This window comes from Hyalella azteca, unplaced genomic scaffold (genome assembly GCF_000764305.2).
Source record: "Hyalella azteca isolate HAZT.00-mixed unplaced genomic scaffold, Hazt_2.0.2 contig11414, whole genome shotgun sequence".
NCBI classification, from domain to species: Eukaryota; Metazoa; Arthropoda; class Malacostraca; order Amphipoda; family Hyalellidae; genus Hyalella; species Hyalella azteca.
The window spans coordinates 135816-260557 of NW_025941413.1; the positions used below are offsets into that span (position 1 = coordinate 135816).

At 37.0% G+C, this 124742-nt stretch overlaps 1 protein-coding gene across 1 annotated transcript; it reads left to right on the plus strand.

Moving 5' to 3' along the window:
* Positions 1 to 54280: 54280 nt before the first annotated feature.
* Positions 54281 to 121582, plus strand: LOC108676893 (potassium voltage-gated channel unc-103; the record flags this gene model as incomplete). Its single annotated transcript, XM_047882821.1, is given in 8 exon segments — positions 54281 to 55901; positions 105159 to 105393; positions 107808 to 107986; positions 114278 to 114307; positions 118731 to 118754; positions 119911 to 119921; positions 120784 to 120864; positions 121554 to 121582. Coding segments are annotated over 8 exon segments (919 nt in total), but the record flags the coding sequence as incomplete, so codon positions are not given.
* Positions 121583 to 124742: the final 3160 nt, after the last annotated feature.

Genomic DNA, 124742 nt, shown 5'->3' on the forward strand with positions numbered 1-124742 from the left:
AATCAAACTTTGCCCGTCTTAATTCTGTTTTTTGTTCGCATTAACCACACATTTGCTGATTTTCGTGGCTACCATAACCGCCTTGGGCCATACTTTCAAAACTCGCTAAGTGAACGTAAGTACTTACGCTCTATTTTCTTGTCTATGATTGATGGATTTTGCTTGAAAGACCGTCAATGATTGGCTGATGAACTTACGATCTCTTAACTTTTTTTAAAGTATAGGCCCTGGACCTCATTTGGCTGCCAAGTTCGCTGCATAATGTCAATCGTTCCACCTCGTTAGTCGCTAATTTCGTTACAATGGATCTAAAGGTTATTAATTCATCAATTAAAATGTTGTAGGTCTCTTATGTTAAACTAATAAATAGTTGTGCCAGAACCGATGCGTGTTTCTATTGAGCGATTGATAAATACCTCCTAGGATTTTCAGATGACTTTAAAGTGTTTACGGTGTTGCAGTTGAATAATTTCGCAACAAGACACGTTGTGGGTTTTGATAATAGTTTTGAATTTTTTGTCTTTATGTTTCTTGTGAATTATTTATATTCTACTTCTGACTTACCGAGCTCATTATATTATAGCTTTTTTATTCTTTTGGACGTTTTTTAATAATTGATGATTGTGCTAATCACTTTATTAAATTTCAATAGTTTGTACGTCTTGTGCGAGATCAATAGATAGCTTTCGGTCATCGATAAATTTGTGTTTGCGCTGCCGTATGAGATTTTATCGCGACCCTAAACAGAAAAATCGAGTTTCAAAGACTGATGGAAGCAAATTAGTTTGATATTAGTTTTAAATTAATTTTGTCTTTGCTTAGTACAATGCCCTTCATCATTATAGCTTCCGAATTTGATTTGATTATAATTATGAATTTTTATGAACACAATATGCCGTATGTCAGATAAATCCCGCAGAAGAGAGTCCTTGAAAGTGCACAAAGCTTTGTACCTTGATAAAAAATAAGTAAATGGTATTCTCATAAAACTATTCTCTCGAGAACCTATACCTATTTGTTCAAACGCTACGTTGATGTGTCTAAGATTTTCATTAGTATGGTTTACCTGAATTACCAACAATTCTTGCCTCATTTATAAACGGTCGATCGGTGTTAATTTGAAGCTATTGGAAAACTTCAAAATCCATTCCAACTTATCACTCTTAATTGTATTGAAAATAAAGCTATTCTAAATCTGCTTCATATGCCGTTTATTTATTATATCCTATGTCACATATATACATCAAAAATGAATTCATATGCATTCTACATTTCATTGAATATAGAAATTGAATCAAATGCATACACGTACTGAGGGTCTCAAGGGAATTTAAGTTAATTCTGACGACTTTGTTGGCGAAAGTTTTCATATGTTCTAACGCTGAAATAGCCATGCCAAAAATTGGGGGCATATTGGAGATCGTCTAAATTAAACAATTCCTAAAGCATTGTAGTTTTTGGGCCCATTCCAGATCTACCTTTCCTAAAAGTATTATTACAATTTCAAATCTTGCTAGTGTGTAATATTTTCGAATTATATTTAATTATTTTCTTTTGTATTTCAGGTGAGTAACGATGCTTGAGGAGCACTGAGCTGGTCCCCCTTGCCCGTCAAAAAAGTCAGTGAGTCTTGTTTCTACTGAGAAAACTTTAGAAAGTTTTACCTCAGTTGAAACGTCAACATGTCTTGCATACCACCAAGTTTAGCCTTCTTATCATTATTTATTTCTCGGTCTTGACTGCCGTTCTATTGATCTTTGTTTCTTCGGTCTCTGGAAAGTATCGTCAATGAGGGAGTGCTTATGCAGCAGGCATGCCTTTTTAATATTTTTTTCACTGCCGTCATAGTGTAATAATGACAATAATAATGATGATGATATTGATACATAGTGATTACACTACGTAATTAATAATTAAATTATTAATACTTGATGGCTGCGTTAGCTTTAGATTTTATTTGTTTCAGATGAAGACAGTCAGAAATTTTTAACCGTAATAAAGTGAACTGGTTCTTGGGAAGGCATGAAAATGAGTCCGTCTCTTCATTACGCTAAAAGCTATGATGATCGAAGCGTTGCTGCGTCGACGGTAGTGCACCTTTTCTATATGCTCGCCTCCCCTCCTACTGGTTAAGACTCTTCAATAAACTCTCGTGCAATTTTTATAACGTTGTGGTCCATATTTCTCAGCAAAGCTAAGATGTCGTTTTGTGCGCTATCAATTTAATACGACAGCTGGAATTATACCTTCGTGTTATATGTGTGACTTAATGCTGCTTTTAGAAGATAATTCAATTTAAATTCTGGACTTTCAAACTTTGCAGCATGATTAATTATGAGATGAGATGAGTCTTACGTCTTGTTGACGTATAATTCACTGCGTATAATTCAAATAAAAATTACGTTATTAATTTCTGTATAATTCACTGCGTGAATTATACAGAAATGCATAAGCAAGCTAACTATTTCCGCTGAATAGTTTTGCGGCTTAACTGGTTCATGTTTCTTCAGGGATGTAAAAGCTACAGAATACAGATAGGTGCCGTTTAGAAATTAATGAGAAAAAAATCCGCACGTTGCCATCAAGTACTTTTTTCACACTCAAATTTTGGATGATAGAATGCCATTTGGCGCCGAACTCGAATTATCAGAAAGTCGTATTGCTCATCAGTTCTCCTCACTACGTACGTGGAGAAGTGTGGACATTATCGAGATATCTTCTATTATTCGAATATTATTGTTCTCCTGATCTTTGGTCGTTGATTGAACATTGTTGTTCATCTAGCCTCCTACATTACCTCATAGTTCTCAAGTATATATCGAGTTGAATGAAATTTAAAAAAAATTAAAACAATCAATAAATGGCTGTGCACGTTCTATCTTGCTTTCAATCGCAAAAAAATCCCACAAACATTTCAACATTTATTCTTAGTTGGTATGAAGTGCATGAAATCACACACACTGTCAACCAAACATTTTACGCTCCAAAGTGTGAAGATTTCTGGCCTGAGAAAGCCATGATTGCCATAGACATATTTATAATTTTAAAATTTATGATCGCCATATTTATAATTTAAAATAATGCTCCTCTCTGCGACATGTATTCGAGTTTCGTTAACTTTATTTCCTTTAATATAGTCTTGGGCGCGTCCGTATGAAGCACCATTTTGCGTGTTTTATACCACAGTGATAACGTTTTTATGCACCGTAAAAATTTTCCGCACTCCCAGCAAGCGAAGTTGCCTGGTGATTGTTGAGGCGGGCGGCCTTTAGGTGTCGCTCGTACTGTGCCTGCCGCGTCGCGCTTATGTCGTCGTACGTAGCCAGTGTCTGCGTTATAATTTTTGCTGCACATGCTTGAAATAACTGCCGAAGGCAGGCTATGAAATTTATTTTCTTTTACTAAGTATATTTTACCTTTTTTGGAATCAGCTACGTAGAATCAGATCTTATGAGGGTCGATTCTTGATAATGTAATTAAAGGCCAAACCGCGTTGACAGTATAAAAGGAGGCATGTAAACGTTTAAATTCATTTTGTAATCTTGGTCGAGAATATTTTCAAATAAAATGTTTTTTGAGATATTATTAACTGTAATTTTTTATTTGAAGAAGAGCTCTGGCACAAACCCCCATCTATTCTATATCATTATATTATTTTCATTGTCTTGTTTCATTTTTTTTATATAAATTGAAAAAATCAGAGAAAATTAATTGTAAAAAAATTAAAATTTTCTTCCTAAAAAGGCTGCACTTAACAGCTACGAGTATGTTATCACATAGTCAAAGACTGTGGTCAACTTAGAGTCAACTACAGCTCTGTTAATTTCATAAATTAAATTTCTAAAATAAATTACCTCTCACCATTCAAAGAGGTAAGACATTTAATATCACTTTTTGCCTCTAGAATAGGCAACTTTAGGTTACTAAATTTCGTCTGGATATGTTTGATGCACCGTGCAATTTCGAGCATCAAGACTGGGTCGATAGTCAATAAAAGCCGTGCTCAGTTGAATTTCAAACAAGGCAAAATCGGGCGGACCGAATGCCAAGTTTCGAGATGAGCTTTTCCGATCTGACTATAAAGCCTATTTGAACACCGCGTGTGTGGAGCTACCAGAAAACTCTGCTACCTAACTTTTGTTGTCATTGATTGCGTGGCCTTCACCCACAATGCAAGCCTTCAGCACAAATGAACCCACCGATAACTACAGCTGCTGGTGCGATCATCATTCATCCATGTTTATGCGCCTCTGCAAGCCACGGGGTATTGAGCATTGAACGCCTCCTAAGTAGATTTACGGGCTGCAACTTGTACCTCGAACGTAATCTGTCCGTGTCATGATTAACGGTTCTTTGACATTGACGAAAGAAGCTCTGAAAAACTGTTGCTGGCTCATAACATAATTTCAATGGTCTGGAAATTGACGCTCAATCACAAACTACCTTGTCTTGAAAACTGGGCAAGGTGGCCCAATGGCTACTGTTCGAAATACCGGAATTGAAGCAGTAAGATGGGGTTTCGATCCCAGCTACCTGTGACATTTCTGGTTTATGTCGGCGGAGGAGCCGAATTGTATGATTGGAGCAGTAAAGTTACGGGTTCGAAACCTTGGCTAGCTGTAAGAATATCTGCTATGTCAAGAATGGGCCACAGACCAAATTTGGCCTATTCAAGGCTAACACTCCTATTACTATTCGAGGTTTGATGAAAAAATACCTTTGTTGGATGTTCCGTTCATAACATAATTTCTTATTCATTTTAAATGTATAACTCGTAATTTTTAATCGGCAATTTTTGACAAACAAGTCTTCACAACTTTTATTTACGTTGACCGTCCGCTTGTTTGACATGGACTGATCGACTCTAGAGTTCCACAAATAAATCTCTTTTATAGGAGCGACGTTACTGCTTCTGCATCGTAGTGTTTGCTTTGTCATCGAGCTTCTGTCGCTATGCTGGGCAGGCCTCGTCTTTGTATATACACATCAAACAATGACTTGTCGAGTCGCCTGTTGCGGTCTTTCCTTCATGCAGCTGCCGCTATGTCAATACTCGGCTTCATGCTTCCGCGTAATGCTTTGATATGCAAGGGCGCTGCCATGGTCTACTCGCAGGACCCGGAAATTGAGCGTATCTGAAGTAGAACTAAAGAGCGTTGCTGGGGGCCATGCTTTCAAAAATCGCTAAGTGAACGTAAGTACTTACGCTCTATTTTCTTTTCCGTGATTGGTGGATTTTTCTTAAAAGGCCGTCAATGATTGGTTCATGAACATAAGATCTCTTAATTTTTTTTGAAAGTATAGGCCCTGGGCGTTATTTCTAAACCTGTTTTATGTCATAGAAATAAGCATTGCTTATGCTTAGGGCTAGAATCATATCCTAACAATACTTAAATTCTGTGATGGAAACGAATCACATTACAATAGTGCTTGAATTTTGTGATGAAAAAGAATATTTTGTTGGTTTTGAACCCTTCGAAGTTGAGCTGGACGTGGGTTCTTCAGGTCGGCATGGTTCATTACCTTCAAAAATGTTGAATGCGGTTGCAGGCGCACGAAGTACAGGAATTGAGCTGTCGTTTTGATCAATAAAACTAATGAATGGGATCAATAAAAACTGATTTATTTATGTTTCAGTAGTGGTCACTCGATAAATGGTATCAGAGGTTTTTGGTGCATTAAAAAATACTCGTCTCTCTTTTTCGCATCTTGGATAGTTAGTTCATTATTAATTAAACATGAAACTAAACTTTATTGATGAACTGCAAGAAAGCACCATGTTTGTATGTTGATTCATTTCATTTCAAAAGTGATTAGACCAAGTTATTTATCAAACGTCAGTTCATTACACATAATAATTAGTGGTTTAAAGCCTTTCATAGAAGCGGCAAGAGAGCCTATTGTATAATTCAGATAACATCTGTGTAATTTAATCCATTATCAAGCGAAGCTAAATCTTTGAGGTCATGACATTAGAACTACCTGCTTGCAATGTACCTCATCTTATCCTCAGTTTATGGCATTAAAGACATCCTTGCGAGGGTTGCTTCCTACTCGAAGACTCTGCAGCTTTATTGTCGATGATGAAATGCGCTTGGAGCTTCCTTGAGTCCTTTGTTCTGCATGTAAACTACGCATTGTTTTCTGCACTGCCTAGTTCAATTTACTTGTCCGAGCAACATTCGCTATCACTCCTGCCGGAGATATGTGCACGCTTGCGGCTCTAGGAAATGTTTCATTCAACTGTATGGAATGTCGTGAGCGTGTGGTCGTATGAAATTATATTTACATGCAACTAGGGAATGTCGTGTGCATGCGGCTGTATGAATTTATATTTACATGCAACTGTATGGAATGCCGTGTGCATGCGCCTGTATGAAGTTATATTTACATGCAACTGTATGGAATGTCGTGTGCATGCGGCTGTATGAAGTTATATTTACATGCAACTGTATGGAATGTCGTGTGCATGCGGCTGTATGAATTTATATTTACATGCAACTGTATGGAATGTCGTGTGCATGAGGCCTTATAAATTTATATTTACATGCAACTGTATGGAATGTCGTGTGCTTCATGTCGTGTTCATACTGTATGCTTAAACGGGGCTGTATGAAATTGTTTCAGTAGGTATTAGCGCCAGCAATTGACCAATCTTAGCAAATGACCGATTAAAATTATTTAAGTACTCAATTTATCAATGTTTAGCGTGATATCAGGTGAGCATCGATCTAGTATAAAGTAAATTTTCGTGATTACTTGAGAATATTTTCATTCATGTAATTCTATTGAATTAAGTAAGCAGGAACAGGGCATTTTTTGAAAAATTTTTGGTCATTGATTAATGCCTAGAAAGTGGTTTTGGAAATTAGCTTCGATTGACTCTGAAAAGTACCTGTCATAAATGATGCAATAGCATTGTTCAGTTTTCTCTTTAAAACCGTAACGTTTACCACACCAGCAATACCTGTTCCGAAATAACCTGCATTCAGCTCTGAGCTTCTGAGCAATTTCGGCATGCGTTTTGTTGAACATTACTCTACTACATGACTGAATTTAAGAACAAAGCCTTCATTGGCCAACGTAAGGTACAAGAAAAAAAAGGCGTGCGTTATCTTTGCTCAAATCAAGCCCTTGAAAACTTTACGCTGAACTGTATTGCCTCATAAATATCTCAGCCCTTAAACCTTTAAGATAAATTTAATGTGACAAATATCCTTACGCGTAATGAACCAATGTAATGCACTTTGTTTCCTTAAAGCTTACTTGGCTTATGATGGGACTTGAAGTTGTTGGAGACTTGTATCTCTGTCACAGTATATCAATCTACATCGGTACTACCATGCATGGAGATAGGTTCAGTTTATTTAGGAGAGCACGCTAAGTTTTCACACGCTGTAAGGAAATAAGTGTTTGTAATGAAAAGTGGTAACATCATGTTGTAATAGTTAGTGGTATATAAAGTGGTAATGAAAAGTGGTAATAGTTAGTGGTAATATAAAATTATTTTGTTATGACTTTCCTTGGCCCTGTCAAGCCTGCATCTGATCATGGAATGAATAAGGCACGGAAAATGACATAAATCCTTGTGTAGAAAAATTTAATTCATAATGGGAAAATTCCTATTATCAAAATATGATTCCTGAAGATGGATTTAAATTGGTACTGTTCCCAAACAAAGATTCCAAACTTGCTGCGACTTAACAACCAGGGAAAGTTTGGTTTCTTTTTGTGTGTGAAGTTGCAGTAAATTCAACGTGGCTGGATTTCGTCTAGCTCCTGTTGTTGACTAGCTGGAGTGGAATTGAGTGGGCACTGATTTATTCGATATCGGATACCAGGCACTTCTTGTTGCGTCGAGCTGTCTGGTCATGTTCTGGGACTCCCGGACACTTCTTGCTGTGTCGCGCTGTCTGGTCGTCTTCTGGGACGTCGAGTCTAGTAACGTTTTCACATTTCAACTCCTTTTCTATTTTTAATTCAGTAAATCGGTAAGCTGTACTCAGACATTCCTTAATACTGTACCGTCCTGTTGCCATTTTAAACATTGCGAAGCATCACACGCATACTAATTGCATTTTTGGTCCTGCTGCACACTATGTCGCAGACGCTGCATTATTGTATTGCGTCACGGTGAACCGCATACGCAGCATTGCAGCATTTATTGTATTGTCCTTCGCTGTACAACAGACAAAGTATTGCATCAGTTTGATTAAAATGTTCATTTAAATCAGTGGTAAATTTGTCTTCTTTCACCATTATTTCATCAACTCATGATTAGGAACAATCATTGCTTTATTTTGATTTTAGATAGTGTATAGCATTGGCAAACCACCATGTTTAACACGTGTTATAGTGCGTTGGCTCTCCTGAATTACTTCAGTTCTAATGTTGTTTCAAAATGTTTTCCTTATTGTTAAGTCTGCACATTTCTGGCCGATAAAGCGGGTGGCACCGCGAAGTAATTAGAAAATTTCATTCCATTCTATGGTGAATAATGATAGGTTATATAACGATCGCGCTGTAATGTCCGTTCATTTAATTAAGTAAATTAAGAACAGCCGTGTCGGGGGCGTTTCGACCCCTCCTATCGCAGTTGCACCCTGGCGTCATCAAAACATTTTTTATGGTATTTATGCCTTGGTTTATATTCCTAGTAGGTATATACTTCTATCAGTTTTAAGAAATATCTTTCTTAGAAAATCCGTTGCCAGACGTGGATTGCTAGAGTACGTTCCTAGTATATACTTTTATCTGTTGTAAGAAATATCTTTCTAGAAAATCCGTTACCTTATGTGAATGGCTTCAGTACGTTTTTATTTGAATGATTCCAGCATTGACCCTAGCAGGCAGTGAATTTTATTTTTAATTATAGCTGCTAAAATAAGGCCTCAAGATAGTTATGGTCTTTTTAAGATACTCGTTTCATCCTTTTGAATTGAATTTCCCACACGCTACGCAAATATTAATCCTATTACGAATTTTATACCACTTTGTACGGCAATGGAGGAAAGTCAATGGGACCCCCAGCGTTTACATTTTTTGCTTGAATCTTCGTCTCACTAGAAGAATCGGTGTTGGCATACACTAATATGTTTAATTCATGTTATTTACTATAACTTTATAATAAATATCAACATCAAATAATAATAATAAATTAATATATCTTAAATTAGTGCATTCATTCTTCATCGAGAACCATTTCGGCTTTCGGGTAAAATACACTAGCTGATTTCGTTAGTATGTAATATTTAATATATTACATTATTAAAAATTTTTCTCATTGGATCACATGCAGAAACTTTTCCAACGTATCCCAAAGCAAATAATACCTTATCGGAACTCGTAATGTAATTTCTAGCGCAGGTTGTTAACTATCCGTCGATAAGAGGCAACTTCACCCCAAGTTTCCATACTTTTTATTCGTTGCCAAACTTCATCTTGTAATTAGCCCGCACGTTATCGCAGCGTGAAAGCCTTTATTATCGCCGAGCGAATAATGAATCATCCTATGCATGAAATCGTAAGAAATGTTGATCGCTGTATTGATTCATTGCTGCCTCACGCTCGCCACCAACGTGTGTAAGAAAGCTTTTGCTCAATTCTCAAACTGCTGTTTCTTCTCTTCATTTACTGACCTTATCCTATAAAACCTCAAGTTACGTTTCAATTTCATTTATTTTTTGTTAGTGCTATTTCTTTGCTGTTAGAAGGATCTTAACTTCTAATTGCTCGAATACATGGCCTAGCTTTTTTTTTTTTTGCTGAAGTCTAGGTCGTAGTGGGCTAAGTTTTTAGTCTCCGCTAGAACGGTCTGCTAGGCGCCATTATTTTCTTTCGCCGGTCTCGTTTTCCGAGCATTTATTTGCCAATGGCCCAGCCAACGAGCCTCGGCTGCTGCTTTCTGGAAGCGACTGAGCGCTGTAGAAGCTGCTGAGCGCTGTAGAAGTGACTGAGCGCTGTAGAAGAGACTGAGCGCTGTAGCAGCGACTGAGCGCTGTAGAAGCGACTGAGCGCTCTAGTGCGACTGAGCGCTGTAGAAGCGACTGAGCGCTGTAGAAGCGACTGAGCGTTTTAGAAGCGACTGAGCGCTGTAGCAGCGACTGAGCGCTGTAGCAGCGACTGAGCGCTGTAGAAGAGACTGAGCGCTGTACAAGCGACTGAGCGCTGTAGAAGCGACTGAGCGCTGTAGAAGTGACTGAGCGCTGTACAAGCGACTGAGCGTTGTAGAAGCGACTGAGCGCTGTAGAAAACGCTCACGCTTCCGAGGCGTCTTTTCTGTACAGCACTTAAGTCTGAAAAACAATGATTGGTGATGGCTTTTGCCCAACGGAGCCTCGTGACGGAGCTCATCCAACATTGATTCATCACTGGTAAACACCAGGGGCCGTATTATCAAAACTTCGTAAGTACGCAAAATCGACTTACGAGAGGCGTAAGTACTGACTTGATGACGTTGCTCTAGAGGTGGTATTATCAAAACATTTGCGCGGTAAGATACGTAACGTAACTGTACGCCTGCTCGGAGTTGTCGTAAGTGGAGTTCCGCACAAGTTTAGAGTGTCTGCTGAAGCGATAGGAAACTATTGATTTACTAGCAAGTTGCAACACCTTGACTTGTGATAGAATTTTGTCATTAATCCAACAGCGCGGATTATACACGCATAGAATGATGGCTCTACTTGTGATGGCTCCACTACTTGATCGTGCAACATTTCCACGATCAAAATATGTGATCGTGCTAAACAGTGCTATTGGAAAAAAAATCAATTCATTTTTTCAAAAATTGTCAAAAATTTTTCCATTCATTTTCAACAATTTAATTAATTCATTCCTTCTAGTCGGTACTTTATATCTTTGCCAACCATAATTTTTAGCTCCGTACACAGATTTCTTCTTCAACTCACGCTGTTAATTAAAAAGAGTTCACAACTATTTTAGAACGGCTTTTTCTGGGCCAACAAGGAGCAATACCGACTCAATACAGACAGACAGCATTCGATAGTCGATACCATCGAAGGCATCGATTCCCGCCATCGAAGTTCACAGAATGTAAACAAATCCCAAGCCTCTGATTGGTCAGTTGGCCAGATGGTTTTGATAGTACGCTTTTAGCTAAGTCTCACGTACGAATGTTTTGATAATGACAAAATTAGGGTATACTTACGTAACACGTAACTTTTTTGTCGGAAGTACGAAAAGTTACGAAGTTTTGATAATACGGCCCCTGAACTGCATGAAGCCAGAGAGAGTGAAACAGAGGACTTAGAAATTCATTGCTGACTTTCATCTGCAGTTTTTACGAGTATATTCATTCATCGCCAAGTAAAAGTTATTTCAATTACAAAAGTTGATTTACTTATTTTGATCTCATTTCTTGGTCGTAATACATTCAACATATTTAGCGAAAATCTAACGCATATCAAATGGCATCCTTTGTATAAAAAATGGCATCTCATGTGATGAAAATTTTATATGTCATCTCAAGTATAAATCACTTGAGACCTTGAAAAGAAATTGAATTTAAATGTAGATCAATTATTAGTTGAGCTATTAACCACAGAGTTTTATTATTATTATATACCTGATAATTTTTGCACAAGGATTTCCTATTAGCACAATCGTGTAGCTGCAGACGTATTGTTATATATTGAATACACGTGGATCGTCACATAAATCGACGAGCGGGAAGAATTGCTGTGCATAATACCATACCATGAACCACTCCTACTAAGTGCTCTATTATTTACAGCCTATCCTATCCTACAAAATGATCAAATATTTTCTTCCTCCCTTGCCTTCCTTCTAAGTTTTTTTAAAGATGTACGTAACTTGTTACTTGATGACGTTGCTAACTTGAGAAGAAAACAAGAATGTTTGATGTTTTCATGAGTGGGATATTTATCGAGCGCGACTAATTGTTTTGTTGTTTTTTGTAAGAATTCTACTGCGACTTGAAAGTTTTTTATTAGGATGTGTGTATTTATTTACTTAAAAAAATTTTAAGGCCGCGTTTTTTTATTCACATTATCATTTTTCTTATAATAAAACTAACGGCTTCACTGTTTTTAGTCAAGTTCAGCTCAAACATTCGTCCTATAGATGTGAACGTTCCGAACGTCATAATAAACTATACCAATACGCTTAGAGAAAAACTGACACTGGACACCGGAAAAAAAATACATTAGGCTTGTGGTTTGTTTTACGCTAAAATAGTGAAAACGATATATGTATAACGCCTGTGCATTAAATAATTCAAATGATTTCTTCAAGTGCAATCTTATTTGAACATCGTAGCTTCACCACAAATTCTGAAGATAATCCAATTTTAACATTGTTTCCTGTCTACATTCACGTGTTTATCTCATTTTCTTTCCGTATTAACTACTGTTTTAGCGCATTTTCTCATTTATGGAAAAAGGCGCTATTGTGCTCGTCATGTCCGTCCGTCTGTCCGTGACCACGTTTTCGTCGACGAGAAAATGCTCTCTCTGTCACTCGCTGCAGTGAGTACCGAGTTATATATTTTTTGTAACGAATTGGGTTGCGAGTGAAACGTTTATTTTTGGCTATTATTTTTTAACGAATTTGGTTGCGAGTGAACAATTTATTTTTGGCTATTATTTTTTTAACGAATTGGGTTGCGAGTGAACAGTTTATTTTTGGCTATTATTTTTTTAACGAATTGGGTTGCGAGTGAACAGTTTATTTTTGGCTATTATTTTTTTAACGAATTGGGTTGCGAGTGAACATTGACGGCCTTTCAAGCAAAATCCACCAATCATAGACAAGAAAATAGAGCGTAAGTACTTACGTTCACTTAGCGAGTTTTTAAAGTATGGCCCATGCAGTGAGGGGCGAAGTATCACAATTTACAACGTTACTTGCAGCGCCTAGCAGACTTCGTACTGGCAATTTCTTCTTGATCTCCAGAAAAACGGAGTAATCTAGCGCACACTGGATTATTATTAATGGATTCTTTGGTCTCTTCTATGGATGACAGCAATATAATTGTTGCATAGGTTCCACCATTTCCGTAGATCGAATCAAGACGTTTAAATTTCGGCTTTGAAATTTTCTGATGCGTCAAATTTCTTAGCTAGCTGTTCTTCGCAGCACCGAGATTCTTTCATCTATGTGGCGTTGCTTGAAATGGTAGTTGAGCCGGGTTGTTGCAATTATAAATATCAATATATAAATTTCAGTTGCTATTCTGCCACTATTTTGCTATTTTCTGTCACTACTTTAATTCAGTTGCTGCAGTGGTGGCAGAAAAATTAGAGCAGGGACAGTTTTTTTCTTCGTGCTAGTGAGCTGTTAAATGTGATGGGAGCTTTAACGCATGAATAGCTGTACACAACGACGATCCGTCGGTCGAATCCGCACTATTGGCGACAGCTTTAGTTACTGCTTCTGAATTTAATGATGTTATCTTGCATTAATGTCTTGAATTTTTGTCGTAGAAAAATGTTGTGGATTATAATTTTTCTCCGTTTCTGCATCACGTGCTAGAAGGGAAAAACATTGAAAAACATTGTCATACCCAACAGGGGATGGATTTAGTTCCATGCAAATAAAATGTCACAGGCCAATTACTGATCAGTACTTTGCTGTTGAGGTCACCATCATCGACTCGTTGTTGAAAGTAGTTACTGTAAACTTGGCTATCCCGATCTACTAAACTCGTGTTATTTCAGGTGTCGGTTTACTTTTCAGCGACTCGCACTCATGTGAAAGAACCTTAGTTTGTGTGTTCAATTTAGTCCTGCATGTGGTCAGTGCCAAGTTTTTCCGCTCTGGTTCAAGTTCCGTAACCAATGCATGTTTGCATTGGCCCTTCTGATAGTGTTAAGTCATTAAAATGTTATCACTCTGTTTTATATTATAATAAGATACTGTAGTTATATTATCCCGAGTGCCAATTTTGATTATGCATATTAGGCAAATGATTTATTATGACTAGATATGATATTCTACATCGCAGTTAACTAAAATTGAATTGTAATAAGATTTATTTTCAATTTCATTTTATTACAGCCTCCATAGGCTAGCTTCGTTTGTTTGGTCGAACACAGGAAATGCATTTTTAAAAAAATCTCACTTTTCGTCCTCCTCGAGAAATTTATTGATGAAATTACAAATTTTTTCCATTCGTCGAGTTTTTTCTACCTCAATTTACTACTAATTGAGTTTTGACTCAACTACCACTGCAAATTCCGGTGTAGCAATTGTTTAATCGAGGGACTGATATTCTTACTTCTTATTACGCTGATCTCTGGAAAATTCAATTAGAAAGATAGAATTTTTGTGATTTAATTCAATTTTAAATTTGAATTCTTGGCTTGATGCGGCGAAAGATGTGGGTAATCGCTACCGGTGCCTTACAGTAGCTGCTCTGATGGCACCGTGAGCGGTGTGGCGCTTTGAGCTCGTCTGGTGTGACGCGAATGTTGTTTGTGAGGTAGAATTCAAACCGAGATATTCATGTCTAAAATTAACCAGCCTCGTTACAGGAGCTCGATTAACTTCCTTGTGTGTGATTTATTTTTCATGATTTTGTGCTAACAAATTGTAGTTTAAACATATATAGTCGAGTAGCTCGCGATTGACGTATTATAATTCGTTAGGCGTGAGAAAGCTCAATTAGAGAACGCATTGAAATTTATAACGAGCTAAGTGATGGATAAAGTTGGAGAAGAATCTGTATGTTAAGACCATGACAGCGATTGTTAATATTATTTGAATAATGGAAAATCGTAGTTTTATCTGTGCTGTTAAATTTGTCAACTTATTTCTTAACTTCTCCCAAAGTTTGCAAGTAACTTGCTTCTTAGATTTTTTCACCTCGGATAAAATGACGAGCTTGATTGATGGCCGATCATCGCGATTCATTCCCTAAATAGCTCTTCATGTTTGCATTTTTTAATCATTCTGTTTATTATATCGAAAATTAGTTATAAATGGTTATTAAAATTTGCTCGAAATTTCATCATTTCCAACATTATGATGAGATTTATGATTTGAACACGATTTGATAAATTGTTGAACACACAAGAATCGTTTCTTGATTGTGAACTCTTGTCTTGATCCGTAAAAATGTTTAATACGCGTTTAGGATTAATTCATTTCAATATTAATTCACAATTCGTGCCCAGCCTCAATCGTTTCTCATTCGTGACACTTGATATTGCAAGTTTGTTGAAATAAACCTGCATGTGAACTTAGGCGATCATGGGTGCCGTGAAACAAATGCTCGTCGACGTGCGCAGTACCGTCACGAACGTGAGTACATCTTATGTGTACAATATACAACCTGCACCCAAAAAGTGTTTCCCTGCAATGTACAACCCAAAACTACTTTCCCACAATTTACAACCTAAACTGCTTTCCTGCACTCAAAAACTGCTCACCTAACTTTCCTTGGTCGGGCTCTTGGTCCTTGAGCAATTTGGGGCGGATGGGGTCCAAGCCTTCCTACTCCTGTTGCTTTATTAATAAATATCGAATTAAAAAATGGGTTTTCTTCGCGTTACATGTGTCATCTCTCAATACTCTAACAGTGGGTCTCCGCCGGACTTTTGTGACTATATCTTTCCCAGGTTTGTTATTCTATTGAGCAAGGTTGAACAAATATTTCTCTGATAATCAACAATTTTTACCAAACCGCTCTTAAAATCAGTGATCTTATACTTATTTATAGGGGGAAATCACGTACGTGTGTATATATTTTAGTGCGAAAAAGGAAGTTTCTTCAAGAATATCTACTTGAGCATCTTTGCCGTGATTTATCACAAAATTTTCTCTGTTTGCCGAAGAGGTTGATCTGTGGTCAGTGTTTGTAACATCTGGGAAATATTTGCTTAACGTGTAAACGTATCACGTATATTTGAACATGTAAACACGTAAAACATGTGTTTTGTTGTGTTTTGTCTTTGCACATTCTAATGACGTTTAAATCCCTCATTTTTAACCTTAAAATTTTATTCAATAGAGTGTAATGCCATTCTCTGTGACGCTTGCCTCTAAGATACTTATGGCCACCTGCCTAAGTGTATAAAATGTTATAAATTTTATATATTTGAATGTATAAGTATTTAATTAAATAATAATAAGGTATATTTATTTTTAAATAGTAATAAACTGAACGAATTTCCAATAAGACGCGGAAATATAGTGAATGCGATGCTTATTGTTAGGGAATTTGGCGATCTCACATACAGATATTGTACGGCTGCAGTGGTGCTACCTGTGTTCTATTGATAGAATGTGGTTATCAATCAAGCTTCGTATTTAATGACTTAATTTGCATATTGATTTTGACTCGTGTCTTCATTTTATTTAATTAATTTACATATTGTTTTTACCATATGTTTTCATTTCATTTAATTAATTTAAATATTGTTGTTGACTTGTGTTTTCATTTCATTTAATTAATTTACTTATTGTTTTCAACTTGTGTTTTAACTTCATTTAATTAATTTACATAATGTTTTTGACTTGTGTTTTAATTTCATTTAATTAATTTATATATTGTTTTTAACCTGTGTTTTCATTTAATTTAATTAAGTTACATATTGTTTTTGACTTGTGTCTTCAATTCATTTAATTAATTTACGTATTATTTTTTGACTTGTGTCTTCATTTCATTTAAAACTTTACTAAGTTTGTAGAGAAAAGTTCTATATTTTCATTCCCCTGTCGGATTAGCGGTATGATGCAGTATGCCTCGTCTGTATATAAACCTTCATTATTTGTTCAAATTAAAATTACAGCCATCAGAACTCTTATCATGTCATCTCTCATTATACAGTAAATTTCTTTTAGTAAGCTCTAGACGTATGGCTAAGTACATTAATTATCAAAATAATCAATCATCTTTTCACTTCAGACTTGAATTTAATTTTCATCGTCTTTGCTGCCAGAGACGTAGATTGCTTTTATAAAATGATGAGAACCTTAATTTTTAAGTGTGCCATCTCCGCGATCTATTGTTTATATGACAATAATTAAATAAACTGTTGAAGGGGGTATTGTTATGTGCAGTAAACTGTTGAAGGGGTCATTTCGTGCTCGGAGCTCAGGCTTCGAAGTGCGCGATGCGGTGGTCTTTGCCCAACAAATAAGCGGTGTGAACACGTCTCATAAATTCTCTGTCTTGAATAAATGCTTGCGGTATATTACTTACAGTGTTTTTCGTTTCAATAGACGCAACTTTATCCTTATGAAAGTCCCGCTTCACTTAGTAGTCACATGGTTCTTGTTCTATACGTTTGTTTTGTTATTTGTTCTTCAGGAAAAATGACTTGACCGATTGAAAATTTTTCTGTTTCATTTTTCTCCATTTAATTGACCATTTACATATTTTTAGTGTTCGTTGATAAACTTTTTATATTACTTAAACTTTTTATACTAAAATAAAGCAAAATAATGTAATGATATTAACTTCTACCAGCGCATCAACTTATATTCGTGCTTGACGAGTCAAATGGGTACAAATATTTTAAAAGCGAATATTTCGCTCATTCGGAGACCTTATAAAAGCATTGAAAGGTAAGTAAATGCGTGGCTGCAGGGTATATGACGACAGTTGCTCATGTGGGGCGCCCGCGCGATGCACCTGTTATTTTGAAACGCTTCGTCTCAGATCAGGTCAACGTGAAGTATTCTAAAGAACTTTCACGTTTTTATATGACTGATTAGTCAGAATAACTACTTGCTATTGCGCGTTTCTATGTACCTGTTAGGAGTTTTTTGCTACTAAAAATGTGCTGTATATACTGCAACGACTCGCCTTTGAATTGCACAAGCGATATGTCGTTGGTTCATTATTTACTGAAGCGGTGCATTGCGAATCTCGCAATATTTTACTCTGCAAGTTTTCGTTGAACATTAATCCGTTATGAAACATAATATAAGTTGCATGCCACCGCTCATTTTCGTCGCCTCCATAATTCATTCTTTAATTTCCGAATTGTCATGACGTTGCAAACATCCTTGATTATTTCATATCCTAGTCAGCATAAAATTAATTATTTAAAGATAATAAGCCGTTGGTTATTATTGGTTTGGTTAAGCCGTTGGTTTGTAAAAGTAAAATTAAGATAATTATGAAGTTGAGTACGGAGTAATTCAAGTAAAGCATTTTTGCTGCCAGATATCAATTTAAAAAGATAAATTATCGCCGACGGGCACAAAAATTTTTTCTTAAAGCTGAATCCGATCTATTTAGTTTTAAAGTTCATTTCTTCGTATGAGAAAATTCAGACAATTCACCGCTACCAGACATTTGATTTCCTAAACGAAATAACTCAATGTTTGATTTCGTAAACGAAATCATGATGGTTTGGATGCACTCCTTTGAACTAAACGAAATCAAATCGCTGTAATGATGATGTTAAACTCACCACAGTAATTTTTATCCGTGGGCAACGATTCAGACGTTTCTCACTTTCTATTCCGTTGTTATTCATCATACATGCAGCGAATCGTTTAAAGTAAATTCTTCAAAGAATTTTTATTCTCAAATGCCCATGTTGATACAACATTAACTGTTGAATTAAAGAAGCAATTAATACCTAGTAATGCGTGGCACTTTACATGTTAATCTTTAAATTAAGTTGGAGATTAAATATAAAGAGTGTAATAAAATGTATCGAAGCTTAGACATAGAGTGTAAAAAAATGTATCGCAGATCTAATGAAAACTTGCTTTTTATTGGACTTTAAACTTTAGCATTTTCATCGCTTAACAAGCAAATGCTGCTGTTAAATCTCACGCTGTTGATTATATCAGATGCAACGTTCCATGAGCGCAAATCATCTGTAATTTATAATCTAATGAATCAACCTTTTTGCCGAAATGCATATAAGCCGAATTATCAAAAGTACCAACCACAATTTGGCAGCATCATCACAGAACTTCAGGGCTAGGAATAATAACACTCGTTCTTGCATGGCTCATACTTGGCACCATCATTCCTCATTGTATAACAAATTAATGGTGAATGAATCATGTTTCATTATATCGAAGGTTATAATCGTCGTTGATTATTTTTTGGGTTTGAAGGAATGAGCCACTTGTTCTCTGCAAAAAAAAAATGCTAGCAAATAATTTTCTACTCAATCATACTCCAATGTAATAAAATTTATTTTTTATTTAATTCTTATAGTTATTCTCAGAAATTCTTAATGATTTAATTAATTCTTCTCTTAATTCTTGGGTTTCTCAAAAATTTTCTTCCCTCATTGCAATTCAATTTCATTTGTGCTGCATTTGTAATTTGAAATGAAGGCTACAATGCCCATGCTTACAGTAAGTATAATTGTTAAATTACTTTCTGATTACATTCTACATTTTTTTGCATGGTTAATTTACTTATTTAAAGTTTTGAACGCAATTTTAAGACTCGAGTATTATTTTATGTTCGGGCTTTTTCTCAATGCAAAGCTTAATTAGTTAGTTCCGAGGAGTGCGTTACTGAGCTCGAGTTGAGTTGCATGACTTTAAATTCTGATGATCTCATCATCGTAATTAATGTTTAATGAGTAATAATGTCACTAGATTGCTTTAATCGCAGATTCACTGGAAATTTAAAAGCGAAGAAATCACCACAAAAATTCAGCCTATCTCTATTGAAAACGTTTCGGAGACCAGCTCCATCGTCAGTTCGATAAATCTAGAACACAAATAAAGTCAGAAAATTTAATGATGGCGCACCACGATGCTGGTCAGTAGTATACGTAGCTCATATGGGGTTATCACTTCTTTGATGGTTATTCGGCTTCCGGTCTCGCAGATGATTAAATTAACAAAAATGTGCAGCGCGGCCTACCTGATGCGGAAATTTCCTGTAAAATTATTTTATTTTCCGTAATATTTAAACCGGTTCTTATAAAATGATTAATTTGAACATCTTCCCATATATTTATATATAACAAATTCGGTAAGCTTCGATTGCGTAATGACTAACATGTCTTTTTGCTTTCGTATTTACTATCCTTTGTTGTTACGCTGATTTTCACAAATATGTAAGAGTAGAATCGAGAACTTGGGATCTTAGGAAATGATTAAATTTCAAACTTCGTTCAACTTTGATATTGATTACATTTATTAAATATACTGTTTCCATAGCATCTCCCTGCAGCACAGCAACATGTACGGTACTTCTTTGTTGCAATCAGCACTTCCTTATACATATAAGATCACTAAATGAAAAGATGTTTCACAGATTAGAACTTTGTGTTTGCCCTCTAACAGTGAAATTGTGAATAGTTAACACCCGAACCTTCCCTCATCTTGAAGACGTAAGTTGTCTCCTTGATTTGCTTTTTGACAACAAAACTAGAGAAATTTACTCGAATGTTTTCGTCTTCCTTAATATTTTCGTTGCGCTGAAATTCAATTATTTATTGAATTTAGGAATTCAATTATTTATTGAATTCCATTATAATTATAATTATTTCATTTTGATTATTTATTATTATTATTGAATTATTACCTCAACAATTATTGAAGCGTTGTGAAGGTAAGTAGCCAGACGCTGCCCTTAATTGTATACGTGACCGTTGAGCCGCGGCCTTAGAGTTTAAGAATCAAAGTCTGGGTATTGTTTGGCGTGTCTTTGGTCAAGCCCATCTTGTCTGTTGATCAACAGCAAAAATGTTTATCCCGACCAGATTACGGAGCAGCCTACCTTTATAATGCTCGTCGGTTTATGCGCATCAGCTAGACTTCTTACGTGGAAACTCTTTCGCATTTCCTCTTAAATTTTTAGCTGCAACTGACGTTACATTCAGATTTTTGTTCGTGCTTTTAAGGTTAATGTCATATATTTAAACCATATCAGAATGCCCATAGGTTGTTCATTACAATTGTGATCGTAAAGCAAATTTCAAAAAAAAATTAATTATTGATCTTCAATCGATTGTCTTCTAGACGATATTTTCTGGAATTTTCAATTTCATTACTAGCTTGTACAAGAAATAGTTGACTGATGTACAGTAACTCAATATTTGATATTCATTGTTAATTTTCCCTTAATATGAATAGATTTTGTCTTGGATGTGAATGATTCATATGTTTAAATACACTCGTGAATGTGGTGAAGTATTAATTTTATAAATTAATATTTAGGTTACCTCGCAAATATAAATTTCTGTGGTAACCAATTACAAATACACAAATATTTTACTTCACCAGATGATTGCCTCTGTCAGATTACCTAATTCATCTGTGTACCAACTTGAAAGCAAGCCTTGGTCATATTTCAGATGAAAATTAGGCCAATGAAACCAAACGCTTATGCTTTTATGACATTTATGAAAGTATGATAATGTTCTGATGCATCTGCTGTAATATATCACTCAGCTGCGTAATCTTCTAATTAGATCACATGTGTGATGTCAGTCAAGACGCAGTCACGCTCAAAACTTCATTTAGATTGTAAGTCATGAAGTTTCTTTGAACACTCAGTTGAAATAATTAGCTCTTTTGAAAAACGACATGTTATCCTTGATGCAATCAAGTTGTCAAGGCCTGAAGATGTGAATATTTCCTTGTCCTAATTATTGCATTCGTTATCATCAAGCATGTCTACTCCTTCCATGTAGCTAAAAGCCCTTACTATTAAATGATAATTCAAGCATCACATTTAATCATTTTTTTACGTGTGTGATGTGCCAGGTGGTATGAGTGATGTTTTACTATCCATGTGCATTGCTTCAGAAACGAATTTTTAACCGAGTGCCATTCAGAAAGAAAAATGTTTACATAATATACCGAACACGATGCGAATGATAAAACTGAACTATTTTCGCGTTTGTCTGATCCACAAAAAAATCGTTGCTCGTTAATCAAATATATTAAACGTTTAGTTTAATATATTATTTAAATATATTAATTATTTACACGCAAATTATCTGCCAATAAACTGCAGTACAATGCCAAGCTCGTTCACTAGGAAGATCATTAAACTTGAATAACCGTAATTCAAAGAAATTACCACATGAATTATCCTTTTATTTATGATCAAGGGACGAATTTCAATTTACGATGATGGACTGAGATGTTAGAAATGTACATGGGGGAACTATGCATCACCAGCGTGGAAGTTCCGACTTCTATTCAATGTAATGCGCTAATTTTCGTCGTTCTTCCGCAGTCATCAAAAGCAATTTGATTTTTGCCATATTTGTTTCTATGTGTCAATATTTTTCATGGGTGATGCTTTTATTTCCCATAGACTCTATTAATTTTATTTAAAACTTGGATTCTAGTATGTTTCCAGCAACAGCATGGAGGTTATTTTCTCGTCCCAAGTTTCAAGACTAGATTTATTCTTTTATATCTTTTTATCTTTTTTACACTTGAAAGTTATTTTCCTTTTAAAATTTGTTACGTTTGCTAATAATTATATAAGCATTTATCTTAAGGACTTGTCTAAAATTCATATACTTAAGTTTTTTTGATATGATGAATACAATGGACCATCACTCCTCAGTGCACAGATGCAGTGCGTATGCCTACGCCGCGCTAGCCCCGGTAATCTCATTCCCAGTTTTAGGCTCCCTGATTGATTGCCTGCGATCCAGGCAATTATTCACGCCCCGGTTGTGTTTTTTGGTCGAAGGCTCGTGGGCGAGAGCCGCAAGCTCGTCTGCCTGTTCGTCTGATTCTTCTCTGTCATTAAAAATCACAGTTTTCGTAGTAAATGATATTATTATTGTAAAAGAAATGCAATTCGGTTACTCTATATAATATGTATGGCAAAATAGAGCCACGTAGCACTGGCAGTATCCAGTAATAAAAACATATTCAAATAATACGAATAAACTAGCGGTATTTCAAATAAAGCGCATGAATCTTTGAATAAAGCAAATGCTGGAAGGACCATTGGCTCTAGGCAAACACTGCATGTATGCTTTGTAGAATACAATAGGGCACAAAGTTTTAAACATAGAGAGTTGTCAGTTGTGCATTGAAACAGCAAGACACCTAAATCGAACATACCCGCTTTAAATCAAGCTAACTCGTTTTAAATCAAGCAAACTCGCTTCAATTAAATCGGACAAACTTGCTTCACTTAAACTGTGCATACTTACTTTAAATCCAGCAGACTTGTTTCAAATCAAGCAAACCCGCTTCGAATCCATCAGATTCGCTTCAAATCGAGCTAAATCGCTTTAAATCAAACAGACTCGCTTTAAATTGAGCAAACTCGCTTTAAATTGAGCAGACTTGCTTTAAATTGAACAGACTTGCTTTAAATTGGGCAAAATGAATAGAAACTAATAGCTGTAAATCTTCAAATATGTTTGATCAACTTCTGAATAATTCCAACAGAGAATTTTCAATGGAAAACGATCTTTAATGAATTCTACTGTTACATCATTGCCATTATTAAATTCCAATGTTGTATAAACCCATCGGCAGATTTAATTGTTGCAGTATTGATGCTTACTTCAGCTTGCAGCTATTGTTGCAATAGTGCAAGTGGATTCTTTAGCTGTCAGAACACGCACCTGCAAATTTACCCTATCGATCGAGTTATTACCGTTATCGTTATAGTTATACATGTATATCGTTATAGTTATATCGATATTATTATCGATAATCGAGTTATCGATCGAGTCATTACCCTATACGCGCCGGATGAAGGAGACCTGGAGGAGTTGTAAAGTAGATTCTCTTAAAATATTTTGAAATAAAAATAGTTTTTAGAAAAATTAAATATTCTCGATGCTCTGCAGACCCACCTCCCTTTCATCGATTTCAATCCTTAATTTTGGCCACTCGATTTTATTATGCCACTTGTTTACGTCCTACATTGGTCATATGATAAAAAAAATCGTAGGAAACGCAATGGAATTGTTGGAATTGTATTCTTAATATATATTAAAGCTAGCAAAATGTTATGTGATCTCTTATGAACTGGGCATGTGAGCTTGACTAAAATTCATCTTAATATGCTATCTCTATTTCGTATCTTAAAAATAATACAATATATATGATGTACAAGTGCATGAAATAGAGTGCTATTTAATATCACAATTTTTTATTTGAAAAATAGGTGCATGGTTTTGAAACGTTCATATAAAAAGATATATATTATTTCTAAGATCAACGTTAAATGTGCATCTATCCCTTGTCCTCGCCAAAATTAATATGAATTAATGATAACATTTTTCATAGTTATTATGAATGAAAGAATGTTATGAATAGTCATTTTCACTTTTATTGCTCATTAATCCGAAAAAATTTATAACACGATTATTTCGCAACGAAGACGGAGGAAGAAATGTAATATTTAGAAATGTAATATTTTTTGTAATGACTGGAAGAAAATGTAATATTTAACTAGATCTTATTATTGAAACCCAAAACTAACACGGTGAATAGTTAATCAGTTGGTTAATTGTGGCCGGCGTTATCTTGTTTCTTAGCTGTTAGAATTCTCACCTGCAAATTTACCCTATCGATCGAGTTATTACCGTATACACGCCGGATGCTCAAAAGCAGCTGGTCGGAATTCTGGTGACTTAGCTTATTTTCCACTGCAATCTAAGCATCCTCTTATAATTTTGCTTACTTAGCTTATTTTCCACCGCAAGCTAAGCATCGTCTTATAATTCTGGTAACTTAGCTTATTTTCCGCTGCAAGCTAAGCATCGTCTTATAATTCTGGTAACTTAGCTTATTTTAAATTCTGGTGACTTAGCTTATTTTCCACCGCAAGCTAAGCATCGTCTTAAAATTCTGGTGACTTAGCTTATTTTCCGCTGCAAGCAAAGAAAGCATCGTCATATAATTTTGCTTACTTAGCTTATTTTCCGCTGCAGCTGCAAGCTAAGCATCGTCTTATAATTTTGGTGACAACTTATTGTTTTGCTGCAAGCTAAGCATCCTCTTATAATTTTGCTTATTAACTTATTTTCCGCTGCAAGCTAAGCATTGTCTTATAATTCTGGTGACTTAGCTTATTTTCTAACGCTAGCTAAGCTTCGTCGTATCCTTGCCTTCAAATTTTTGGTTACGCAGTGTGATTATTTCACTAGACTGATCTTTATACTGCGCTCCCATCATGAATCTGACTTTGAAATAACTTTCTTTAACTGTTGTTCCCACGAAATAAATTCGCAATCAACGTTGTCGATGTTGAAATAACGTTGATCCCACTAAAATTTTGTTATTCGTCTTACAATGTTGAGGGCCATTCCAGTACGGTATAATGTTCAAACGGCCGTCTTCAAACAAGACCTGGTTGTTGATGCTTACTTTGAATTGAATTTCTGAGAAATTTTCATTTTAATCTAGATGAAATAATGTTTGATTTTAAATTTATTAATGGGATTTAAAGTATAAGCGGCATCCCATGTGTTGGCTTCCCTCTACGTCGCGTAAAATAAATAAATATTTATTGGATGTTAGTCAATGCAGTCTTCGAGAGCGGACCTCGGACCAAGTTAGGAAGGGGAAATATGGGAACGATAGAGCACTAATTATTAAGATTTATAATAAAATTTTGACGATAAAGCTTAAACGAATAAAATTTATAATAAAGTTCTACATACGGGACGAAAAAGCTTTACCGAATAAAATTCATAATAAAGTACTGACGACGGGACGATGAAGCTCTTACGATTAAGATTTATAATCAAGTTTTGACGATGTGACGATAATGCTTTAACGAATAAAATTTATAATAAAGTTTTCAAGATTAAACGATAAAGCTCTAACCATTAAGATTTATAGTGAAGTTCTGACGATGGGACGATAATGTTTTAACGAACAAAATTTATAATAAAGTTCTGACGATACGGTGAAGCCTTATCGATTAGGATTCATCAATAATAAAGCTTCATAGTTAAGCTCTGATAATGGGACGATAAAGTGCTAACGATTAATCTTTATAATTTAACACTAACGATGGGACGATTAANACTGTGCTTATGTCTAACTTCCTTATCTAATCAAAGCAGTCTGAAGTTGTCTGCATTTAACATACTTAAAAGTTTATCGTGTTTTGCATTTTCTGAAGAAGCACTAGTCTGGCCGAAGCCAAAATTAGCATTTGAGGCACATTTTCTCATCAAATATTAGTGCAGACTTGTCTGCAAGATTTAATATGAATTAGAATTTTTTTTTCAGAGCTGCCAATCACTTTTGTTGACCGCAAAAGCCAAAAAGTTCAATTCAATTTTGAAATTTCAGCAAAACCAACTCCAAATGTCCATCAATATCTAAACTTCCAACCAATAAAAAAACATTCCAGTAATTAAACATTATATCTATTAGAACCTTAATGGCTCAGTCCAATAGTTACCTCGATCATTTATGGTGTCATTTTGTGTTATTTAAAATCTGCTATAGGCATGCTATCCACTCAGAATCTCATGAATGGAGACTATTAAGAATTGACCGTAATTGTACTGATTGTTGATTTAAAAAATACGCGATCTAAATAAACTTTATGAAGCTTCATCGCTTAGACTTTGACCTCCAAGAGAAATCGTGTCATATGTAAAAGCTCTGTTCAAACGAAGTCACATACGCTTAATTACAAAATATATCAGACTTTATCTATCAGGAATCATATTAATTTAGCGCTTTGTGTAAATACCAGCAAATAATAAATCCCCATCTTATGCAAACCCAAATAAGTTTCAGCTAACCATTTTGAATACCTATTTTATTCATAAAACGATTATAACACTCGATTTCTTCAGGGAATCGTAGTCATATCCATGAAGATCACAACGTTTCTTTGGCTCTCGAGTATTGTAAATCAAGAGTCTATCTTATTCTGATACTTCCATGACTATATCAAGTGCTGTTATCTTCGGGAAGTTGCTTTGCAGTTTTAAAAGTAACTTGTACTAAAAATTATATGACGTCACGTTAATTTTAAAGATTCACAAGTTTACAGAGGTCAAGGCGCTTACCTGAGTTGCAGCAGCAGAGTGTGAGGTTAGATGGCGCTGTTTCCAGCAGAAGCGCGTGTGCCGCCGTGGAGGTCGCTTCGTACTGCTCGATTCTCTATTAGCATTTGCACTCTGAACTTTGATTCCTTGCTTTCAGTGACAGCTGAAAAGTTATGCCCTAGTGAATTTTTTTAGTAAGAGTATTTTCTAGTTTTATTCTTCGGAGGGTAGTTTGAATTTTAGTGGATACGTTTTGTGGCGAAATCAGTGTCTGATTGGCTTGAGGCTCTCTGTGTCGACCCTGGACTAGGAACCCAACTCTGTAGTCGAAGGCTCTTATACAATGAATTCACAAATTATTATGTGTTGTGCGTGTTTCAGAGTGTTAGCCCTCGTTTTTCGTTGTGTGGGCAGTCAAACAAGTGCGTCATTTGCTTTCTAATCTATTTATGTTTACTAAAATGGTTTTCCAACCTTGTAAGAACAGGAAGGCGGTTTTTGGAATTTGTTCAAGTGTTAGTTTAGCAGAAATTCTATTGTCCCGGAACGCGCTCATTTTCCCTTGAACTCCTCGTGCCTTTCGGCTGATTTGAATTTAAATTTGCTAAATTTTGCTGTACGGGTCTCACGACACGGGAAAGGTATCAATATCTTTTATATTTTTAACTTTAACTCCTTACATAAACATTGCTAAGCCAGGCGACAAAATATTCTGTAGTTGCTATTATGAGTTTATTTTCGAACGATTTAGGCAAAATATCGTTGACTGAATAATTTCCCATTTGGGCCTAGTTGTGCAAACTAGAATTCTGGGTTCTGTTGTAACTTTATCTTTATCCGCTTATTTTTTCAATACGATTCTGTGATCAGGTCGTTCGCCAATAATTTTTAAAAGTATTTCAAAATGATTTCAATATTGTGCTGGTTCCGGAGTTGCCGGATTGTCCCTTGCCATTACAAACTTTCATTGTAGTTCAACAATGTTTTCTGCTGCCAGGTGCAGTAAAAGCACTTGAAGTTTCACCACAGAAAAAAGGCTAGGAGTTCAACGCAGTTTTGACTTCCTTTAAAAGCTCCCTAGCTACATTGAACTTTTTTTCGGCAAGCTTTAGACCAACGAGGTCTCATAGTATTGTTTTCATTTCCTCGAACTGTTATTACCTAAACTTTTGAAACTCGTGAACTTATTTTCAGCGTTTATCTTTTCATCATTAACTGCTTCTGTTAAAATCGGCACGAGCAACTACATACAAGTCTATTTTCGGATGTTTAACAAGTCTACTTTCAGATGTTTAACAAGTCTATTTTCGGATCTTTATATCTCGAGTATATTTTTATTTTAGGTAGAGTACATGCAAATATCTTCAGCTAGTTTGCCCTGGCTAAAGGCATTCCCGTTCCCTGAGAACATTCCAGACACAGACGAGGTTCTACTGCGGCGTTGCCTGGCAGCTCGCTGGAGCCAGTATCCCGCATTCGCTGCCGTAATTTTAGCCGCCTGTGCCAAATGAAAGTTCGTGCGAGATTCCAGCACAACTCCATAGTCCCGACAGTCTGTAATTACAAATTTCGAGCAACATCGGTGAAATTTTTGTGAAACTTTACTGCGATAGGATTAATAATTACTTCGTTTTTATTTTGTACACCAATTATCGTGACCTGCATGCAGTCATTTTCTCCCAACATTTATCGTCCAATTCCTCATTTACACTAAGAATATATTTTTAGCGTGGTATGTAACCATGCTTCAATACTGGCTGTTGGTTGGCAGTTTGATTAACTTTCGTCAGTGACTTGAAATTGATTTTGTGAAAACATTAGCCTAATTTGGTTATATTTTAAGGTGTCATGACTGTCGTCATTGCAGATTTTGTCGCATATATCAATTTTTTACTCACTTCTATCTTGTATCAGACTTTTTAATGGCAAAATACAGCCTGCAGCAGGTATGATTTTGAATCATACAAGCATGATAGTTGAATTTCAGCACATACCCAGATGAATCTGCTGCTCGGACAACCAGAACTAGACTTTGATAAATAAATGACAGTGTTAGTAACATTTAATTCGCCAGATATAACCGCGAGAGAATTTTTTATCTCACAGCCTAAAAATCCGATCTAGAACTCCGAGTTTTTTGTGAGATTGTTTAGTGAAGTTCGTGTCGACGCCTTCACTTAGCGGATAATGAGCGGCGATTATCGCGCGGCAATCGCTTGTTGTCGAGCTTACTCTGTCGATATCACTTAGTATCTCTGTCATTTATTCGTATTCATTTAAAATCCGTTCCCCCTAAGACAAAGCATCGCTTATGTGATGTAATGATATTTTATTTCCTGTATTCCTATCAAGCAGCCTGATTCATCCCATGCAGTATTATGAAAACTTTTCATTAAATCTGAGTATTCGGTCATCATGCGTGTGAAATAAAATTAACCAACCAAAAATAGAAGTTTGGTTCTGATTGGCATTTATTTAGTTCTAATTTCAAGCATTCGCTTTCTCTAGCTGAACTTACTTTTTATAGAATCTTCACCTGTTAATAATATTGGTTTTTAATGTTCGCAAATTATTATTGAGACCCACTCGCGGTGAAGATAAAGTTATACGACTGCGTCTACTGTACATTCGAGTTAATTCGAATGTTTATATGAGATTGCCTTACGTTTTATGTTTTAAAATATTATTAAATTCTTCCGAATGTGCTTAAATTTCATTCATTTTGCAGTGATGTTTAGAAATTCCTTGTTTGTCACGTACCATTGTTCAAGTTCAATCAGACTGATTAATGAAACATTCGGGGTTCTTTCCGTAGATCTTTTACAAAAGCTCACGGTTATTGAGCAAACTGCTCACGCGCCCAATTTCTGCCTTAATTTTGATGTCCTCCAGCTCACTGGCCTTTGTCTGCTGATCAGGCTTGCTTTGACGTCGAGAATTTCTTAAGGCCTCCAGATTGATGGTTGCGACAGGCTTAATAGTTATCCGTAGACTGACTCCAAGTTCACGTAGAAAGGCAGCGCAATTATTGATGCTTTTGTAATTTATGTAATTTATAAATGTTTTGACGAGCGTTTAAAATTAGTTTGTTTTTCCATGTTAATAATTCGGGTTATATTCTCTTAGCATCATAAGTAAAATTTACGGACTACAAAGTTCAAGCTGAAGTGTGTAAAAATTCCCTTTAATTTTATTGCGTTGCGGAAGATCTTTATTTTAAATCTTAATAGATATTCATGTTGAAAAAATCATTATGTACGAGAAGAATTCTAAAATAAATTTCTCGTCAAATTGTCGTAGCTTTTTCGATATTGCGATAGTATTACTCCACGGCAATCAAATGAAGAGTTGCTGGCCTTTAGGTTGCAGAATTTAGGGAAGTTCGATCACAAAGTCCGTTTTTGGCTGGAAGAGTCGTTGGAAGAACGCCTCTCTTCGCTTGACTGGCCACATCTGTCTGAGGCTGCGCGATCCAGGCTTCGTTGTATCCATAAATCTTGCACCTAATGCCCACTCTCTGTGATTACCCATCGCTGCTACCTTATTCTAATATTTGCTCATGCCACTAGACTAAAATATGTGACTTCACTAGAGCATGTGACTGCTCATGTGAGGCCACTGTCGTCACTATCTCCATCTAATTATGCGCCCCTCCCTAGCACATGACGCTGAGATGCTTGATTAAAACTATCGCTAATATTGAATATCGCTTGAAACTATCGCTAGTATTATCATATTTTGTTCATTGTATATGAACGAGCAAACAACAACAACACTTGCGTTCATGGAAAATCTGACTAATTACATAATTATAATAACAGAGGTGCAAAAAGATCTGCAAACTTGCGATGTTGATAGCCGCTTTATCAGTGAGCATAAATATAAATTATTAACTTAACTATTAACTATATAATATAAATTATTAACTTCCAGTGTACTGGCATTGGTTGTGTCCACACCACAGTTTGTTGTCTACCACAGTTTCCATCAGCGACTGGAGCTGATCGTATTAGTGGCACTATATACTGGAGGTTGGGAGCAATGATATTTTAATCTCTGATATTAAACGACGATTGTGGTCACAATCATAACGTGGATCTCAATGTTCTCTATTCTCATATTTTGAATATTCTCTCCGGAATAGATGCCCTTGATGAGCTACTGATGATTTCTATGAGCCTCTGAATATCTGATTCCTTCAACCAATTTCAGTTAATTTAGTCGCTATTAACGTTGCTTTAGGTGTATAGAATTGCACAATGCATGGCTACCATGCTTCCCTCAGGGACCGATGGCATCACACTGCGCCGTATTGCCGACGCTGCTGTCATTGCTTGTGATGACAGCAATAACTAGTATATGCCGGTGCTTCAGTATGCTAGGCTGTCATGGCAACGATTCCGATCAGTTTATTGTTATCGAATGAGGACAAAGTGCGTCGCCCTTCGTGCTACAAGACTGAAGAATTTAAATTTAGAAATGGTTGATGAATTGAAAATTATTTGTGGATATTTTCTTTTTAGCTCACGCACATGCCTGTTCGATGGTTGAATTGAAATTGTGCACGTTTCCGAAAAAAGACAGTTACTCGTGATATTGATCACTATATTTGATGCAATTATGTCATAATAAATAATTATATGTTAGCAATCGAATGTCATTTGCATTGCCAGCAAATACACAGCTTTGGTACCTACCGCTCATTCTTCCCGCGCTCAAATTTAAATGAATTACACCATGAGAATTAATGTCTCAAAAAAATTTTTACTTCGTCCTTGGTTATGTTTCCAATGTTTTTGAAATCAATGTTTTTGATTTTCTGAGTGTTGTTCTCTTATTCAGGCCTAAGGCCTACACTGTTTACTGTTTTTTTTTTGGGAAGCTGAAACATATCTAAAAAGATTTTTAATGTACAGTATATGCCACCATCAAAGCGAACGTGGACTTGTCTAATCGTGTTAAAAGCTGTTGAGAAAACCTGTAGTTCATTCAACGTCAGTTAGTGTACGTTAAACGTCAATTGGAAAACTACGAAATGATCCTGGTTAGCATTACTTTATCAGTTCTAGTTTGAAATATCTTTATAGATATGTATATGAGTGACGCAGATTGTTTACGTTGAATTGTAAGACATTTCGTCTACCTTATTTATATATATATAGCTGGAATTAAATCAGTTTCCACTGACGAACCAAATCCTATTGACCACGGCCACGAATTCTCCACCTAATTACACACCCCGCCAGCACTCCGGAGATGCAAGGAACTCCTGCTTTATTTTCGCCTGAAGAATTATACAGAGAAGTCCTCACAGTTTGAGAGGATCAAAGCTCTCGAACTTTTTTAATACCAACATCTTTTCTTGGGTCTCCCCTCACAAAAAATGCGAGGAATACTGAATATGAGTATTCGTATACGAATATGAACTATAAGAACTGTTTTCTTGCAATCGAATGATATAAAGTATCGATTATATTGGCATTTATTATTCATTTATTACCGGTAAAAAGTATAAAGACTATAAATGAAACTTGAGAAAGATTTGTGGTTTCATATTTTAATGGTTATTTTATTAAAACTAGGAATTTCGATTGGCCTGAGACTACCTTGATTTTCTAAGATGCTCGATAGCTAAAACAGCGTCTGTTTTGATTGAATTGTAATCATGATCGTAAATGCATTGATTACTCTTAATTTGGTCTATCTACCTAGAAATAACCGTAATTGCCTCATTGATGAACTTTACGATAACCTAACGTGCATGAACGAAACGTAATTGCTCTATCGATGAACTGAATAACACCCATTTTTAAGGCACCAGTCTGAGACCCAGCAGTCGCTGCATAGACGCTTGCGCTCCATCGATTTCATGTTCTCTTCGTCCATCGACTGCTGCGTTGCCGACGTTCTCTCATATCGACTTTAAACGATCACGCGGCTACGTCCCGTTGGTATGCACGTGTCCGCAAGCAGAGTTCTGAGTCCGGACTCTAATGTATCTTAAGTGCAGTTACGTATTACGATGACATCCAGGTATTAATTCACTATGTTTTTAACTCACCACCTTTGATCAAGGGAATAGTGATACCTAAAATGCAGTTTGTCATTGCGGCGTAGAATTTGATTTCTGGGAACTGGTTTATCGTTCTCCGGCATTCAAATTCTAATTACGCCAAAATTCTGAGAGTGAATTGATCGCAAACTTTATGCAGATCTTCGCCCACTATGTTTACTCTGCTGTTGACTACAAGCACCCTGACAATGATGTTATTGTAATTCGGCGCTAGTTTCGGCTTTTATTATTCCTTTCATCAATTTAATTTTTAACTAATTTGTGTTTATTATGTTAGTTTCAATTCCTTACCATTCATCCACGAACGGGATGCACTACAGATGACGTTATCGCTAATTCAATTGAAGGTTGACCAATTTTTTTGCCATATTCATCCTGAAATGCCTTTTCAGTAGAAGTGTTGCGTTTTCGAATATTATTTGCTTCACTGAAATTTCAACGCTTTTCTGTGATAGAAATCAGGAACTTTTTTGTTTGACCAATATTCATTGACAATAAACATTGTGACCACTGCTTTCAGGTTAAGTTTGTCCTATTGGTACCGTGAACAATATCCAATATGTCGTAGTGGCTGCCCGCAGTTGTCTGTTCACGGGATATAAAGGAGTTTGCTCTAAAGTCTCTCATTGCACATGACATCGACTGGGTTATCTTCTGAAGTGAAGTGACACACAACATTCTTTCTTTGAGCTTGAAACAGGCAAGGCTAAAATAACTTTCTGGGCACTGGTCTACTTTCCAATTGAAACGTATAACATCCCTCACGAAACACGTAACAATGATCTCTCCTATACGCAGCATAGTCGTCACTATGCCAACGCTCTCTAAAACATGCTTGCAATTTCAATTATCGGTAAGGATCCATTTACTATCCTTACAGATATTGATAAAATTAATATTTTCTACAGTAACATAACATACTTTCTTCGAAGCATTTCACCATGTTAAAGCGGAATGAACACTAATTTTTTTCTAGTGCAAAGAAGCGCAAACGAAAGTACATGGGCCATACTACAAAAAATGTAGGAGCCCATCGCAGCAAATAATTAACGAATTTTTAAGCCAAACCCGGCACTCAGAGACGAGAAATCGCTCTCTTCGTGTAGTACTTTGGCCGCTACGTGCATTTACACCACTCTATTTCCTTATGACGCTAAGTTTACTTGAGCAAGCTTAAGTAGTAACCCAAGTATACAGATAGTAAGGTCCAAGAATACAGATAGTAAGGTCCAAGAATACAGATAGTAAGGTCCAAGAATACAGATAGTAAGGTCCAAGAATACAGATAGTAAGGCCCAAGAATACAGATACGAACGAAATGAAGGTAAATTGTCACGTGAAGAGGTGGCAGAGGATGAGGACTGGGCAGGGCTGTGCCCCATGCCTTTAAGCTGAAGGGCTCTTGCACAGCAGCGCTACCTGCACTCAACCCGACCATCGCCCCCCCAAAATGCGTAGGGAGTGTCTTGCGCTTAAACTGGATGTGCTACAAGGACATTTTTCACTTCGTTTACAATACTATGGGATAGAAGCTCTTAAATTAAAAAGTGTACGATTGTGATATTTTTTCATAAGTTTTGTTATACCATGGCATCGATAATCTCTTCATCATCCATCCTCATATTCAGCACTCGGCTGAGCATATGGAAAGCTCGCACGACAAAAATAGGCTTCATATGAATAACTTATTCTTTCTTTCGTTCTGGAAGACTTGAAAGCCGAAAAATATAAATTGTTTGAGTGAGATCTAATTTAATTTTAACCTTTGAAGTGAATTGCATCTAGCACTCACACTTCTACTGCGCTACTCCTGATGTTTTTTTACAATTTTTTCGTGGGATAGGTAACTACGTATTTTCTATTGCGCTATGTAAGATAATGTAATCTAATGGTAATCTATCCAAGGGTAATGACATTTGACAAGCTAGTTAGGTTGATTAAGGGCCCAAGTCTCATAACGTTACCTTGATCATGAGGCATCGAAAATATGAAAAAAGAATTCACGATTCCTGCTAGATTTATATAGCTGACGAGGCGGCAGCCAACTTTAGGCTTTTATTGAGGATAACGAGAAGAAAGTTTTAAAACTAAAAGTATCCTTCAAGAAGCTACCATAAATAAACGTTTCAAAGACACCCCACTCTGTCCAACCGTGTATAGACGTGTTGAATGTTAATCGTGCAGTTAAAGGCGAAAAATACACCGAGACGATAATTACAGAGGTAATAATAGACACCAAGGAGTACATTATATTCAAGGATTTAAATGAAAATGTATGTCATTAAAACGCGACGGCCACTGCAACAAGTTTGAAGGACTAGCTTAGAACTAAGTAAGTTGTAAATCATAGAACAAAACTAATATAGAAATCTTTTGAAATAATGATGGATGCATCATTCTATTGGACCATGTAAACAGAAATATTATATTGACGATTTCATGGATAAATGGAATTCACTAGTGTGTCCTCGTGAAAAATGACTATCGATTTACGTCATTAAATTGTCCCAACGTTCGGAATTTTGCGTACAATGATGGTTTTTCAAGCCGCCGTGGGTTGTGACTGAATCGAATGTCATGTTTTTGCCGCATGCGATGTCTGTTCTTTTAAAACTATTATTTCCTACTTACGATTGAACTTGAAATATTTTCCGTCTTTTTATAGTTCCCCTTCTCTAAAATTCCGTTGTAATGGAGGTGTTCTTACAATTAATGGGAATCGAAATGACGCTCCTTTCATCTTCCTAGTTTTTGTTAGGTTTGATTGATTTTTTAAGCCTTAAATGCCTTTGCTATCGTCATCGAAGTAGTTTTTCTTCGGAATTTGCATTTCTCTGATGTTCTGAATTGCGAATGCACATTCCAGAACATTCACTAATTTTTAGCCAAAAATTCATCGTCCTCCTCAATTTGTTTCGTAACACTGGTCCTGAAATTTGTTATCTTACATTTAAGTCGTGAATCGGCGTACAGCCCACACTGCTACTTATCTCGTTCCTTGCCCTTTCTAACAGGCATCATCAAATTCCGTGATACATTTTAGTGAAACAACTTCATAGTAATCGTCTTGCACTAAAAATATTGTTTGCGAATGAAGGTTTGACTCGTCCGCATGTAGCCACTCGATTCGACAAACTTTCAGTTCCTCAAAGCTGAATGAGAAACGGATGCATCGAAGATACAAGGACTAATTCATATTAAGTTACAGTGTAGAAAATTATGCACTGATTTTTACTATGATGTTGATATTCTTCATTTAGAACAATTAGGACAATGTCGTGAGTTATGTCGTACTCGTTGGCTATCTAAATGCAAGGGTAATTAATAATCGATATCATTATTGTGCTTTCGAGATTTTTCATGTAGAAATTTTGAGAAAATGTCGTTAGTTATGGTGCACCTGTTGGTTATCTACATGCGCTGGTAATAACAAAACTTGTTAAAGAGGACGCTATAAAGGCTATAAAGTAAGCCCCGTAGTGTGGCAGCGGCTAGACGTAACAATGCTACGTGCTCTGCGACTCATCGCTAAAGGCCATCAGCACTCTCGTAGCCATGGCGACGACGATCACCGCATCCCAAAATCTCCTACCACTGAGAAAATGGAGACGGTAAGTTTTATTTCTTGTTCTCTGTATTATGAGGTTTATGTTGTTGAGCATGCGGTATGAATATTCATGCTTCATATTCATGAGTCCGCTGTTGGAATATTTTACTATTTTTTTAGTAAATCAAGGATTTATTCGATGTGCCGAAAAAATGAACAATCTCTTGAACTCTGATTTGAATTTCTCCATTTCAAAGTTTCATTTTAATAGTTTTTATCAATGTAAAAACAGAGGACGTGCGCGTCGAATTTGCCTAATCAACAACCTATTAATAATGTATTCAACTATTTCATAGATATCGGCTTTGCGTCTCATTATTAATCCAAAGTTCAAGTCGTGGGTCTAGATCAATTTGTCTAATTTGAAAAATTTAAGAGACATACGTTGATTGACAGATTCCCGGCTCTTCAAAGGCCTTGCATGACATTAATTGGTAACCACACGTGCATACAAAATAAAATTTTATTTCACTGTAAATGTGCACGATCCTAAAATGACACATATCAGACCTCACTGACTCCGTTCTTTCTCTGTGTTGTAAACACTCTACCGCCTGACATGAGTAACCGGAGCAATATTGTCACGCGCCTATTTCCCAAAAAGGATACGTTCTAGAGAGCGTAAAATGACTTGCACTGATGGCTGCCGCCACGTACGACAACTTTAAAATGTCCTCTGTTGCGCACAAACGTCCTCAGGTTGTAACACTCAATAGTTTACGACTAGTGACTTTGAAAGTTATGTCCCCGAAGGCGGTAGAGGGTTAAGTAGTATCTCAATTCGTCTCGCGCCGCACAAGTACGATCCTCGACCTTTTCTATAAAAATCCCATAAAAGAGGATCCCCTATAATTATCGTCCTGTAAACTTGCGATCCCTCGCGTGTCCTGTAAAATAACACAATCAACTGAATTTCAATTAGTAACTTCCCATTTATTTGTATGTCCGCGTATATACGGCGCGCTTGTAAGCAGTGCGGTCACTGACTTTCGTTTGTTCCTCTCGCCTGAATGATGATGGCCGACAGCTGCATGTACGTAATTTGCATTCCTTGACCGTCCCCAATTCCAGCCTGCTCGGGCATCCAGTCAATAATTTATAGCCTGCTATCCCCTGATGACTTCTTTTCTCGTTCCTTGTTTAGATCAATAAATGTTCCGCTGAATTCCCGCTAACATTTCAAGTAAACATGAAAGCTCGTAGTCTGTATTTCTGCAGAAAATTTGCTCTGGTTTTAGTTCTTGCTCCCAATATATTCTACAAACCATCCCATTCAAAAGACCAGGCCTGGGCTCAGCCGATTTAAAGGAGATGAGTTTAAAACGAAGTGACGTGACGTCGCTGTATCTTCTCCGTAGCGGCGGCGGAACAAGCAGTTGTGATCGCTGCATGACATTCATGAACAGCGAACTGCCTCAGTTTCTTACGAAAAACGAACTCAGCAGCATCTTATTTACATGCATAACGAGCTTGAACATCTACAGCATCGCCTAAGCATCTATGCATCGCCTAATGAATTCTATTTGAAAAACCTCTAGAACTACGCTTGTGCACTCAAACACTGAACGGATAGTCGTCCGATCAGGTTTTCATGTGTATCTAGCATTGCAGTACGAATTAATACACGGATAATACAGGAAGTAGCATGTTATTGAGCACTCCCCTATTATATTCTCTGGCAGTTTACAGTTTACCAAGGAAGACAAAACCTACAGCATATGACGCCATTCTACAATTTAAAAGCATACTTATAGTCATAGATTTAGGAATAGAGACTTTTATTACAGGAACACTCAATCGCGAACAAGTCAAAGTTAAGCTAAGATTTTTAACTGCTGTATTGGGCTGGATCCAGGTTGTTAGGTTCTTTATAGACTAAAATTTCACTGCATGCCGCACCCCAAGATATACAAGCATAACTTTTATAGACTAAAAGTTACACAATCGGCAAGTGCGCTCTGTCGGATTACCGACGATATTAATCCTTCGAGTAGTTTCGTCATTGTCTACCATACATTTGTAACTCATCCGAGCTAGCATTCTCTTGAGCTACATTTTCTTCATAAACTCGTAAATTTTTTGCTAGATTTGGGAAGAATTTCTTTAAATATATACAGTACACTTTTGTCTGAATAATACTTATTGAATTAATACGCCTGACCGGCTTTATCGTTATCAGGCTGAGGTCATGAGCCTTTATGTGTGTGTTATCGGCGTATTGCAGCTGCCAAATATATTTGCCGTTAGAAATAAAGCAATATTTCATATGTTTTTATATGTTTATATATGTTTATATATTATATGTTGGATATATAGCAATATATCCGTCCGTCTGTCCGTCTGTCTGTCCGTCTGTCTCTCCGTCTGTCTGTCCGTCCGTGACTTCACACGTTTACGTCGACAAGAAAATGCGCACTGCAGTGAGTACCGAGTTATATTTCCTAATTTACTGGGCATCGAAAACAAAAACCGGCAGAGCAGGTGCATGTCCATGCAGCTTCTCGGGCAAATTTCCGTTACCACCAAATATTTTAAAGTGGCAAATTTGTCTTGTACAATTTTGTGTTGGGGCTAAAAATATTTAATTAAATACTCAAATTTGTAGCCGAAAATACCTTGCTTCCTGTTTATAATCTTGGCCAACCAATTTTTTCCGACGTAATTAACTTGGTAAACGATGGCCCATCCATGTTGCGAGAAAATTTATGAGTTCTTGTCTGACGGTAAACTTCTGGTAAGTGTAATATCTTGTAGAATGCTTGTTCTCTGTATGCTCGGTGATTGTATTTAGTTGTGTATTGTAATTATTGCTCGTATTTAAAAAGATAGTATCTGTCGCGATAGTATCTTAGATACTATCTATCGATATGATAGTATCTAAAATAATTAGATAGTATCTGTGTATTTTTCATTGAACAGAGTCTGGCTGTAGAATATTATATGTGCTTATATACTCATCGTTTCAGGCTCTAACTTCCCCGAATTACACTGTATATTTCCCTTCGTTAATATCAAACTCTTAGAAATTTCACGTTTCATTGATCTCTCAAGTACTGCTTTAATTGAATATTATTAATTTTTTGGCTCTCATGATTAATCGCTCAATTTCTAGAACACATTGTAATATACCGAGCTAGTTATATCATCAAATATTCTTGGGGCTCAAATTGTTTTATTTTTAGGGGGATCCGTTTCCCCATCCAATGTTTTGTCCTACGCTTTTAATAACGAGAACTTCGAAACGTTTACCCATACATTAAATACTTGCGATAGATAATCTAAAAAAATTTATAAACTTCTAATTCAACAGCGTTACACTCGTACAGAAGCTTGTCAGTAATAAGGGTAAATTTTCACTGTAAATTTTCTAATTCATGCTCGCGTTTGCTCTGCCATTCGTATCTCATTTCTTCCTGTGGTTGGTGACGCATGATAAATGTAAATGCTTACCATGTCAATTACTCGTTATTGCTGTTGTTTCTTCTTCTGCTATAAGTGTCGTGATTGTGGTAGATTCGAATGAAATTGATGTCTCAATTTATTACGTTTGTTGCGTTTTCAGTGACTAACCTGCTTTCGTTGTTTGTTTCGTCTTCGTAGGCACAGCTAGCTGCTGCCGCAGCCTCTACTGAAGCTCCTGTCCAGCCCTCGGTAAGATTTCATGCCGTGTCATCTTCCCCGTTGCCTTTTATATGCCACCGGCACCAAATCAAGACTTGGTCTCCTTTATACCGCCGGTATTACTAATATTTACTTCGTGTTCTCACTGGACAATGATTTGTCAGGTCACCTCCCCCAAACCAGATTTGATTTTCAGCAGATTGCAAGTTTGACGTGTTTTTTTAATTGCTGGGCGCGCTGTATAACGATTTGCCCCACCATCGTTCCCTCTTGCCAACGCATCCTTCATTTCCCAATATCCTTCATATTCTGTATTCATATTCTTCAAACTCTGTATTTTCAGGCCATTGCATCAAGCCAGCAAACAGGACTTGAATATTTGCTTAGAATGCCCACCCGACGAGGAGTACGCGAGTGTCACCGAATTATTATTTTATTCAAGGGACATTATAAATTTTTCCTGCTTTTTCAAAAGACATTATACAATTTTTCCTGCTATTTCTCCTGTGTGGATATATCGCGCACTGCAAAATTCTTCTTATTCTCTGTTTATTTCGTCATAGTTTACTCACATACCTGGTTTGTCTTATTCATAGAACCTCGCTTGTTTTTCCTACAATGTGACTATGATTCTATACGTCATTTGTCACTATTGCAAATCGTTCCTCCTACAATCCTGCACTTAACGACTACTTTATGGTGAAGATTCACCTGAAGACGGTCGCGAGTTTTGCATCTGTGTGCGTAATTGATTTTAGGTTTACGCCCTAATTCAGAATTTAGGGTTACACCCAGTTTTCCGTCCTACACAAATTAAAATCACAACCTTCATCCTTGATAATACGAAATTTTTTGTTCCTAAACTAAATAACCACATTGAAATAAAGAGTTTATTGGCAGAATTCAAATCGCTTTACCCAATTTATTTTCTCGAAAACACAAAAACATGGATGAATTTTAAACATTGCTGGAACCTATTATAAATTAGCAGCTATATATTGCTATTTGATTAACTGCATTGTTTTGTTTTGAATTGAATTTACAGAGAATTTTATATTAGAATTTTTGTACGAACGAGAACTTTGGTTACAAATTATTGAATCTGAAACAAAGATTGCAGGAAACCAAGAGTGGAATTTAATGAGCATAAGTAACGCACAAAATTGCTCAAAAACACTGGAACTTTTTTTTATGCCTTCATGAGTGTTAGATTTATTTACTTCCATGAGTAAGAAAGCCCAGAATAAGATTGAAAATATATTTTGAATGTGTAATTTTATCATCAAAGGTCTAAAGTCAATATAAAAACTTCCTGCTTCTCAAGTTTCTGACCCATAATCGACTCACACTTAATCTGTTGTGTATGGCAATTTGTATTCAAATTTTTCTGCCCGCCGCGACTTTTAAGTATGGATTTTTCGCTTCACTTGTTCAACAACAAACATCTTCTGCGCGAAGAAGTTGCTCCTTGTTGGCATCACATGGCTTCTCTAAGCACTTGATTAGCATTTGAATCTCTAGTGAGGCTCTGAATATTGTTCCTTATATTTCTTATAGTGTAAATTTATGACTTCATTTTTGTCAAAGTCACAATAATTTGGAGATATAACCTGTGCTTCCACGCGTGACAGGATTCAATGTTTTAAGACTAAGACTAAGAAGTTTTTTTTTTATGATGCTACAAACGAGAAAAAAATATCAACTATTTTTTCAAGATTTAATTGTCTTTGATTAATCCTCACTTGGACTGGGGCTTTGTGTCATTTTGAGACATAATAACCAAGTGGCCTTGCAATTGATCTATAAGGTATTTTAATTCTCTGTTAACTCCATTTGGTCGAGAAGCCTTCCATTGTTTTGCAGCATTTGAGCGACCCTTCCAAAGTATAAACTTTTGACCCTGATGAGTTACTGGCTGCCAAAATACTCTGGCTGAACAATAATTCGCCCCCTTCTCATCGTTAGTCATGGCTTACGATCTCTGTAAATATATTGGTGCCCCTGTCGTCTTTTGCTTTCTAGTGTCGCCTGCAACAATATAGAAAGCAAGAGACGGATGTCTATGCCATCGAGTGTTGTTATATATCATGCTTCGAGATACAACACAAATTGAATTGTGCCCTCCAATCAAAAATTTGTGTGAATATTTATATACTTGCAAAGTTTTTCGTAGCTCCCTTTCCTGCAGTTCGTGCACAAAGGTTTATTCTAACGAATAATTTACTGCTCTAACAACAACATAACTTGTCCTCTGATGAGTCACGCAAGGTCTTGTTCTCCCACTAATAAAAGGTCGGTATGCACGCCCAGGTTCCAACCATCAGTAAAGGTCACAAGCTCAATTATTCAACTTGACACGGCAGTAGTGTTGCGTCGCGTCCTCTTCTTCTATATTTTTTTTCACATGCATATCTTCGAGCAAGAAAATTGGCATACCGATAAATTTAATAATGGTATAACCATTGACATGTCAATCGCAATTTCGTTCAGTTGACAAATGTATAAATAATTTTTAGGGTTTCGCCATATACTTGAGAACTCAAGCCCCGTCAACGGCTCGGCAATTTGTAGAAGACGTAGAAGTTATCGTTCGAGTCTGCGAGCCTGGCATGGCTGCCTCCTAAGAAGGATTGCGTGTGTGTTGCTGTCTGGCAGGAGTTGCAGCTCCAGTAACCCACTATATAATCACAGGCCCAGCAAAGTTGTTACCGAGACCGAACGTCTCGCGTTCTCCACCAGCATTTTTCATTCCTCTAGAACACCGCTTGTCTGCTCAGCCACTTTAATCTAGCTGAGTTAAGATAGGAGTTGTCTTTTTATTTGCTTGTTTAATAGATAAAACTGTGCTAATTGCAAAATTTTCCTTCTTCCATAGCCTGTAACCCCGCTTTTTTGTATGACTCATCGGGCAGTTGTGACTCGAGTCAAAAGATTACTCATTTCAGGATTTCTGGAGAATAATATTGACAGATGTGGAGTAACTTACATGGTGCAGTATATCGAATAAACTTGATGCTCATGAGCCAAGTTATTAGCTAGTAATTTCCTTCTCAGCTCAAATAGAAAAATTTGCTAACCTGAGGACGGTTGTTGCTCATATGATAGCAAATCTGCAGTATTTAGACTTGGCGAGCAAACATATTGCATGTGTTGTTTACTTTTGTATTTTTCTTGCTCGTCATTCTTTGTAGGAATTCTTCGACCAACGGTTTAAGTGGTTATCTTTTAAAAATATTTAATGGTAAAATATAGAAGCTCGTCGGTTACTCTAAATTCTAATTTCTGGTATCAAGCCTCCCTCTAATTTGTGAGTGCTAATTTGTTGAATCCTCGAAGTGCTGTCAGTGATTATGTAATAATATACAATTGTAGAGACAGTATTATCCCCGAGTTTATTGTATTAGAGGCCATTGAATAACCATGCCAAGTTATTCAATTTCATCTGGATTTCGTACAGTTGAATCGTTATCCAGTATCAAATATCACTTTGATTCAAGGCTTTGACATGCAATAGCTATGATATTGGACTAACATGGAAAACACAGAATATTGATGTTTCTAATGTAGCGATGGAAAGGTGTTTACTGTATGCTCTGTTTGTCTGCAGCCTTTGGTGATGGATGATCCCTTTCTTCTCAACTCAATTAAGCTTTGTTGATCGTGAGAATTTGAACCAGTGTAGTTGTTTCACTTTGAAAGGGATTTAGGAACTCTGCCAAATCGGTTATATTGGTATTGCTTCGTTGCTGTCAAATTAATCTAATTAATTCATCGATAGCACGGAATTTGTTCAATTAGTATAATTTTAAAACTTCGTCATTGTTTAAGAATCCTCTTGAAAGATTGAGAGTTGATCAAAAGAAACGTGATTCGTCTAACTTCGAGCACCCTGATGGTTTTTTACCTCCAAACAATTACTTTTCGTCAATGAACTGTCACCATAATTAATTTTGACGGAGAATGTACGTTTAGTTCACTCTCACGTAACTCACTTTAGTACACTCTGTTTAGTACACTCTCACGTAACTCACTTTAATTATCATGCACTGTCATACATGGAGGTTCAGTCGTGAAGAGGAAATCCATTTTTTTCAAATCCATTTTACGTAGGGGCTTTTTCAATTGTATTTAACATGAATGAATTGAAGCTGGAAATTAAACCAACCTAACGTGTTGACCAACCAAGTTGAAAAAAAAGTCTCGCTTGACGATTTTAATTGCATCGTATTATTCTTAACAACTCACATGGTTAAGATTATTATTCGTTTCAGGTGATATCTGAACTAACAATTTAACAACAATTATCGTTGAACTTTTCTTATCACTTGCGGAAGTTGCGGATAGCAGAAGCTGCTACCCGCATGTTCACGAAGTTGAAAAGTTGCAAGACAAGCATATTGCTAAAGAACAAGTATTTAACAATTTTGGTTAGAAGATTTTTTAGAGATTGGGTGAGATTAGTTGGTCAGTGCAGGTTTAATTAGATTTCATCCAATGTAATCTTATTAGCGAGAGAACTGACTCATGATCGTCTCATTGCTCTGTCGTTGCTCGGTTGCTAAGCGCTGCACCATTACTGCCGGTCGGTGATAACGAGCAATAAGTTGGCGGTAAATCGTCGGTCCAAAGTAAGGAGTTTCGCAGCCCCCAATCCTGAAGGTAAGATTGTCTCGGCTGTGACCTACTTGTCTAAAAAAGACATCCTGACTTGCAAGGATGATAAAGGGCAATGAATTTTTTGCTCCTAGATTTCTGGTAGTAGATAACTGCATGAGTATTTCACGAACGAACCCACGTACTATATTGCTGCACACGTACGAAAAAAAAACTCAATCCTTCGTACATTATACTAGCGAAATCACACAAAAAATAGTTTTTAATTATTATGTCGTTGCGTACTATTTTCAGCTATTATCTTATTTTAATTTTACACCAGACACTGCTACGTTTTCCTTCCCGTGCTGAGTGTTGAAAATCACGTTTTCTTATCCGTGCTGCGTGTTAAACGTCGTCGTGCACAAGCAACGCGACTGGCACGAGATTGAGAGGCCAGAGTCGCATAGTTGTTCCTGCCTGTCACAAACAAGACGTTAACTAATTTTAGGTCACCGTGTTACTCTTGCATGCATTGAATGCGACCACAACAGCAGCACTGCTTTGCTCTGCCTCATTCGCCCCGCCTTCTTTATCTATATCGACCCGTTATTTTATAAAAGCCAGTTTTTTTAATTAACATAAATAGTCGAGAAATTCGTATTTGTAAATTGTTTTTGTTTGTGAAAAAAGGGATGAAACTGTGGATGTTTAGTATTGGTATTGGTCAAACCAGTATTTATCTTCGTCAAAAAGCGACGCGTTGGATTTTCGCTGTCGTTGCCCGACGACTATCACACTAACTGAACAGACATCTTGCCTAATTTTCTGCTTGAATTGAGATTAAGTAACCAAATACACGTCAAAAAATGACAATATTACTCCTCGCATACTAATTTCGTTAGTTCGTGCATAAACTTAATACTTGGGTTGGGTTAGCCTCCAGTATTTTTCCTTCGTTTATTCTCGCTAATGAAAAGTATTAAAATCAGTGCTATCTGTAATACTTCTCTTAATCTAGCACTGGATTGCTCGAATCTCTCAAATAACATTTTTTTCTACAGAAAAATTAATTGTCTCAAGGCCATTTGAATGGAAAAGCCTTGTAATAATTGTTCATGTCAGTAGATAATGGTTTAAAAAATAATACTCTTCTCCAAGTTAATATAAATGCTTGATACCATTTAGAATTCAAATTCCTTTATCGTAAAATTAACTGTAAGAATGTTCTTTTCATTTATACATAACGTGCGATACGGTAAATGGCAGCGAAAAATTACTCACATTAAGGTAAAGTCTATGGAAAATTTTTTAATTTAACTGATAGAGGCCGTCCGCCTGTCGGCCCATGGTTAGTTAGTTAGTTAGCCTTGCGGCGCTTTAAGCTTACATTTTCACGGTTATTCTCTTAGTCGAAGTGATCTTAGCCATGAACAGATGAGCTTGTCTTGCAGAAACTCGTATTGTAGATCTAGTCGGAAATGTTTGAACTCGAGGAGAGCCGTTGAAGAGTGCTCTGTCTCTAACAATGAAGGTTAATAGTTTACTAACACAGCTAAAAGAGATTAAAAAGTGTTTTGCTTCATCCTCGTATCCCGGCCTTAAAAATTTTTATATAAAACTTCATATTGTACATGCTTGGGAAGTCGGGCCTAATTTTTTACCACAGTCCCGCTTGTAACTTAATTACATGCTTATCCGGCTAAATTCTTTCCTTATTTTCCTGTTTGTTTCGGACTTGCTGGGAAAGATAATTCTTCGTCAAAATTAACCTAAAGATGCACGCCATGACCTTCATGATAGATCTGCTAATAAGGTCACAATAAAGAAAGCTTGCTGTTATTGCAGTCCCCCCAAGAAGTGTTTCCTGGAAGAAAACTGACTCCTCACGGAGACCAATTTATTTCTGTGCCGGCCTGAAAGCGTTTGTGACACGCCAATGTAAGTTCCTCGTCTCATATTTTTTTGCATTACATCAACGATCCCGGGTAAGGATCCTACGATCCATCAACAAAAAGCATCATTTCTCTAGGTCTTGGGAAATATGAACAGATATAGTTGCGTCTTCTGGAACTTCTTGATTTTTTAATTGTTCCCTGAAATGGAAAAGAAATTTTAGGAGCAATAAAATGAGATGAATTTCAAAAGTGGAACATTGTTCCAGCTTACAGAATTTATTTTCGAGAATAAAAACAACAGAAAAGTGTTTCATTCGGTAAAACTCATTTGATGTTTGGGAAACTTCTTGATCTTCGTTTCCTGCAGATTTTAAATGAACCTTGTTCGCAATAAATTTTAGGTGTATAAGAGTTTAATTTCGTAAAAGCCGGTGGGAAACCATCTTGACGGAGTTTCTCCCTTATCTATAGAGTTGTGATGATAGGTAACGATTCTATATGTTGCTTGGATTCATAACAGATGCCATTGATTTTGTATTATCTTTGTCTTATTTTTTTTTTTTCTCAAGGGAAAGACCCAATTAATGTCGTAATTTTTTCGTGGTTTTCGCACAAAACTGATGAATGTTGTGAGGCATTTCCTAGCTACTAATGTTCTATTTAAACTACATTTCGTGGCATTTGAACTTCAGAATTTTCTGTTGTTGAAGATTGTTCTTAGTTTTTATTTTATCTGTTGTAGGTCTTCACTTCTAGGGAACTTCAGAAAACTTGTGCGTAAAATTCTGCGGTGACTTCTACATCTTTGGGGTCATCATAACTTGCGGTGGCGTCTGAGCACTCGGCCTCTGATGTTGCCAAACTTTACCTTGATTACCTCTTTGTTCTCTTGTTTTCTCACTGTGATAAATTTTATGACCAAATGTTCTACCTCAGCGATGAATTTTACGACCTCGTGTTCTCTTACAGCGATGAATTTTATGACCTCTTGTTCTCTCTCAGCGATGAATTTTATGACCTCTTGTTCTCTCTCAGTGGTGAATTTTATGACCTCGTGTTCTCTCTCAGCGATGAATTTTATGTCCTCTGGTTTTCTCTCAGCGATTATTTTTATGACCTCTTGTTCTCTCACACCGATGAATTTTCCTAACCCGTATTCTCTCTCAGTGATAAATTTTTTGAATGAATTTTTGACATCGTGCGCTTCCTTAATAATAGAATTTCCAACCTCGGGTGCTCCCTAACGATAAATTTTGTGCCCAGGTATATATTTTCTCAAACAAAAGGTATTGTCCCTTCAAACAAGTGAAGATAACCAGAAAATTTGTGGGCCCAATGTATTTCAAAGCTATAAATTCTGTGCCCCATGTTCCCTTCCAGCGATCAGATGTGCCCTGCTGTCATCTAGCAATTTCAAGTTCTAGTCCCGAGTTTTGTTTCACAGCCTAAAGTTCTGTGCCTCATTATTCTCGCACATTTGTAATTTTTTCACCCCTTTATACTCTCACTGCCACAAATTCTTGACTTTCTTGCTCTTTATGAGCTAAGAATTTCTGGCGCTGCCATATTACACTGTCTTATAATTTTCACGCATTGTTGTGGATTTTTGTCCTTATTTTTAGGACCAATTTCAAGCCACATTATTAGCACTAAACCACAAACTACTTATGTTGTTGATCACTCGACGGGAGATTATCACGTTGTACGAGCTACGTTCAATGCTTCACGTGCATTACGATAGGTCATGCTGTGAAAGTCTACGGATTTTTCTCCGAATATTTAAATATCCTGCGGTGATTTTTCACAAAGTGACTTCTATAAACTCACTAGTCACCGGTAATCTCTAAATTTAGTGTAGATTCAATGATACTTTTTCATGATTGTGTACTCCAACCATTTCATTTTAAATACCTAAATTTAGGTTGCTTTCACTTGCGTGCATTATTTTTGTCACTTGTGGAGTTTTTGTAGACTAGATCGTGTGGTTTTGGAAATATTTTAGTCTTCCCTTGATGTGTGTCAAATGAGTACTCTAATTCAAATTAAAAATGTCGCATATCAAATGTTTGGCTAAACCCTTTTTCGTTTCTTTTGCAGGTGAGTATCTGAGTTCGGGTCACTGCTGCCTCGCTGTAAGTAGCAATCATAAAAAATGTCGCTTTAGTGACTTGTAGCTACCAATTTAATTCTGAGCTTCGTATCGTTCCAAAAATGTGTACTACAACTGAATTAATTGCGTCAAAATTTGAAATTTATCCTCATGAGTTTGTCACTATGACTCGATTAAAAAAATAGCGATTTGTTACTACGGTTGTAATTTCGTTCTGGGAAAAAGTTCAAGCATTTTATTATGTATTTGAAAACTCGTGTCATTGTGAAGTAGTGATTCTTCAATCCATTCTGCTTGCTTCAGCATAACTATGCCTCATTGACGCGATGATCTGAAGAGAACATCGTTGTACCATTCCTGCTGTAGAGTCTAATGGAAAAAACGTATCACCTACAAAGATATTTTTTAGACATGACAGCGCATAGTCTAGGTTAAATTTGAGTAATATGTAGTTTACTTGTTTAAATTACTAAATGAAACGCTGGAAATGACACTGCAACGAAGTGATTTGAAGGTCTAAATATTTAGAGTCTTAAATCTTAGTAATTTAGTATTTAGAAGAATGCAAACAAAGTTCATTATCACCTCGAATCTTAATGATGGGGGAGTTTTATCCGTCTCCCAAGTTGGGCATATTTTCAATCGTGATAGATCGGATGGCGCGAAAATTGAGGTTTAATTGCTCTATATTTTTACGTGCTCTGTGAGTTTTTTTTCACGGAAAATGACGTTTCGGCGAATTCGTAGCAAAAGTGTCGTTTCGACGAATTGGAAAAAAATCGAAGCGAAGATGTCTCATTGGAACTGTGCAAATTTTTTTACCTTCATCGTGGTGTAGTTTGTTGATTTAACTTCCATTACTCAGTGAATTGGGTAGGTAAATAAATCCTATTGCATTTCATTTTGTATTGTCTTTGAGACAATACAAAATGAAATGCAATAGGAAATTTCTCTTGGTTTGGTTGTTGCATTACAGGGACACAGTTTACAAATAAACCTTATATTTTATCAGAATTTGCTTCGAGACCTGTGAGATATTTTAAACTTCCTGCTGCGCTGTATCGACTCCAACTGTTCACCAATCATACCTAGTGCTCTCGAGTTTTTTCTTATTTGCTTAAATCAAGGACTACTACTGTGTAGTAGTCCTTGGCTTAAATATATATTTTATCCTTCATCTTTTCCCTAAAAGGACTGACAATGCCGACTCGTCTTCAAGTCTGGGTGATCGTGAAGCGAAGTATTCAAAAACCTGCTTTCTTTTTCCCAATAGTGCCCATTTATGAGTGCCCTCTAATTTGGCTCTCGTTTGCTCCAAGTGAAAACCAAGAAAATATTGCATACATTTTTTCGGGCAAAATTTTTTTTATCGCGAATGCATATCGAGTTTCTGGAGGCGTTGAAAGTAAATCATCAGATGGTAAATAGTTCTCGCTAGAAATATGCAATTTTATTTTGACAGCAAGTGGAAATGCCGTGGCATAAATGTTGATACAAATTTCTGTTTTAGACCATTCTGGAGTGCAAGGTGCTTTTTTTCTCAAGGGTACTTTTTTTCTCATCAAGGGTTTAGATTTTTTCTGGCACTTTGGATTCACTTTTACCATTTAGACGTTAAATCTCAGTTATTTCATTACTCTTAGAATTTTAAAATCAGATTCATCCATGAAACGGAGTACTGTGGAATAATCCGTATCTCCGTTGTTACAATTTGTAGTTAATTCAGATTAGCATGCTTGTTTTTGATATTTAATTTTTGAATCTGTGCAAATTAAGAAATTTAATGCTCTGATGACTTTGAGGATTCACTTTCTACTCATAAGATTTTTGGTTGCGTGGTGTCGAGCGTCCCTGGCTGGGCTCTAATGAACTGGCCTCGTGTAATTGCTGGGCGTACGGCGGTGCATTTTAAACAGACCCTGGCATGCCACATACCCGTATTCCTCTACTTATTTTGGTCTCTGCTGAAACTTGCTTTGTACTTGGTAATATACGCTCTCTATCTATTCTACGCTTTAAAAGTTTCATCTGGAAAAATATTGAGAATGCGGATATTTCATCCGTTAACTAGTTTCTTTCTCTCGGCTAGACTCGATGAGTTTTTGAGAATTGTCGTCATAAAATCGTACCACATTAGGAGTATCATTCATACTCTTGATTCTAGCTCGTCTCTTATATTCTTGGACTGTGCCTGGTGACGACTGACGAGTGATAATGATAGTGAATTATCTTTAGAATTCTGTTGTTGTCTTTCACATGTGTAGTATCTCCGGAGTGAGTTTTGCCATCTGTATCATCATGTAATTTGTTTACTCAGTATTATACATACGCATAATCCTCTCGTGTTGTGAATTTGGTGAAGAGTTTATGAAATCTTTTTTCTCACTTTAATTAACATTAAACCTGATTAATTGTTTCTTTGTCACAGAACATATATGAAGGAACTGCGGAGTTTCTGGCTATTCATTTTTACATCCTGCATGACGGGATTTTCTCTTGCCAAAATGCTGTTTGTTTGTTGGTTTTGTGTACTAAATAATTTTAAGGTTTGTTCATTCTAAGTACACACGGAAGACGCTTCTTGATACCGCTCACTGGAGACGGTGTACCGATGGGTGCAAAGCTGGATTCAACAGTTTTATTTAACTAGAATGCATCTCTGTTGATCTGTTGGATTTGCAAGTCTTGCAACTCGATCTTTGGGCGTCGTAAAGGATTTAGATTAGACCTAAACTTGATCGTGAAGACTCGATTTTGTTCAGACGCGTTTTTGAATATTCGCAGTTGAGTGAAACGTGTCAAACCTGATGTGGGCTCCACGTATTCTGCGTGGAGCGTACATTATTAAAATTACTGCGTGGCGCGTTTATAATAGTGACACGAATGCGTGATGCGTTTATAATAGTGGCCTGAATGAGTGGTGCGTTTATAATAGTGATATGACTGCAGCATGACTGCGTGCTGCATGACTCGTGCTGCATGACTGCGTGCTGCATGACTCGTGCTGCATGACTCGTGCTGCATGACTGCGTGCTGCATGACTGCGTGCTGCATGACTGCGTGCTGCATGACTGCGTGCTGCATGACTGCGTGCTGCATGACTGCGTGGTTGTCACAGAACCATGCGGCTAAGGGCTGGTGCCCTCGCCTCTCTTCTACCGCAATGCAGGATTCGCCCGCTCTCAGAGAGCCGCCGCCGCCGGCTCAGCTGTGCTGCCTATATCGTCTCTGTTGGATTGTGCAATACTTAATCCATTGTACGTTATTTATTCCTCAATATTTGTGCATTTAGTTGTCCTAGAGTTACCGTGATCGATTAACGTTTTAAAGTGTTGCGTTAATTCGAAACAATTCTCTTTGGTGTGCGAAGTCCGCCTACTCAATTTAAAATTTTTGTCACCCTATAAAGATTCTACAATCATTACTCTGCAGATTGTCAGATGAAAGCTGCGCGAGCAAACTAGCTACCGCTGAATTTTTTAATAAATTACGACACAGCATCTCTGCGTTATCATGGTTCACCCAGAAAATTTAATGAGGGCAGAATTGAATATTCAAATAAACTCAGCCAAAGCATAAAAAGTATTCAAATATTAACCCGCTAAACTGTGACCTCAACAATATTTGACAAAATTAGTCCGGAATTTTGCTAGGAAAAAAAATCCTCGCAAATTCATGACCGCATCTGCGTGAGGTTTGCTTTAGTCTGAAACCGTCTTTAGCCAGGCCACCCGGTGCTGCTCCGGCAGCACTAAAATTATTCTTTACTCTTTTTGTGATTTTAATGCTTCCACGTCATCGTGATCCGTTTCCTGTTACTTGCAAACAACTTGAGAAGTTAAGTTCCTCTCTTTTCCAACTTACATTTTATTTTTAACAATTTTTTTTATGCCGTGGTAATGGTGCGCCGTAAGTCTAATTATGCGGTGGAACGTAAATTCCGATGGATGACCCATGACACTATTGGCTTGAAATTATTCGATAATCCTAAACACTTTCATTCAAAATACCTAATCTGTTTTTTAAGCAAAGTTTGGTGCATACTAGCTAGCTACCCTAATATTTTTCGCCGCGAATTGTAGATTCTTTTTTTCATTCATTGATGTGTATCACCTACGAATAAAAAAGATCGACAATTAATGAACAAGAAATATGCCCATATAGGGTACGAGTCCAGCGTTTTCTAGAGTGCACAGTTTCTTAAATTCGCCCGCGCCGGTTCAACAGACACTCGAGTATGACGGCCGCATTCAATAGTTTCCCAGAAATTCCCTTCCCATTGCATGGGGTATTAAATTCGCTCGGTTTTCTTGTTTTTGTCGCTATTGCGCATGAGGCTGCTGATCCGCGAAGCTCATCTTTTAAAGATGATAGCTTCGGAGGAAAGGCTCGCCTCGTTTTTAAGTTTTTCACAACGATTTTTCCATATTTATATAAAAGTTATGCTTGTGTATCTGTACTATTTCAAGTGAAACGTCATTTTCTTATCAATACGACAACCCCCAATTTTTGAAGCCCATGACCCCCGTAGCAGTGCCCCCCTCAAGCAATGGGGCGGGGCATGAATTTCCGGAGCTAGAATACCCAACACAAGCCAGCAGCAAACACTGGAGTCTCTTCCAGGCAGCAGCGTAGGGAGGTTGTGCTGCCACGCAGTCGTGCAGTGCTGCGGTAACGTCGCATTACTAACCGCGCCTGCTGAGCTAGCGCCAAGTGCCTGTCCAGATTTGGCTGTACCTAATCTCGTACTGACTTGAGTGATTCGGCCGTGAGAGCGCATTTGTTGTGCGTAGTTACGATTAGTGAAAATTGGGATATCTTAGATTCTCTGAAGTTGTGTGAAATATCAGAGTAGAACCGAGGTTTCAGAAAATTCTACGTCATGAAATGTTCATAAAGCCGTTTTAGTGACAACATGAAAATGTACCGAATAATTTTAACTCCGGTCTGGATTCTGGACTAATCGTCGATTAGTTAGTCCATTCTATTGCCGAAGTTTGGAGGTCGCTTCATTAATTATAGATACTTCTAACGGATCTACATTGATCTAATCGATTGCATGTTGAAGTGTGTTAAAAAATCTTACAAAGCTCTATCATGCCCTATATTAAGTTGGAGTTTTCGAGTTGTTTCGATTAATACTTGCAGTGGAATATTACGTGTTGCGGGACTGTTGCGACACTAATGGTGTAGAACAGGAATGATCTTTTCGCGCCATTTTCTTTATAGCGTTTTACGGTTGCGTTTATTGTTTTAGTGAATACCGTAGTATTTTAGTATATATAGAATATCAGTCCTATGAGACTGTGATAGATTGTGAGCGTAAGTGAACTGCCTTAAATATCGTAAATTGCATTTCAGTCTGCAATTAGGTACCGTCCGTTTGACCGACGGAATATCGAGCTTCAATTGTTATTTAGCAGGTTCACACCAGACTCATTTGTTATCTTTTTGTTGCAGAAGTAGGATCCCTTCTGTCTTTTAGGTAGTGGCTACTGGAAATTATAAATCGTATTCTTTAATGAAAAGTGCTATACGTGCTGTGACATTTTTTAACGCCTATATCACAAATCTTGCATCGAAATTTCCGTCTAGCTGTTAGACAATTTGAATGTAGTTTGAAGTGAACCCAACGGTAAGCGCAATAAGTTTTGAACGAGCAGATGATGTATAGTAAATCATCACTAAATATGATATGTACGCGTGTATTTCAGCAGCATGTGGTGTAGGCGTGTGGAGCCTGAAAACTAATCGAAGTGCATACATTCATATTGTAGCTCGTCACAGACGCGGCTTCAATTTTAATATCGCTAACTCTAGTTACTAGTGGTTTAATTTTTGTGTAGTTGATGAAGTATTCATCAGTGTTGTTTTCTATGAAAAACTTTGAAATTTTGTGGCCAGTTATTAATTGTTTGTGTACTAGAGTCGTCGAACAGCGCTGCCATATACTTGAGAGAATGTAATCACAGTTAAACCATCCGAAGTTCTTTCTGTCTGGTCTATACGTTCTTAGAAGAACATATAGTTGCAAATATATTACTGTCGTGTTGAATCTTCTCGTGTAAATGTTCTGTGATCTAAGGATGTTGACATTGAACTGTCAACGAACGAAATATTTGGTGTTTCGTCAATATTCTGATAGTAGCTTGTGTGCTTCGCCCGCCAACTATATCGCTGCCTTCATTTAAGCCTTCTATATATTCTCCTTCCTATATGCCTTTACTTGCACCCTCCCTATATATACCTGTGACTTCTGTTGCCTCTTAGTCGGCTTCTTGCTCACAATAAGCAGCACTTAATCGCCGACTTCGTTCGTCTCAGCTAAGGGACCAATATCGGTAACACTCTTATTGTTACATGCGATCGTATTTTTAGAATTTTTACCAAGTGTGTGCACGGTTGTCGTCCTGAAAATGAGATCGTTTATTTTGGTTGAGATCTCGTGCGATGGAATTGTTGAGATTTTCAATGTGAAGTAGCTTTGCGGTATAGGATTATTTAGCCTTACCAATTCCGCTCCCCTAGAATCATCTCTGCTCTGGGGCACGTATATATAAAGCCTCTAGTTGATAGAACCAATCAAAGAGCTTGAAAGTTTTCCCGTCCTCAAGAATCAATTTGTGCCGAGGTTTCTACTGCTCAGCGCGTGGGCTTTCTTTTACGTCGCTTGCTGAAGTATGCAATTGATTGTAAACTTTTAGACTTGAGTGAGTTGGTGAAGAATTGAAGTGGTGGCCTACAGCACCGAATGGTTCGTGTTGGAGGCTTAGTAGGCAGCATGAGTGGTGACAAAGTGACTCCACGTGACAGCTCTAGTCCCCACAACGCACTTCTCGTCGAAACCGGTAAAGACGGTCCGCGTACGTCGGTCTGGGATCCAAAAGATGGACAGTCGGGATGGACCGATGACAGGTCTACGAAGGAAAGGAGAGAGACCCTTCGTTGGGGACTGAAGCTGTCGCTAGACCAAGAGTCGAACAAAGACCGCGAAGAAGGACCTCACACTCACAGCACCAACGGCATGCAGAGCGTCCCTAGCGCCAACGGCGCTCCTGGCCGTAAAGGAATTGGCAAAGAGGTATTTCATATTACAATTTCAAGAAATGCCAATAAACCAGCCAAATAAGGAACCAATTCCACCAGGAATTTTTGGCTGAAGTTAAATTTAGAATGAAAGAATTGGTGGCGATGTTTGTGGAGTATAGATGGCTTAGAGTAGGGTACTATATCCCTGAATGTGAATTTTTTTTTACTGGACAGTTGCCAGATGTATGAAGTGACATTGCAAGAAGTATGCCTGAAGATGACAATAGCTTTAGAGTTTTTTCCATCGGTGAAGCGTGTGTTGCTTCGTCTCAGTAACATAGAAGTTCAAATATTCATTTCACTAGGTACGTTTAGCTCCACTCTCAAGTGACTGCGTGGTAAACGTGCTGAGGCTGCTAAGTTTTATTTCTATTCCGAGAAACGTTCTCTAAATGCATACCCAGCGTTCCTGAAACCTCATGCCTCTTTTAAAAAAAACTCTTCATCCTGTAGTGGTTCATAGCAATGCTAATGCACGAAGCACTAGGGCATAACTTTCTTCCCTGAACTCTCATACGTGCGATTACCGAAGTTCCCGCTGCTGAATTCACCACGGTTGACCCCTGCGTCACAAATCCCTGAAGAAATGCAGCAGCTTGCTAAGGTCCTGTCGATTATTCCCAGTGGATTTCTCACCCTTGTCATGCTGTTGACTATTCAGTGTTTTGTTCGCTTAGGTCAAGCAACTAAATTACTATCGGAGCAAATATTGTTGCAGCGGTCCCTGTTTTTTTTTAATCTACTAAGAATAGCTTCTTCGTTTGCTAATAAAATATGCATTAGCGATTCTGTTTGATGCTGCAGTATTTCAGCATTATTGTCTGAGAATTTTACTTCTATTGAAAAATTCAAGTCTTTTTTCTGATTAGCTTGTACCTTACCTTTGCCCATTTTATTCAGTTTCTATAATTTGTACAAATTTCGCGATATTGCAGGTGCAAACTTTAACTGTTGTGTCAGATTTTTCTGCCAAGCTATTGTTTTCTCGTCTACGCTATTTCGTTTAGTGCAAGTTCTACCAGCTGTTATTGTTGATATTTAATTCAGTGACTAAAAAGTGGCAGCTAAGTAAACTTATTGCTCTGTTTGATGTTAGAAATTTTCTTTGACCTTTTCAAGAAGAAATTGATCGTCGTAACATTCTCTATAAATATTTACCAAATCGCCAGAAAGTCGGGCAATCGTCAAATGGATCGCCTTGTCACGTCACTCCTGCGTAAATACGTCATGCGTCCTGAGACAGTATGTGCTTTTCAATTGACGTTACTCATGTTCATAAGTACGACAAAACCATTGCTCATGACTAACTGCAAATAAATAAATCGATTGCTTGATTGCATTCTGCAGCTCCTTGTGATTTCAGGAGGTGCCTGTTCCGCTGTGTCTCATGTCCTAAGTTCCGGCTAATGTCTGATAAACTCCAGACTAGCATTGAGTTTCGCGTTTGAATTTATTGTAGTATGAATGTGTACTGCGCCACTTACTTCTATATTAATTATTAATTGAACGAGAATGTGTGTGTATACCTTTCAGTAAATTTGGTCTCAAGCTTTACTGGACATTGACCCGGAGATCTCTGGTAGCCATCAATTAACATTTTGCGCGTCATTGCACTTGACGTATGCAATTTAGTGCGACAATTGACAAGATGTTTCAAACAAATATTTGCTGTGAGACTGGCAGGAATGAAATTGATGGATCTTTTTCCATTATCGTGATATAAATGAGATTGCGACGTAAGCTTTTAGTTTCATTGTTATTCTATACAAAATTACTGTCAATGTTCGATGTAAAAAGCGATGGCTTCACCGTATTTTCTTTCTGTTGATGAAAGGCTCTTATCTCCTCCTTAATTAGAAGGCATGATCTCTTCCAATTAATTGGCTCTAAAAATAAACTGTCGGTGTCGCATTGGCAATCGATGACCGTAACTGGACTGCCCGTATCTGCTTCTATATTTCTTAGAAGTTAGTAATATTTTTTCTTAGATAAAATAAAAAATGTGATATACACCACATCAAAGCTTTACTCGGATTTCATCGCTTGATTTATTATTATTATTATTATTATTATTGCTCGTCTTATTTTTAGATAATGAATCTTTTATATTGCAGAACAAGTAACGACAATAACACAATAACAACGTGTTGAATTATCATAAATATTGTACCTAGGACTTATTTATTCCATGTGTTTCAGATGGGATGCAGAAATTTTCATTTATTTTCAACACTTCAACCCGGGTCCGATTTTTGGCCTATCCCAAGTTNTCTGCTGTAGTAACGCGGTCTGCTGTAGTAACGCGGTCTGCTGTAGTAACGCGGTCTGCTGTAGTAACGCGGTCTGCTGTAGTAACGCGGTCTGCTGTAGTAACGCGGTCTGTTGTAGTAACGCGGTCTGTTGTAGTAACGCGGTCTGCTGTAGTAACGCGGTCTGCTGTAGTAACGCGGTCTGCTGTAGTAACGCGGTCTGTTGTAGTAACGCGGTCTGCAAAAAAAGCGCGGTCTGTTTCATCTCGGAGACGAATCGATGCTACCGAGAGAAGAGCGTATTGCTTCCTGTCGAATTCGGGAGGAGGGAATTTCAAAATATTGATGGTGAAGTGACTACCGTAATGCCTATGACCGTCGTAAATTCTAGTCGCTTTGACTTCCGAGCAAAGCAACCAAAATTGCAGGCTTCATTCTATACAAGTGACGGATTCAGAGAACGATTAATGGACAATCTTAGTTTTGTGTTACGGAAAATCATGATCGATTTGTAAAATTATATCGGTAGATACTTAACGACTAAGTTCGTATTTTTATGCAAAAATTCGGTCCCACGTTATAACCTTATTTGATCAAACGTATTTTTCAATTCATAATGATTCATATTGAAGACACATTTGCTTAAATGTTATTTTGTTATTCGAAATGTTTGGAAAATTATTGCAATCAGCTTCTCATCTAATAGAGTTCCCAAAGAACTTTATATCGCATGCAAAGCTGCAGTTTTAGTTCGTACCGCATCGACTGTTTGAATCTTTCATTCATGCGCTCGATAAACACCCGTTAACCCTTACTGCTTATAGGACTGCTGTCATCATCGGTTTGTAAACCACACTTGCACGTTTGTCTCTATTTCTTGTTTGGTATTCATGAAAATGAGAAAGACAAGGCTAAAAAATGCTAGTTTCGCGTAGCTGAGATTCGTATTTAATGGCTGTCTCTTAGATTTTAGTTTAATTTCAACTTTTTTTGTCCGTATTGCGCTGCACATCCGTAACTTTGACTTAAAAATAATAGAATAAAAGTGTCGGCACTGAAAAAATAGGCCCATGGCCTGTTGCCGTCACGCGAGTACGGTCAATGAATGGCGTGCATTCAATTAATTTATGTTAACGAGGTAGCATCTTCTGTTATCATTCTTGAAAATTCTTTGATCTCAGCATATTTGGCTTATCAGGTCATAATTTAAATAATGTAGTGTGTAATATGGCATTCAGCTGCCGTGCACTGAATCAGTACAGTGCACGCACTTTTATACATTTATGACAAACGCTGATCAAGTGTATAAACCTTATCAGATATATCGACCTTATATCATCGTGCATGCAAGGAGCTACGTGCTCTGAAAATCTGATATTTTTGTTCACACTAAATATAAGTTATCTAATTTTTGCATTTTCATTTAAAAAGTGATGATCTTCATAGTAATTTATCTTGAATTTTTAAGAGCCGTTCTTCTAAAGTAGAATTGCTAACTGACGGAGTTTCATTCCAAATAGGATCCTAAGGAAGTCTATTTTTATCTTTCAAGCACAGCGATATCAGCTCCTGACTACAAACACTGGCTTTAATTTTCGTAGTTATGTTACTGCTGGTTTTGGTGAAAACAATGGACGCGTGAGCTAGTATACAGCCAGCAAATGAAGAGCTATGATGTGCTCTGTTTTGATCATGGCGGGCAACTGGCATTTCTTACAGCTGCAGCACTAATTCTGCCGCGCGCGCCCATAAAGCTTATGCTGGTCAAAGAGTTGATGCCACTTGTAAATATAACGTACCGGTACTTGAATTAGTTTTAAAGGTAGAATAGAAAATTAATTGAATGGAGACTGGGATTATTGTTATTGTTGTTATTGTTATTGTTATTGTATTGTTGTTATTTGGTAGTGTTGTTATTGTTGGGACTGTTAGGAGCTTCAAAGCTCCTAAATTACTAGTAGCGAGATTCACAGCATTTTTACCGAAGGATGATGACATATGGTGCAGGTGAAATGTTGGACGTTTGTTCTACCCGAGACAAGTATTTAGCGTTAATCTATAAATAAATCTTTACAATTTTCAGATCATGTCATAATTTTCATGGAAGAACCTGCTCTTCTTTGTACATCAATCAGGTTCATCAGTAATCCGTGTTATCATAAGTATTTCGCGCATAGAGCGGATCATGGAACCTATTCCTACAGTGTTGAAAGGGTTATAGGTAGCGCCAGAATACTAAGTAGTCTACTGCAATTCGTCAGTAGAGTCATTTGTTCTTAATTTAAATTAAAATAACATTCATTCTAAATTTTAAATTCATTCTCATTTGTTATTAATTTAAATAATGTTCGTGGCAAGCCCCACGACACAAGGAATATTGACAAGAGACATGAAGCCATGGCATGGAGAGTGGCTGTAGGCGGGTTGATGACTGCCATACGTACGACCGAGCGTCACGGCATCAGCCTGTCACTTACCCTCTGTATGAGTAGCTGACTAAAAGGCAAAAATAATACAAAGCTACTAGAGATTATCGTCCAAAAATCATGCTAAGCGGACAGTAAGATCTTCAAAAACGAATAAGTATTCAAAATAATATTAAAAATTTAACGCTGTTCGAAGATTAATTTTTCGAGAGTCGCATGATGTCATCAAATACGATCTGTCATATTGATCACAATGTATCCATCCACTCGCACTGCGTTTGATTAAATTGAAGCTGACCATGCAAAGAAATTTACCTGTTATTAAATCGGATTGATTGTTCATGCTTAAAAAATAAACGACACTGAGTGACGAATGGTGATAATCACCAATAACCTCTCTCGGTATTATTTTTTTAATACACAATGAAGTGTAGCACCTAGCACGGCGGTTGGATGGTGCGAAACATGATGCATGTAGGAATGGTTAGAATAAAGCATTCACTGTAAGGCAAGACAATGCGCCAGTATGACATGCCACTTGAGTATTGATCCGGATTTAATTCATCATCATTCGGTTAAACTACAATAATATGACATGGTATCAACTGTATATAAATGGTATGTTAATGAATTTTGATTAGTTTTTGGGAAAACGTCAGAGTATTTAATGTGGCTCAATTATGTCTAATATTGCCTTTGTATCTTTCATTAGATAATTGAATGCTGCTCACGTAGTTTGTCCTACAATAAATTTCATGGCGTTTCTTGATTGTTCTTATGGAGAGGCTTTATGATTTTGGGTCTTCTTATAAATCATGCTTTTGGCATCGGTACAAATATAAACACTGCATTGTTAGAATAACCTCATGACCAGGTTCTTCGTTATCAACTTATCAACTTTGTATATAGGTACGAGACCTGCAGCGTACGTTGCATCTTATAGTGGATTTCAGAACTAATGAAATAATATAACCACTCGTTTTGCATTGCACGAAATACGAACTTCGCTGCATGGACTTTGGAAGAGAGTAGGTAGTCTCTATATTGCGTGATTCTACACAGACAACAGCAGACTATGCACCGTTTGACAAACGTCCAGCTGCATCGTCTGTTATCTGTTCTGTATAACCACTTGACAAGCTGCCAAGTTTCCTGGCTGTCTCTCCGTCGCTATCCCACAGATCATCTTGTCAATTCACAGCGATACGAAGTATGACATTCCATTCGAATATTTGATCCGGATTTAATTCGTTACCACTAGGTTCACGTACAGTAATCAATGACATGGTGCCAACTGTATATATAAAGGGGATGTGAATGAATTTAGATTTTAATTTTGGGGAAACATTAGAGAATGTAATGCGGCTCAATTATGTCTAATATTGCCTTTGTATCTTTCATTTGATAGTTGAATGCGGCTCACGTAGTTTATTTATTATTATTATTTATTATTATTATAAACGCCATTATTTTCATGGCGTTTCTTGATTGTTCTTGTGGAAAGGCATTACGATTCTGTGTCTTCTTATCAATCAGGCTTTTGTCATCGACACAAATATAAACACTGTATTGTAAAAATAACCTCATGACCGCGTGCTTCGTTATCGACTTCGTATATACGAGACTAGCTACGTTGCATCTTATAATAGTATTAAAAATTATTGAAATAATAGATCCACTTGTTTTGCATTGCTCTAAATACGAACTTCGCCTCATGGACTTGGGAATCGTGCGCTGCCCGGCTACACAGACAACAGCAGACGATGCAGCGTTTGACAGACATCGCAGCTGCATCGTCTGTTGTCTGTTCTGTATAACCACTTGACAAGCTGCCAAGTTTCCTGGCTGTCTCTCCGTCGCTATCCCACAGATCATCTTGTCAATTCACAGCGATACGATGACTCGCTTTTTTCATGCGATGTTGCCCGAAATAATTCACGATATCAACCATTTAATTTTCTCATTTGTTCTTGAATAGATCAATTATGTAATGCTTACATATATTTTTTATTTATCGTCTTTGCGTTTTTTTACAGCAGATAGATTTGTCCTTTTCAACACGCTGTAAAATTATGCAGTCTGACAAGATTTTAATATCCTTGGTGGAGCAGCGTAATATTGCGTGCATATTACGTACGTTTTTCCCTCCTTTCCTCCACTTTCTCCCTTGCCTCCACTCCTTCCCTGCTTCCGCTTCATCTCCTTGCCTCTTATGACCTTTATGTCTTGGAAGAACCTGCACTTCAATAATTCTCATCAGTAGTTTTATCCTCTACTGTTTTATCCTCTCTGCGGCTGGGTTTTATCCTCTACTGTTTTATCCTCTCTACGGCTGGGTTTTATCCTCTACTGTTTTATCCTCTCTGCGGCTGGGTTTTATCCTCTACTGTTTTATCCTCTCTGCGGCTGGGTTTTATCCTCTACTGTTTTATCCTCTCTGCGGCTGGGTTTTATCCTCTACTGTTTTATCCTCTCTGCGGCTGGGTTTTATCCTCTACTGTTTTATCCTCTCTGCGGCTGGGTTTTATCCTCTACTGTTTTATCCTCTCTGCGGCTGGGTTTTATCCTCTACTGTTTTATCCTCTCTGCGGCTGGGTTTTATCCTCTACTGTTTTATCCTCTCTGCGGCTGGGTTTTATCCTCTACTGTTTTATCCTCTCTGCGGCTGGGTTTTATCCTCTACTGTTTTATCCTCTCTGCGGCTGGGTTTTATCCTCTACTGTTTTATCCTCTCTGCGGCTGGGTTTTATNCTCACTGCTTCTCTGCCTCACTGCTTCTCTGCCTCACTGCTTCTCTGTCTCACTGCTTCTCTGCCTCACTGCTTCTCTGCCTCACTGCTTCTCTGCCTCACTGCTTCTCTGCCTCACTGCTTCTCTGCCTCACTGCTTCTCTGCCTCACTGCTTCACCAACTCGCTCTCCTCTCATTCATCACACGGCGAGCAGGCTGCCTCTCTTCCGCCAGTTCTGGCCCGCACCACCAGATTCTCGCCTCCATTTCCTCCCATAGCAACTGGGCACGGCGCAATATTATGGCATCCGAGGCTTTCTTTTGTAATAATACTAACCTGGAAGTCTTTTTAATTCACTACAGCTTCATCAATTTGATGCATTGATATTCCGATCTAAGATAAATTTATCGAGTGGTAGTAAATATTTTTCAATAAATTTGTGCGTTACCGTTTTTTAGTCTTCCGATAAAAAATAGCCGGCTGGGTTTTATCCATCGTCAGATTTTTTTATATATTTGGAATAGAGACTGACTCTCATTTCAATTTTTTGTCGAGCATGGTTTTTTTGTATGAAACGGTATGTAGTAGTTAGTTCCAGTTGCAGATCGTAAATATAATAGTTTTTAGAATAAAAATTTTCGTGTTGAAAATTCGAAAGCTACCATCCTTCTAGCAGAATGATTTCCCCTCCTTTATAAAATATCTAAACTAAATTGATTCTTTAGTCAGTTTAGCATAACAGGCTTTAAAAAAATTCACGAAATTGAAAAATTTGCTATGGCGACAACTGAAATTACCGGAAAATGTTTGATAAATATTCGGAGTGCTATTGGTGGTTTTTGCTGAAAGCTTGAAGGTGGTTTTATCTGAAGGCATCAGACTGGGTTTGGAGTCAATATGAGAAGAATATGAGGCGTGTTGAGTTATAGCTTCTTCTAAGAACTTGTTCGCTGCAACAGAGAACTATTTCACGAGAATCCGAATACACATGTAATGAGGAGCTGGTCGAGTTCTACATTGACTTAAATACTTTGTTGTGATGTAAAATACTCACACTCGGCATATGCATGGTAAAATATCAATACTGATTTATTTATCTCTTGGAGTCGATTTAGGGTGCATGCATCTGTCCACTAATTTCTGTCTCAACGTTAGGACAAATCTGCCCAGGCTGCAGGCATAAATAACGGAACAGTTGGATGGTGGATGTTAGATGCACATAACGTCGTCTGACGCTGAATTCCTGAGACCGGAAGTCTTGCATACATTTCACTACATATCAATTTCTTATCAACCAGCTCTGCTGATGTGTTGTTTATGTTTTATGACCAACGTCAAGAAATTCTTGACGTATTTACTACTTCAGGCTTTCTGAAGAACTTTTCGCAAGTCCCGCTCTCGTTGGACTTATATGTTCCTTTCCTTTAGTGTTTCCCCCTTGGCAGTCATAAATATTTTACAGTACAAAGCCGCGTATTTGATGCGTCATTTCCCGATTTCTGCAAGTTTCCTAATACTGCGCGTTTGCGTTTTCAATATTTTGTTTGCACTCACGAACATGCATAAGCAACGATATCTTTTTACAGTTCCGCAGTGCAGTCAGCACTGAAGTAATATTTTTCCTTGTGTTGGTTTTGTACCAAGCATATCATGATTGTAGTTTTTATCAACAATCGTTGCCGGTGTAATCGCCTCAAACGTTTTCGGCTTGTTTAAAAAAATTAACCGTGTGAAGCAAAGCGTCGTCTTTCGAGCGCATAGTGACTGGAACTAATGTAAATGTTATTTCATGTGTCACTTGGTTAAATAATCTGTAAACAAAATCGGCCGCGGCTTGTTGTTCATCACAGACGGACTTTAATACTCAGGACTAGTAGCTGAAGAAGGAACTAAAATTTCTCACTGTCTTGCAACATGAAATTCAAACGAATTTCTCTATTAGTAAAACGTATAAATACGTCAAGAATTCTCTTCTAATTTAATATTTTAGCTCGTACTCTACACTTGAATCGAATTAACATACTCGTGTCCCGTGTCGGAAAGGAAATCATATATCTGTTCTTATTTTACTGCGTTAGTGTACACGGAAGATTAAATTTCAGATAATGCCCCAGCCGTTGCTCCTGTAGCATAGCCTCGTGCTCCAGGTAGCGCCCCACCCCGTTAGTTAAGGTCAATGTTTGCTCAATCTCTGCCCCCTGTACAGAGACCTGCGTTATCTGGACTCGCATGGTTCGGCGTAGCTAAAATCAATTTGACTTTTACGGAACTAATTGTGATCCTTCTAAAATTAATAGTTGATTGCGGCCCACTAATTATATTGAATACTTTATTTTAGCATTTCGCTGTTATGTTGCTGGAAATCGAGTGTATTCGTGAATTTTAATTTAACGGCATAGTGTGGTGGAAGGAACGGTCTGACTAGATTATTATTTGATTAGTCCTTGTTTCTGTATTAAAGATGAAAAATTTATAATGCTCAGATTCATTTGGAGGCTTTGCCACTCGAGGTTTTGCTAAAACTACTCGAACTAGTAATTAATAAAAAATTCCAGCGGTATATATATGAACGATATAACGCCAGAATTGCAATCACTCGTATATATACAGTCCTACAACCACAAACATTTAGCAATACTCTCTCACCAATAATATACACCATCAGAAAATAGATTTTTTTACTCCTTCATACTTATTTACACGTTGTACGCACCTCCTTCGTAGCTCCGCCGCACTACACAAAGGAGCCGTCCGCGGCTACCCAAAACGAACATTTTCTTATGTCCGTCTCATAACGCATTCCTTGAACGCCTTTGAGGACAATTTACGCTCATTATGGTTTTTTATTGATACGTTTGAGTTTGCCTCTAATCTATTCCAGTGTTTGACTAATTCAGGGAGCAGTCTATTCTTCTTGTCCATGGCCTGATATCGGTGATTCTTTGAGTTGAACTTATGATAAAATTATGTACTTTACGCCCATCATCACGTGTAATTCAGTGCGTCATTCTTTGATCCAGAATATTATTGACTTAAATGTGCAGTGCTATTCAGATTTCCTAACAAAACAGTGTTTTGTTTCATTTGTACGAGCTTGCCTGATTGTTTTTTGTTTGGGATTAGGTTTACTAGCTTGTTAGGAAGTTTAGAAATGTGTGATCGGCCTTTGGGTTATTGCCTGCAAAAATGCGGTATTTTGAGTGTCACAAATATTTTTCTTTTCTGCGCTGATTAATATTTTGCAAATACTTTTGCAATTGAAGCTATTTAATTGAGCTCTGTCTATTTTGTTTGGATTTCAATTGTCTAAAATATAGAGAAATTTTATCATTTCAGTTGCTTGAAATATTTTTATCATGCTTGATACCTATAACTGACAACTTGATTGAATTGAAGCGATACGTAATATTTAGAGACGTGAATAAATTTATAACAAAAGTCTGAATCTTCTATACGAAATTAAAAATATTTGGAAAACTTTACAAATTTATTTCCAAGATTTGTTCTACTTTGTATGTTTCTCTGGAACCCCAATCCACCGTAGAAATTACTGGAAAGGAAGCAAAATACCTTATTTTTTTATCCTCCGCTCAGTCGCTTGCAGGCGTCTGCCGAGAAATTTATTTGCCGGGCCCGAATCCATTCTTTTACTTAAGTCAGTGATGGACCGCTCGAAAAAAAAGAAGACTTTGCTTCTTGAAGTTGCGCTCTTGGACTGAGCTGAACCTTCAGTCGTTTGCTGAGGTAGACGGTTTTTGCCCGGCAGTACAATCTTGAAGCAAATAAAGCGGTTGCCTATTTAGCGTGACATTTATTGTACTGTTGTAGAAAAAATATAACATGGCTGACATGTCTCATTTGTTGTACGTAGATGTTTTTTACCAATTAATTCGTACTACCAAAAAAACGTTGTGTAAGCAATGCCGTGGATATATATATAGAATAATTATAGATGAATTTTCCTATCCTTGAGAATTTCATTATTCATATTTCTACCCAATATTGTCAGCATTTGCGACTGTCTCGTTATTTCGATTTTTGTGACTTTGCTCGTAATCACGCACGATGTTTGCATGCTGCCATAGCGGGATGGTTTAGTAGTATTTTCTAAAGCGGTCTACTTAAAAAATATCACTTTATCGGAATGCGACTATAAATTAACCACATCATGGCAGTTTCAGGATTTCTGCAAATTGAAAACTCGTTATCCTTGCTTTATCGTTATAATATAAAGAACTTGTTATCGTTGTTTTATCGTTATAAGATCTAGAACTCGTTATCGGTGTTTTTGTCATTATCTTTCATTTTAGCGAATATCCATGAATTTATCACATATTGATATCCCGATTTAATTGGTGGTTATCTTGATGCGCGAGTCTAAATAACATTCCGCATTTGTACCAATTTCATTTACTTCGGTTTAGCTCCTATCATGATATTAATCGTACCAAGAACATATGCTGCCGTACAAATTATTTTTAGTAGGCATCTTATACAGATTTGTCCTCTGAACATAGTGTTGATTAGCCATCAGAAAATTTACGAATCTACGCAATAACTGGAATTTGTGTTGTTAAAATTAATTGTAAAATATTCACAAAAATGAAATGCATCTCGGTGGTACCGAAAAGAGTACTCCTTGGAAAAAAGTGAAGTGACGAAGTATGAGAGTGCGTCACAGCTCATTTGGTCGTGGAAGCTTTAGCCTCTGCTGTCTGCACGCATCATTCGCTAATGGAACTTCACTCTGCCAGGCAGTCGTGGCATGGTGCACTCTGTTGAACTTCACTCTGCCGGGCAGTCGTGGCGTGGTGCGCTCTGTTGAACTTCACTCTGCCAGGCAGTCGTGGCGTGGTGCAGGCAGTCGTGGCATGGTGCACTCTGTTGAACTTCACTCTGCCGGGCAGTCGCGGCATGGTGCGCTCTGTTGAACTTCACTCTGCCGGGCAGTCGTGGCGTGGTGTGCTCTGTTGACATTCACTGCCGAGTAGCGGAACACTCCTGGTATTGAATCTTGCTAAAGTATTCATGACAGAACTAAGTCTGGTCGGAATTGTGTCTAACTCCTTTATTCAGAACATCACAGTATTGGCTCGTTGTTGGTTGCTTAAATTTAATATTTTACTGCCTAGATAATACAATATCATTTCGGCTCAGAAGTGTTCTGATCTACAGTATATTTGAATTGCAACGTACAGACCCTGGGTCAATTTGAAAATTGTTTTCATAGCTCTCGAGTCCATTATCGTAGGGAGCAGCACTGTTGAATGAAGAAGGCCTCCTCAATAAAGATAAAGTTTATGTTAATTCAATGTAGAGAGATTTTGATGCGAGCGAATTATCGCAACAAAAATTACAATTCTCGCTTTCGGAAATATAGGGTATTAATTGATAGGCTCATTTGGTGGCATCATTGGAATACCACTAAGGGTAATCAGACCATTGCTTCCGTTGATGAAGTCTTATATATAAGTTCGATGAATTTTGATGTTGACTCTCTTGACATCGAATAATTTTCGTTTGGAAAGCACGGAAAAAGAATTTACATAAGCGCTAATTTCTAACGAAACTTTGTCGCGTTGCGGAAAAAGCCTTCTTTTACTAGACTACCACATCACGCTACGAAATATAGATAAATTGTAGGGTCTGATTTTCCTTGCCAACGATTGATCTTAATTCTTCGCAATAGAATTCAATAGAGCCGCGACAACAATGCTGACCCTCGTTTAATTTTCATTACTGTTGAATTAATTTTCAAAATTCAAAATCGAGTTCAACGCATCAACTTATTAATTTTTTCACTTCAGCTGACAATTTGATTCAACCGAAGTTATCTACCAGCGCTCTCTCAATTGCTCGTTGTGCACTTGAGTTTTGCTGAATATGTAGGAGTGCTGTAATACTTAGAACTATAGGCACGTTAATATTTGATGTTATCCCTAATTTATGTCAATCCTTTATCCTTTATTTTCTATTAATTTGCATGTAATCTATCTTGAAATGAAATCGATTAAAGCTATCGGTCCTGAGGGCCCAAGTACAAATATGTTATTAAAGCTCTACTGCCTATCGCGTGTCTGGCAAAGGCTTCTCCATAACTTTGCTTTCATTTTGTAATTTATGATATAAATTTATATTGCATTACTGTCGTATGCATAGCAAATTTGCCTGCCCTTAATAAATGAGTATTTAGTGTAGGTACCAGCCTGAAGTCGCTCTCCTCAATCTGTGCTCAGATCGTTCTTCTTGCATGGCTCTGCAGCGAAGACCTAGAATGCGTCCATGCACCTGAGGTCAACTCTAACAATAGCAGGCAGAGCAAAGAAGGTGCTCTACCCACTGCAGATATTGCTTCTAGGAAGTGACTGTGTTCTAGCTCTCCATTAATGAAATGAGAAACATCCAGGCACGATAAATTGCCAGGTCACGGTTGGGGAAAGCGCCCTACCTGAGCTTGCGGACCAAAGTGTATTTCATTGCAACTGTGACTGTCATTTCTGATAAGGGTCTAAAGTAAGCCTTTATCTGGCTGTAAGAAGAAGATTTGCCTTTTAATGAATTGGGTAAGCTTGACATTGACCTTATTCATTGACATTGACCTTGACCGCCGTAGAGACCTTATCAGCAAGTGAGCTATGCAAATTCAATTCAACGCATCACGGGCCTATCGCTAATGGAAAAGAAAATTTTAGATTCAAAATCACTTCTGAGTTTTGTATGTGATGGTTTAGGATCATCTCAAAAGCTTTATTGATATATTTTGTCAGCAATTATAGTTATATAAACAAATACTTGAATTTCAGATTGAACTGGAGCGTCGTAGGGAGTGGGGCACATTTTTAACACCCGCCTGATGTTGTAAAAAATATAACTCAGTACTCACTGCAGTGAGTGACAGAGAGCGCATTTTTTCGTCGACGAAAAAGTAAGTCACGGACGGACGGACAGACAGACGGACGGACATGACGAGCGCAATAGTGCATATTTTCCATAAATGAGAAAATGCGCTAAAAAGGCAAGCTGTTTATAGAGATAGCTGTCATAGCACGAGTAGGCGGGATTATTTGTCATGCGCGCACAGTCTGCTTCTTGAAGATTTGCAAATGTGTCCCACTATCCCAATATGGCGAATTTAGCTTATTTTCCGATTACTTTGCATCCAAACATTTAGCTAATTCATATTGTCATCCACATGAGGCAGTGAAGCCACAGGATTCTTATTGTCGTTGGTCTAGAACATACCAGCAGATGTCTTTTTACACGGAAAGATGGGATTTCGCTCAGGCAGGCGAAAAAATGAGAAGGTACTCCCATGTTGACAAATTAGATATAACGTTAGAGAGCACAACGCACATACATGGTAGAATGTGGTGAAAAATATTGATAGTTATAAATACATTTTCTGGAAGTCGAGCTTTAACTTGGGTATCTCCTATACCTGTCAATTACACTGAGATTAAATGAAACTTTTTCGAATAGCTGGAGAAGTTCTGTGCAAAATAAGCGCGATTTTTGTTAACGCGATGCTTTTAAATTCATCAGTTTTATTGACGTTATTTCATCATTTGATTATCATTTGAATGATGGTAATCGAAATGATGAATGATCAATTCATCATACGACATTACCCGCTTTTTCTTTGAGGGCTATTTTACCTCATTATCATTTCTGACAAATAAATTTTTCTTTACATTTTCTGCGTTTTCTTGCATTCTTCTTTTTCGCCGAATAGGTCTTATCTAGATGCCAAAATAGGAGTTCGTTAATTGATATCTACGATCAGAAGTAACGGCGCTCTTACGAGGGTGCTTTCAAAATGTTCGTGTAGAATGAATATAACGGAAAATTCTATGAAATAATACGATGCCAATGCACCAAAACGATCCTGTCTCACTGTTGTATATCGCGTTATCTTTTGAACCCTTAAATTAATATTACAATCGCGGGGAGCTGCTTTAAGAGCAACAACCGATCATGCAGCGCGGCATCTGCCGAAATCGAGGCCTGGCCAAACCTCAAATTCATGGTGAAGCTTTGGTGGAAGAACAGCCAGATCATTGACCTTCTGGAAGAAGCTTATGGACAGTGCCTCAAATAAATCAATCGTCTCATAAGGGAAAGGAATGAGACCGAATATGGCTTCCGCAGGGGCAGTCTACGCACATGAGTTTGTGTGGAGAACATTGATGCTGCTCGTGATCTCATTCAGAAAGATAGGCGAACAAGCACCGAATCAATAGCAGAGACACTTAACATCTCCATGGGTTCCATACCGTACACACAATTCTGGTGAGGAGTTTGGGGCTGAGCAAGCCCTCTGCTCAATTAATGGGTTCCCAGGCTGTTGTGCCCAGATCAGCAAGAATCACGGGCAGATCGTTCTATGGAAATTTAGAAAAAAGTGGTTAAAAACCTTGAACTATTTCTAAAGCGGATTGTGACCGGGGATGAAACGTGGCTCTACCATTATACGATCCCGAGTACAAAACTCGATCGAAGCACTGGCTGTTCAAGGGAGGATGTTGGCCCGTCAAATAAAAATCTGAGCGATATAGAGGGAAGGTTTTCTGTTATGCTGTGCTACGCGAATTTCGATGGGAAATCATTCGGAATCCAGCTTATAGGACCGATAATCCGACTTTTATTTCCAAACCTGAAAAAATCATTGAAAGGTACCCAGTTTCCATCAATTGAAGCTGCAAAAAGAGCTGCCAAAACATGGTTCATCGCATGCTTCTCACTTTCACACAGATGGACTTAATGGCTGGTATCAGCATTTGCAGATTCGTATTAGCTTAGGTATAGTATATGTAATAAAATGAACCTCATGACTTCGATCGTTTTTTCAACCTATTTTTCCATGAAATTTTTAAGCCCCCCGGTTCAGGAGCATTTCACCACTGATTGGGATGATATAATATCAGAGCACCTATTCCAAACCGCACGCTTCTGAAGGAAAAATACTCGGAAATGTCGAGGGAATAATGCTGAATTCCAAAGAAATTTTCCTTCCTACTTTATTCAAACATAAAAAATGCATGTCTGGTTCACTGACCGTAAGTTGCTAACTCGTGCAAAGTTAAGACGATAAGAGAAAGGCCGCTAAAAGTTGTAGTATTCATTTTTCTGGAACTAAACCCTCTGTATTAAAATACCATTCTTTATAATCTGATCATTTCGAGGATCTTGTACACTATTTTTAAAGTTACATCAATGAAAGCCCGTATTTTTAATCTTCAACGCATGCCTGAGTTCAATTTCATCCTATTTTGAATTAACGAGTGTGTCAGAAGACGTTCGTGTGGAAGCAGAATCGACGTATAAGGCTGCATATCCGATCACCTTAAATGCGCTGTCCGTTTCACATATGAGATTAACCATTTCCTAAGAAATGTTTTTGTATTTGATTACTGATACTGAAATTTTGCTAAAACTTACGTGAAAGAAAAAAACGACTATGCTGAACTGCATGTCCTATAATTTAAAGGCTAAACGAAGTACGAAATAAATGACACTTTTATTTGTCACATCTGCCAGACACATTCGCAGAATGAGTCAATGAGAGGAACTTGTTATTTTGAATTTTCAAGCCTCCACTGACTGCGATACCCGATTAAGTCGGAATCTCGGAACTGTCCTGGGCCTATACCTTAAAAAAAGTTGAGAGATCGTAAGTTCATCAGCCAATCATTGACGGCCTTTCAAGCAAAATCCACCAATCATAGACAAGAAAATAGAGCGTAAGTACTTACGTTCACTTAGCGAATTTTGAAAGTCTGGCCCCGGCAACAGAAGCTCAAGTCTTCCTCTTCGAGCTCGGTCGCAAATGACGGTTCATGATGGCCCCTCTCACGAGGACCATTTGAAACGTTCAGCTTCCAGCCCCGAGTTCGATCCTCTGGATGTTGATCCTCTCTGCTGTTTATTTTTCGATTGAACGAAAGATTGATTAATCAGTTGATGCCTGTCTGCTAATCATACCCGTTCTTGAATAATTTGCTTGCTTTTGCATTCTATGATACAATATAGGAACATTCTGATGTAAAATTGCTCCCGTGGTACGAAATAAAAATAAAATTGATTGATTTAATTCTGCCTAGGGGTAAGGGTGAAGTTATGTTATAAAAATTACAATCTACTTGTATTATTCTGAGGTGTAAATTGAGACCGGTAATATTGTGATGGGACACTAATCCTGGAGGAAGAATTGTCCTTCAAATTAGAGTCGGAGAAAATCTTAACTTTGCCGTATTTTCCAGTTTACCAACTTCCTCTCAGAAGAGATGTGTGCCATGGAGGTGTAATGCTGTAATTCTAATTCGATTTATGGTTTAGTTCGCGTCCCAACGCCTCGTTCAAAACGCTTGGCCATCCTTCAGAATTGACAGCTGTTGAAGAGCTCGACTTCACAAGTCAAAGAGCTCGAGTTTACCTCCATTCGCCCGCAGTTGACTGATTTACTCTGGGGAGAAGTTCTCTAAGGATGTCTTCTGAAGCGGCGACGTTCTAGAATTGGATATTTACTCTGAAATTCATTTCAGGAAGGGAAATATTAACTCAATTTCTGTCTGGTCGCTGTTTTATCGAATTGTCTATTCTCGTTCGAGGTTTAAATAAGTCGTAAAAAAATTCCCTCGTGCAAAAATTATAATATTTGTTACGAGACTAGCTTTTGAAATGTGTTCTTTTATTAACATATTCAATAATTCTTTTCAAAATTAAGGAAATGATGAAGTTCGATAGATTACTCTGATTATTTATTTTTATTCAACGCTCTATGGCCACAACCACGATTTTACGACGCAATCCTAATTGGTGAATCGTAAATTTTTAAAAGATTCTCTAGCCAAGGAGATTTTTGTTGTTTTTCTTAGGATTTTTGTTGTTTCTCAATGGAAAATGTAAGGTTTGGGTCGAGCCTTACGCTCTAAAGACTGTTCTGTGCTACAAATTCTGACGTTGCGTGCATTACAGCGCACTTTGACATTGTGCAGTAAAACTGAATAAACGATGCTGCTAAACGCCTAATGGGGTCTAGGCTCGCCAGCTTCCCTTTTCAACAGGGCTCCGCTAAACAGCACTTCGCTTACAACAGCGCTAGGCTTTTAACAGCGCTCATCTTGCAGCAGCGCTCAGCTTTCAACAGCGCTCAGCTACAAAATAATATTTGATTGGAGTGCTCAGCTCTAGCGAACAGCTCAGCACAACTATCAAAATGGTATTTATTTTATGCGTGAAATCTCCCGTTTCGTTCCTGCCAACAATATTCTAGACTTCGCAAGTTCGCATTTTATAGTTAGCCAATTTTGATTCTTTCACTTATAGTGCCTCGATGTCGACGTTGATGAACGCCTCGTTTACGTTAACTCTGAAGCAAATTATTCTGCCGCACGTTGCCTGTGGGACTTCATTTGCCTAATAGACAAAACTGTCTTACGGTGCAGATTTTGTGGTTATTCTTGCGTCAACGCCGATGGAAGAACTTAGGTTATTTCCTCATCTTGAGATGTAAGTAGGAGTAAGCCAGTGAAAGACCAAGAGAATTCTTTAACGCCTCTTTATGTTCATGGAGAGGCGCGCATCTCGTTAGGTACTGCATCTCATCACCATCTTGATTTTTCGTTTAGGCTCGATTGCAGGATTTATGTTTAAAAACACACTTTGTATATTTCTAGTCATATTAATAAGCGTTCAACGTAAGACAATAGAATTATTAGTCATATTATAGTCATGTTATTAATCGTTTTGCAATGGGAGATATGGATTCCCTCGACATGGGAGTTGTGATTCAATCAACATCGTCAAGGGTCACTTTTTCATGCTTTTTAGAAGCTTGTGAAATTGTTCTATATTTCCAACATTGTCTTGTCTTGCTAAATCGTCGTTGTTTCGATCAAGTGGTTAACGAGAGATATGGTAGATAATTCATTATCCGTGCTTGATTTGCTTGCCGCCAAATTTTGGTACCTATACGTTTGTTTTGAGTTGGTGGTAAATTTATCACTGAAATTAAATTGTACGGCTTAATGAACAAATATCTTCGGCCATGTGCCGCATAATTACGTGTCATAACGGTCTTTATTCGAAATTAAAAAAAAGGCAAATTGAATCTGTCAGTTATGAACATTTTGCACGTCTTTCTATTTAAGCGAAATTGTTTAAAAAAATATTTGTTATTAGTTCCGCCCAATATCTGTAAATTTTCTCTCTTTAAACCGAGTTTGTATGACAATATGAAATATAAACGTTTTTCATCTACTGTGGCAACACTTGCTGCTACAGAGTGATTTACGGAAACTTCGTGATATGAAAGCTCAATGAAAGAAAGAATTAGTAACGATATTATTATAATAGAAATTTTATTAAAGACATTACCTGAATTTTTGTATCATTTGGTTTTGAAAATGACTCCGGCAAATGACAGCCCCCATTGTCAATGCATTCAGTTAGTCGATTTTTAAAGTTCCGTTCAACTCGCTGAAGCTTATTGATGGCCCGATACTCCGATTTAGCTGTGTGAATTTTGTATTGGGTTATCTGAAATCAATTGTTTACAATGACTGTCGAAGGACCCTACCTCGCTAGCAGAACAACATACGTCAAGCCATCGCCAACATAACCGTCAATACCCTTTAGGAGTTGAACGGAACTTCAAAAATCGACTAACTGAATGCATTGGCCATAGGGGCCGTCATTTGTCCGATGTCATCTTTAAAACTAAGTGATACAAAAATTCAGTTAATGAATTTATCAATAAAATTTATATCGTAATGATATCTATATTAGTTTTTTTATTGAGCTTTCAAATCAGGAAGTTTCCGTGAATCGCCCTGTTGTTACCGCTTAATTTTTTTTCAATCCGTTTGAAAACCTGAATTTTCGCTCCTAAATTTTGAAACATATATAGAGAAACCAAGCTTTCTTCCCTCAATATTGATTTCTTTTCGCCCAGCGATTTCGATTGTTTAACAAAGCAGTGCTTTCAAGATCCACCTCATGAACTTCACTTTTTAGGTATGACTTTATTTCCATCTTCAAAATGTCATAAATATACGACTTAGAGCTCACGGGCTACAAGGTTAAAATTTTAATTTTACGACGCATGTGTGAAGAACAAAGATTGTCATTGTGGAGGCTGTAGTGAGCACTGCGTGAGAGGAGGCGATATTGATCCACCTGTTGTGTGGCGACCTCCTCCAGCGCGGTCCTCTCCTTCTGCTGATCCTGAACCCATTTCTGCAAGTCCCAGCTGTCGGAAAGTCCTTTCCTGTTCTAATATTTATCAACTTTTTGTGTGTATGTATATCAATAACTAGAATTTGCCGGAGAGTCAATTCCTGTTCTAATATTTATCAACTTTTTATGTGTATGTATATCAATAACTAGAATTTGTTGGAAAAGCCTGATTTCCTGTTTTAATATTTATTAATTATTTGTTTGTAGCTGTATAAATAACTGAACATTTTTTTAAGTGCCAGTTTCTTTCTAGTCTATTGTAAAAAAAAGTTATTTGGTTAATTAGAGAGGCAACGTAAATGATAATAGTTGTCGACCAACGTGACAAACTGCAAAATGTTTACCCGACAATACTCTCCATGCACTGGCAGCGCAAATCATTATTGGATGTTCGTTAATTTACGTTCATGATTAAAATCTTCTCAAAGCCAAGGTAAATAAGAGTGAAAATTCATCATTTCCACTCTTTATTGGTCTCAAAAGAATTTAATTGGCAATTTTCAAGAGTGTTAGCGGGATATNGCTGCGCCCATTACAAAGAACTGACAATTGCATGCTCCTCGATTTTTCTATTACTGTCATTGATGTCGGTCTTACTTATATTCAGTTGTGGACTAACGAGCATTAACCATCGCCTGCTATTATTTATATTAGACAAAGTTATTCCTTTAAACCGTCAAATTATACTTTCAACACTCGCTCCTCAAAACTCTTTCTCCCATCAAGTTTATCACAAATTAGCTTCGAAATGATTATCACACAGTAGCTGTTGCATGATTCTGACAAATTTTGTAGCATTACCACTCTAATGCTAGGCCGACATCACAACGGTGCTGGCCATACTTTAAAAACTCGCTAAGTGAACGTAAGTACTTGCGCTCTATTTTCTTGTCTATTTTTGGTGGATTTTGCTTGAAAGGCCGCCAATGATTGTCAACTCCCGTTGGCGCAATGAACGTAAGTATTTGCTCTCTATTTTCTTGTCTATGATTGGTGGATTTTGCCTGAAAGGCCGTCAATGATTGTCAACTCCCGTTGACGCAATGAACTACGCAGGCCTCGTGTAGTAACTTTTAAGCGATGTTAGGTGAGCGAGGCCATCGTCTCATTTTTCCTTTATACATGCCACTGCGTCTCAGATTACGCTCGTGATTGCCACTTCGATGCTCTTCAAGCTCAAGTTTACCGCGAGCTTCTTGCCAGTTTTACAAGCAAGCTTCGTTCGATCGGGCAGACATTTCCACGGGATGGGCGTGTTTATTTAAATTTCTTTCCAATATAGAGAATCCTTTTCAATATTAATAAAATTAGTTTACTCGTCTTTCTTTGACTTTGATTAAGAACTATTGTGGTTTACGTACTCTATTAGAACTTTTGATAACGATTCTTTACCTGTCTGTCAGTGATTACGTACATCACGATTTCAGTACACTAAGTATTGCAATATTTTTTTTGTCTGTCAGTGATTACATCTTAATTTTGGTACACTAGGTATTGAAATTTTAATTTTGGTATTTGGTATTTTATTGTAGTATTGAAATTCTGATTTTATAGTATAATTGATATTACGTAGAAGCCCTGGCACAGTAGTTGAAGGTGCCAGGCTCTTGCCGCCTGTAGCCAAAAGGTCAGAGGGTTTGCGCTCAGATAGACTGGCGCTCCGGGCTACTGCGACTCCGAAGTCTTTGGAATTGCTAGAGTTTTTTTTTTAACTTTTCACTGTTATTTCTGCTTTCCCAGTTTTCTATATTTTTACAGGGTCGGATAAAAATGATTGAATTTTCATTACTACTTGATGTTGATAAATTAATGGATTGCATTTATGGAAACGACACGTATTTCTGTTAAATTTTCATCACAACTTGATTTCAAGAAATTAATGGATTGCATATATTAGGACGAATCGTTTTTATGTTCCGTAAAATTATACATACATATTGAGTGACGGATAAGATTAGATATAATCGATAGTTCATATTTTCTTTTGGACGCATCGGAAGTACATTATAGTTCTATTTAATTCTGTCTTCTCGAACATGCCATTATAATCTTGTGTGCTAATAAATAACGACTTTCTGCTTTTGTTTTTGGACCACGTAATTTTAACTAGGATCAACTTTTTACACTCCTGCACATTTGGTGGTATATATGTTCACCATTTTATTACTGAATTTATTAGTCATTTTGAGAAAACAGCTAGGCGGGGAATGGCATAGGCCTTCTGAAATTTCAATTAGGCTCCGTAAATATTCTCTGCGAACACTCAGAGAAGAAAGTGGGACAACGTCGAAGTAACGAGGCGTATTTTGCTCTTGTGTGGGTCATCTTGACTCAGTTAAGAAAATGATAATCATTGCTGCGTGCACAAAGTGTCTTACTATTTCGATAATATCAACCATTCCCTTTTTCAGGTGCATGGATTGAAAAAAGCCTTACCGGAGGCTGCAAATATTGGATCAAAATGACTTTTTGTGTATTTTTACGCGTCTATAATATGTAGAATATTAATAAGTATTCATAAGTTCCTTTTTTTTCTATGAGCGTAATTAGCCAGCATTCGCATTAATGGATCACTCAATTAAAACGAAGCCGTTCAAGGAATTTCATAAAATAAAAGAAATCGAATATATATTTTCATTAACCTGCACTTTTCATTGATGATACTTGAACCCAATTTTTTCAGTCATAGGATCCAATATTTAATTTCTCGACCACTTGCACATCGACGAGTTTTTTCATTCAGGTTTTGCGATTTGTATTGAAGCTACTAGAAGAGCTGTTGCTTAAATGTCCAGTCATTAATTAGCGTCGCTAATAAGAGTTATTCGTTTTCAAAACAACTTTTTTTCTGTTAGTTTTAACTTCTGATGAATGATGTGAAGCAATTCGAAATATGCATAATTCGTCTGAATATTTATAATTTTTCTTTGCTTTCAACTGATGTGTGATTTAAATTTCGAGTTAGATATTAGAGGGTTAAAATTGCATTGGGCTGTAATGGTTTCAATTTGGAGCTCATTGCAACAATGTCAGCGTACCTGGGTAGAAATGTGTAACTTTGAATTTATCAATGTACGCAGTTTCATTTTCGAAGCTGTGATTTCGGATCTCTAATATTTTTGCCATTGACTCAAATTTTCACTCACTTTGTTCTCCTTTGTAGTGTGCCTGTTGGGTGTAGAGTCAGACCGCTCGAGCTTTCTCCAAGTAGCTGAGTTCGTAGAAGGCATTCACTTGAGTTGTCCATGCTAATATGCGAGCTAATACTCATTGAATTAAGTAATTCAGTAGGTGCAATGTTTTTGTGGTGCGGTCAAAATTTGCGGTCAAAAATATCACATTGTTGTCGCCACTGGTTAACAAAATTATGCTAATCAGAAAGTTTGCAAATATTTATAATAATTATTTGCCATAGTCCCAAAATAATTTTAATATTGGCCTTGAGCTACGGAAGAAATTCCATTCACGTTGACCTTACACGTCCTTCTCCTTTCACTCTCGGCATTTCGGGGCTGAATTATTGAGAAACTTACTTCATGCCTAGTGCTGGAAAATAGTGTGCATTTGATATAAGTTTTACTATAAAAATTGCCGAAAACTATCACAGCTAAGAAGAGATATAAAGGGACGAGTAAAAATATAAATGCTGTAAAATACAATGTTCAGTTTATTACAGAGGCCCTGAGTGAAAAAGATCAACCATCCATTATCATATTGCTTAGTGTCAAATTCTCCGACTTTATTGTGTTGCCATTAAGAGACGTGCTAACTTCCTACGCTATGACACAGGATTGAATATGGATATATTCAAAGCCTAGAATGCTATGGCATCTGTTTCACTGATGGTCATCGGTAATCGATGCAGTCCTAAAGTTCAATGTATGGTACTACGCAGGCCAGTCTCTGAACATTGACCTTTCCTTCCAGCGCTGCTGGAGGCCCCGGCGAGATAAGCGCTGCATTTTTCGTCTCATCGGTGGCTGCTCGAGCGGAGCACTGCATTGCTATTTTGTTTTGGCTTGTTTTTTGTATGTTATTCGGTTAACCAAAGAATTACGGTATATAAATAGCATGTTCAATCACCTGAGACTAAAAAACAAGTACATATTATTCAAATGATGCTTCTTTCGCTTGTCCCGTGTTTTCAATCGTTTTCATTATATCTATTCAATTGTAGAATATATCTGGAAGCAAATACGCAGCTTTCCATGCTTTTCTCTTCTCAATTCAAATCAATTCCTGTCCTAACGAAAAATAACCGCGTTGTAAGATTGACCCGAATATGAATGTTTTGCACTTTCAATCGTTACTTGAAATAAACCAAAAGAGGTTATCCGTTTGTGAGAAAAAAAAAACAAATACCGTGTGGCTCAAAATTATTTAATGTTATACAGGGTATTAATTTTGCTTATTAAGCGTGCGCTAATCTTGGCTTAGGCGTTGTTGTATGCTACTCTGAGACCGACGACATTTGGAGCGGCTGAGAGTCGCCTACGCATCTGCATACAATTACGGGACCAACCAAGATTGTGCCTGCAAAGGTCGCTATACCGCGACTTCGGGCCAATTGTTTTTGTAGTCGCTGTAGGTTGTTTGTTACTACGCCCATGTGCAACTCTGGTACCAGCGATGATGGTGGCTGTTGGTCCAACAGCCACCATCAAACCCCAACAACGAAAAGCGAACTCAACAGGAAAAGTGTTAGGGTTTGCCTCCGCGTTTTCATGCGACTTCAGGACTAGCGATGATTGGGGGCGGGTCGGGGGGGGGGGCTGCCTCGCACTGTGCCCGCATGCTGATCAGCTGAGGTCGGTGACATGCCGACCTTATGTTGCTGGCTCTCCAGCTTGAAATTTTTTTAGTAAATTTGCCAAAAAATTTTTGTATGAATTTAACACTGATATCCAGTAGTGAATTAAAATCAAATATACACTGAGATGAGAGGTGTAATTTCACGGGTTTTCTCGCATTTACTAATTTCTTTATGTTTGGACAATCAATTTTCATCAAAAAGGTTAGTTAGTTTCTATATATTCCTAATAACGAATTCTCCATTTCTTGTTGACTGATTAACATTTAAAGACGAGAATTCGCCCGTTCGCCTCATCAATATGATTAATCTATGTTCGACTAAGTTCTTGAACATCGCGTGCTATTCACTCAAAGTATTATAAAATGTTTAGATAAAACGTATTCAGTTTGTGCCGTATTTTAGACGGTTCAGTTGTTTCAAAGTAATTTTTTATTATTATGTAACAGCTGAATAATAAAAACGTTTTAATTTCCAGAAGACCATGTTCGACCTTGTAGATATTCCACTTATAGTAGCAACACCACTCATTCCGTACAATAGCAAGCATTTTCATCGTGCGACAAATATGTCAGACTTCCGACAGCAAATGAGACAGGGTATGTCGACATTTATGTACATTTCAATTTTCTTTGCTTGCTATTTTAATGGTTTTTTCCTCATGCGACTGATCATCGCTCACCTGGACCCTGAGGAACCTAACACTGCAAAGCTTCGCATCTCAAATATATAATTAATATCAATGTCAGTTATCATCAGCCCCGTTGTTTGTTCATTAATTGACTTATAATGAGGAACCTGATGTACAAAACCTATTACAAATAACAGCTATGCTCAAGTTTTCCCCAGCTGCATAAATTTATTTGGCTTTCTTACGTAAATAATTCGCTTTTCACCATCTCGACAGGATACTGTTGAATTTCTCTGAAAATTTTGGTATATACAAATTAGCACGCTCGTGCAGTTTCTTATGTCAACTACGAAATTATTACTAAGCATTAAACAGTCTTCAAAAAATTGCTGGGAGACGTATTTTTTTTTCATAAAGCTGACATGATGTAACTGAAAAATTTATCCGTACAACAACGCACCTTCCATTGTTCGGTTACTCATCTTACTTGGACAATTTTTATATATTTTTTGTATTTTTCGCGTGTCATTCGCATAAAAAATACGATTAAATCCCTTGTTATTTTTGTTAGTCAAGAGCTCGAACTAAACTACTCTGATATTCATACGTCATTGTAGAGTGCAGTTTTTTGTTCCGCTTGTTTATTAATTAAAGCTTCTATTTAACGGCGTTTGAGGCAATTTTCATTTGAAAGGCTTATGACCGACGATCTCGCAAACTACGACGTAATTGCATCATCTGCAGTTTAGCTTCTACGTCATTAATTTAGAATATTTTGTCGTTCTATTTGAACGAGATTTTAGATTCTTATATTTGTTCTAACTACTAATCTCTTGAACACCCTGTGTAATGTATTTTAGATACTTCTATTCATTTTGCATTAACTCGAGTTTGCCTCTCTGGAAAGATCGAGCAAAGAAATATAATAGGGCCTCAGCAAACGAAGGTCTCACTAATGGTATTAGCGACTCTGGCTTTACTGGTCAGTCTTACCTTGGCTTCGGTCTCCTTTGGACTGAAGACTCTGCTTTCCTTGTCCAGCTTCACTTGCATCGTTTTTATAATAACGGATCATTGTTTTCTACATATAATAATCTGTTGTAATCATGATCGTTCCGTTGTGCATGAGAATGCTGTGATTACATTTTAGTTACATTATGGATGCCCCGCATATGAAACTTGGTTTTTCACTAAGTCTATGTCAAGGAAGAATTCTGGAAATATTCAATCAAAATTCATGCATTCTGATGTTAGTTCTATGAAACTCGTCATCTACTGCGGTTTTTGGTGCTTTTTGATGGAGCAAATATGAAGAAAATAAAGAACAATTACATCCACCCTCTAGCACCAATTGAATTAAAAGCCAACGCTAACTTGATCATGGTCTACAAAGCCTTCGAGATGAGCCCTAAAGAACGAAACTCTCACGCGAATTCTCCTCAGAACCACCGGCAGCCAATTTTCAATCCTCTTTTCTATTCAAGTGCAGAAGATTCTTCATCGGCACAGAATGAGCGAAGAATTGTGCCTGAATCCTCTTCCCCAGTTGCTGTTCCTCGTGACACGGATCATATTTTTCGCCCGCTATCGCGTCATAAGAGTTTCTCGAGCTCGGCCATTCCCTCGATCACTGTGTGCGATACATCATCGCCTATCGCCAAATTATCTGACGAATCGTCATCAGATGTGTTTTATTCTGATGATCAAGATTATATAAAGATGAACTGTAAGCAAAGCACCGATGACACGTTCCGTGACTCAAACCTCAATGAGGTTTTACTTCCAGAGTGCGAGGACATTCTAACACCCGCGACAAACCCCACGTTTCTATCCCCTGCTACATGCTTACGCTCCTCTGCTTCCCCATGCGTCCGTCCTTCGTCTAGGTCTCCGCGAATTTCGTTTGAGAAAAACCGGCGATGTGAGTGGAATACTTGGCGAGGCCCCAGCGAGTTTAGAGGAAACTGTCGTCCGCTGTCCAGGTCTTACCCTAACCTCAGCTCGAGCGCCATCATCGGCGCTGACGAGGAGGAGTTGACGTACGGCGACTACTCTCCTACCGTCGACGCCGCGAGGTTCCTTCCACATCCAAGGAACCATTTGTACTTCGAAAAAAATAGACATTCTTTTTTGAGTCTTTTTTCTGGACCAAGGTATTTTTTAAAATTGTTTTCCGTATAGCTAGTTCGCTTTTTAATGATTGTATTATTGCAGTATTCTAGTCTGAGGCACTAACCCCACACAATTTTTTCGTACAAGCTCACTACGCGCTCGAATTTTCTCATGCTCGCTGTATATATAGTGCGCAATGTTTAATTTAGCCAGAACTTCCCTAAACTTTAAAATATTAGTGACGGGATCTAGCTTTGCGGATTAAATGAAAATCCCGTCTGTTAGCTGAATTGAATCTCACTCAAGATCTCATTCCTCGTCCGTGTAATTTACGACGTTCCCATTATGATGTTCAATGCATTAAAGCATTAAAAAAATATAGTCTAAGAAAAAAATCGTGAGAATCGTGAGAAAAATCTAAGAAAAGGGCGAATTAAAGATTCGGCCTTTTCAAAGAGATGTAGATTTTCATTAGAAAAGAAAATATTCAGCCACGCTTTGAGCAGTAATGCGATTCTTTTCTCTGTATTCTCACAGTTTGTTTTAGCTGAATGGCTGATTTATTCTCTGCTGCTATTTTTACGTTAACTTAAGGCCATCCATCATAAAGCTGGGAGTTTTTAATGATGCAAGACCCTTGGGACGCTCTTCTTTCTTGTCCTCTGGCATTGATCGCCTCATTAAAGCAGATACCGACCTACGAACGTTCATGGATATTAGGCCATCTAGACACCGTTCCGACGATTAATTAACTAGCCAGAACTAAAAAATTGCTCTTAAGACATATGAAGCAAGATTTATTGTGCAGATCGGTGCAAGATTTAATCATCATCGGAGTTCGGTAAATATTACTTTCGTTTGTTGTTTTGTATATGAAATGATGTGCTAAATAATTTCAACTGAACTATTGTTGGCTCAAATCTTCATTTCACGGGCGGGAATAGACCCGAAAAAAATCGACATGCAATTCCATCATTCCATTTGGATGTGACAGCGCCGGCCCGCGCCTGGCAACTATACAACCATTAATCACGTCCATTTACGCGTCACTTTATTTAGAGATTGGGACGTCACAACCGTCGCTTTATTACGGCCGGCTAATTACGCGCCATCATTAAATGGCTTTAGCTCGAATTTCTGCTCACCATCACGCTGTATTTGTAAGATTAATTCTTGCTGAAATCTCAGTAGCGAAGCTTTTAGGTTTTCGGCGTAGATCTTGGTCACTAATTACCAGTTTAAAATTATACTGCATTAATTGTAATTCATGTTAGTTACGAATAATACCGGTATTGCCAATTAAGTTTCTCAATCGGTTTTAATTTACTTCTTTCGTGGTACGTTTTTAGTTTGCACAATTTTTCGTATTTATTTCTATTGTAGAGTTTGTTGAGGGATAAATGAATAAACTATTAATATCATGGCAATATAATTTTTCAAGGCATCAACTAACATCGGAAATGGCTGAGCATAATTGCTGGTCTTACTAAAAATCTGCGGATTTAGCTACTAAAATTTGACTATCTGTAGCCAGAAAAGTTCCTATTATTCATATTGTTGTTTTTATTTACACTATTCAATTGTAAAAACTCAAACAAATGTTACATTATCTTAGTTTGGAAATCTTAGCTCTTTAAGTATATCCTCCCATAAAATTTGAAGTTGAAGATGATATTTTCTCTTAGTTAGTTGCTCCAACTGACATTGATTCAAGAGATAAGTTTCTAGTTTTATTTTTTGCTTCAACGCTAAATTTTTATTTTTGGCTAAAATATCTCGATGATGCATCTCCGCGACATCAGGACTTTGAAGCTGCGGGTGTTATTTTCGCTTTCTTGAAAGAAAGCGCAGATGGCCGAGAAGTTTTTCATGTATATATTTGCGTAAGAATATTTTAATACTACGTATAACTTCCTTACATTATCTGGGAGTTGCTAGTGGTTCCCAGGGGCTATACTTTCAAAGAAGTTAAGAGATCGTAAGTTCATTAGCCAATCCTTGACGGCCTTGCAAAATCCACCAATCATAGACAAGAAAATAGAGCTTAAGTATACTTACGTTCACTTAGCCAGTTATGATAGTATGGCCCCTGGCTTGTAATCTCCCAGAAATTTAGAAATATTATGTTTGAATATGGTATTTTCTGTCAGTTATTTGCTCCAACTGACATTGATTCAAGAGATAAGTTTCTAGTTTTATTTTTTGCTTCAACGTATTTCTGAATCTAAAATATCTCGATGATGCATCTCCGCAACATCAGGACTTTGAACATACGGATGTTCTTTTAGCTTTCGTGAAAGAAGGCGTAGACGGTCGAGAAGTTTTTTATGTATAGTTGCATAAGAATTTTGTAATAACACGTATAATTTCATGACATTATCTGGGAGTTGCTATAGTGGTGCCCTGGGCCTATACTTTCAAAAAAAGTTGAGAGATCGTGAGTTCATCAGCCAATCATTGACGGCCTTTCAAGCAAAATCCACCAATCATAGACGAGAAAATAGAGCGTAAGTACTTACGTTAACTTAGCCAGTTATGAAAGTATGGCCCCCTGGCTTGTAGGGCACAGCCTCCCTGGGCCCGCAGCCCCCCAGAGACCGCGTGTGCCCCGGCCTTGCCTCAGGACCGCGACCTGCATGGCCTGCATCCACCTTCTGCGCCCCCGTCGGGTGTTACGGCCAACCAGGTCTGATGGACTACAAGACGGTTTTTAAAGCATTATTTTAATCCTTTAATTATTAATGCTTATCTTTTTAGATTGAGGTCTTTACTTTTTGCAATTTCTTTCCAAATTCCACACATATAATAATTTTGGTAAACTACAGCCGAAAGATTTAAAAAGTGTATTCAAAAAGTGCGTGTTGAATGTATACTTCTGAGTTTTAAATGTGATAGGTTTGGATTTATATTGATTGTAATTATTGTCGCCGATTTGTTTTGCAGATGTTTAAACAATTTTATTTTGTAGATACCCATTTGTTCTCCTATAATTATAACATATAAAGCGACGCAAACTGGCTAACAATTGCTGAATTTGAACGCAAACTTTTGTCCGTGTTTGCCACTATTGTTTCCAGTAAAGTTTAGTTACTTCGAGCTAATCTGCAAACGAAAGATCATTTTGTATTCTATTGTGATGATAGTGGTGCAAAGCTGGACTCTAATTATTTATTGCTGGTGTTTATGTCAGTATGTATTTTACAGAGTTGTCATATCAAATAAGAACAACTTTGAAAAGTTGTCCTTGCTAAATCTGGATTTTTTTTCTAAAATCCTCTGTCGATGTCGCTGCCAAGTAGCCTCATTTTGCACTAGAAAATTTCTTCTCCCGTGGCCTCTAAGTGCCTCCAGTCGCTTCCCCAGCCTGTCCGACCAATTCTGCTGTTGTCGCTTGTGTTGTCATTGGCCGGGAGCGAGCATTAAGAGTTGCATCAGCTGACATCGCAGCCGATAAATGCTGAGATAAACTCGACCAAGCAAGTATTTACTCCCTACCCTCACATGCGGTTTATTTCTGCTCTTTGAGACCTCGTGGAAAACCGTGGTTCTGGTTGAATTTACCCTCTTCTCTATAATGTGGTTTGGACATGCTTTGCAAAATCAATCGAATCCTCTTAAGGTCAAATTTCCAGGCGTTTTGCTGATGAAAACACCGAATAAATTTAGTATCAACATTTTTAAGTCCACTTTTAAGACTCGGTAGCCTATTTTCTTTATTTTTTTGGAAGAGATGGCTGAAAAGAATTTGAAATTTCTTTTCTAGGAGTTGAATTGTTGAATGACTTATCCATCTTCACTGCGTTTAAAGCTGCATTATCTAGATGCGGCAAAGATATCTCTTATCTCTCAAATATATCCATTGCTAAAGAGAACAGATAAATTTGCACGTAACTATTGTAATAGGTATGGGACAATTTTCTGCCATTGCATGTTTCGTTACAAGTATTTTGGTCCCTCCTATGTATGTGTCAGACAATGAATCATGTTATGAACGGTGATTCAATCTTTCGAGCAGTTGGAAGCACGGTCAATTCCTACATTTAACTTGTATAGTATCACGGTAATTTGTACAAACTGGGACGATATAACATAGAAACAGCCATTAAATATTTAATTGAAGACGTATAAATAAATCTACGACGGATGTTCATCGAGAGATCTTCGCAATACCTGTGCGTGAGAACTGATTTCAAACTAAACTGTACTCATCGAGAAGAAAATTCAGCTTATCAATCTATTGACCATCGACGTAGCGCTCAGTAATTATCCTTCAATTCGCAGTATTTGATGATACGAAGCCTCCACTCACAGGCATCAGTGAAGTCCGCTCGACAGAAAAGCCAAACGGACTGAACTGATTTTTCATAACGCGAGTTTTTTTATGTGATTGGCCTTGTTCAGGCTGATTTTAAAAAGCAAAAAATAGGACGGTAAATATGAAAATTTTTATAAAGAAAATCGCCCCTGGTTCATACTGCTGTTGTCAACACGATTCGACCACCGTTTTATCTCTAGCGAATAAATATTTGATAAACATAGCGGGATGATTTGACAGAAATATATGATAGAATATTATGACTGAATTTAGGTTAGCATACAAGGCTCTCAAATATAACAGCCAGACAAACATGGCTAAATAATGTGTTAAGTCTGAATGAACACATTATTATACGATTGCGTGAACACTTGATAATGTTAAGTGTTCAGGCAATCGTATTGATAAACTTCTACAACCCACGGTACGTTGACTGTTATTCTGGTATTGCAATGTTTACGCGCCGTCATATGGCCTCTTCGCTCCATTGAGGATTTGAGGTTCTGTTAGCTGGTAAGCTCTGTGGTGCTTCTTTTAACAAGTCATGATAATGAAGTAGCTTTTAGATGCTGCATCTCATTAGGTTGATTAAGTTGTGCCATGTCTTCCGTTTCTCTATATTCCCAATGAGTTTGAGCTGAGGAGAGCAGCTGAAGTCACTCATTTTTTCCATGTAATAGCTGTGTCCTTATTTCATTGCAGCCAAATTTAATACATTTTAATTTTTATAAGCTTTAATGTGTATAGGCTGATTTTCCATGCGAAGAGAACTAATCCCTGCTTGAAATTAACTATAATGTCCAACGTTTGTCAATCATTAATTTATATAAAAGTCTTTGAGATCTTGAGATTCCAGTGGAAATGTCCGATAATAAAAATCAATGAATGCATCAGTCTTAAATTTTAAGGGGTCGTTAGGCTTCATCCGCTGCTGTCACGCGCGTCCTGTCGATTTTACCGCCCAAACCACAAAGATTGACGCCAAACAGAAGAGACGTGTGCTGGAGCGTTGACTTCATACCTTTGAGTGAATATCTTGACTGTAAAATATTTAAATATTTCATTTACACCTGATAGAGAGGAACATGCAAACTGGTACGCTGTCTTCAAATATTGTAAGATATTTTTCATATCTAATAATACCTACCTTAGAAATTATTTTTCACGTTGTTCGCAAAATAAATAAGATATAATAAGATAATAAGATATAATAAATATTTGCATGTAGATAAACGATAAGCTGCCGGTATATTCGCTCATTATTAGAATTCAATGTCTGAGCTATGAATAGAAACAGTCAGCCTTCCAAGCAATAATTGTAAATAAATTTCATCCCCCGAGTTCAGATTCAGCAGAGCTGTGTGAAATCACAAGCTATAACTACCGCTTTGTGGTAAGCGGTTTACCTTTTTTCGGTTCGTTACTTATTTGTGCTCGATAAGTTAGGGCTACTTAGGAAAGTCACAATCAACACCGTCTGTTTTAATTAATGACTTTAATCACTGATGAATCTGTGAAGGACTCCGCTCGATTTTTGGGAACCGTCAACTCTCGCTCTGAGTACTTTAATTTGTTCTTTTTTATTTATCTTTTGCAAGTTAGTTTTTCATTTACGATTAAATGTTTCACAAATTTCCGCCGTACACCTATTTTTCCATTGGCGGAAAAAAGTTCGCACTGTTCAGTGTCGAGTGAAAAAGTCAACCAGTCCAGGTAGTACGTAAAAATACTCGATTTTTGTCTCAGGAGAAGAATCGGTTCAATAAAGAAGAGTAATTTTTTGATGACATATTTCTTGTTCCAACTTTGAGATTATAAAGTTGAATCTTTCTTCTATTTTTCCTTATGAGATATTTTCAGTAACTTGCAAGCTTCCAAATGTTTTTTTTTATTCCTAATTGGTTCATCGAGACATCATCCGCACCCGCTTATATGCTGCTTCACGTCTCGCCGTTAACAAATAGTTCTGAGTTAACATATGTTGATGTGAACCTCATACGCAACTTTCAAATTATATATTAATATCGTCAACAAAGGAAAAATTGAAATGTATTTTTCGTCTGACCATTGCCTTGTCTACGTCGTTCAGAAGTACCTGCGCAACATTTAATGCCGGAAAAGAGGCTGTCAACCCAGTCAGCATTAAAACTCAACCCATCAGACATCCTACGTTGAAATAACGTTGATTATACGTTGAAATAACTTCGATTTAACGTTCAAATAACGTTTAAACGTGTTTCAACAATATGAGCTTGTTATCAACGTTGTTTCAACATCATTTGCCTGAAGGGTTTATGTTCCTGGCATGCATCAGTTTCTCACAATTCCCCGCTATTCTGTACCTTTGATTCAAACTTTGATGAACTTTGAGTGACTTCCTGAACGAGACACAGGACCTGTTAAAGCGCAACATTCCTAGTTACTTCTAAGCCGACGAGCACAGACAAATGTTACCTGTACGGACTCGATTAGAAACGATCTGTCTGTCAGCTGAATAGTTTAAGTATGCCGATCCTCCAGTAATTTGGTAAGACTTGATTATTAGCTGTATAATTAGTTTGATTTACTGATGAATAAGCGTGAGTGAATTTTGAAGTCACTCATTTAAATAACGAGAATTAAGTATACTCTCTTGTTAAGTTATAATCAAGTTTCGGTTTTCTGCTGTCTGTCTGTTTATCGGCAGAATCATCATATTATAAACTGGCGTTTTTTATAAACGATTTATACCACTCAAACAATTGTCCTCGTATGTCATATGATTCGCAGAGCCTCCCGTACTTTTACGTTGAAGTTCTCAGTAATAAATTTGTAGTTCATTGATGAACTGGGCATAAGATTGCCTGACAGAATTTTGTTCACGTTCCGTACCAATAAGTTAAATATGAAAAACAACAATTTAGTAACTACCGGTAAATTGTTAATTTTTTATTTGCTAATTTTGATACGGCGAGGCGATCAGTTGGTATTTTACTAGACCCCCCTAGAACAAACAAGCTTTCTGTAATACTGGTTAAGGAATGCAATATAATCTTACAATTCACCTTGCATGATTTATACGCATTAACGGATTGCGATGAAATGAATTTCTAATTTTGATGCAACGAATTGAGTTTCCGGCATTAGTAGAAACAGAAGAAGAAGGATCAACATAAAATACTGATTGAAAATGATATTTTTAATATTTTGACATAGTTTATATGAATGGATTCCTCAAGCGTACATAAACTTTAATTGCATACACATTCGAATTTGACCTATTTTTTCGACATCGACGTCCTGTATGCAGTATAGATACAGAACGTCGACATCGTAGTGAGCCTTCGTCAAAACGCGTTTCAAAAGACCAAAAATGTATAAAACCAAGCCGGCTGAACATATTCTTATTACTTCAAATAATAATGTACTGTTATAAAACTCTTGACGAAGAGAAGAATCCTCAAGTGATCACACCCTTACAGTAATGGTCAAAAATCTCGTCTCTGGAACTCGGCGCTTTCAGTCGCCTGCTCATATCTCTTGACTGTTAAATAATTATATAAGCACTTCGTCTACACCTGCTGGAGAGGCATCTGCCAACTGGTACGCTGTCTTCAAGTATTGTAAGATTTTTTCATATCTTATAATACCTACCATTTGAGTTTTTCTTATTCGCGAAATAATTTGGTTAATATTTGCATGAAGATGAATGGGAATCTGCCGGTATTTTCGCTCATTATAAGAATTCAATGTGTGAGTTAACAATAGAAACACAGTCAACCTTCACACTAAGCAATAATTGTAAATAAATTTTCTTCCCGAGATAAACGAGATAAATGTTCAGATTCAGCAGAGCTGCGTGAAATCACCAGCTATTACTTCCGATTTGTAAGAGCGGTTCACATTTTGCGTTTCCTTACTTATTTGTGCTTGATAAGTTAGGGCTATTTAGGAAAATCACAATTAACACTGGTTGTTTTAATGACTTTAATCACTTAGTGCAAAACATGAATCTGTACAGGACTCCGTTCGATTTTCGAAAACCGCCAACTGTTGCTCTGAATAGTTAAATTTTTTCTTTCTTATTTATCTTTGTAAGTTGGTCTATCATTTACGACAAAAAATTTCACAAATTTCCGCCGTCGACCCATTTTTCGATTGGCAGAAAAAAGTTTGCATTATTCAGTGTCTAGTGAAAAGGTCAATCAGTACGTCCAAGTAGTACATAAGAAAATTCAATTTTTATCTCAGTAGATGGATCTGTTCAATCAAGACCAACAATATTTTGCTGACCTATTTATTGTTCAAACTTTGAGATTGTTAAATTGGATGTTTCTTCTAATCTTCCTCTTGAGAATCTCTTTCAGTAACTTGCAAGCTTCAACGGTCGTTTTTTATTCTTAATTGGTTCATCGAGACGTCATCCTGACTCGCTTATATGCTGCTTCACGTCTCGCCGTGAACAAATAGTTCTGAGTTGATGTTGATGTGAACATCCTACGCACCTTAAAAATGTAATATTAATATCGTCAAGAAAATAAAAATAGAAATGTATTTTTCGTGCGACCATTGCCTTGCTTGCGTCGTTGAGAAGTACAAGCGCGACATATAATGCCGGAAAAGAGGCGGCACTTCTTGGCCGTCAACCCAGTCAGCATTAGAACTCAACCCATCAGTCATCCTACGTTGAAATAACGTTGATTATACGTTGAAATAACGTCGATTAAACGTTGAAATAAGATTGTTTAAACGTGTTTCAACGAAATGAACTCGTAATCAACAACGTTGTTTCAACATCATTTGCCTGAAGGGTTTACGTTACTGGCATGCATCAGTTTCTTAAATTCCCCGCTATTCTGTACCGTTCAAGCTTTGATGAAGTTTGAGTGACTTTCTGAACGAGACACAGGAACTTTTATGAACTGTGATGTCGTGTAAGTGTGAATTTCCCGGGCGTGGCAGCAAAGATTTTTGCTCTCACACCAACCTGCAGCAATTCCGGAGACAGTCGCCTTCCTGATACATCCTCTTTAACAGCGCTATCCCTAGCCGGCTATTCCACCCGTCCTCCTCTCATCCTTTTCTACGGTTAATCCCCTTAAATTTTTATCTTATTTTCACAGAATTCGCGCTACAGGAAATTCCCTTGATACTGTACTCTATGTTGGATAAGCAGCGAAGATACTCGAATTGATAAAATTTCATAGGGTGTAGATTGAAAAGGGGGCGTTTTAATATGACGATTACTTACTGTTATTCTTATTGCGGATGTTGATCATGTATAATGTTAGGATGCGAGATGTATAAAAAATGCATTATATTATTTTTCAGTAACTTTTTTAGTCGAGCTTTATCTTTCTTGACCTGTTTGTTTTCAACAAAAATTTTTTCCTCCAACGAGGAATTTTCCTCGTCTTTCGAATTTCTCGCGAATTCGAGAATAAATTCGAGGGCACAGTTATGATTGCTGTCCATTTTCGCATGGTAATCAAGCTCTTTAAATTTGGTGTATGTGGAAAACATTCTGGAAAAACGGATAAAATTGCATTGAACGATTGTTTTAATTTATTTAAATTAATTCATAACACATAAATTTAAGTGGTAAACATGCACTGCTGCAACGAGAATTATTCGAGCTGAGTTTTTCTTGATTTATTAGTTTTGTATCCGACATATTCCGGTCTACAGGAATTCAGAGCCCTTATCCTTTTTGAAGTAACGTCGTGGGTCCGAGACGAATACGAAGCGATACGAATATACTGAGACGAATCGGTTGTCGTGTGGCGCTTTATTTATACTGAATAAAAATCTTCCAGAAATCTGTAGTACTGTTCAAGGTCGCAGCTTTTTTGTGGAGTTCAATACAAAACTGTTTCGAACAGCTTCTATGAAGTAATTAAATCAACTTATTGAATATTATGAATCAATAACTTATTTACCTTTAAATGGGAAGTTCGATAATTCCTACAGGTTCCTGAAACGAGTATATGATCCCCATTTGAAGGCTGCATTCCTGCAATGTCATCTCTTATATACCTCAATGACCAGCAAATGTGTGCATTCATACAACTTCTGTTAGGGTACGCACACAGTGAAAGCAGGTTTGCCCGCGCGGGCAACCTGCTCCACCCTGCCACAAGAATGAACATAGGATAATAATGTAAGTGTTCACAGTGAAAACCTGTACGAATAGGCTTCTGTAGATGTCAGGCGCCAGCCTGAGCAGGTAACCAGCACGCTGGCAACCTGCTTTCACTGTGTGCGTACCCTTATACTGGAAGAGAAATCAGCACCTGCAACCTGACTATATACCAGCTCTCCTGAGCAGAGACTGCTGGCGCGCCAATCTCGACTCGCTTAGGAATGAGTTCATTTCCTTGTTATGCTGAGAGCTTTCGTTGACCTCATCGAGTTCTCTTATTCGCGAGACCGTGTTGCTGCTAAGTGCGAGGCGCTGAGTAGAGGCAGCCTGATATACGGATAAGAACTTAGAAACATTCTTTAATGCATGGAGGTACTCTTGTTTGACAAACGTTGATGTATTATGAGAAAATTCTTGTTACCCAGACTTTATTTAAACTAGAATTATTCTACAGTTCGTTGGGGTACGATATACTCTAAGGTGTTACATTCACTCAAAACATTTTCAAACATATTCTTGTAATTTCATGCGTAAATAGCGTCGTTCGACACTTAATTGCAGTTGATCATCTTCCCTTAAATCTTCAAATTACTATTAAGTTATGAGAGGACAATTTACTTTTTTACATGGATTTCAGCACATTAGTGAAAATGTTACTGTTTGATCAAATATGGAATCTTTCTATATCCTGATGCCCTATCCCCAAGTAAGGTCACTGTTGTCATCCATTATTCAAAGCATTTTTAATAAGTGACTCATGTTTTCCAATAGTACCTTTCTAACTTATGTCGGTCAATTCATAGACGACCAACTTTCATAAAGCGTTATGACATATTTTTTCTTGTCTTGTACTGTGCGTAAGTGCTGTTGATTCCCATGCGCTCCTAAGCGCTCCTATCGTTGATTCCCATGTGCCTAAGTGCTAAGTGATTTCCATGTGCTCCTCGATAATTTGCGTGCATGCGCCTGCTGAGCGTAAGCGTTCGTATGCTTCATTTGGCTCGTGTCGAGTCATCGGGCTAGCGGCGTCCCTCCCAAACCTAGCTCGCATGCTAGCCCTGTAGTTTTCATCGAAAACCTCGAAAATAATATTTTCGAAAATAAAAATAATATTTTCGAAAATAAAATAATATTTTCGAAAATAAAATAATTCGAATAAAATAACTAGCCATCGAACATCGAAAATGATATTTTCTTGTGGAGACCGGTTCCGCATTGAGAGAACTTATTAGTCAGAATGAGTTTAGCTCTGTTGCATAAACTTCTTTTGATCGAACTACGATAAGTGAAAGTTTCTTTTTTCAAAATGTAACCCCAAATTTCATATGAAATGGTATCAAGAATTTGAAGTGAAATGTTTTTTCTACATATTCGCAACTCGAGCGTTTTACCGTTTTACCGAGTAATGTTTAATTATTTTGATGAAATGTTCAATTTGACATTTTTTCATTCTGGTAGTTATATTTCTTCAGCTGCGTGCAATTTGATTTATTTTCAGGTTATTGATAATATAATGAGGTAAAACAGTGTATTTCTGTTCTGGTAGATGTGTTTCATTTTTTTCACACCAAACCGAAAAATACTTTATTATTAAGTTCAAATGAAAGACTTGTATGTGAGATCAATTATGTATTAGTGAATATTAGTGAATTTTCCAAATTCACTGAGTACTAAACAATTATCTTTGAGTTTCTGTCAAACCCTGAAATTCCTGGTAGTTCAGCGATTGTCTTTGCTGTTTACATCCCGCAGCTGTTCACTGGTCAAGCAATTTAATTTTGGGCCGAATATTTTGCTCAATGAAATGCATCGTGCATCCTGGAAGTGCTTCTCACTTAGGTCTTGGATTGAGGCCTATTAATTAAACAAGGTTCGGGGAATACATGATTTGTGCAACGACTGTTTAGCTGCTTATGTGTCCTGCTTATGGTTTGATTGTGTCTGTCATCTATGATTGCATTAATTTTGCTGATTACCATATTTAATTTCTTGTTCTTGTCCTATAATGNTCATTAACCCGTCGATTTCCCAATTTTATTTAAAATAGCACCTTGTTCATTATTTTTCTTACATTGAATCTAGTGCTCCTGCCCTAGGAAACGCGGTCTCTTAATTGTACTTTCCTACAGGTGGTCACAGTTACTCGAAGCTCAGGAGAACGAGGGTCCTGTGATAAGGTCGGAAGCTAATTATGCTTTGAGCTGAATTGCCTCCTGTTTGATTCCTTATTTATAGATTGAGCCTTACAGCTTCCTGATCCGCTTGTGGCTCATGCATTTAATAATACGCCGCCTCTCACGTCAAGTGACTGCAAATTTTCAGTTTCATTCCTCTCTATAAACGGCACAATACAAGTGCTTTACAGAGCGCTGCTTAATTTCGCCATCCTCTCGAGTTGATACACCGACTCGCTTTCTTTAAATACGTTGTCTTTGGAGCTTTGAAAATCCGCTCCCACTGCACTTCCTGCATTTACGTTCCCATATACTTCTCAGGACAACATCCATCCATCATTCGCTTTAATGCTGCGTCTGCTTAATCACCGCCAGATTAATTTTAACGAACTCCAACCTCATGCCCAATAATTGGATTCTTATAATTTATAAATTTGTAATGCTGCTGTTTGAAAATAATGTCGCAGCAAACTCCTGGGATTTGTTCGGTCTGATTTTGAGCCTAAGTTTCTTTGAAATATTGTCCCATACTGATTACCTGCGATCTTATTACCTGTGAAGTTTTTGTTCAGCCTGGTTGTATATACTCCGTGCATTTTAGCAAAGGGTGAAAGCTTTCTGCAGAGCCGCACTCCGCGACATTTTTCGAGTGACATCTTATTTTCATTGTGCTGCTCAGCTCCTGGATTGGCTTTGAAGTTGCTCTCCTTATTATTTATATAATTGTGCCGAGCATTTGTTCTGAACGAAGCTCTGCTCAAGATTTTCCTGCAAACTAATGAACCCGATTGAAGTTTCGAGTGTATTTTGATTTTTTTTTATGTAAAACAGTTTATATTCTACCGCTTTTCCAGTTATGCCGTTTTCCCCTTGCTTCTGCGGAACACCCTTTATATTCATGAAATACGATACAGGCGAATGCATTTTTTGTTGATCCAGGCCTGCCAGCTGTGATTGACTTCATTTTTGGAAGTGAAAACATGACTGGAATAACATTTTTTCCCATCCACCCCAAGCATTCATAGTTGTAGTATTAATTTTTTCCTTAAAATAAGATAAATCAATATACGTTTCTGGTACCGTATGTGGTTAATTTTCAGATAAAATCTCCTAAAGAAATATTGGTAAATAAAATATGATGTAAATATGCACGACAGCAGTTATATATAAGTGCTATATATTCATCAATGATATGACTTGCTGTTATTGTCATTAATAATTAGTCATTTATATAATAATGACGTAATAATAATTAGTCATTATTCGTCAAATTAACCTAATAATTAATAATAATGACTAATAATAAATTAGTCATTTATAGCTCCGTTCAAAGTTTTCATCTTGGGAAATTTGAAGGCATTGAAAAACATCTATTATTCCTGAAAGAGGCAGCCAGTACGCATGAATCCCTGATAAAGTTCTTCAATATCCCGAAATATCTGAAGTCATTCAGAGATTCAAATAATGGAATTTAAATTCCACAGCAAAATTATGTTTTAACTTTTATTTCTATGGTAAAGTCATGAGGTTTTTCTTCGCAAATTAAACTCTTTAATGGTCTCTTCAGCGTCGCCTGAACTTGGGGTACAGAATCCCTTTCTTTTCACGTGTTCCTGACTTTGGCCTCGTACAAAAAAAAAACGCTGCTACGATTTGTCCGTGTGACTTATTGTATTTGGCTTGTAATTTCACTTAGAATTGTGCAAAAACAATTTGTTTTATGTTAGCCTTACGAATACAATGATATCTTTCTCAATTTGATAAAACTGCCATGTATACAGGGAAAGAATGTGGTTGCTAGACTTTCAAGACGAATCAAAGCAGGAGCAACAACAGAAATGCTTATAAATGTAATTGAGAAACTAAATCGCAAAGCTACTTATCGAGGTCACTTCCTGTTTAGCACTTAGCACTGACGTCAAAGACGGCTATGTTTAAATATGATTTTATATTTTGTGGTTGATCATATAAAAAATTCAGCAAATTCTATTTTTCTACGACTGAGTTCACAGATTATTACTCGTCCTTTCTGTGAAGGTGAGAATCATTTAGAAGGAAAATGGTACAAATTATTATTTGTACAATTCGTCACGAGCATTTGTATGTCACTGTTTTCTGAATCGCCGAATTCAATGAATTGCTTGAAGATATCTCATGTTTATTATGCTGGTACCAATTTTGGGCGATTTTGCTGGGCAATGGTCTTGTGCTATGGTAGCAGAAGCTCCATATACTTCGGTTTGCAATGCGTTTTATTATAGTGAATGATCTATTGACCTGGGTCGAGCTTTAGTACGCAGATCTTACTTTTTCTCGTTTAGTGGTAACATGGCCATAAGGAGCTTTTTATGGTCGATCATGGCTAGTAACGCATCTTATGGGCCTTAGGGCTCAGCCTCATTATTCACGGCTGATCTATGGATGACCTGTTTTGGTACACTGACGACTGAATGATTTTGGTAAACAAGTAAGCCAATGCAACGCCTAAGTTTGTGCCAACTTTTTTAATTCAAACTTTTAGTTTTATTGGTGAAATTAAGCTGTAAAGAAAAACCATTTGCTTATGCTCTTGAAAATCTCCTAGTTTCCCTTCTCGTTCGATCAAAACGGAAAACGGCTTACCCGATATTATGCTTGGAAATTACTAGCCGCATTACTATTATTCCAACAATTTGTTTCTTATTCATGAATCTATCCAATGAGCACTGCCTCTAATTTTTCAATTTTCTATTCATTTAATACTTTCTAATTTCTATTTAATACTTTACTCAAGGCCCGGATCCTCCGCAGTTTTCAAGGTTGATTTGCCTACTCGAGACATGGCATTTGTATAGGTACAATTCAGCGCCAGACGTCAAAATCTCATATGATTCCAGCTTCTCCGCCCTTAGGTCACATACGAAGCTAATCACGCTCAACTCTTGGGACACCGCCAGATCATGTATGTGCATGACCTTCAGCGTTTGGCTTCGCCAGAGAGTTTTTTTGCTGCCGTTGGCAGTAAAGCATTCCTGGGCCGCGACGGTGGCTCCGCTCTGTCTGGACCGGCCATCGACATGCCGGGCTTGCAGCGGTCGCGGTGGAGACTCTCTGCAGTCGCTGGCTGACTGTCTCGATGCACCGACACTTGTTTCACTCTTGTGTTCCAGTTGTTGTCATGCGCATATCTTGCGATTATTACAATGGATTATTGTCAAAGATATTGCAGAAATCATGGTAATGTGTATTTATTGATTCAATAGTGTTCAAGGCATTAGACAGTGAAAAGCAAAGCATTGTGTATATATTGATACTATTATGTCGGAGAATCATCTGGTTATGAAAATCGTTGCAAAGTATGCAGTTATATAATTGTGCTCAAGACAGTTAAATTTTTGAAGATGAATATATTTGTTGATGCAAGTCCTCAGAACTGATTCAATTGATTTAATATGTCTTTCAACGAAGAAATACTATTTTCAGCGACGGTATAAATTAAAATTAACCTCATTAGTTGATGTACTTGTGAAAGACATGTTTAGATATTATTGAACTGACGCGGGGCAAATTCGTCAATTCGTTGCTGCTCCACGATATATACATTTGTGAATAATATGCATAAACCGTAGAAACCTACATAAATAATTTCATTTTATTATCGCTTTTGCTGTCTGATGTGTTGACGGCCTTGTTTAAACATTATGGGATTTGCGAGACATCGCAGGTATAAAATGTTCACAAACGATGAGATCTTGTGCGACTCGCGTAAAGCTTTCTTCGTTGACACATCCGATCTGAAAACCATTCAGGATTATTTTATGTCAATCACGAGTTCAGGATCTTCCTCGTGAGTGACATCACGAACCGTTCAAAGGCCAACATTTTCTGATCGCTTTCTTGAAGAGTTTGAGTACTTCTTTTATTGTCTTGCTGCTAGCGTACATTTATATGGTCTTAGATCGAATTATTACTTAGATGCTCTTGTCGGGAGAGCAATCATGTATACAAGTTTGAAAACTTGTACCTCAATGTTGTGCTACAAAAACGGACTCACTCGTTTGATTTTTTTCCTTACTTTTCGGTATTATTTAACCCGAAATAACCTACTGAGACATAGAGCAGCCTACAACGCTCATATAAGCTTATTTGTCTCGGTTAAATTTTTGTCTAACTGCAATTTCCAGTTTTTGTTTCAGCTTCAAATTTCACTTTTAATTGTTTGCGTTAAAATCGCCACTAAAAATGTGATTCACATAAGTGCAAATAATCGGGTTAGGATTACTGAAATCAGTATTCGTTATTAATGATGTGCACTATTATTATTTAAAAAACACCCAAATGAAAGTTTTGACGAATCTTAATCATTTGATGCCTTTGAATATTGGATGTTGGAACTGGCGGTTCTTAAAATTGTGATTTAACAGTTACTTGTTAATTATTGTACTCCTGAGGTATTTATAACATATTCTTATAGAATAACTACCCAATTTTCGTATAAATCTTGCGAGCGATTTTGCGATTTCTCAATAAATCAAGAGTAGACGGAAGCAAATGTGCCTCATCGTCATTATTAAATTTGAGGTTTTGAGCAAGAGTTCTTCATTGAGGGATGTGAACTCATAGTCCTTATAAAAAATGAACTCTTGATAAAGAATTCTTCATTAGGAGATGTGAGGCGAGTTACTCTAGTGACCACGACATGACAGAGACGCTCTGTCCCAGCGTATCTTCGATGGTAGAGGCGACGCAGGCGCCCGCGGGTGTCGGGGGCAGCCGGCGCCGAAGAGAAGCACGTTTCCGTAGCTTTTCCGTTGTCGATGCCCTAAACAATTTGCGGTCCGCGTCCATCTATTCCTCCGCGAACGGACCAAGAGCCAACGAGATAAAAGTTGGATCGGAAATGAAAGGTGACACCTACCGGGTGAAGTATGCGCGAAAAACATCCTTGTCATCGACGTTCAAGCTTTCGCTTAGAGAAGACACAATCTCCAGTGTAAAATCCGAAACCAAACCCTCCATTATATCCAGCATAAATACGGTGTGTGGTCGTTGACATAAAAATTGCCATTAGTAATAAATTATATAACATCAAATTATTAACAATCGTTAATTGTTGTGCATAATAGTATATATATTATTTAGTAACGTATGCAGGTTGAGAAGATTATTTTTAATGATGTTCTGAAGCGAATGGTGTCAAATTTTATTTGACTATCAACTTTATCGATCGGTTCATTTAAATTTAAAGTCGTGCACATCCTAACTCCATTCCACAAATCACGCAAAGACATTTCTTTACTTGAAATTATTTGCAATAAATGTGGAACTTATTCATGAACAATTTATTTGTAACGAAACTAAGAAAATATAATTAGGGAATGCAAAACCACGGTATGCAACATTTCGCTTTTTTAAATTTGTTCTGGGTACTCGCTTTCTGCCAACAAGTCATCAGTTTCAGTAATGTCGACCTAGTCAACGTTTCTCTTTTACATTCGAATATTTTTCAAACGTCTTTTACGTCACGGGATAAAGCCGCAAAAAACCGTCAAATTTTTCGTATAAGAATTATTTCATTTGACAATGTGCAGAAAACTCGTCGATATTTGGTATGTATTAGCTCCTGGAACTGCAGGGTTGAAGATAATGACAACATTCATTCTTTCCTCGGTTTGACTCAGCGGTGATTAATTTTGTAAACGCCCTAGACATCGTTAATATTTTAATAATAATAATATATTAATTAAGATTTAACTGTCTTTTCTTGACATGAGTCGAATTGGTTGAATTACCTTTTAAATTTCCAGAGCGAATTCTTCTCACCTTACTTTCAAATATCAGTGTGGCCGGTGATCGCATTTCATATCCTAGAGGAGCAGCTGTATTTCCCTAGTGGATAAATTTCATTTCTCTAGTAGAGCATTTTTATTTCACAGGAGAGCAACTTCATTTACTAGATTAGCAGTTGTTATTCTAGGGGGGAGTGGGCAGTTGCATTTCCTAGTGAAGCAGTTGCATTTCCTAGGGAAGCAGTTGTATTTCCCAGGGAAGCAGTTGTATTTCCCAAGGGAGCAGTTACATTTCCTAGTGAAGCAGTTGCATTTCCTAGGGGAGCAGTTGTATTTCCCAGGGAAGCAGTTGTATTTCCCAAGGGAACAATTACATTTCCTAGTGAAGCAGTTACATTTCCTAGTGAAGCAGTTGCATTTCCTAGGGGAGCAGATGTATTTCCCAGGGGAGCAGTTGTATTTCCTAGTGAAGCTGTTGTATTTCCTAGTGAAGCTGTTGCATTTCCTAGTGAAGCAGTTGTATTTCCTAGTGAAGCAGTTGTATTTCCTAGTGAAGCAGTTGTATTTCCTAGTGAAGCAGTTGAGAAGCAGTTGTATTTCCTAGTGAAGCTGTTGTATTTCCTAGTGAAGCAGTTGTATTTCCTAGGGGAGCAGTTGCATTTCCTAGGGAAGCAGTTGTATTTCCTAGTGAAGCAGTTGCATTTCCTAGTGAAGCAGTTGCGTTCTCGACTTCGTCGTCGTGTTGCCTGCTTGTCGCCTCCAGGGATTGAGTCGGAATGTCCGCTTCCGGAATTTCGTTGCGTCTCCTGATGTCCGAGCTCCACAACAGTGGAATAATTTCTCTGTGTAGTTGATTCGAGTGAAGTGCCTGATGAATTGCAAATATCAACGTTATTACAACAATGTACTGGAAAGATATTGATATTTTCAGAGTAAAACTCGGTGTTGCTAGCCATCTCTGTTACCTTTTTCACTTATTAGTTGTAATTATATTTGCATTCAATTCTCTGTATTCACGTATGTCCAAGGAAACGGGGCCGTGCGCAAATTTCTTAGCGTTACTTTGCATCAGGATTCTTTATCGCATCATTATATAATTCGTACACAGATATTATACTAAAATAATAAAATATTATAATAATCGTCATAATAAATATATAATCATATATAATCGTCATATAATAATCGTAATAATAAATTATAAATAGTCTCGGAATATTTTAATTTTGATCATTATATGAATTAATTATCTATTGGATACTTAGTAATTTCGTATCGTATGAAAAATACCTTCAAAAAATCAATTATTTCAAAGCTTTCATAATCAGCTCCATCTCTAATTGTTTGGCTGTTGATCAAACATTTCTTCAGTACCACCTTATTTTATCACATTTTTATCAAAGCTTTTGCTGAGCGCTGTTAAATAAACATATCAAAACTTTTTTGCTGTACTTAGAGGTGGTACGAGCTTTCGACGGTCTAGATTGCGTTTTGATACCTTTTTCTTAGCCAACTCTCGACGATTTTTATCTTTCTCAAAAACATCAACCATTACGACCTGAAGAAGAAATCTTGCTTCAGATCCTGGTCGCTTGGGCCTCTGCCAATTGAGCAAGAAACTGCATCCTGTCCTGCTTTCTTTTTATTGCTACTCCATCGATCTTCTTTTCCTTGCACTGACTCCTCTCTCTTGATAACTAGGGAATTTTTAAAGTTGCTCTAATTTTTTCTTCAACCTGCATAACATAAAGATAAATAGTACCTACCATCAATTCCATATATATATATTCCATAAATAGGAATAAATAACCACTATATATAAAACTAACCACTATATTCCATAAATAGTACCATAACCACTATATTTTATATTGTTTATTATGTTTCAAATTTAATCCGAAATCGCATTCCACTTAAATTATGGAGCCGAGCTCCGCGAGAGGGCGTGAATGAGGTTTACTTTTAGCCGTTTGGCTGCTTTAAGCTGTGACTTACTAGTTCTCAGCAAATGAGTATCTTAGGTTGTAAATTTATCCTAACCTTAATTTGACAAGGTAATTGCCCAGCCAAATCCGATTAACTTTCGATATTTTCTCAGATAGTAAAATTTGAATCTCCTGAAATCTAATTTCGAGCTTGGCACGTGATAGGCCGTCGACTGTCTGCATGCAATTTTCAAGACGTCTCTCTACAGTCATTTAATCCACGCGTGTATCCGTCTGTATGGATCCTGATAGCCACTCATATAAAGTCAATTTTTCCATGTGTACGATTCTCTCAGCCACGGTTTCCTATCCGTAAACTCTGAATTCTGGCAACTTTCCAGAACCTGCTAAATTAAATAGACTTCGATGCCTTCTAAGTCGCCCCTTTTACCCGAGAGAAAATTTCTGGCAACTCTTCTCGCTCCGTACTTCAGCTGCCCCTCTAGAAGTTATTTTCTGCAGGATTTTTTCTCATTAGATCCTGAACAATTAACTTGGAAGATCTGCCTTTCTGCTAGATTACTCGGTTTTCCAAGTGCTTTTACAATATTTTGGTAGTTGATTAATAAAATCTCGTTACTGCTCGATTTTCCAGTGCATTTTGGTAGGTGATTAATAAAATCTCACTACTACCCATGCCTGAACCCCTGCTAGACAGTTAATCTGATCATTGGATGCGCTTGCATTTCAGGTGCTGTCACTGGGCGCGGATGTCATCCCAGAGTACAAGCTGCAGTCTCCAGACATCCACAAGTGCACAATCCTGCACTACTCGCCCTTCAAAGCTGTGTGGGACTGGATTATCCTCATCCTCGTCATCTATACGGCCATCTTCACGCCCTACGTCGCTGCCTTCCTCTTAAGTGAAATCAAAAGCCCAAACGAACAACCCTTCACCGACCCGCTTTGGGTCATCGAGTTATTAGGTGGGTCATTCCGTCTACACTTTGTACTCGTGTAATCTAAAATGTTACCGTAAAGCTAGGTCTTCGCTTTGATGTTTGAGGTTGTTATGCCTGTATTAATCACTTTTGTTTACGTTTATTGATTATCATTGGGATTATTATCGCGTAAAGGTTAAATTCACCTAATCTCGTTACAGATCATAATTTCTTCATTATTTTCCCGAATACAGTTACTAAGATTTCTTAACTGTATTCTGTGTTTCTCATGTATCAGGTCAAATTATTGGGTTAAAAGGTGAGTGTTGATACGTTCTTGATGAAACTCCGGGTCCTTGAATAATTTCGCCTTTTGTTCCGCATCAGATTTAATTATAATTTTTTAGTGCATCAATTCTCAATTACATCAGTTCATTTTCCTATAATTTCAATTTCATTTTGTGGCGACTTATTCCAACTATTTCGAAATATCTACATATATTCTTGGTCCTTAGCTACCGGTTGAAATAAAGCCACTGAGTTTTCAACTATTTATAACCATAACATAATTATGCAAGGTCGATAGGCAGCCGTAATATGGCATAAAATAAAAATTATTAAAATGAAATGTGCAATCAAGATTTGGCATAGATGAGAGTAAAGCGCAGCGCCCATCCATGCTGACCATATTTATAGATCTCGCATGCTATGTGTGAATTTGATGAAAGATGTAATTAATTTCAGAGTTTTTTCAACTACATAAAGTGTGCATTTTTAAAAGAATTTTATATAGTTCGTAAATTAATTTGTTGCCTTTTTTAGCGACTGTAAGGATCATTCAATTAATTGACGTTGTCATATCGTCTATCGCTCAAAACTTGAATCAAGCTTTGGTTTTCATTTGCAATTACTTTGTTTTATGACCGAACTTCTTGCTTGCAGATTTTCGACGGTCCGATGCCTTTACGAGTGTCTTATTCAATCAAAGTACAATAAACTGCTAACTAGTTAGCATGGCTTTAGTTTCTTGATTTGTTTTACTTTGTATGAAAATATCGTGTATGAACTTGGTTCACTATTCCTGTTCGCAACAATCTAGTTTCATGGGTTCACAATCTTTTTTCATACTTTGTATAAAAATATCGTGTATGAACTTGGTTCACTATTCCGGTTCGCAACAATCTAGTTTCATGGGTTCACAATCTTTTTTCAACAACAATCTAGTTTCATGGGTTCCCTCGATGCTCGTGCGTGCTGCAGTGCCATCATTTTCGTCTAATCATGTGAGCTTTCCGGCTTGGATTTATTGAAGTGCTGCTCCCGATTTTGGGCTGCCAGACAAGCGGCAGTCTGGCTCCGAACAGTCGCCAGCCACGACTGTTAAACTTTGGTTACAATCCTCTCCTTGCTTCTGCGACTTTATATAAATATCTATCAAAACTTTTTACATTCTGGAATTAAAAATGAAGCATATCGTTTCAATAAAATTGTATATTGTACGAGGTAAAACGGCAGGGGTCCGCTCTGCCGTTTAACAAAAATATTCTAACGGTTATCGTTGACAGCTGTGCAGGGTACAGTTAAGGCAAATGATGTGCAGCACACAGTCGTTAGCTAAAACTTGAAAATTTGAATAAATAGTCAAATGAATAATAATGAGCCAAATAAATGTTCGCTTCGTTCCGAAAATTATAAATCAGATTGTCGGGATCTCGTGTGATGCCCCAAATTACATAGTTTTTTAAATTCGGGCATAACCTAATGACATGCATATTTCATCCCATTTATTCGATATCAGTATTGAAGAAAATGTGGCATCAAAATAAATAAGAGTTAAATTTTCAGTATGGTAAAAATTTGCAAAATGGAGTAAAGAATTATTCTCAATCTATTACCCAATATTTGTGCATTTGTGATTTACTGAGTATCGTGACATACAGTGGGTATCGTAGTCACAGAAGACATATATAGTCACTTGGTTCTCAGCCTAGACATAAATTCTATTTGGTGTGAAGTGTACAATTCTTTATGCTAGATAAAGCCTCTGTCATCGCTCTGTATTAACATACATTTTATGTGGTGGTGTGCTGTGAACATTATTTCCAGGGTATACATAGCCTTTGGCTTTCCTCCGTATTTTTATTGTGGTGTACAGTGGACATCATGTTCATGGTGGATATAGCCTTTGGTATAATTTGCTGTATTAACAAATATGTTGTATGGTAGTGTGCAGTGGACATTATTTTCATGGTGCACATAACCTTCGGCATCATCTCCGCATTAATAAATGTTATATTGTGTTGTACAGTGGACATCATGTTCATGGTGGACATAACCTTCGGCATCATCTCCGCATTAATAAATGTTATATTGTGTTGAACAGTGAACATCATGTTCGTGGTGCACATAACCTTTGGCATCATCTCCGCATTAATAAATGTTTATATTGTGTTGTACAGTGGACATCATGTTCATGGTGGACATAGCCATCAACTTCAGGACGACATACGTCAACCAACAGGACGAGGTTGTGTCAGACCCTCTGAAGATCGCTCTGCACTACCTCAGAGGCTGGTTCATCATAGACATGGTGGCGGCCATTCCCTTTGATCTGTTCTTCGTCGCTGATAACGAAAAGGTAGGGTTTTCCTCTCACAAATTTGTTTTGTGTACAAGATTCCATCTCATTTTCCTCCTGATGGGATAGAGCAAATTTGAATTTCTCTATTTGGTTCTATTTAATTTTTCGTGTAACCTTCAATTACTGTGACATGTCGCATCTTGTAAACCAACTTAGGATTATTATTTTTTCTCGCCTCTGCTAGTATTAAACATTTGATTTGATTTGACTTCCCTAGCATCAATGATGTTAGTTAAGTGAATTATTTACTGGAGAATAGTCAGTACGCAGTGTATTTTTGCACATTCGGCTGCTACGTCATCAAAAAAAATTTTTTTATGGTGCAAGTATTCGTTCTGAATGGAATGTACCAGAGCTACGTCACGTCTCTGCTCAGGCTGTAAAAAAGTGTTGCTTATTCCACAATTTGACTCATTTCTTTATCTGAGTGCCGAGGATACTTTGACTCCTAGTAATGACTTATCTCAGCGAGTAACAGAGGTCCCCGAACTATTTCAAGCGTATATTGAACATCTGTTTGAGGTATTCAGTAACTGCATAATGAATTATAGCTGATGAAGAACAATTCAAGATAACGCTTGAGTCAACGTTTCCCTATGTCCGTACAAATAAATTCAGAATGTATTTCGTATTCCAGTAAAGAATTTAATAGGGGGGACTAAAGAGTGTCATAAACTGGGGCTTGCTCCGCATGGAGGAGATTTATAAAATAAACTGAATTTCAGGACGGTTAAGAAAATAATATTCATGCCCGTTGAGATTATTAAAAAACCTTGTAAATCTGCACCTATAATTCAAGTTCATTTTCGCAGCAAGTCTTGTCGCCATTAAAATATCGATAAACGCATCGATTAAAAACATGGATTAAAATATAGATATCATTTAGTTTTTGCACATCATTTGCACTGTAATATTGAACCAAAACTCGCTCCTTCTTGGCAGTGGTTCAAGTTGGCACGGAACAATATAACTTTAAAGCAGAAGTGCACTTACGTACGCTTTGAATTCCTTCCGCGCAAATGGCAAACTAATTTCAGATGAATTCGAGCTGCAATATTGGCTATAATTGAAACGATTTCTCTCCATACATTATCTCAGCGCCTGCTGAAGACGGATTGGCGATTGTGCAATTTGGTGTGCCTAACTCGTCCCTTTTGTTGCGACTCGTCTGAATTTTTTTTTACCATTCCAGGAATTCCTGAGATTTACTGCATGCTTCGTTATTTTCCTTGCTATTGAGTTGACGATCAACATAATTTGTGCAAACCAAATTTTTCTTCGTGTCCATATTATATTTTCGGTATTTAATGGACCTTGTAGGTTCGTTAAATGGTACGCGACTTTGAATTTTGCCAAGCAAAAATGTATTCCAAATAGATTTTTTCTTGTTCAATTTTTTCATAATCACAAAACTTTGATTTTTTCCTAATGATTTTAGAAAAAAAATCTAAAAACAGTCCAATCGAATTTCATACCACTTTCGTCAATAGAATGCCTCCAGTATCAATAAAATATTCACCTTTAATGATAATAATTGTGATATCTATTTCCGTACTATTACTAGAAATCTATTTCCAGTAATAGTACGCTTTAGATATTTTTGCTTATCTTTGAACCATATTCCACGTATACTCTTAGTGGCAAACGTTTTAATAAGACTTGTACACTCGTTAGGTTCTTGGTGTTCTCACGCCTGAATTTCGAATCTTGCCATGCTACAATTGCGTGATATTTTAATCAAATGATGAACTTCATAGATTGAGCAACATAAAAAATATTCAGGTTTTAGGTTCTCGGGGAAATCTACTAAGAAGATTATTTTCCTTGAAGTTTTTTGAAAAATTAGATTTTGTTGATTAATTAAATTGAGTTTGAATCCTTTTTTCAATTCCAAATGTCGATAGCATCAGGCAGACTCCGCTTGAGATTTTGTTTGAGGTTTGATTTTCTTTATGTCATCCCTTATAACTTTGGATTGTGCTACCTGATGTGCAATAATATTTTGTTGTGGTGAAGGAAAATTTCCATATGATGAACCTGCACATGTTTCTGATATTGAATAACTTGTTTTCATTATTCCCCTCTCCCCACTGATTATAATATTTAATGAAAGACCAACGCTAACATCCTGTGAAATTATCCAATCGAAACTTCTGCAAATATTATTATTGAATATACTAACATTTTATAGCATGTGTACTATTTATTTTACAAAGGTAAAAACCCTTGCACTGGCAAGCGAGTCGGTACTCTGAGCACCTACAAGCTAAATCCAATACATTTTTCTCATTGACTGCACACAAATGTGTTGGTTCTGTTGTTAATGCACATAGAAGATTACCCTGGTACACATTTGTTCTAAAAACACTCGATCTGAAAATAGATGGCTCGATATGTTCGTGTGCAGCAGCTCGAAATACGTGGTATTGCCTTATTTTTAAGAGTAGATTTGTCTCTTATTTTCAATTTATCGTAATTTAGCATGGAAGCTTGTGAGCTATCCTCCGCTGTATTCGGTGTTGACGCTTTACCATTAATTATTTATCGATTAAACTTATTACACAGTATTCATTCATGGCTGAGCACTCTGTAATTTCTGTCCTTGCTAAGCCGTATTGTTTCCTTTTCTTCTGTTCCAGAAGCCCGGGGAGGTAAGATGCCAGGGAAGAACTTGAGAATGGCCGCTCTAGAGCTTCTTCATAGTTGCTACAGCCTTTCCTTTCGGCAAATGACGTTGAAACAACGTTGATAACGAGTCATTTTCTTTGAAAAAACGTTGAGTCAACGTTATTTCAATGTAGGATGCTTTGTGGGCTGTTAGGTCCAGGTCTTCTAAGGTGCAGACTTGGGTGCAGACTCGCTTCAATAAGCAATAATATTGTCAGTCAAATAGCACTGAATGGTTATTTTAATCAATGTTGTCTGGTAATTATTCTCATAGCTATTGATGATTTTTTTAATGAAGTCAGATTTCAATTAAGGTTGTCATGTCGACATGAAGACGTAAGATGTTGCACCCAGGATGCGACCCCTGACGGCTATGGCTTTGCTCTACGATGTCTGTGTCTCTTCCTTTACTTTATTACTCCTGTTATAATTGTTGGTGCTGTTTAGATCATGTCTCCTGTAGACTCTTTTATTGTCTATGCGCTTTTATTGATGAATATATATAGCCGTCTGGAACTGCTGCAGCTTCCCAACGCCCATCGCATTCGATCGTCTCTTAAAAATCGAAAAAAAAATTTGCGTCGTAGTGTAGAGATTGAGGATACGCTAAAAATTAATGCGTTTTTTTTTCTACGAAATCGGAAAAGTAACTTTACTTCAAAAGACTTTTGTGCTGAGGGCGTCAGGATTCTGCACGTAGATGTCATATGCTACTTTATAGGAAAGAATGCTGTTTTTTCCCGCTTGGTTGTTCATAGTTGCCAATTATTCCAAACGCAGCGCAAGTACTTAATCTCGTGACGATCGTTGTTCGCTGATTAATTATGTTTTTTTTTTTCAATTATTCAGTTGGATTTGCTTTAATTGGTGTTATTTGTCATGAACGATTGTTTTTAATGACATACAATGATTTTGCATGGCTATACGTGTTAGTTGATTAGATTTGCGAACGAAAACAGTCCCGTGTTCTTTGTTTGAAGCGTTTGCAATTGATGGAATGACTTGATAAAACGTATGAAGGGGTTAATGATAGAGGCAAGTAAAGCTCATCAATGAGTCTGTCATTATAATGTCGTTTCGAACTCTGTTTTGAACGCGGATTCCTTTTACATCACAACATATCTATTGTTTCTCTATGTCATCCTTGACGTTATTATATTCACTACAATATTTTCACAGTTTAACTGTGTCCAAACCTATTGTTGTATTTTTTATTGTTCGTTCTCTCCGTTTGAATACATTTGTTCTATCATCTAATCCATCCTCTTTAATCCGTCTCTTTCTACCTTTGCCTCATGCACTCTCGGACATTCATTGAGCTACATTAATGGTGTTCAATTTTGCATTTTGGTATCAAGCTCATTTCTTTCGTATTTCTACCATTTCGTTACATACAAGTTCTTAACTTTTTCTAAGAACATTAATATCGTACATCCTTGATTTCAGAATTGTCTCAAATGAAACACTCGACAATTTAATTTTAGGAGGATTGTCTGAAGAAGTAATTTTATATAAAGACCTGATAAAGCTTCCCAACTGTTCTCTTGATAAGAGAGATCAGTTGAGAGAACAGTCGTTCTCTCAACCAAATAAAGCTTCTCAATGTTGTTAATCTAAAATGTCATTTATTAATATCTGAATGCAATTATATTGTGTTTAAGGGGGGTGTACACTTTTTGAAAGAGAATTGATCCTGGAAAGAATCCGAAATAGAAATTTGCAGTAAATTTTATGCTGGATCCAAGATGTTAGGGTAAAATTTCGAAATTAACCGGAAGCTGATCGCTTAGAAAGTAGAATGTTGTGCGTTAAAATTTCTTGCTGCACTCGAGCCATTATCGTTGAGTTTTTTCTCCGGATTTTTATATATCGTTAAAAATTATACACGTATACGCAACAAGGTCTGTGACTATTGCATTGCGGGATACCTCGTTGCGGCAGAGCTTTTTCAATTGATAATTAAGTTCCTTTAACGAATTCAAACGTAAAAAAAGAATCGACTCAGATTCGTTTCTTTTCAGGAGTAAAATTAAATCAGATAGCTTTACTGTCGATGAAATATAACTACGTTCCAACCTTGGCTGTCTATGTCAAAGAATTTTTAACAAAATGCGTTGAAATTTCCCTCTCGTTTCTTCGACTTGATTTCACTCAGCGCCAAGTTAACACTTTCCCTAGACCGAGCCTTCATCTACACTTGTTATGATATTATCTCGAAATAATTTGCCTGCTATTCAAAATATGACGGAAGTTATGAAAGCAAAAGAGATGCTTCATGCTGACGATTATGTGTGCTCTATGAGTTTATTATCTGAAAGGAATATCAAATAGTTTTTCAATGTTATCTGATGAAAATTAGCATGCATGCTAAGCCATTGACCGAGTAAAAAAGTGCATCAATAAGCTGTGGGCAGATGTGTTCAGCACTTAATTTTTTTCAAATCTTTTCAAGTAAAGATATTTTTTCCTTTTTTAGTTGGCGGAGCCTTGAAGACATGACGGAGCAGGTCTTAGTTGCACCAATGTTGAAGTATTGAATGATTTATCAAAAATTTATTGTATACCCAAACTCATCCTCTCCAGCTCGTGCCTGAAAGTTTGGATAAATATTTTATTTCAGTGCTGTTTTTTACTTCCCTTTTCAGTTTGGTTGGTGCTAAACCAGTTTGCAGACGTGTAATTCTTTTATTCGTGTANTCTTAGTACGCTGCTAATAACTGTGTTCAATGGGTATTACTTGTGTGAGTTGTTCACTAGCCTTTATGTACGTCCAGACAACCTATTTCGTGTATATAAATGGTGCATTTATTTGCTACATTTGTTCATGTGCGTAAGCATAATCCGTGTCTTTTGTGGGTGTTCAGTGTGTCAAATTTCTTACAGAATGTCTTTCTTCTCTTAACGCTTTCATCTTTTGACTGCGTGCAAACGTGACAAATTGACCGATTCCTTGACGATTTCCTCAAGAACGTTATTGGATTTCTGCTCCTGCCGTCATAGTAGTTATAATCCACTAGACGAGTGAAGGTCAATGAAAATACTCTAATGAGTTGTAATGTCAAGCTATCGACTTAACTTTGGCTTTTCAGTACGTTTTAGCCAAAGAATTGCTCATTTTTCAATGCGCCTTGTTGATTTAGTTCTGTATTCTTCTTCGCACTAGAAGAGCGATCCTGTACCCTGATGGGATGCCTTTGATACTTCCTTGATAATCTCGAGCTTCGTCATCTTTCTTACGTTTCTGTTCAGTTGTATGTAGATAGTTATTCAAAAATTTTCTTCACGAAAAATAATCTTGAGCCTTTCTCATTCAGATAATCAAGAATCGTTGAAACATTACCATTGCTTTATTCAAAACTGAACCTAAAGTGTTTATACATTTTTCAAAGTTAGTTGATTGAACACTGGCGTGTGACCGATGACCAGACTGGAACGTTACGAATTTGTTACTCATTGACGCAATATTTTAACTCGATAAGTTAGCCACAACGCCGGGATGAAACTTTGTGAATTCGCTGCGTTGGCTCCTACACGGGCCGAAAAATTGGCCCCGTCATATACGCGTGTGCGTTAAATCTTCTTTATAAAATGATGTGTTCTAATTTAGTCTGTTTTTCACAGCCAACTCCAAAAGTTGAGATGCTAAATGAGGTAACTCAATTGTTTTCTCCTGAGAGTTCCTGGAACACTTTGATCCTGTTTTATATTTACCACGAATTTTTACCAATCTTGCTTTTCGAATTAGCTCTACCGGCACTTTTTAGTCCATTAACAGACTCACAGGCTACCAATTCGAAACTCAATCGATTTTCCAACACTATTCCTTTTAAGAAGCTTAGCTTTTCTTTTCAATATTATACGCAGTGCTTATTTTTTCACTCGACACATCACACGCATTACCACTAATATCAAATCTCTGAAATCTCACCCTCTATGGCTACAGATTTTTTTTCGTATCCACGTGGCTGTGCAAAAAATCTCGGAATTTTTTTTCATCAAAGGAGTTTATGAGAATTGAAATAAGATTGGTTATTAGCTCGCACTGAAGCACCTGTCAATTGACGTTTGAACAAATTGAACTTGATGAATCACATTCAGATAATGCATTGTGCACTTATGGTGAATGTGTTGTGTTCGACAATGTGCTCACTTGTTTCTCGATTCCAGAACACTCTTGAGCTCTGAACACTTGCTATATTATCATGCTTGAATTATACACGGTTCAGTCTGAGGAAACGAAAATTTATATTGAGACACATCAAATTTAGAGTTTTGCCGACCTTAAGAAGATTAAATGTTATTTTTTATATTTGAGCAGGTGAGCATAAAAAACTTGTGTCGCGCATTACAAGTCCACATACTGTAAAAAATTAAGGTGCGTAGTCTCAAGTCAATATCGTCAAAATAATAACTGAGGATACGTGTAGTTAATTATTGTATTATTATTATTATTTTAAATTAAGGTGTTTACCAGGGCACTTCAGGAAATTATTTTCTACTTTTTTCACATCTGATTCGCTTAAAAAGCAACCCCTACCGCCAAATAGATCGGTTCCTCATTTTCTATTTTAAGAAAATTTCAAAAGTCGTTGATAATTTTCCATCACTTGTATTGATATGCGCAGTGTATGATATTTTAATTATTATAGATTCAAAAATTAGTGTTCAACAAGAAATCCGAACCCGAATTGATTGTTCGAGGTTAAAATTCCTTCCTATGCGAACATCACGCTCATTGTCATTTGATTTTATATTAGTGAGGATAGACATTACAGCTTTTCTTTTGTTTCCTGCATTGACTTTAATCGAGGATGTTGCAGTAAAGTCTGCGCCTTAGACGTGGCTAGAAGTCGAATCGTTCGTGCGACTTGTTTCTTGACGCGCCGACATCTCGTGTGACTTTTGTGCCGAGTCATTAATTGTTCTCTGCCTTTAGACGCTTGTCTTGTCAACTGCTTTTTTACTCTGCTTTAGTTGCCATGGCTTCTAAGTTAGTCCTGCTGTCAACTGCTTTTTTACTCCGCTTTAGTTGCCATGCTTCTAAGTTAGTCCTGCTGTCAACGGCTTTTGTCTATATGCTTCTAAGTTAGTCCTGTTGTCAACTGCTTTATTACTCCGCTTTAGTTGCCATGCTTCTAAGTTAGTCCTGCTGTCAACTGCTCTATTGTTCCTTAAGTATCCCTGACACTAAGTTTACGTGCACTTTGCAACCTCCGGCCCTACGCTTTCACTCTAAGTTAGGCTCCCAGCGAAGCTGTTTTTGGGCAATTTCCGAATTATTTTTGTTTTATGCAGGAATGGACAGAATATATATCATTCCTATAATTAGTCGAACGTTAAGATGTATTTTTTACTTACTCCTCTCGTAAATCATTTGCTGGCTTCTCCATTCTGACCATTTAATTGTAATATTTAGAAAGTCTTGGTAGTTTTCAGTCTCGGTATAGGAATTTGAAAAAAGCGGCTCGATTAATCCAAATTGGAGGCCCATCTTGAAATTGCTTTTGTGTGTTTACTTCAAACGTTTTGCATTCCTAATTTTTCCGGTGAATAAATAATATGTCGCTTAAATTTTTCCCAAATTTTTGCGAAACGGTGGTAAATTTTACTATGTTACAATATGGACTACTTCTTTTCATATATTCATTCAAGTATATACTCTCTATATACAGTATTTTACCTTTATGCCATAGACATCATATGGGTATAAAACCACTGTCGATTATTAAGCGTAATTTTTAAAGTAAGCTTCATGCTATCCTTTGCCAATGCTCCAAGTTGTTCTATTGTAATCTATTTTTATCATAGTTAAATGTTTCACCTTTTGCATCAAATTGCTTGTAGTTTCGTGCTTGGCTAGTGGATGAAATAACTGATACTTCTATAATTAGCGCTCCTTATATAGTCGTCTTACGGGCGTGTTTCAAGTCAAATTTTTACGTGACTTCGTTATCTTCAACTAGTCTCGATATTTTGATTTACCCAAACCAATTGTGTTTGAGATTTCCTTCTTTTGTAATAAAATATTTTCATTATTTTACCATGACGGATCATTCATACGAATTCAAGATAGTTCGGTAATTACCCTCTCACAATTATTACCGAGATAGTATGGTAATTCCCACTTAACATTATAAATATAGGCGCCTCAATTGTGGTCCGTCTGGTCACGTCTGTCTCTGTTTACCCTTTCCTCCAATGATCCCTGCTCTTGACTTATGAACAAAATCGAATTAACTTTACAGCATTTTGAGGCGAAAAAAAAATCTAACTCAAGTTTGAATTCAAGTCCGCAAATGTCATTTTACTGTATTATAATGGTAATTGTTTTGGTAGTTCCTGCAAATTGGTCAATTTTGTTCATTTCATCTGAAAAGCGGGTTACGTTTTATACGCGTTACTAGTTAATACACTGTTAGAAAAAACGGCGAAAAAACGGTCCCACTGGCATTCTAGTGGCCTGTCGCCTCGTGGAAGTAAACTGTTTCGCAGTTTTTATCAGATGTTTTACGGATTTCTAGTGTTAAATTAGAATAAAAACGGCGATACGGTGTTTCTTTTCACGTGCCGACCGGCCACTGAAACGCCGGTAATACCGTTAACGGTAATTTTTCTAACAGTGTAGTACTTCACATTTGACGGGCAGTTTCTGATGTGTGCATGGCCCTTGTGACTTGTTTGCATCGCTACACATACGCTGTAACTTTGTTTTTTATTTACCTGCTTCCCTTTTACGAGGGTCGTATGATTTTTTGGCATATTGTTTCTTAGTACCTTGGTCAATAGTTCTCCATCACAACGCACAGTTGCATTTAGAATTGCAATTTGGGAAATTTCCTCCACCTTTCTTGACATGGGTATTCAAATATCTAAATTCCTTTGCATTTTCTGTAAAAACGCGCTAAGTTATTGAAGTTAATATGAACCAAAGACTCGTGCATTGTAATATTACTAAATTGCGTATTCGATTTGCACAACTTCACTTCACCACCAAAATGTCTGCAGAATTACCCGTCGCATCACTGACACTTGTTTAGCTCAGCTGAATATCAAAGTATTAATCAATGTGTTTTTTTCTCAACTGACGTTGAAAAATGATGTGGATGGTAGCTCCCATAGTGCACTAAAGGTAGCCTTCACTTGGGAGAACTTGGTTGATACATTAATTTTCTTGAACTTTCTTCACATTTGTTCATGGAAAATAGGTTGTTAAAGATTGAACCTGTAAGAAATGAAGAAAAGCAAAGCGCCGTAGATTTACGACTTAACTTCGTCATAATTTTCTTTGGTGATTGCTCTCTTTAGCTTAGGTGAGTGCATCATTCAGAGTTTGAATTATTTCCAAAAAAGGTAAGTCTGAATTAAAAGTTGTGCTCATCTTTTCTCGACTTTGAATTTTTCTTTTAATGCCAAGAATGCTTAGTACTAATTGAAAACCAAATCTTTCTTTGCAAAAGAACATTCGATACTGTTGCCCTATACTTATAATTAGTGTTACCTGAAAGGTGGAAGACTAAAATTGTTGTCAGCTAATGCTTTTGTATCGTCGAATATTTTTCCTAATTCCTGAACTGTTTACTCGATTAATTTTTCTGACAACTATTACTTGGAATCATTTAACATTTTCAAAGTTTTTGATTCTGCTCAGTGTAGACGATAGTTATTTATTCATTATTGAAGATTTAATCATAGTCACCAAATTTTTCCTCATCTGTCGAACGGATCTTGTGAAAGTTATCAGAAGTTTCGTAACAAACTTACAAAGTTTTCATCCCAAGCAAAAATTGAGCGGTCAAAACGTTCTTCATATTCTTTCCCATTACTAGCGAATTCAACTTTCCAGTTACAAATTTTTAAACCTAAGTTCGTGTTTCGTGAATTTTTTTTTTCACGGCCAAAAGCCCTTTTGACCGACTTTTTTTTCATTGTTTGCTGTACGTCTTCAGTTCGTAACTTTCGAGAGTACATTTAAACTTCTCTACTTTAACTTCGTTTCAGTGGATTTCTTCCTTTTTCTTCGCTATTAGTTCGGCCGTATCGGTGTTACTAACATTTTCTTTTTGGTTACTTTCAGGCCGACGCTGGAGAAGAAGACAAGGTAACCAAATTTTCTCGTTTCTGTCCTTAATTTGCCTTTCAAATCACACGGTAAATATGTTTGATTCTCACGGATTTTAGATAGAACTGATGAATGCCGCCCTCCTTATAGACCAAACCGATCGCATGCCGGTGTGGCTGCTCCAGCCACCCAACTTTAGAATTCCAACCTTCTAATACATGCCGGTGTGTAAAATGTATACTCGGGTCCTAAAAAAGCCATCAAATTTCAATTTGAATCAACATGGTGAGTTGCAATCTGGAATGCATGAATCTTTCCTCGCTAAAGCATCTTTTGAATTTTCTCCTTTCGTTTTCGAATGTCCGTTTTACGTATTCGAAGCTCGATCAATTATTCTCCTTTATAATCTTATGTATACATGCGTTTTCCGTATAATGAAGCGCAAGCCTCTGACAATCGTTCTTCTCCAACAACGCACGTTCCTTCTTCGCATTCTTGGTCTACCAAATTTTTGTATGCACGTAGTCTTGTCCTCTAGTCTAGCTTATAATGCTACTTAGATTGGTGTTTCAAGTTTGACAGCCATATTCTTTATGACTTTACCTGCTATTATTATTCAATGGCATAATAATTCTCACTGAGGCTTGTTGTGCCTGCATCTTTGTTTGTTGTAAGTCATCTCACAACCATTTTAATGTCATCAATTAAGTGCCAGCCGTACGTCATCTCAGCCATTCTCTTCACATCAAGTGTCAGTTATAAGTCATCTCATAGCCATTATTTTGCTATCTACCAATGCTCAAGGGATATTTTCATTGAAATGCCTAGTTAATTTTCGTAAGCAAGTTGGTTGATCACTAAACTTCAGTATCTTTCATGTGTCGATTAACTTTACATGTGAAAATTTTTTTTACTGCAGCAAGAGTCGAATCATTTAAAGCGATTTATATCAAGATGTCGATAGCTAATTCCTCATTTTTTTTTAAATAGACGCGAACAATTCTTTCAGAAAATACCTGCGTTTTAATTTGTCCATAGAAGTGAATATCAATTTTTTAGTAATAGTTGCAACATTCATTAAACCTATTTTTTGGTCGCAATTAAGTGCGAATTCGTCCAGCGTTATGTTGTCACTTATCTCGTATGCATGTGAAAGCCATGTAAATATAAGGATATATATTGGCACGTTCCGTAGCTTCAGTTGAAGTTTGTTGTTCTTGATCCTCTGTCCTAACATGATGATACATAACAATGATATACTAAGTTACGCTGTTATCTTGTTCCAAATTTCCAACCCATTTTGCATGTGATTTCGCTATGTTCCTATGTACGTTTTCGTGCGCAGAATATATAAATAATACTTCGGGCGTTTATGGGGGGTAAATGTCGAACGTTCTATCATACAATTGCCTAAATTAGGTTTAATTTAGTGGCAGTATCGTCTTTGTGATTTATTGTTGAATCATTCCAAATTTGACTTTAAACATTTTTTGTTAGATTTTCTTACAGCCAGTAAAATAGAATTGTTTTTTAGCTCATTCCTGACATCGCAAATATTTTTGTTCAATTAATCCCATCGTATCGTTCATCGTAGAGCGTTTTGATGTCTCTCTTCTTATTTTCTCTCATGCTGATTTAATTATTTTTGTCAACTTTTATCAGAATAATCCATAGGTTTACGCTCATTATATTAAGCGATAATTGCACAATATAGTGATTAGATTGCACGTAAACATGATTGTATTATTAAATAAATTTCAAATTTACTTATTGGTATCAAATTCTCAAGCTTTATGTATTTTGATTTAGTTTCAATATAGTTTGAAGTAAGTAAATTTATTCCTTAAGTTTGATTTCCGCCAAACGATACAACACAAGCAAAGTATTTATTTTTGTCTATACGTGACCGTTTGTTTTACCTCTGCTCAATTTTTTTCCTACAAACGGTATATAACGGCTTTAATTCAAGACACTTAGTGCATTCTCTTCCTGCCTTCAAATCGAGCTTTGATATTCTTCAGCATTGAACATTTGGTCTGAATTCTTTAACGTAATTATGTTGAGACAGATATTCCGAATACGGGGCCGCGGTGCTGCTGCTGCTCATGGCCACTTTTGCCTTGATAGCGCACTGGCTCGCCTGCATTTGGTGAGACCTACAGGGTGTTGATGGTGTATGGCTAGCCTGGTTACCTTGTGGTGCCTTCAGGGTGTTGATGTATGGGCTCGCCTGTTTACCTTGTGGTGCCTTGAGGTTATTGATGGTATATTGGCTCGCCTGCATTTGGTGGTGCCTTCAGGTTGTTGATAGTGTAAGGCTCGCCTGGTTACCTTGTGGTGCCTACAAGATGTTGGTAGTGTGTGGATCGCCTATTAATTTTGTGCCTGCAGGTAATGATGGTATACTGGCTCGCCTGGTTACCTTGTTATGCCTGCAGGTTGTTGATGGTATATTGGCTCGCCTGTTTATTTTGTTGTGCTTTGAGGTTATTGGTGGTATATTGACTCGCCTGCATTTGGTGGTGCCTTCAGGGTGTTGATGGTGTATGGATCGCCTGTTTGCCTTGTTGTGCCTGCAGGTCGTTTACCTGACAAAAACTATTGCGTCGAAGTTTGTTACAATAGGGTTTTGACTGCCCTATTAGTTTTCCTGTTATTTTTTAACATGAAGTTAGCTTTTACTGACATAAGTTGTGAATCACAAAATTTTAATGATATACATTCTATTTGAGAACTGTACTTTCAGTTTTGATTCGGTTTGCTTTCTTTTGATATTCAAGCAGTTAATATGAATCGAAACGGTAATTATTGCGGCTGAATAAAGTTTGATCTCACCAGGTATGCCATCGGTTCTGCTGAGCGACCTGGTCTAGTTGTTCGCTGATTAATTATGTTTTTTTTTTTCAATTATTCAGTTGGATTTGCTTTAATTGGTGTTATTTGTCATGAACGATTGTTTTTAATGACGTTCAATGGTTTTGCATGGCTATACATGTTAGTTTATTAGATTTTCGAACGATAAAAGTCCTATGTTTTTTGTCATTAAGTTCGCTTGAAGCCTTTCCAATTGATTGAATGAATTGATAAAACTAGGAAGGGGTTAATGATCAAGGCAAGTAAGGCTCGTCAATGAGTCTGTCATTACAATGTCGTTTCTAACTCTATATTGAACGCGGATTCCTTTTAAATCACAACATATCTCTTGTCTCTCAAGGTCATTTTTGACATCATTATTCACTTTAATATTTTCAACTGTTTAACTCTGTCCATTATTCTATTTTTCTAACCCATAAATCTATTTTTTATCGTTCGTTTTCTTAGTTTGAATCCAGTTTTTTTCTATCATCCAGTCCATTCTCTTTAATCCGTCCCCTCCTACCTTTGTCTCGTGCCACTGTCGTACCTTTATTGAGCTTCATTAATAGTGTTCAATTTTGCATTCACGTTTCAAGCTCATTTCTTTCATATCATCATTTTGCTAAATACAAAGTTCTTAATTTCTTCTATCAACTTTAATATCGTACATTCTTGATTTCAGAATTGTCTCTAATAAAGCGGATAACTCGACAGTTTAATTTTAGAAGGATTACCTGAAGAACTAATGTTAACTTAAGACCGATAACGCTTCTCAATGTTGTTAAGCAATGACATTTATTGATATCTGAAAGGAATTACATTGTACGCGTAATTGAAAAATAATTGATCTTGGAAAGAATCCGAAATTAAAATTTGCTGTATATTTTTTGCTTGCTCCAAGTTGAAAGAGTAAAATTTCGAAATTAACTGGAAGCTGATCGCTTAATAATATACGTTAAAAATTACTTTTTAAAGACAACACTTCCAAAGAATCCAGCGTCTCCAATCTTACAGATGTACAATGAATTTCTCATTTAATTTTTGAATATTAAAAAAATTAATTTTTCAGTTTTTAAATATATACATTTTTTTAATATATAATTTTTTTTTCAAAATTATTCTATTAATTTATTCATGCATTACTTCTGACTTCGCACAAGTGTGCAAAATTTCAGATCAATTAGACAGGTGTAAGTGTGTCAAATATCAGTCATAAGATTTGTTGCTGACAAAAATTATTTTTCCAATTTTTTTTATAATTGAAAAAAAAAATTTTTAATTTTTAAAATTATTCATTTTGACATTTGATTCATGCATTGTCTCCAACTTTACACCAGTGTGCAAAATTTCAGATCGATAGGATAAGTAGAAGTGTGTTAAATTTTGATTACAAGATTTGTAGCAGACAGACAGACAGACAGACAGACAGACAGACAAACAAACAAACAAGAAGTGAAGTTAAAGAGAAGTGTTGTAATAAGATTTAGCTTTTCATATATTAATGATAGTTGCTCATACAAATTGAACAGATATCAATGAGCTGAAAATTTCAAGTAAATTTTTCTCAAACTAGACGCTGGGTACGATATATTTACCTGTTCATATGAGACTCATAATTTTTTCTCTCTTTCTCTTGTCTGAAGTTTCTTTTGTAACGTTTCCAATGGAAATTTTATTGTAATAATAATGATAATAGACGTACTTACGAATCAGTTCAATTTCTATACAAGATTTGTAGCAGACAGACAGACAGCTAGACAGACAAGAAGTGAAGTTAAAGAGAAGTGTTGTAAAAAGTAGAATTTTTTGCATTCAAATTTCTTGCTGCACTCGGGTCATTAGAACGGATTTTTTCTATGTATTTTTCCATATCGTTTAAATTTATGCACGTACGCAACAGGGTCTGTGACAATTGCATTGTGGAAACCTCGAAGCGGCAAAGCTTTTTCAATTGATAATTGAATTCCTATAATGAACTAAAACTTATTTAGAAAAATATCCCAACATTCGTTTCTTTTCAGGTCTAAAATCAATCCAGAGAGCTTTCATTTTGATGAAATATGACTACGTTCCAACCTTGGATGTCTATGTCCAAGAATTTTTCAAATGTGTTGAAATTTTCCCTCTCGTTTATTCTACTTGATATCACTAAGCGCCAAGTTAACACTTTTCCTAGTCCGAGACTCCATCTACACTTGTTATGATATTATCTCGAGATAATTTACCTGATATTAAAAATATGACGGAAGCTATAGAAGTAAAAATAATTTTCTTCCTCTTGCCGCATGGGCTGGCGATTATGTGTGCTCTATAAATATATTATCTAAAGGTAATATCAAACAGTTTTTCGATGTTATCTGATGAAACTTAACATGCTAAGCCGTTGACTGAGTAGAAAGTGCATCAATAAGCTGTGGGCAGATGTGTTCAGCACTTCATTTTTTATACGTTCTTGTTGAGCGTTCGGTAATTATCACCTCTACTTAATCACGCAAGGCCGGGTTCACACCAAACTACCGGGCACGTGCCTGGATATGCCAATCACTGTCTATAATCTAATATTATTAAATACATTTTCATAGAAGCATCCACACCATGGCTATGGCAGATGCCTTTATTGCACGGCTGGTGTGAATGCTTGTATAGAAATGCATGAAAGAATATTGGACCGTGACGGGCACCTGTCCTTGCAGTTAGTGTGAACCCGGCCTAATAGGAGTTAAGCTTGGAAACATCCAGCCACCCGACGCCTGCCGGCGTATATATAGAGACCCTTAATGAACTCTGGAATTTATTTTTATGTTGATTCGCTCATTTCTCACGGCCGTAAGTTTATTCAATATCTATTCAAGTACAGATATTTTTTCTTTCTTTAGTGGGCGGAGCCATGAAGACATGACGGAGCGCTCTTATTTGCACCAATGTTGAAGTATTAAATAATTTATCAGAAATTTATTGTTTACCCAAACTCATCCTCTCCAGCTCGTGCCTGAAAGTTTGGATAAATTAATTATTTATTTACACAAATGTTTTATTACAGTGCTGTTTTTTACTTCCCTTTTTAGCTTGGTTGATTCTAAACCAGTTTGCAGACGTGTAATTCTGTTATTCTTGAAACCCTTTCTTATTCCTTGTTCTTAGTACGCTGCTAATAACTGTGTTCAATGGGTA